The sequence below is a fragment of the Echiichthys vipera genome, assembly GCF_963691815.1.
Source record: "Echiichthys vipera genome assembly, chromosome: 18".
NCBI classification, from domain to species: domain Eukaryota; kingdom Metazoa; phylum Chordata; class Actinopteri; order Perciformes; family Trachinidae; genus Echiichthys; species Echiichthys vipera.
In genome coordinates this window covers 17,561,423-17,704,866 of record NC_139843.1, presented here as the reverse complement: position 1 = coordinate 17,704,866, position 143,444 = coordinate 17,561,423, and the positions used below count along the sequence as shown (strand labels likewise).

At 40.0% G+C, this 143,444-nt stretch overlaps 9 protein-coding genes across 11 annotated transcripts in view; 6 read left to right on the top strand and 3 right to left on the bottom strand.

Moving 5' to 3' along the window:
- plbd1b (phospholipase B domain containing 1b) overlaps positions 1 to 9,436 on the bottom strand; it is a 9,726-nt gene extending 290 nt beyond the window's left edge. The window contains exons 1-11 of the mRNA XM_083933063.1: positions 9,356 to 9,436; positions 8,639 to 8,861; positions 7,991 to 8,074; positions 6,972 to 7,113; positions 6,742 to 6,888; positions 5,666 to 5,810; positions 4,187 to 4,387; positions 1,656 to 1,796; positions 1,358 to 1,543; positions 1,101 to 1,207; positions 1 to 351 (exon numbers count right to left, since the gene is read on the bottom strand). The exon at positions 1 to 351 is cut by the window's left edge and continues 290 nt beyond it. Of these exons, the coding sequence (XP_083789189.1) occupies positions 175 to 351; positions 1,101 to 1,207; positions 1,358 to 1,543; positions 1,656 to 1,796; positions 4,187 to 4,387; positions 5,666 to 5,810; positions 6,742 to 6,888; positions 6,972 to 7,113; positions 7,991 to 8,074; positions 8,639 to 8,861; positions 9,356 to 9,422 (1,620 nt within the window). The 5' untranslated portion in view covers positions 9,423 to 9,436 and the 3' untranslated portion in view covers positions 1 to 174. The remainder of the gene's footprint in view (positions 352 to 1,100; positions 1,208 to 1,357; positions 1,544 to 1,655; positions 1,797 to 4,186; positions 4,388 to 5,665; positions 5,811 to 6,741; positions 6,889 to 6,971; positions 7,114 to 7,990; positions 8,075 to 8,638; positions 8,862 to 9,355) is intronic.
- A 649-nt stretch (positions 9,437 to 10,085) lies between these two features.
- cby1 (chibby 1, beta catenin antagonist) lies at positions 10,086 to 12,617 on the top strand. 2 transcript variants are annotated; one of them, XM_083932694.1, is made up of 5 exons: positions 10,086 to 10,143; positions 10,386 to 10,484; positions 10,668 to 10,773; positions 10,944 to 11,056; positions 11,998 to 12,617. In XM_083932694.1, exons 1-5 carry the CDS (start codon positions 10,138 to 10,140, stop codon positions 12,076 to 12,078), a joined length of 405 nt encoding a protein of 134 aa, XP_083788820.1. In that variant the 5' UTR covers positions 10,086 to 10,137; the 3' UTR covers positions 12,079 to 12,617. The 2 variants fall into 2 exon arrangements, with proteins under 2 accessions (XP_083788820.1, XP_083788821.1); XM_083932695.1 differs by having other exon boundaries at positions 10,091 to 10,226.
- Positions 12,618 to 13,551: 934 nt separating this feature from the next.
- On the top strand, positions 13,552 to 17,609 carry pdap1a (pdgfa associated protein 1a). Its single transcript, XM_083933283.1, has 6 exons — positions 13,552 to 13,716; positions 14,867 to 14,949; positions 15,053 to 15,127; positions 16,081 to 16,205; positions 16,340 to 16,491; positions 16,784 to 17,609. The coding sequence occupies exons 1-6, from the start codon at positions 13,704 to 13,706 to the stop codon at positions 16,816 to 16,818; spliced, it is 483 nt and encodes a 160-aa protein (XP_083789409.1). The 5' UTR covers positions 13,552 to 13,703; the 3' UTR covers positions 16,819 to 17,609.
- Positions 17,610 to 21,843: 4,234 nt separating this feature from the next.
- On the top strand, positions 21,844 to 38,092 carry sh3bp1 (SH3-domain binding protein 1). Of its 2 annotated transcripts, none has more exons than XM_083933282.1 (18): positions 21,844 to 22,086; positions 26,963 to 27,005; positions 27,730 to 27,834; positions 27,925 to 28,001; positions 29,143 to 29,254; positions 29,569 to 29,645; positions 29,736 to 29,823; positions 29,951 to 30,019; positions 30,115 to 30,205; positions 30,306 to 30,442; positions 32,057 to 32,168; positions 32,487 to 32,568; positions 32,649 to 32,729; positions 33,973 to 34,086; positions 34,366 to 34,463; positions 35,467 to 35,626; positions 35,833 to 36,185; positions 37,684 to 38,092. In XM_083933282.1, exons 1-18 carry the CDS (start codon positions 22,037 to 22,039, stop codon positions 37,971 to 37,973), a joined length of 2,139 nt encoding a protein of 712 aa, XP_083789408.1. In that variant the 5' UTR covers positions 21,844 to 22,036; the 3' UTR covers positions 37,974 to 38,092. The 2 variants fall into 2 exon arrangements, with proteins under 2 accessions (XP_083789408.1, XP_083789407.1); XM_083933281.1 differs by having other exon boundaries at positions 37,654 to 38,092.
- Positions 38,093 to 39,257: 1,165 nt separating this feature from the next.
- Positions 39,258 to 51,826, bottom strand: cdc42ep1a (CDC42 effector protein (Rho GTPase binding) 1a). The gene is made up of 4 exons (XM_083932405.1): positions 51,694 to 51,826; positions 45,569 to 45,679; positions 42,436 to 43,400; positions 39,258 to 40,950 (listed from the first exon to the last, which is right to left on the bottom strand). The coding sequence occupies exons 3-4, from the start codon at positions 42,905 to 42,907 to the stop codon at positions 40,223 to 40,225; spliced, it is 1,200 nt and encodes a 399-aa protein (XP_083788531.1). The 5' UTR covers positions 42,908 to 43,400; positions 45,569 to 45,679; positions 51,694 to 51,826; the 3' UTR covers positions 39,258 to 40,222.
- Positions 51,827 to 70,725: 18,899 nt separating this feature from the next.
- Positions 70,726 to 74,691, bottom strand: LOC310961286 (putative endonuclease 4; the record flags this gene model as incomplete). The annotated part of the gene is made up of 7 exons (XM_083933307.1): positions 70,726 to 70,853; positions 71,022 to 71,151; positions 71,299 to 71,403; positions 72,023 to 72,154; positions 73,239 to 73,421; positions 73,571 to 73,780; positions 74,544 to 74,691. The coding sequence occupies 7 exons, from the start codon at positions 74,689 to 74,691 to the stop codon at positions 70,790 to 70,792; spliced, it is 972 nt and encodes a 323-aa protein (XP_083789433.1). The 3' UTR covers positions 70,726 to 70,789.
- A 327-nt stretch (positions 74,692 to 75,018) lies between these two features.
- Positions 75,019 to 96,011, top strand: tnrc6ba (trinucleotide repeat containing adaptor 6Ba). Its single transcript, XM_083932947.1, is given in 22 exon segments — positions 75,019 to 75,231; positions 77,077 to 77,166; positions 79,777 to 79,798; positions 80,107 to 80,547; positions 80,668 to 83,700; positions 84,510 to 84,530; positions 84,533 to 84,664; positions 84,951 to 85,150; positions 86,750 to 86,824; positions 87,027 to 87,251; positions 87,790 to 87,915; positions 89,425 to 89,595; positions 90,023 to 90,142; positions 90,233 to 90,437; positions 90,662 to 90,829; positions 91,042 to 91,188; positions 91,365 to 91,508; positions 92,123 to 92,215; positions 92,861 to 93,073; positions 93,375 to 93,442; positions 93,659 to 93,798; positions 95,341 to 96,011. Coding segments are annotated over 21 exon segments (6,372 nt in total). The 5' UTR covers positions 75,019 to 75,231; positions 77,077 to 77,109; the 3' UTR covers positions 95,912 to 96,011.
- Positions 96,012 to 101,728: 5,717 nt separating this feature from the next.
- csnk1e (casein kinase 1, epsilon) lies at positions 101,729 to 110,843 on the top strand. The gene is made up of 10 exons (XM_083932408.1): positions 101,729 to 101,807; positions 101,966 to 102,076; positions 103,987 to 104,135; positions 106,440 to 106,668; positions 107,017 to 107,187; positions 107,331 to 107,479; positions 107,566 to 107,764; positions 107,851 to 107,996; positions 109,665 to 109,730; positions 110,736 to 110,843. The coding sequence occupies exons 1-9, from the start codon at positions 101,732 to 101,734 to the stop codon at positions 109,695 to 109,697; spliced, it is 1,263 nt and encodes a 420-aa protein (XP_083788534.1). The 5' UTR covers positions 101,729 to 101,731; the 3' UTR covers positions 109,698 to 109,730; positions 110,736 to 110,843.
- A 3,405-nt stretch (positions 110,844 to 114,248) lies between these two features.
- Positions 114,249 to 139,324, top strand: tmem184ba (transmembrane protein 184ba). The gene is made up of 9 exons (XM_083933047.1): positions 114,249 to 114,382; positions 114,475 to 114,506; positions 117,375 to 117,608; positions 118,982 to 119,147; positions 124,926 to 125,016; positions 125,164 to 125,331; positions 125,621 to 125,790; positions 125,886 to 126,080; positions 136,823 to 139,324. The coding sequence occupies exons 3-9, from the start codon at positions 117,375 to 117,377 to the stop codon at positions 137,050 to 137,052; spliced, it is 1,254 nt and encodes a 417-aa protein (XP_083789173.1). The 5' UTR covers positions 114,249 to 114,382; positions 114,475 to 114,506; the 3' UTR covers positions 137,053 to 139,324.
- Positions 139,325 to 143,444: the final 4,120 nt, after the last annotated feature.

Sequence of the window (143,444 nt, the reverse complement as noted above, 5' to 3'; positions counted from 1 at the left end):
TTGTCTGAGAATCTAAAATGGATTTATATTTCAAATATATATTGGACCACATTAAAGGGATACTTTTAACATGTTTTACCAGGATATTCGGCGTTGTGACAAACAGTTGTTCCTGATTTGAACAGGAAACATAACCTGTTCTACCTGGATAGGTGGTCTCTTCTGTCTCTGCTGTCAGGGCTGACGCAGCGCGGGCCTCATAGTGACAAAGGGAAAGTTGTAGGTGTGTGGGAGACCCTGATGAGTCGTGAGGTTGAAGGATTGCCATGAGAACGGACGCAGCCCCCCCTGCATTGTGGGACCATTAATAGCCTCCGAGACCAGCTGGACCGCCATCCAGTACTCCGTCACCTGTGCCATGAGATAAATATGAGTAAGGAAGGCACAAGGGAAGGAGTGAGTAAAAGGGGGAAAGTGATTCAAATATCAAATAGACAACCATGAAGACATTTCTTTTGCTATTTATGGAGTTTGGTCATTCAAAAACCTGCTCTTCACTTATAACGTTGAGCTCAAAAGTGGGTTCTGTGACATTTTAAAAACTGCTGATCAAATTCAATTTGACCTTTTAAAGCCAGAAATGAAAAGGATCAGTGTTCCCTCAGTTATGTTTCCCTTTAGAGTAGAAAATCCTCTGAAGAACGCTCCAGACTAACTAAGTTATTTCCATGTTAGCAGCTCTTTCAGGCAGGTTAACCCAGTGAACATATCTTATACTCTGGATCTTTGATTGAAACACGTCTATTACATTATCCTAAACATTATGCCTGCACACCATTAGCACGTTAGCATTATCATTGTGAGCATGCATGCTGACATGAGCATTTAGCTTGAAGCACCACTGTGCCTATAGGATGGCTGTGGAATCTGTGGACTCTGAAATATAATTAAAAAATTAAACGACTAAACAAAATGGGTAAAGAAAAAAATATATAATTTCTGGTTTTACAACCATTTTAGGAAGTTGGGAACATAAAAGACCAAATTGAACACATAAATGAACCTATGAATAATTCAGTATAATAATATTTTGTTATAACCTTTTTTATAGTACATAATTTAAACATGATTCTGGCACTAATAAGCTGATGACCTCTGACCTTAGTGTCATAGCAACCTCCTGGGCGCGGTCTCCTTGGTCTCAGGTCGTTTCGGCAACAGATGGTTTTACACGGATGGCCCTTGGAATACGGGTTTCTCTTGTAGTCTGAAACAGAAATAGTCAGACTTTTGTCATGCTGCTTACAGTCTGAATATGTCCCGAGTTATGTGTGTGTTATCATAAACATCCCTGGAGCCCTTTGAGCAATGAATGGATATAAAATATACAGAATGAAAGAGTTATTATTACGCCTACTGTTGTATCTCATGATGTATTTGAGGGAGCTGAGGTCAGACACTTTGGCCTGGTCCCTGCGGAGGATTTTGGCTCGGGGACAGAGGTCGTATGAGAAGTCCTCGCCGTATCTCTTCCACATCACACCGTACCCACTCAGGTTGTAGATTTCAACATGAAATGGTATGTTGTAGGATGGCCAATAACCTGCCAAATGTAGCAAACTAAAGATTGAGGTTGTCCAGACATATTACCACCTAAAATAGCCCTCCTAGATAAAACTGAAAAAAACCTATATAGATAGCGATTTGTTTCTTACCTCTGCGTAAAGCCTGAGTCTGATCAGAGTGCATCACTTTCCCAGGAATCTGCTCCAGCACAGTCAGAGCTCCATCCCTGATACTGTGACCCAGAGAAACCTTGCTTAGGTCCACCACCATGTACTGGCTGTTATATGTACCTAGAATACAGAGGGGGGCATGCTCAGTGTCCTGCCTCACTGACACAGAGAATCCACATGGGTTTTGAAGGTCAGTATCACTTTATACTAAAAGGAGTGGCATGTTTTAACCTCATATTACACATATTTTACATATCTGCTGCCACTTTCCAAAGCATGTTTTCTTGGGCAGGCTGCATTAAAAATCCACCTGGAGGAACTTAAGCTTGTTGTAAATACGTAAATCACTGTAAAACAATTATCTTAATTATTTTTATTGGTCAAGGTTACACCATAATTGTGTGGTACTACAATTGCAAGCATGGATCATCTTCAAAACTGTCCCTGCAGATACATCTAAGGATACCCTGACAGCTAACAAACTTGCTTTTAAGGGAGCTGTTTTTAAAAAACTGAAATAAGTGGGTATGGATCGTCTCCACACAGCTCTCACAGACCGTGAAATGCCAATGGTTTCTTTTATTGCCAATGCACTAATAAATAATAAAAATAATAATAATAATGTAATGTACGAGCAAGATAATTCGGATTACAACACACAGCGGAAGAGTGGCTTTCTTTCTCTGCTAAGGACGTCATTACTTCACTATATCTTTACATAGCCAAAGTTTGTTTGCTGCTATACAAAGTGACGGACTGACATGGTCATTGTGAGAAGCGTGCTGTTAGCCTAAATTAAAATTCCTGAAGCTGGCTGTCAAACAGGATATTAAGCAGAACAATGTTTCAAATAACACATGTCCTGAGCACACCGATGGGTAAAGTTAGACTGTCTGCCACAATGTAATGTTCAGTGGATTAAATATCTATACATTAAGCTTATAAAGTACATTAACACTGTGTTAACATAAACCCCTGACTTTCTAGAAGAAAGAAAAGATTTGTGCAGAAGCGTTATCTAATAATGACCAGTATCTGACAGTCACACTGTTATCCAGATGTTTTCTAGCACATGACTGGCATGGGAAAAATAACATGCAGAGTCTTGCATGTGTCTGGGGATCTGAACTGCTGGTTCCGGAGTTACCGACTTACACCGACAATAAAACCAAACCGTGCCAACATGAGAGGTAAACACAGGCAAAGTAAAGGCTCTGGTGCTAACAGCCTGCAGACCAGCACCACAGTATGGCAGGACGGGGAGTTTTTAGAGCGGAAGGTGTTGGGTGATGAGAGGACTGTCAGTCTCAAGAACACTCTGTCCTGGTCTCCTCTGCCCTCCCATAGCAACATGACGTGAAAGATCAAAGCAGCTGCCCAATTAACACAAGTGCTGTGTAATGAGAAGGATGGACTGTTCGAAAGTCTGTTAAATCTCTATGGAAACTTGTCCTGTGGATTTTTACATAGTCAAGGTGTAAGATCTAGACTAAAGTAATCATTCATGCCTTTTTGCAAGTCTCATTTTCCTTGTGTCTGTTCTTATTTCCCTGCCACGCCCCGTCGTCCTATTACACACATACTTCACTCGAGTTAGAGTACACACATTCATGTCCCCCTGAGGATGGATGTGGCTAGATGGTAACCCGGAAACTTTCTCTGCTCATAACAATAACCATTTTAGGTCAGTGCCCAACCTCAACTATCTATGAGGTCAATGCCTAACTTGAATAATTTAACCTTAACTATTCAAGATCATTTCCAAACCTCAACTACCTAACCGCAATCATTCGCAGTCATTGCCTAATCTCAACCATCTCACAAAAGTTTTGCAAATCTTGGGTTGACATGCAAACACGACCCCTGATGATGGACTGTAATAACTTTGGGGAGGCCTGAACCTTTTCCTGTGAAATATCTGAGCATCTGTTCAGTGTTTTTTGCACACCATTTGGTACAAACACTTGTGGTTCCCTGCTGACTTTGGTGGTCCCCAGACTTTTACTCTAGCATACCGTAAGGTTGGCATAAGGGATCAAGTGAAATGTCTCAACAACTGTTCCATGGATTGTCATGAAATTAAGTAAAGACATTCATGTCTCTCTCAGTGTGAATTATAATAACATCTGTGGTCACCTGACAATTTCTCTATTTGATGTATTTGGATTCTTTATTTAAGACGTCACGCTATCAACAGCAATTGCTTCTGGGTAGATAGCGCCCACACTGCAGAGATATAAAACTGGCAAATTTGTTCAGTTTAGTTTGTTTGTGAAGCATTTCTTTGGTTTTGAGATTGTGTGATTGATTGTTATAATATGCAAATCTGTATGATTAAAATGCTTGGAGTTCTCCATCATGTCATTTGTTGACACATCTTAACGGATTTAAGGGTAAAGAACAGATTATGTTCAACTGAAGAAAAATAGTTATTTAAGTCTTTGCACAGAGGGTAACTAAGCTTTGCCTGCTTGATTAAACCAACTTCACTCACATTGACATTGTTTTACCTGAGTTGTATTTGGAGAAGACGTGCGCCCACTCTTCTCCGCTGTGTGCCAGGCTGTTGGCCAGGCGGACTCTCTGCCAGGCCAGCAGGCTGTGAGGGCTGAGCTGAGAGAACAGAGAGACGTTGAAGACGCCGATGGAGGTCTGAGTCATCAGCAGGCCGCTCCCAAGCAGGTAGAAGTCATCCAGAGACATCAGGAAGCCTGGAGCAGGAAGAGATGGGGGAGGCCAAGGGTAGAGGGAGTGAGAAAAGAAGGATAAATAATAGAGATGGAGTATTTCGGGATCATTTCCTATCCTCACCTACAGCTCACGTGGAGTTTACAGATGCCTATCAGCACCTTAAACAACGTTAGAGCCAGGCTAGCTGTTTACCGCTAACCAGCAGTTGGCTTTACTAGATTTACTGCACTATTACATTTACTACTTACAGGAAGCAGGAGCACTTCTACTACAATTATTTTACCATTGAAACTGCTTCTATTACTACTTATTCTGCTGCTCCTGTTACTATTAATAATACATATACAATACTGCTGCTTCTATCAATAATGTAAATCACAGGCAGATGGATAGTTCCATAACCCCACTTCCACTTCCACAGGAAGTATTGGTATTGCATCTTTTCTTGTTCTGTTGGCCCCCAACCTGCTGTGTGTGCTAAATGTTTCCCAATGTCTGTGAAAAAAGCAGCTTAAGAAGGCTGCAGGGGTCACACATCAGTCATCTCATCATTTTAATATAGTGACGGTATATCCCTGGCCTGTCTGCCTCTTAAAATAGTACATTAAAACCACTTGTGTTCTTATAGCGATGGAGCCTTTAAGAGGATTTTTATGGCCCGGAGCACAAAATTACTCCTCGTCATCTGACTCTACAGTGAGGGGATAGATTTCATCATGGCTGTTTTTTGCACACACACACACACACACACACACACACACACACACACACATACACATACACATACACATACACATACACATACACACACACACACACACACACACACACACACACACACACACACACACACACACACACACACACACACACACACACACACACACACACACACACACACACACACACACACACACACACAGTTTCTTTGTCACTGACTAAGCTTAGAAGAAGAATTACTTTCAGGAGAGAATGTACATTGAGGATTTGGTTTAAATCCTTGATGTCAGTGTTTATATTTTCGAAGATGAAAATGAAACCATGTAGATTAAGGACAAGCAGTTCACCTCAGTTCAGGGATTTTACAAGAAATCTGTGTTGCGCTGTGCTGCGCTGTGCTGTGCTGTGCTGCGCTGTGCTGTAGGTGGACAAACTCCACTTCAAAATTCAGGTCACGTACTCAGAAAACACTATTACGTCTATAAGCTGTCAATCTCACTTCACTGCGTCTGTTGGCGCAGCTGCATGTGTGGTTTTGTACTTTGTGCAAGTGTGTGTGTGTGTGTGTGTGTGTGTACCAGGATAGCTGCTGAACGACATCTTTCCAGTGGCAGTGTGTGTGTCAGACACCCTGAAGTCCCAGTGTTTATAGATGCGCATGGTGGCTGCATACGTATACCAGCTAGAGTGGCCAAACAGCAGGTTCTCAAAGCCTGGCAGCACCTTGAACACAGAGGAGGGAGATCAGGGGTTGTGCATGTTATGTCTGATGTTGCAGTAATAACACAATGTGCTGGTTAGAGCATGAATGCCGTTTCACTGAATCATTCTTGGGGGGGATTTATCTTGTTGCTGCTCAGGGCAGACGCCCCTCGATTACAAATCTCCCTGTTGAGTCTAAATCAAGCGGGCCCCACCACAGCGACTTCCTGGTTGATCCAATTAGGAAGTGCCAAAAATGCAGTTCACTGAGTGGAGGTTAAAGTATATGAATAATTACGGGCGTGGCCTCTTGAGTGACAGTTAGCCTCTCACCCTCACTTCTCCTCGGAGGTAAACGTCAGCCAGATAGACCTATCTCCCTCCTACCAACGTCACATACGTGCCCTTTTTTGGTTAGAGGAAATGTGGCGGCGTCAAAGAGACAAGATGGCGACTCCTGTAGGCGTGTACGACTGGATCAAGTTGAGAGAACGGACCTCGACGTAGAGGCCACATCCATTTTTTATAGTCTATGGTGTAAATGCCAAAGACCTTCTGCCAAGACATAATTATACCGTATATAGCTAGAAATTGCAGCTACAGTGCCGTTACAGTCATTCCCCGGCTGCAGTGACGGCAGCGGAAGAACCAGAAATAATGACCCATCAGAGCAGAGTGGGCTTTTTCAGAAGTGGGGCTTTAAGAGACAGCCGCTAAAACAAAATGTATCAGACAGAGGGTGAATACAGGTATATTCAGACACACAGTAAGAGAAAAATAATGTGTTTTTTGAACATTAAAGCATGTTAATGTGTTCTAGTAGAAATACATGGCCTTTTGCACTCACATACAGAAAAAACCCATGCATAAGGACCCACAATGAAAACTAATTAGGTGTTAAGGCTTCCCAAGTGCTTTCCTCACAGCTCGAGCCAAATGAATTTAGCCTAACCTTAACCAGAGCAGTGCAGTGGCCCATTCCTGGCATTCTGAAAGCGCCGGTCCCTGCGGAGGAGTTGGAGCGAGGCTGCAGAGCTGGGATGAGGTCCAAGAGGTCACCGACGCCATTCAGAAATTGAAAGGCAAACGCTGATAGGGGCTGAGGAGGATGGTGAAGTGGCAGAGATGATACTGTGACAACTCTCTCACCATTTTTCCAACACACATAACACATTCACACACCTCTCTGTGTTTGCTCTTGGCCCACTGTGCAGCTCCGGCGTGGAGTCCGTCCAGTTGGGCCAGGATCAGTCCCAGATGCTTCCACAAGGGGTCGCTGTATCTCCTCAGTTTCACCTGCTCTCTGGCCCACTGGTCCTGTTTGCTGCGGATTATTCAGACAGCTGAGCGCCACTGTGGGCTGCGTCTCTGACTAATGAGTGCATTTGTCTGATTCTCAAATCTTGATTTCACTAAACTCATTATAACAATCACTGCGTGCAGAAAATTCACTTTGGCATTCAGTATAATCCAGTGTTTGACACATCAGACAATAGCTGACAATTTCTCACCAATCAATATGTTAAAGTTTGAATTTCTACATAAAATATGCAATCATTTAATCCGGGTTAATTTTTGTTATTGGGATTATCATAGATATCCTCGCAAATATATACGGCATATATAATCTGTATAATATTGTTGTTAAATATGTTGTTTGTATAGCTGGAGTTGAAACGAAAACAATTTCCCCCTGGGATTATTAAAGTATTTCTGATTCTGGAACTGACTGCAGTTTGCTAGCTTTTCCTGTCCTGTACCTGTAACATTAATTTGGGCATAAGTAACAGCTCAAATCAAGTAGAATTTATTTTATTTAAAATCTCATCTCCTCATTTGATGTAGAAGAAGTTTATATATAAAGAGCGTATATATATTATTGTTGTGTATTACGTATAATTATTAGATTATTATTATTATAATAATTATTATTATCATTTATTGATTTATGTATTATGTGTTTATTGCATAAAAATTTAACATTGCTGTGCATTATCAACCCCAAAATGTACTACACTATGATTTTTTTTAATGACATTTCATTTAATTCATTTTATGACAGTTATCATAATTATCTATTTAAGGTTGTTTTTTTCCCCACTTAAAATGACATTTATTTATATATATGTGTGTAATATATGTGTCCTACTGTATCTGTGATGCAATAAATATTAGTTTCGTAAACAACAGTGAGACCGCACCTTAAAAACCTTCTCAGGGCGTTCAAAACCATGTCATCCTTTATGAGTTGAGGGTACATGTTGGCGTAATGACTGAACATCTGCCTGCGGAGAAATAAAAAGAACAGAGGGAATTAAAGCCTGTGAATGTTCTCATTCGTCCAGGTCATCGTTATCCTCAAAGCAATTTCAGTCAAAAACAACTGGACTTGGTTATTTGTCTAGGAAGACGTTTCACCTCTCATCCAAGAGGCTTCATCAGTTCATGTACGCATCTGACCAGGCTGAGAGGTGAAACGTCTTCCTAGACAAACAAACCAGTCCAGTTGTTTTTTTTGACTGAAATTGCTTTGAGGAGAGGGAATTAAACCATGTCTATGCCTGTAAACAGTCACAGCTACAGTTACTTGCTACACTGTCAAAATTGTAATCAGAAATATAATGCAATAGATCAAACCAACTCAGTGATGTCAATATGTATGTATATATAGATCAATATATATAAATATATATCAGCTTTATATATACAACAATAACGGCTTTTGTGTTACATTTTATGAACATGTATAACAGTTCCCAGTGACTCTGTGGGCTCAAAGAGTTTGGTTTGAGATATTTCATACAGATTTGTTTAAGTTGACGTTCACTACAAGACAGTGCGACGCTCACCCAGCAGTGAGATAACCTTCCAGGTAGCCTGCCAGGAAGAAGGTGGTCTCATCTTCCTGTGTGATTCCTCCATAACCTGCACGGACCTCCAGGACACCCCATCCGGAGAGGAGCAAAGTGTCATTGAAGTAACCGTAGGCTCCCCCCTCTGTCTCCATCACCCCCTCCTTCAGGATCACACTTTTCTGGGCAGCATCCCAGTACACGGTGGCCTCTTGGAGCTCTACCATTGTCGGAGGATGGGCAGGGTTACAGGGTTGAGGTTGGATAACACACATTATGTAAGATAATGTCATGACACCAATAGAATTAACTATACAAATAAATAAAAACAATAAATGTATTTGTTGTTGTACTGGTTTCTGTCCAATTAATATTCATCTAGACTAACACAGGGGTTTACATGGATTAGAGTGGTTACTTGGACATACGGAATATAAATTATTATTTGAAACTAAATCTGATATCTTGTCTTCACATAAAAGGAAGCACACAAGGTGTTCTCCCAGTAAACACCTTGTAAAATAAATAATAAAATGAACACTAGATACTAACAATAATAATAAAAAATTGAATAGAGAAGAATAGAACAAAGACACACTTGCATTATATAACACCTAGCCATCTTTTTAAACAGCAGGTTTAACTGAATAAATGTCTACTGGATTCATAACTAGCTTCCGTCATGTTCAGAGACGCAACGGCAACGTTACTCACGGAAAGTTTGCAATGATGCAGCCAAGGTGCTCAGCAACACGCACAGTTTGATGCTCTGCTTCTCCATGTCAGCCGACTTTTTTTCCTCCGAATCGCCGCCTTTCATATATTGAAATAAATAAACGTTCCTGACGGTGATGCAGTATGAGTTTTTCAGTTGCCGTTACTTTTAATTGCTCGAAACATTTTCCGTCCGGATGAGCGTCCGCATCAACTTCTAAAAAAAAAAAAAGAGACACCCCAGATGGGACTCGAACCCACAATCCCTGGCTTAGGAGGCCAGTGCCTTATCCATTAGGCCACTGGGGCGGTGTGACACACATACGTTGTACATTTTCTTTTTATATCAACTGAGACGTCGGTTTTCACGGGGCTAGTTTCTGAAGACATCTATATTATTTCTCTACATACACAATGTTACAAACATATACGCTTGGGAAGGCCGAGTGACGCGATCATCAGGCCGATGCCCTCCTGCTCTGTGGACAGCTCCATATTCTCTCCTAAAAAAGGGGGTATTTATGTTATCCTAATGTGACTTCTACCAATAAATATGAATACAAGGCCCTAGGTAAAACACGCGCCTGATTACATTGTAAATGTTGTAACTTGCTGGTGTTGGCAAAGCCCTTCCAACTGCTTTACTTTAAAGTCGCGTAATATTTCAGTGTTGACTATTTAAAACGAATGGTACATTCGCACATGCGCAGTAGCAAGTATGGTTTTGTATGGAGAGAAAATAGTTTCAACCATCGCGTTAAGAATTTAAATAAATAGTCTGTATGGAGGTAAATATATTAGATATACATTTTCAGTGACAAAACACCTACTAACCCACCTGAGGGGCAGGTCTGTTTCAATTTCATGTCAGGTATGAGGAGCTAGCGAGTGTTAGCCGCCTAGCCGTAGCTCGGTAGTGTAGTAACGTTACTGTTAGCAACGATAAACACAGTTGCTGAAGCTAGCTACGTGATGCTATCTGTTAAAATAGTATACTAATGCTACCATCGGTGTACCCTCTTTTATACAGGACCTTAAGAAATCACTAAAGATGCCGCTCTTTGGAAACACATTCAGTCCGAAGAAGACTCCCCCTCGGAAATCTGCATCTCTGTCCAGCCTTCACACGGTGAGTTTCTAAACACACGGTTTTAATGCAGTGACCTGCACTGATGGATACAGTCAAATAAAGCCAATACCCATACCTCTGTATCACCTCCCTCATTTAATCTACATTACTCAAGAGGATACGTGCTCATTGGATGTGAATGCAGACTGAGCTGTTGTGTTCTTACCCCCTCGTCTATTTTAGTTGGATCGTTCAACAAGAGAAGTAGAGCTGGGTCTTGAGTATGGACCTCCTGTGATGAACATTGGAGGCCAGAGTTGGAAATTTGACGAGGGACAGTGGATATCAGGTAATGAGTTTGATCATGCAGAATGCAGACCAGTGCTATGGCTGCTTCCTCAGTTAAAGTGCAAAGAACCTCTCCGTTTTCTTGGGAATCAAACACTTTTGGTATTTGAGTATAACAAAATAACAGCATTAATTCTTGTTTTGTTTTTTTTTTTGTTTATGTTGAACCAGAGTCTGGTGGGAATGCGTCTGGTAGGGAACTACAGCGGGTCAAGAAAAGAAATGTGCAACTGGAGGAAGAGAATAACCTCCTGAAACTTAAGATTGAAATTCTCTTGGACATGGTAAGAACTGAGCAGCTTTGATTCAGTAGCACCAAGACCGGAAAGTGGCCGATGGTATGCTACAAGTGGTACAGCGGCATATCGCTGGAGGGGTATGTTGGTCACAAAAGTGGCATAAACAGATTTCCTGAGTGATATGCCACTCATTTTCCACTGACACATAACGCTTCCTAATGGCAGGAGCCGCCTGAAAGTGGTAGGCCATTATTGTTGAGACATTTAGTGCAGACTAAAACTGGCATGATAAATAGTAGAACGCAATCACACATTACATCATATACAATTCCACGTTACCAAGCATACGTAGGGCATATTATTTATTATTCCCCATGATAAGCTGCTTTGAATGAATAATCAAAATCACTCTGTTGTCTATGGGCATAAGCCGCTACAGCGGCTAGGCTAACAACGGCTTTGTTAGCTAAGGCTTGCTCTAACATTAACTTGAAACATTGGCAAATATATATGAAATTATTTTACTGTTCGTCACTGAAAGCAGCCTAACTATTATTTTCCAGTGGATCCTGCCGTTAGGAGGCGGTATGTGCCGGTGGAACCCAAGGGGCGTATTGCCAGCCACTTTTCAATCTTGACGTCACTCATTCGGTTATGCCCCTACATTCTCAATCAAATTAAAGATGCAATATGCAAGTACATGTAAAGGTTATTTTGGCTTCCTCCTGCTCAAACCCCTCTCACACAGAACCAGTGACCTTGGATAAACCTGTGTTTGTCACGTATGAATGGACCCATAGATTTTATCCCCCTCACGCTCCACACCCATGCTTACAACATAGGTTTAGCAAAGGGTAACACTGCTTGGATTTGTTATAAAAGCGTGCTTAATACATTATAATCACACACTTAATTACTAATTGAATGGTTGATGTAATTGTAAAAGTGATGTACCAAATCTGTTCTATTTCATTTTTCCCTTCTAGTTGACAGAGACTACCGTAGAGTACCACCTGATAGAGAAAGAAGTGGAAGATATAAAGACTCAACATCGAAGGAAGAAATGACAAATCCGATCTGATGCCTTCATCATAGGACATTTTCTTCATTTAGAGTTTGAAGTGTGTTGATGTAATTAAGAAGTGTTCCTTTGTTTTTTTTAAAAAAAAGACATACTTTATAAATCCTGAGGGGAAATTCAAATTTGTCACTTTGTTATTATACATATTACACACGCACAGACCTGAAAAACACACACATGCAAACATATACATAACATATACGTTTGATGTGTTGTTCAAGGGCCTCTAGGTGAACTGAACCCTCTCCAGTTATGTCCACCTCTGTTCTTGGTCCATATGGAGTACTTGGTATGTGGGACTTGAACCAGCGACCCAAGCCAAGTCCCCACGGACCGAGCTACTGCTGCCCCTTATGCTCAGTGCAGAGGAAAAATAAAGTACCCACCCTTTTTCACATAATGAGGACTCCTGTAGGTCTTGGCTCTGCTTGTATTTAATTGGAAAAGTAGGTACCCCTTAATCATATTTAATGACAACTTATTTTTGTTCTGTCCTGCATTTGTAACTGTGACCATCTTCGTTCAACACGCAGCATCATCTATGTTTTACATCAGTGTGGCAAGCAGTGGCTGACATTTTCCTTTTAAGATGTTTTGGATTCACTGTATTTTCTATTCAGATTAAAAATCAAATCCATCACAGGTAGTGTGCAGTTTTTTTCTTTCACAGTGTTTTTTTATATTACCCAAACCCCTTATTCTAATGATACTTTGTTGAGTCAGAGACAAGTGATGCATTCACTATAGAAAGAAGAAAAAGCCAGAGTTAGTCCAAAAACGTAGGGAATTCCATCTCAAGCTGTTACATAACATCTACCCTACTAATGCATACATATCTAAATGTTCTGACATGGATGACAGCTCTTCCTTCTGCAAAAAAAAGATAAAGTATCATCCATTTATTTTACAAGTGTCTAGTTTTTATCACCATTTGAAAATATTTGGAAAACTACAGTTAGGTGTCACTTTGGTGCAATAATTAAAAAGCTTTGCTCCTCTCACAATAATACATTTAACAAATTGAATGTCTTCATATTACAAGGTAGATTCAATATAAACAAAGTCAAAATGTCCAAGGCAACCTCTTCATTCCACTTATTTATAATAGAATTAAAAATATATTTCGAGTCTCTTTCATATGTTAAATCCAACAAAAAATGCTAATCAGCTATTGCATTTTATTCAAATTACATTAAGTGAACCTGTCTGCCATTATAGCTTGCCCTAATGTTTGTCCTTATATCTTTTTATGTGTGCCTTTGTCATGTCTTGGAATGTATGTCGCTTTGTTTTTTATTCCTTATTCAATTGTTCATACTATTTGATGATAAATAAAAAAAAAACATTATGTGATATACTCTCTTTAGGTAATTGGTGGATGTACATGTCAGTCAAAAGCTCCGTGCAGCGATTGGTTGAATGCTCCTAACTGCGCAGGCGCAGTCACTTGTCAGTTAATGCAGCAGTTTCGACGGTTGTGAATCCGACAGCGGGAGAGACGAAGTAGTTTCTAGCCTTTCTTTCAGCACTTTAAACCGCCGGCTTTGCTTGTGCAACAATCAGAATATTCAGCGGACCTTATCTCTTTAACGTTAGACTTCACTTTTGATAATGCCTCGGGGCGGTAAGTATTATTATTCAAGTGAATGTAACATGCTAATTCTTAGCAAGCTAATTCTAGCTAGCGAATTGTTAGCCACAGCAGTGTGAATTCCCGTTGAACGCTCACATGCTTAGCTTTTAGCATGCTAACCGGTTAGCATGGTGTTTCTTTGCGGTTGTTGGCGACTATGGAAAGACACAGCATGTTCCAATAGTGACTCATTAATTTATTTATATTTACACTTGTTAATTTAAGCATCTTAACGGGTTGGATTGTTTTATTTCCGGCCGTTTGTGTCGTCTGTAACGTTACCATCGTTACCATGTGCACAGGAGACCTCTTCGGCTCTCGTAAACATTATCATTTATTGTAATTCCTGATAAACGTAGTTTGTGTCTCTCACCAGATACGTTCACAAGTGTTTCGTTTCCATTAGCATATAGCTAGCTTTGCATCTAGCTGCTTTTGCCGTCCTGTCATCATCTTACAGTCATTAGTAGCCATGACATTTGCCGGTGAAGGTACTTTAGCCGGCCCTCAGTGAACGTCATGTGTGACTCATCTCCCACCCCTCACACACACACACACACTCTCTGCCTCTTTTCACACTTTGCAGTAGCATCTTAAATATAGGATTGTAATAACAGGTCTGATCTGTATTGGGATGTTATAACTCTGGGGTGCTTAGGGGCACATGGGCCCACATCCAGGAGCTGGAACAGCCACGTCTGCGCCACCTAATACCATCCAATATTACATCACTGTAAACTCTGACTGATGAAACTATCATAGTCTCTAGTCCAGCCTTTCATTTTATCACATTAAACTGCATTGTCATTACTGTTGAGTGGTTGTAGCACGGAATGTAAATGTGTCCCTGTATTGAATATAAAAATAAACGTTAGCACCTTTCATACAAACAAATGCAACTCAAAGTGCTTTACATTAAAGCATAGAAATGAGAAGACAACCATTAAGAGTATTAAACAAGAAACATGCGCAAATCAACAGGTGGCACATGAGAAGAATAAACAATTGAATAGTTAAAAATAAATAATAAAACACTGAAGTGACCAACAACCAACGGTAGAATGGCTAATTAAACTTTGTACCTCAAATACCGTTGGATCTAGTTGATTTGTCAATAGCAACTCTTACAACTGTGTTACAGGGAAAAGGGGCCACAAGGGTAGAGGGAAGCAATTCAGCAACCCTGAAGAGATTGACCGACAGATGAAAGCGCAGAAAGAGTTGGTGAGTGAAAGATCTTTGTGGCAGACACGGACATACCTTTAGACATGAGGATGGTATGTCCATGAGACCTCTCCCTGGTGTAATTGGATATGTATGTTAACAGGACGAAAATCCTGGTGCAGAGAAGGTGGAATCCGGTGATTCTGAGGATGAGAGCAGCAGTGACGACGAATCCGAGGTGAGTGAGGGCAGGGGTGCAATGTGGTGGGGTGGCAGAGTTTGCTGGCTAAAATGCATTTAGCTTAAACTCAGTTGTAGCTTCTGACTTTATCCTTATGTCACAGTGTTTACTTTTAGCATCAGAGGGAAAACAGAAATACACAGTGACTATAACTATAAATGAAATGTGGAAATGTGTTTTCGAAGGACAAAACTACTCCCAAACAATGGTTGGGTCACTGGGTGTAGTAATCAGTGTAGCTGCTGATTGATATGACTGATATTGCAGTTGCAATCTGATTCATGATATTGGAGGGAATAGTAATTTTTGCATCATTATTCTCATTTTATTGGAAAATATATTTCAGTGGGATTTCTTTGAGCATTTGCACCAAACACATTTTTTTCTTAAGTCTGTAGAATATGACTTGTAGGCCCGAGACATCTCTGCAGGACCACAATGCATCTTTATTTTTTATTTTCGAGCTCCAACGCTATTTTCGCCGTTTCATCACTACTAGAAATGCCGCTGTAGCAAGTTTCTCACCATGTCTGTCCTATGATGTTACAAATTATATCAGCTACCAATAAAAGCCTGAAAATTCAGGCGTTAGAACAGAAGTACAGAGGGTTGTTGACATGGAGATGATACACCGCCTCGCCTCACTGGTGGGAACTGGCAGATTTTATAACGTTGCAGTCCTGCACATTGCAAGTGTCAGCTCCTCTCGTTGCGAATCTTTGGTCTGAACTGGGCTTTAGACGGCCAATCCCCAGCATTCTTAGATCTTGCTTCGTGCTTATTGGCTCACTGACACTGATGAGATTTACTCCTTGGGAACTGAAATTTGGTAATGAACAACGATTCATTTTTAAATACTTAATACTTCGGAGGCAATTTGGTCGGTTCCTAAAAGTTCTATACCCAGCCCTACTTACTAATGTTATAAAGGTGTTTCCTTTTGCACACAGTCCAGAAAGAAGTGTGGAGTGGAGGGGCTTATAGAGATTGAGAACCCCAACCGTGTGTCTCAGAAGAGCAAGAAGGTGACTGAAGTAGACGTCACTGCTCCCAGAGAGCTGTCTCGTAGGGAGAGGTAGGTATCACACAGGATAGGAATGTTTGTATTTGTGTTTTTTTTGCTTCTGAAATTAAACAGTTTTGGTGGCACCAGGCGTGTTATTTGTATTAATCTTTCTTATTTGTATGCCCATCTGTTCTCTTTGTCAGAGAGGAGATTGAGAAACAGAAATCAAAGGAACGCTACATGAAGCTCCATCTCGAGGGGAAGACTGAGCAGGCCAGGGCCGACTTGGCCAGACTGGCCATCATCAAGAAACAGAGGGAGGATGCTGCCAAGAAGAGAGACGAACTCAGGAAAGGTGGGAGGACACAACAATTAAGGCCGAATAGTTCTGTAAAGTTAACAATTTGTGTACGAGAGGTCGAAATTATGAACTACTTTGCTGATATTGCTCACTACCACGGCAAGCCTACTCAGCCATCAACTATCTACATCAACAGTTATCGCGTCATGTTTGTTTCTGTGGATTTCAGCAAGTTACATACTGTGTAACATGGTGGTTTCAGTCACCAGTGAGGCGAGCTCACGCATGCTGCACACTGTTTGGAGCCCTACATAATTCTCTTATGTTGCTTCTTATTTTTCTTCAGAAAAAGATGGTGAAGAAGCCAAAGGGAAGCGCTAGTCCTCCACCTGAAAGCTTCAACATGCACTTCAGTCTCAGAGGGATGGAAAGAGAAGGAGATCTGGAGGAGGAGAACAGGGAGGGGGACCAATACAAATGGCATCAGATCAGGAGTGCTCCTGAACTCTTGTCCCTCATTTCATATCAGAGGGGCGTGGGTCTTCCATAACAGCGTGGTCAGGACAGGGCAAACGGGTGGATCGCAGTGAGATGGAGAGGAATGCAACATTTGGGATGCCTCTAGTTATCTTCCTTGAGAGGAGACAATCGCAGGTTTTCCAAGTGCTTCACTGCCTCTTTACTCTTCCCCGCCCACCAGGGTTTTAATTCTGAAGCTGCTGAAGTTATTTCCATTCCTTTTGATTCATACAATTTTACAAGGTTACCTAATACAAGTTTACTTAATGACTGGACAGGTATTACAGTGAGCGTGCATGAGGATATCTTTGGTGCTTTGCTTTTCCTTCCATCTCGCCTGTTTTTGTAAGAAGGCAAATCAGTGACAGATGGAGAAAAAGAACACTATTCAAAGGATAAACTGATATATAGGAATTATACAATGTAGTTTAGTATTTGTGGATATGTTGCACAACACATTGGTATAATTTTCTTAAGATCTGAGGTTTTTTCCCTTCGCCATACAAAGATATTATATATTCTGCTTTCTCCTCCAGCTTCTTTATGTCCGTGTGTTGGTTCTGCCATGTTTTGATCCCCTTTTTTTTTCAATTGGAAATTCAAAGTTGGAATAAATAGCTGTCCTCCTTCCACAGCACATCTAGAAAGTAGAATATATTTAGTTTCTTTTGCTTTTTTTCATGGATCTTTTCACCCAAATGTACACTTTGCTTACACAAATCATCTTATTGCTGTCAGTTCAAAAGTGTTTCAGAATGTTTTGTAATCCATTGCTCAAAGCACCTGGAATATTACTTGAATTGCCTATAATAAGCATTTTTAAGTTGTTGAACGTCAGTGCTTGAAAGCATTGTCTCAAACTGCCTCAGTAACTGTGGCCTTGCTCTGTTTCTGATGGGGTCCTGTGTGGTTCTGTAGGAAGGATTGTGTCTTTTGTTGCCTTGACGAAGTTTACACAAGACCAGTTTACTGTCTTTCTCCTGTCTTTAAAGTCCCACAAAGAACCTACACTGACTGAGTTTATTAGGTACACTTAGAATCTGATATAGTCCTTCACATCAGCACCACAAATAACAGTCTCAAATGACCGCAAACAGCTCTCTGAGCGTAAGAATAAAACGGAAGATTTTAAACTTTACTGCAGGGCATTTGTATTGTTTAGACCGCACAGGTCTCCGTGACAAACTGGTAACTCAGTATGTGGGGGATTTGGAAAAGCCTTGATCAGGAAAACGGTGTTCCCTATAACATGGAAATGGCTTAAAGAACAAACCACAAAGTAAAAAATGTAGTTAGTCTAAAAATAAATTTAAGTTTTCCATCATGTATTCAAAGTCATTTCTAAAAATAAATTCATTAATAGATAAATCACTATGTTGTGTTTTATATCCAAGGGTTTTTTAGTTACTTGCCTAAAGCAGCTGGAATTTGTAATTCTGTTAAAGCTGGGGTTGGCAGTTTTCTGGAAAAGGCAAACGGAACACCCACCGTCGTCCTGCACCTCTACCTTTCTGTCCTGAGCTCTGCCCTTCATTCAGTAACCTGGACTAGTTAATTTCAGTCATTGTGATTGTGAACCTGGTGCCGTAAACTTGTGGTCTGTAAAGCCATTTGAGGTGACATCCTGTGATTTGAGGCTTTAACCAGCTACATAAACATGAACTGGAATTTTCTGTAGCCGTGAGCCTTTGACTACAGTTTAGCAGAAGGCTAAACTTTTGGCAACATTTTCTCTCCATCTCTGAAATGCTTCAGATATTGACACATTTTATTGCGTTTATTGTAAGACTCTTTTAGATTCCCTTTTTGATACGTATTTTTTGTTGGATTGCTTTAGTCTTAAACTTCTCTTAATTGATCCTTTGGGATGACTCCCACAAGGAAATTGAGTTTCCAGCAGCTTACAAAAACACAAAGGAGGTATAAAAAAAATACAGTATAGGATAACCGATAAACTCTTCTCTAAATAGATACAGAAAGTATATATGCAGTAAAACTATTCAAATATATATATGAGGTAGATGTAAGAATACAGTTAAAATTAAATCAGATAAGTTAAATGTAGAGGAAATGTACAAGATAACATATGTGACCGTATCTGACAGGAATGAGCAGTAAGATTAAATCATTGCACTTAAGTGTTTGACAAAGTTATTGCACAAAGAAAAGATAAGTGTCCAGGTGTGTAAGAGTAGATTATAAATTGGCTCCCACTCCTTCCCTTCTGTCCTCTTTATTCCCCCCCCCTCCCCCAATGTAGGCAGTTGTTAGCAGTGCTGAAATAGCAACTTCTCCTGCAGGATTGTCAACCATTGAATCAGTCTCTCACCATCTGAAGGACAGATCCTACAGCGTTCTCATCAAACAAGTTGCCAAGCAAATCTGGCATACTATGCAAAAGCGTCAATACTTATAGCATTAGCAGCTAGCTAATATTAGATATGAAGGGTTAGGGTTAGGTTAAAGACAGAATCAGAGCTACCACTCGTTACTCATAAGGCGATGATTTAAAAGTTTAAATGACCATCTGTGTGTTGACACCTTCAGAATATGCCTGTGTGTATCAGTAGGTATGATCTACTAACTACCCATCTGAAGGGACATGCATGTGCATCTGCGTTTGTAGAACAGCCAAAAGGAACGCCCTCGCTCTGAAATGACCTGTGACTGGCCAAAGTCTATCACCCAAGCCTGAAAACAGCCTAGAGGAGTTGCAGAAGTCTCCTTTTCTCTCAGACCACTTGAATTACTGTAAGGTTATGATTTTTTTGAGAAAAAAAACAAACACTGATCCTAGCTTAAGTGTCTTTTACTGTGAGTTGTTTTGAAACTGATAAGGATGGCAGCAGATGCAAGTGTATCTAAAACGCTGAATATTCCAGATGTTTATTTGTGGAATCCAAAAATACACAGACATGCCAAAGCTGCCAGAGAGGGCATGCCGCTCTTGTTCTGTGCATTTAGCTTTTGCCACCACTAGACTGCAGCATTTGACAGGCACCAGGGTTACAACCTCCACCTAAACATCTGTGTGCAGCTCTTGATGCACTGCCAACATCTATAGAGGTTGATGTTTGTAATGGAATTAAGTCTGGGTGCCATTTTACCACAATCCACAGCTAGAAACAGAAGCACTCGAGATCATTTACATCATGCAGCTGCAGAGCCGTGACTCAAGATGTTCTTTCTTGACATCAGACAAAATTATTATTGTGAAAAGAAACCGTTTTAAAACTTTTTAGGAATATTTCACAACTTAATGGCAGCGTTTTCAGTTTGTATTGATATATATTATGTATTTCGTAATGTCTTTCTTCACATTGTTACACGGCTTTGTCGAATTTTCGATTTTGATTGGTCAGTCACAGCATTCTACGGTCTGTTATTTCTTTATAACGGATTGCTATGGAAACGCTAATCGTCAGCTGTGGGAAAAAACGCAAACTTTACATGGGAATCAATATTTTGTGTGAAATCATTGATTTCATTAGTAAGTGCCTGTGTAATGAGTGATAATGCAGAGATGGCGAGTTACTACGGATCCTACCTCAACAGGGTGATGCAGGACTTAAGGGCTTGACAGGGTTGGTACAGTATATTATCATGTATGAAACGTGATACATTATCCTTTACTTGAAAACTTTAGAGTTTCCACACACTATGCTAAAAAAAATCTGTTACCTCACCTCAACTGGGATGATGAGAAACCATGGCAACATAGATTTATCACAGAACGGTAATAGTGCAGTAAAATAAACGTATAGTTTTGGGATCATTGTCTGGACCAGTGGTCAGTGCTCTTCAGTGATAGTAACTGGATACATTTGGGCACCTTTGACACAAAATGTTCCTGATTAATAAAATACAATTTAAAGTGGATTTAAACAATATTTAACCATGAATCACATGTCTATTTTGGTGTTAAAGGGGTCACTGGTAGAGATAAACTCACACTCTACCAGACTTTGCAGTGACAAACAAACAAACAAACAAACAGATAAAAGTTAGCGACTAGCTAGGGAAAGTTGAGCATTTAGCAGCTAAACGGCCAGATTTTCCCCCCAGGAGTTACTGGAGACAGACAACAGACCTAAAGGAGAATAAACATAAGACTTAGCTCAATAAATATAAGACTCTGAATGAATGCTAACATTGCGCCATATCTCCTGTATTTGTCAATTAACAACTGTACGCTGACATCTTAAGCTAACTATAAAAAGGTGTTAATATGTCAACGTTGTGTTAACAGTTAACAGTGGCAGTAAAACCAGATATTACAGGTTCAAAGTGAACAATGGCAAAGGCAACAAAGAATGTGAGACAAGAATAAAAACTATAGCAGTTCAACAAAAGCCACATTTAAAGAAAAGTGCTGTTAAAACTGACTGAAAGAAAAAGAAACTGCTACAGCCAGCAGCATTTACAGTTTCCTCTTTTGGCCTTTTCACATCCTTTTCACTCTTTAGCACACACTCTTAGCATTTACAGAAGTACACACTAACCACAGCCTGCCAGAGGTATATTTTGAGCGCGTAAGCATCACTCAGTGAGATGTAAATCACAAAATATTTTAAAACCATCCAGGAATATTACATATGGATTTACCCTCTAATGCAGTTGAAGGACACAGTACTTTTTTTGTCTGTGAAACACAATAATATATACATAATAAACAAATAAATAAATGTCATTAAGCCAAAACCACTGCGCCTCTATAATCTCAGGGTTAACACCAAATCACTCATACTACTGTTCATATATCAATGAAGTGTTCTTAACGGCTAACTAAAACCATAGTGTGACATTAAAATCTCTCTTCCCCCTCACAACTGACACTTCATCTGTGCAACTTCCTCATTCACTCACTTGTGTTCGATGTAGCTTAAGAGCACTCTCCTGAAAAGAGAACGAAAACTGCCACGACACGCACACGTAAACGCACAGAAACAATCACACAGAGGCGACCGGCGTGCACCTGCTTTCCCTGATGAAGTAGACCTCTTTGGAGCTGAGATATCTCCTGGGGCTTAGCAGGACTGAGAAGGTCAGGTGGAGAAGCTGCTGAGACTCCACTGCCAGCATGCTCCGGCAGTCCCTGAACATCCTGATGCAGTTTGGCTCTGCGGCAAAGTAAGTGCTTAAATCTCACATAAGTCTCCTCTGATATGTGTCGAATATGTTGCATTGAAACTGTAAGAAGCACAGGAGGGCTCTCACACTCACACTCACACGTGCACTGAACTCAAGGCTTGACTCCAACACCTACTTGGTACAGGATAGGATTTTGTTTTGGTGATTTATTACATACGTCATGTTTAGAAATCATAGTTTAGAGCATTGTGATTTCTCCATGTTTTTAAGGAGAAATAACACAGTATTCCTCTGGTGAATAAAAAGTTATCAGTGTTGTTATGGTGGCTCGTGTCATGAGACGTTGGATATCGCCATAAAACCGACAATTGAGTTAGTTTGACTGCCTTCACCACTCTTCTCTACTTATGCAACCAGTCATTCACACTCTTCCCGTAACTGCCACTTGCTGGCTGTGGTGGCTTCTGTTAAAGGGATAATTCTGTAGGGTTTTTTTTGCAGTGGGGTTGTTGAGGTACGTACCCCAAGTCAGTGTGTTACCTACAGTAGATGACGGTGGGCAAGCCGCCAGTTTGGAGAAGCAGACAGGAGGACAGGCATGGAAGCTAAGAAATGTACTGCTGTGGACGGGGGCAACGCAGATAAACCTAAAAAACGATGTCAGCTTAAGCGTATGCAATATTTCGAATCTTTTCACAGCTTTACCCCGCAGTCAGAAAACACTGTTCAAGTTTGGATGGGAGGAACAGAAGCTGTTCTCTGTGCTCTGGTCAAAGCCACCAGACTCCATTGACAAAAACGTTTACCTTGCTGGTTGGTGGTCTATCGCTGGCTCAATTTGAAACTGTCAAAGGAATCTGACGGCTTTGAAGAGAGCATAGATGTGTACAATGGCTTTGGTTCAACATTGTACTGTCTGAAACCAATTTTTTTTACCCAAATCCAGAACCTTTACCCGTCACATTAACTTCCATCCTGGAGAGATTTTGTTTTAGCGTGATTTTCTGCTTTTTGAGGAAATGTTGAATTCTGTTTTGGTTTCCTCGTCCCCAAATGGTTGCAAACACGGTGTTGAAAAGTGTGTAATGCTGGAACGCCACAGTTGCTGGTTCCTCTTGAAAGTAAAGCATGCTGTTTTGGGTTTGAGAGAAACCTCAGACTCTTCTAGGCATGAAAGCCGGAGGACAAAACTGACTCGAGTTGGTGGTGTAAATGTTGGCAACACACATGTGAAAGCAGTGGTTGTCTGATCTACCAGGGGAGTTGGTGCTGTGCAAGCACTTGTGGTATGTATCTGGGGGGAAACCAAACTTTGACACTTTGATTAAAAATAATTTTTACTTTTTTGATCAATATTTCAGTAATCTCATCATCAAGTGTGGCTGTCACGTTGTTTCCATGCAGGTTTAACACCTCTGATGTAGTGAGTTTGTGCCTGCGCGTGTGGTTGAAGGGTATTTGTAAAAGAGCGGGGACCAAATTACACATCTACATCTGGTTTGTTGATGTGTGTGTGTGTGTGTGTGTGTGTGTGTGTGTGTGTGTGTGTGTGTGTGTGTGTGTGTGTGTGTGTGTGTGTGTGTGTGTGTGTGTGTGTGTGTGTGTGTGTGTGTGTGTGTGTGTGTGTGTGTGTGTGTGTGTGTGTGTGTGTGTGTGTGTGTGTGTGTGTGTGTGTGTGTGTGTGTGTGTGTGTGTGTGTGTGTGTGTGTGCCTGCCTGTGCGTGTGTGCCTGTGCGTGTGCGCGTGTGCAAGCCATGCTACCTCTGACGCACTTAATAATAAACCTACACAGCGTGCATCTGCAGCAGAGAAAAGAGTTCATCACATACCACAGCAACACCAGTTTTTCAGTTTATACTCACGCTATGACCTTTGATGAGATAAACATCAACACATGCACACACTCAATATGATTTACATGTGTGCTGTGTTTTATGTACGGTATGAAAAGTATTCAGACCCCCTTACATTTTCCACTCTTTGTTAATTTGCAACCTTAAAGTGTATTTCCGGCACAAAATCATCCCATGGTCATTTTCGGCACTTTCATACATCAAATAAACCATCGAGAACGTTTTTTGTGTGTATGAACTATTAACGGAGAAATCCGGGAAATAAATACATATAAAGCGAAGCACCAATGGGCTCCTTCCTTTTGGATTGCATTTGGTAATTGACTTGAATGGACTTTACTATGAGAGGAGCTGGTACAGGGGCCAGTAGGTAAGTCTTTCAAAACACTCTTTTAATAAACTTCTCGAACTACACTGTTGGTGCTTTGCTTTATGTGTAGGCACTCTTCTCATACTACTGTTTGGTGTTATTTTGAGCAGTATTAGTGGTTAAAAAAGCCGCTTTAGAGGCTTCACCGTACTGCCCCGAGCTAATCAGTGTTAGCCACGTCAGGCTGTTAGCGACTCTCCAGGATTTCTCCGTTAACAGTTGTTACACAAAAAAACCTGCCTCAATGGCTTATTTGATGTATGTAAGTGCAGTTCCTTCAAACTAATGATTCTCATTTGCTCCGACATGCACCGTGAGCTGTAAAGTCTTATATAGTCAGGTGTGTGTCTTCCCTAATCCAGTCCAATCAGTTTATTCAAACACAGCTGGACTCAGATAAAGGTGTAGAACCGTCTCAAGGATGATCAGAAGACAGCAGCACCTGAGTTAAATATACGAGTGCCACAGCAAAGGCTCTGTACTCTTATGGCCATGTGATGTTTCAGTTTTTGTTTTTTTAAATATTTAAAAATTCAAAATGGGGTGCTGTGTGTACATTAATGAGGAAAAAATAACTTAAATGATTTCAGCAAATGAACAAAGAGTGAGACATTTAAGGGGGTCTGAATACTTTCCATACCTACTGTTTATAGGCCAAAGTATAACAACACATGGATTCTGATCAATCAATGCATTATGTCGCTGTGGTCAGGGGCGAGTGAGATCCATTATACCAGCACTGACAAACACACTTACACAGACACAAACACACTTCTACTTTCTTAATAAAGCGTATCACACGTCTGCTCACATGCTTTTTTGTCATTTTGCTCTGTGGAATTGTTTGTTTATTTCAACCCAAAAGAAAAAGTTGAAATGAGAGGTTTAATTAAAAAAAAAAAAAAGGAACTGGCAGTTCAAACACATTGGGGAATTCTTCTCTTTCTGTTTCAAACGCCAGGTGTTCACTGGAGGATATAAGAAACTACACAGGGGAGCTGCTTAAAGCTCTTCTGACCCCTTTGTGAACCGGGTTGGGCTTCCTTTCTGCTGTGACACAAGCTTGATGTTCTCAGAGCTGCAGATACGGTTGTTTCACCGCCTTTCCTCCTTTTTTTTGGACCTATGTGTCGATGCAGCAGAGGTGGTGTCAGCCCCTCCCTCCTCCCACAGAGCTGGCACTGAACTGAACAGCAGCAGCAGCAGCAGCAGCAGCAGCAGCAGCAGCAGCAGCAGCGCTCACACTCCACGTTTAGGTTGTCAGCATCATGGCGCCTGTCAGTCAGGCCTTAAAAACGTTCAAACTATTGAGAGCTCAGAGCAGACGATTTGAAAACTGTGATCGTGGGTACCAGGATGGAAAGTTTCTGTATTTCTGGGTAATTTGGGGGTAAGACTGTAGAACAGTATGAGTGAGGAGTTGTACAAGTCTGATTCAGTTCAATAAGAGGTACAAATAAAGATTTTTTCATAAAGTACAAAGAGGAAGAAGGAAGCCATAATCACATTTTTTAAGATGTACCTAAAAAATCTCAAATGTATATTATGAAATAGATTTAAAATGGAGGTCAATATGTGATGTATGAAAGTATGAAAACGGAGGAGTATTAATTAATAATTATTATTGTTAAACTGTTTAACGATTTTCTTTGTTATTTTGTGTTTTATTACTGGTAAAAAAAATACTATTCTGATTTTGTTATTATTCTTGTTTATTTCTTCTCTTTTCTTTACATTATTTCTTTTTTGTTGTTATTCCTGAACTGAACTGAACTGAACTAACTGTATCTGATAACTGTATGTCAGACTCCCCCAAACAGCACATGAATGCAGCACAGTCATTTTATTGTTTTTCGTGCAGAATATATCTTTGGAACCACTTCTATTTAGTGTGAATAGAGGTGTCATTATTCTTTATTTTTATTATTATTAATATTATTATTTTAAATATGATCATTAGGCATCATTCGTCTCCTTATTAGCATCTAAGTTTTTTAAATGTAGGTCATTTGTGTCCAAAAACTTTACTTCTATGCTTAAGAAACTCTTCAAGATGACTCTTTATCACTATTTAATTTTAACACTCTCTCTCTCTCTCTCTCTCTCTCTCTCTCTCTCTCTCTCTCTCTCTCTCTCTCTCTCTCTCTCTCTCTCTCTCTCTCTCTCTCTCTCTCTCTCTCTCTCTCTCTCTCTCTCTCTCTCTCTCTATATATATATATATATATATATATGCTCTACACTTTGATTGTTTTGTAACGGATTTAAAAAGATTTATTTGATTTTTTTGTATTTGTTTTTATTATTTGACTGTTTATTTTATTCTTAATGTATTCTAAAATTCAAATGTTTTTCGGGTGTGGTTTTCATACAGGCCTGTAGAGGTTTCTGCCGCATCCACACATGTACTTTTCTGTACATGTTTTATATTGTTTATATGTAAAATAAAACTAAATAAAACTAAAATATGAGTAATTCCCAACACTATAAAAGAGTGCAAAAGCAGCAAACGTTTGGTAAATGTACCGATGAATTGAATAGTTACAGAAATGAAACAAATAGTTCGACATTGTGCTTATCCCTTCTCTTGTGAAGAGTTAGTGAAAACAGGATATTGGAATATCACATTTTTGTTGATGGTTTTGACATCAGGGTGGTTTCCCTGTATTTTCACTAACTCATACAAATGTTGCAGGTCACAAGATGCCACTGAACTTCTACATGAAGACCTGGTTTTGGTGAGAAAAAGAGAAAATCCTGCTTCATCCCGACAGTTTATAATTCTATTATAATTCTATTCTATTATTATAAACAAGTGATTACTTTTTAGCTCTAGCTGTATTTTGTAATATTGTAATTCAAACTTTTTCAAGAAACACCCGACTGAACTCAGCTGAACGTGTTTTCAGTCAGACATCAATCATCATTATGGGAAATTTATATAACGCACACTCATATTTGACGTAACAGATTTTTATTCATTACAGTCATGATCATCAATGCCACTGAGCACCCCACCACCTTAAATATACATTAAATAAGGGATAATGCCCGACCAGGTGTCCAGTATCAGAAATGTGTCCATTATTCCTGATAATGGACACATTGAATGGCATTATCGTGCTTATACCATAATCACGTGTTCAGAAAAAAAATGATGACCCTTAATTTATATTTTCATGTGTTTTGAAATATAAAATCTAAACTTTTTTTTAAACAACAAATCAGTTTCAGTGGTACCACCTGGGGGTTTGCGTTTCAGACGGTTTCGGCCTTCCCATGGTCCATTAATTCCTAATAATGGACACCCTGTTCGGCATTATCCCTGATCACCACGACATGTATTATTTGGAGGAAGAAAACGTTAGACGCTAGCGCACATATCCACAAAGCCTGCTGCAGGTTTACAGGTTGTTTCAGCTCAAAGTGTTACTGTACGTGTGTCTCTCTGACTGAATGAAGGTGGAGCAGCGGGTGGAACCAGCCAAAAAGGCGGCACAGGTCCTTCACAAGAAGCTGCAGGGCTGCATGCACAGTCAGACAGGCCTGGAGGCTGAAAAACGAATGGTACTAAAACTTTTGCGACCATGAGGACGAAGCTAAAAGGGCTTGAATGTTTTTTTTTTAAAGGTGTCACGTCTGCTTCTGTATCCACAGAAAAAGCTGCCTCTGATGCTGCTGTCCGTAAGCATGGCAGAGAGCCTCAAAGACTTTGATGCAGAGTCCTCTATCAGGTGACGTGCATCCCTCCCTCCATGCTCTGGACCTGAACTCCTGACTGACAGTCGTGTTGACTGCTGTCATGCAAAAACCTTATGACTTTAGTTCTGGATGAAAAAAAGAGAATCCTGCACATTTTAACAGCTTAGTTGTGACTATTTATGTATTTTATGTAAAGCTTTGAGTCTCTGAGAGAGTAGCTAGGGGAGTTACATGTCACATACTCTAGTATATTGTAGATTTTATAGCCTGGAAATTTGGTGTATCCTTTATAACACACAGTCTTTCTTAGCCAAACAAGATTACAAACTTTTACATGATTTTATATTCAAAACACATGGACACACAAAAAGACATCTTGATTCTAAGTGCTAGAAATTTCCACTGTAAACCATCTTAAATCCTCACTGGACTGGTAAATGAGGCTCTTTAACTTTACGCTGTAAAAGAAGCTAAGAAAGAAGCTTCATCGTATTGAGGATCTATACTATTCTTAGTCCAGACTAAGATCCACGCTACATCTGAATATGTCAGTCGTTTTGCAAGCTCTCCACACTGTGCAAGGTCCTCCTGGTTAATGGTTTCACACATCTTTTTCTAGATCTAAATGTAAATACTTCTACTATTGCAACTATTACTACTACTACTACTACTACTACTACTAATAATAATAATAATAATAATAATAATAATGAACTGTATTTGTATAGCACCTTTTATACAAAAAAATGCACATTATAGACATATAATGAACATAAACAAGGAATAGAATGCCATAATTACTGTAAAATAATAATAAAAAATTTGAAAAACAAAACAAGTAAAAACAAAAGAATACATGGAATGCATAACATAAGATCAAGTATACTGTATAACTCACTGAAAAATAAAAAGATAAATAAAAGGGGCGGCTGGTGGCACAAAGGTTAGAGCAGTCTCCCCCTCTCTCTCTCTCTCTCTCTCTCGCTCTCTCTCTCTCTCTCTCCCCCCCCCCTCTCTCTCTCTCTCTCTCTCTCTCTCTCTCTCTCTCTCTCTCTCTCTCTCTCTCTCTCTCTCTCTCTCTCTCACCCAATTTCCTGTGTGTTGTATATAATAAAGGCTTGAAAAATGCCCAAAAAATATTCTTAAAAACAAATAAACGTGTGTGTGTGTCAGACGGGTGTTGGAGATGTGCTGTTTCATGGAGAAGATGCTGGCCAGCATGCTGGCAGACTTTGAGATGAAAGTGGAGAAGGAAGTCCTGGAGCCACTCAACAAACTCAGCGAGGTGCTCACACTGCATTTTATTGAACAGAAACTAATATAATTCTTCTGATCGCTGCGCTTCGTGTGTGTGTGTGTGTGTGTGAGAGAAAGGTGTGTGTATCCTTTGTGTGTAAATTCATACCAGAACAAACACAGAGGGGTTTGTTAATAGAGAATAGATTTTTTTAATTGGATTGCACTGAAATGTTTAGTATGCACATGTGCTTTATCGTTAAGGTATGCCCCTGTATACTGCCTGAATAAACGCAATGACAACTCGCTATAGCTGAACGGAAATAAAATACCAAAATATTACAGATTTTTTTTTACTTGTAGGAGGATTTACCAGAGATTCTCAGGAACAAGAAGCAGTTTGCAAAGCTCACTACAGACTGGACCAACGCAAGAACCAGGTGAGTTGCCGTAAACTGCCCCAGTCTACATGTTTATCCACCGAAAAAACAGCTAATACACATTCCACTCCTTTCTGTGTGTGTGGTCAGGAGCCAAGCCAGCACTGGTGCCCAGGCAAAGCAGGATGGACTCAGGGAGGAAGTGGAAGAAGCTTGGCGGAGGTTGGAGAGCATCAAGGTACCGGTGTTTTCTATTGCAACCACCTCGGCTGCAGCAAGCATCTACCCCTGCTGCGGTGTGTACGTCTGCCACCTCTGTGGAATCGACCTCTGACCTCTCTGTCTCTGTTTCTCTGTCTCTGTAGGACCAGTACTCTGCAGATCTGTATCACTTCGGAACTAAAGAAGATGACTACGCTAACTACTTCATCCGTGTGAGTTGCCATCTTCGTCTTGTGATTGCTTGTTCTTTTTCCTTCAAAACAAAATCCAACGTACAAATGTACCTCTCTTGTTTCTCCGACCGAAGCTTCTTGAGCTCCAGGCAGAATACCACAAACATTCCCATGAGTTCCTCAACAAAAACATCAGCGAGCTCAAAGAGAATCACAGTCAAAAAGGTGGAGTTAGTTTGCAGTTAGTTTGTTTATTTGCCGCACCCTCACTGCGATATTTCTACGCGTGTTCTTATTTCCTCTGTGTTCTTATCCGATTCCGCAGGACCCCAGCTTAACCTCTCTAATCAGAAGGTCTACGGGGAGCCTCTGCTCTCTCATCTGTCTCGGAGCAACAGACTAATAGCTGCACCCATCCAGGAGTGTATTCACATGCTGCTGAGGACGGGCATGACTGAGGAGGTAGGACTGATAGGATGAGACCACAGGGATCATAGTCCTAACCCTCAGGTTGATGACGTGATTCTGATTTAATTCCTCATAAAGCACCATCCCAGCATGCAGCTTCAGTTCTTTGTTTATTTTCTCTTCTCTTTCTCAGGGAATGCTGGATGTTTATGACTGATTCACTTATATGAAATATGTAGTTTTACCGATGCTAGATTTATTATCTCCCTGGCACTGTTAACAGGCTTTTGGTCCTTAAAGATCCCGTATTGTACAAAGTTAGATTCCCATGCTATTTTTTTAGAAAGCAGGTTGAGGTGTTAATAATACTAATAATGTATAAATACTGAGAAAGCATCAAAATCTCAATCCACAGAGAAATGTGTCTTTGTGTCTTTAAACGAGCCGTCAGGACATCTTGACTGAACTGTGCTATATATATATATATATATGTATGTATGTATGTAGAGAGTACTGCAACAGTGCCACCGAGAGTGCATATGGAGAAGACCTGGAAACGTCGACCAATCAGAGCAGACTGGTCTTTTTCAGGAAGGGGTCTTAAAGAGACAGGCGCTAAAAAAGAAGGTGGAGACAGGTATATTCAGACAGACAGTATGAGAAAACTAATGGTTTGTGGACAACCATTTCGAAGCCTCGTGTTTGGCTTTTTGTTGTCGCCATCCTGTTTTTTGGAGCCAGAAGTGACCATATTTGGACGAGATTTTATAGTTTGGGAGGATGCTAAGCTAAACACTAAGTTAGCAGCCAGCATTTGCGATAGCTAGCTACCTGTCAAGTGCTGTAATTTACCTTAATTACTATACTCATTTTAATAAAAAAAAAAAAAAACAGGTTTAAAACAAATCATACTTACCAGAAAAAATTAACCACCTCTTTTGAGTGACTTTTTGTACAACCAAATTCATCCCGCAAGGGGCATTTTTTCTTCTTTTTACACTGTTATATTTGCACACACACAGGGCCAAGTATACACATTATGTATGGTTGAGAGATATGGGAGCTATGGGACTTTCTCGCAGGACGGTCGTCCGAACAGTTGGGGCTTTGCTGAAGGGCTCAGGAGGTGAGCTGGCACCTTCCAGCTACCAGTCCACACGCCATACTTGGTCCGTGCGGGGACTTGATCCTGCAACCCTCTGGTTCCACAGACAAGTCCCCATAGACTGAGCTATAACAGAAGATCAACACTAGAAACTCATTTATTATACAATCAGTGGAGGAAACTGATTGTGCATAATCTTGTGTGAACGAGATTGCTGGATTAATACTGTATATAGTAATTATTATAATAACTCTCTGTAACTCATGAGTGCGGTCTAGACCTACTCTATATGTAAAGTGTCTAGAGTGTCTTTTGTTATGATTTGGGACTATAAATAAACTTTAATTGAGTTGAACTGAAATGGCACATTTATCATCTCCGCTTCAGGAATATGAAAGATTTGCAGATGTTAAAGCAAATTAACCTGTGTATTTTTCAAAAGCAAATGTCATCTTTTGCAGGCTGTTATTGACAAGCACTGCTTCTATCCCCAGCTCTCCCTTTTATTCATTTTTCTTTTTTTCTCCATCTTTGTCTCGTTCCTCTTCCCTCTCGTCCCTCAGGGTCTGTTCCGTCTGGCGGCGGCGGCCTCGGTGGTGAAGAGGTTGAAGAATTGTCTGGATCAAGAAGCAGTCGACCACAGCGAGTTCAGCATGGATCCTCATGCCGTGGCCGGTATGGATGCGGCCACATCTTTTTCCTTAGGTTTCCTCTTAGTTTCAATTGCGGGCACTCCTCGCTGATTTCCCAGTTCCTCTTCTGTTCACTCCACATGCAGCCTCGGTTGCAGCTTCCAGTAATGTCAAATGCATAGTTTCCTGTGTGCAAGATAATTTTTAGAACAGTAATATAAACGCTTACACAAGTTAAGTAGAGCATGAATCACTACTTTTACCATAAAGTGAGAAAGAAAACAGTCTGACAATATATATTTTTTTATACAAATCATGGGTTTATTCATTATTATTTTTATTATATGTCTGAATGTGACAGGAGCTTTGAAGTGTTACCTGCGAGAACTTCCCGAACCTCTAATGACCTTCGAACTCTACAATGACTGGTTTAAAGCAGCAGGGTGTGTATAATGTTTATGATGTTTTATATTTCTACTCCGGTTTCATGTCTGTTTCTTAAGTTTCATCTCTTTCTTCACAGGGAAAAAGACCCGACAGAGAAGCTGGAGCAGTTCAGAGTACTACTAAAGAAACTGCCGCCTGCCAACTACAACAATCTCCGGTGTGTGTACTCATCACGTATATCTTTTTTCTAGAATCACATCAACAAATGTCTCTTTGTGTATCTGTAACACACTTAATGTCACTCCTGGTAGGCAAAAAATATTGCAACGATCGACATTCTCATATAACTTTAACATTAAGCAATTTTTTGGATAGCAGTGTCAATCTGCAGTACACATTTTTCATCTTAAAGGTCCCATATTGTAAAAAGTAAGATTTCTATGTATTTTTCATTATAGATAGGGTTGAGGTGCTGTATAAATACTGTGTCAAAACGCTCAATCCACAGAGAAATGCACACAGCCGTATTCAGAAACTCTGTCTTTAAATGAGCCTTCAGGACTTCTGTACAGTTGTGATGTCACAACTCTACTGTATAAAGGTAGAAAGTGCTGCTACAGTCATTCCCCGGCTGTAATGATGGTGCAGTGACGCAAAAAGCGCAGATGCAGACGGCCCAAAAAAATGCTGACCAATTAGAGCAGACCAAGATTTTTAGGAGGAGGAGCTTAAAGAAATAGGCGCTAAAACGGAGCGTTTCAGACATAAGGTGAATACAGGTATATTCAGACAGACAGTTCGAGAAAAATAATGTGTTTTTTTGACATTAAAGCATGTAAACATGTTCTAGTAGAAGCCCAAAATGCAAAGAATGGACCTAAATATGAGCATAATATGTCTCCTTTAAATATCTCAACAGTACTGACGCCTAATGACTGTAGGTCCATGAGGTTGACATTTGTGGTTTTTAGTTAACTTCCTGTTACTGTAATCAGCAAATATTAGCCTGCTAACACACTACGCTAAGATGGTGAACATGGTAAACATGATTGCTGCTTGACATCCACATTGTCATCATAATAGTATGCAGGTGGTAGCATTTAGCTCAGAGTGACAGTTCTTGAGTACAGCCTCACAGAGGTGCTGACATGGCTTTGTTGGGTTTATCCAAAGAATTTTGAGAGAGGTCTAAACCTGAATGGCATATTTATATATCCATAGTTGGATATTTCCATTTGCACCTGATTAATTGCATTCATATGTCATCCAGTGTGTACTTTCATTCTATGTAAGTGCATTAATAGTGTTTACTGTGACACTGTTAAACCCACTGGATGACAATCTTTTCAAATTATTAGTCCTCTTTGACTTCCTCCCTTTACCTTTGTTCTCTCTCTCTCTCTCTCTCTCTCTCTCTCTCTCTCTCTCGCTCTCTCGCTCTCTCTCTCTCTCCCTGTTAGGTACCTGGTCCAGTTCTTGTCTCTGTTGTCTGAGCAACAGGCTGTAAACAAAATGACACCCAGTAACATCGCCATCGTCCTGGGGCCCAACCTGCTCTGGCCACAAACTGAAGGGTGCGTAGTGACATGATCGTCTTTCTGTCTTCACCCTACTTGTACCATTACCGTACTCCATTCACACGTGTTTCTCGGTCCTGCCTGCTCTTCCTAATATGAAGAGACGAGCACTGGTGACACATGTCATCAACAAGACCTGCTGATCACATGTAACTGAGCCGCAGCACCCTTCTGTTTATATCCTTCTGTCTGTCTCTGACCATGAAGAAAGAGTCACTGTCACTATGTTCTGCAGTCTGAGCCCTTGTCCGTCCCACATGTCTTTCCTCTCTTTAGGGAAGCTGCTCTGTTTGACATGGCTTCAGCTTCTTCAGTCCAAGTGGTGACGGTCATTGAGCCTCTTATTCAGTACAGCTCCAGCCTCTTCCCCGAAGGTATTCAGACACTGATGTACGCCCTTTATGTGTCATCAGCATTCAGTCTTTAAATGATTGTTATGGTTTATTATTTGTGGTTTTGGATAACGTTGATTTTTTCAAATAAATCACTGAAATCTTAGAATATGCCAACATCTAGAATGAGTCAGATGATCGTGAATCCCTTTTGACACCTCTGTCAAGCATAAGTATTAGCCTACTAGTTCAGAATTAGCTTGTGGTACCTTTAAGCCCGTATTTATATATATATATATATATATATATATATATATATATATATATATATATATATATATATATATAAATAAATACGGTATATTATATTTACCGTATATATATAAATATATATATATATATATATATATATATATACATATATAAGAAAAAGATAAACTGAAATAATACAGGTTTTAAAGTCAGAGTTTAACTCTTAAAGACAGCGCCTCAATATGAGGTCTTGCAAATATAATGTTGCCTCATCTTTTAATGTAGAAAAAAATTAATACAATTTAAAAATGAACCGATTTTGTGGCACCCTTGACCCGTCCTTAAGGCACCTGAGGGTGCTGCTGCACCAGGACACATGCTAATCTGAACAACTTTTTTTGGAGGTAAAACTGAAAGTCAGCACACCCATTGGACAGGAAACACTAACAGCTGCTGCAAGTACAGCAAGTCAAAGTTAAACCAGGAAGTCTGTCTGTAAACTCTCATAAATATTTACAACAGACAGTCTGGGTTGTACTTTTACTTTTCCAAATACATTTAGCATACATCTGGGTTTGTTTGAAACCTGTCTGGTCCTTTGACTGCTCCGATTTCTTGCCCGAGTGGAGTTCTTGTTAGCACAGTCAGATCTCAGCAATAAAATAGGTGGGTATAATGATATTATTACCAAAGGGAATAAAGGCCAGAAACTAAACATATAACCTTGAATTATTCTTGAAAAAAATAAATTGCTCCAGCACTCATAAATTGTTCTTTGTTTGGTTTTGATCAGATGTATCCTTCGAGATCTCGGACCTACCAGAGGTCCCAGATGTGGCAGATCCTGTTGCCCAGTCTCTGATCCCAGAAAAGGAGAAACTGAGCAGAACAGTCTCCTCTTCATCCACAGCCTCCTCCTCCTCTTATCACCTCGCTCTCTCAAAGACAAACAGGTACCGCTCTGTGAGGTCACCGTTCACAAATTGCATTCACAGTGCAGCATCAAATCATCATCGTGATGACAGCACAATCATAACTGCCTTAGATTATCACATCAGGATACACTGCTCTTGGTTTGCGCTGTAGTGGCTCCCACGGTTTAATAATAGTTGGAGCCCAATCCAGTATTTTCACACATTTGTCCATTTGTTTCCATCAGCACAGCCTCTCAGGACAGTGGTGGCTTCTGTCTGGTGAAATCTGGCTCCGTGAGTCGCAGCGGCACCTCCACATGGGCCAGCCCTGTAACTGACACAGTGGCACCAACCCATCAAAGCACAACAACCAGCAGCTCCTCCTCCTCCCTCGATTTCGGCCCAGGCGTGGCCTCCAGCGCTTCCGCTGCCTGTAGCTCCACAACGCTTCCTAAAGCAACGGGGTCGGTGCCAAACTCAAGTCAGCTCAGGAGTCCCACCCAGAAGCAGTGCTTGGATCAAGGCCAGCTGGATCCAATTCTGGAGGCTCCCCCAGACTCTCCAAGAGCTTTGGTGAAGATCACCTCACCGTATAAACGTAAGTCCAATGTGCCCAGTGGCTGCCAAGACCTGTTATGTTAACTTGTTCAGGAACACAATGCCTGGTAAATGCACACATCCATGAAAGGATTAATGAAAAAAACACACAAAACTATCACAAAGAGATGCTAAATATACACAAAACAACCACAGACAAACATAGAGCGACTAAAATAGATGTTAAACAACTACAATAGGACTAAAAGTAGACTTATTTGAGATTCTGATTTTGGTGGTCTCCTATGTAGAAAGGGTGGGGGGTGTCTTACGTGTCTGTGCCCAGGGGCCCATTGTCTCATAATCCGTCCGTGCCCACATCTTCCCAATTTAAAACCTGGAGTGAAAAACATTGAGACATCTTCAGGGTTATTTTCTCACATTTAAGAAAGCTCCTTTTAGAGACATTTCACCTGTTGTCACAGGTTGGATAGTACTTCTCAAGTAAAACATCGTCACATCAAACTGACAACGCGTCCCTCGAAGAGGCCCATCATGTATTTCCCTGCAGACACAGCAGCCCCTTCATTCACTGTTGTTTTTGGGCTGAGGGCACAAGGATGTCTCATTATTTATATTTTTGTTTCTATTGTGCAATGTCCTGTTCAAATTCTTTACTTCAAGTTTTGAGTCAAAGTGCCGGCTTGTTAGGGCAGGCTGACAGAGAGAAAATAAATCTACTGCTCTTGTTGTAACAACCAGGAAGTACACAGGAAACAGGAAGTCTCACACCAAAGACCAAAATATAAACCTCTAGGGTCATGCGTCATCTCTCACATTGTTATAAATGCCTCACTCGTGGGTAGAGGCTGAAATACTTTCCCTTATAAGTCTTCCCATCCTGATATGTTTGTCTTACTACAACACTGATGCCCCTGACAACCTGCTTCTTATATAACATTGTGTTAAGCAGTTGTGTTTCACTGGTTTGACCATCACAAGTTATTTTATAATCTAAAGTAAAACAGCACTTGGTAGAGCATATACGTGGCCATTTTTATTTTATTATTATTATTGTTATTTATATATTTATATAATAATATAGAAAATGGATTTATTTATCTAATATGTTAATTAATTTGTTTTTATTTTGAGGCTTTTTGAGTTTTATGTCGAATATGCTACATTTGCACATTGTCTCATCACATTGGTCTTTCAAATTCAATTCAAAGTGAAACTATGTATCTGTGGCCATTTGTCAATTGCAGGGTGACCATGCAATAATAATAATAATAATAATAATAATGTGCTAAAATGGGAAGAAGAGTCATCGAGTCAGCAAACTATCAGTTACACAATTTCTTTAAACGGTTAGCTAACATTAGCCACGGTGAGCTACTCATCATACCAGACCAAGTAAGGCTGTAGCTGCCAAAGCACTAAAGGGAGGAAGGATGGGTTTGATGGCTTTTGAGTTTATCTTTTCATTTGTAAAAGAATAATAATATTTCTTTTGTCATAATCTGCAGTCCCGCTGTCTTCCATTTCTCATCCTACAGCCAAACGAACTTTCAACCTGGCCAAAGGCAACCAAGCTAACGAGCAGATAACAGTTCAGTACTCTAAACCCAAACCTCCAGCGCCCCCCAAGCTCCAGACCCCCCCTCCACCCCCTACCACAGCTCCGGTCGCTGCGACCACAAAGATCCAGCCGACACCTGCACCCCGCGCTCAGTCGGCCAGCCTCAAAAAGCCTCCTCCAAAAAAGCCTGGACTCAAAGCCCCAAAGTGCCCCCCGCCACTTCCTCCACCATCACAAGTGAAAGAGGTTCCCTCTTTAGCACAGTGAGAAAAATGACACATGTGCCATTCATCTTTTTGTAGTTCTTTAAAGAGTAACTTAATAACCCTGAAAATCTTATCTTTGCTGGCTATTTTTTCATGTTTTCATCTCTGTGTGGTTACACACTATGAGTTACGCTGGCTGTGTAAAGGGTGAAACAGGCTTGAAACTTTCAAACAGAGAGGGCAGCGAGACACTGCTTTTGTTAAGTTACTTTTTAAACATGCCAGGTTTTTTGATATTGTCAATCTGTGCTGTTCAATATCTTCCTTTAAGTGTTGCAGCTTAATTCCCTTTTTTTTGTGTCTACAAAACATTTCTGTAACCAGCTTCATTTATTTATTCTTCAATTATGATGTCTTCTTTTTCCCAGAATGCAACGTAATTTGACCAGAAAGCGAGTCTTTTTGGTCAAAATAATAGTTACACAATAAATTAATTCAGCTATCCAAAACCGACTGCCAGTTGCTGTTTGTGGGTGGAATTTCTATAAATCTACAGAATAAAAGTATTCCTGTGACCTAATTAAAGGTCCCGTATTTTAAAAGTAAAATGTCTATTGTCTAATGTATATTACAAAGCAGGCTGAGGTGCTATATAAATACTGTGAAAGTATCAAAACAATCGATCCACAGAGAAATGCACACAGCCTGTATTCAGAAGCGGTGACTTTAAATGAGCCGTCAGGACTTCTGTACAGTTGTGATGTCACAACTATACTGTATAAAGGTAGAAAGTGCGCTTCAGCAATGTTATAGTCGTTTCCCGGCTGCAATGCGTTGCAGACACAGAGAGAGCGCACAGACGAGAAAGACCAGGAAACACTGACCAATCAGAGCAGACTGAGTTTTTTCAGGAGGGGTTCTTAAAGAGACAGGTGCTTAAACAGAGCCTTTCAGACAGAGGTTCAACACAGGTATATTCAGAGAGGCAGGATGAGAAAAATAATGTATGTAATGTTTTTGAACATTAAAGCATGTAAACATGTTCTAGTATAAAACCAAAATACAAGTATGAACCTGGAAATGAGCATGATATGGGACCTTTAAGCGTTATGAACCTTAAGGCTGACCTGAGATATAATATACAGTAAGGACGGCAACTGCAGTGAGAATGACTTCATGTCATTGAAAATTTGTTTTAAGCCCACCTATTAGGTTTGCATTTGAGGGTTTTGGGCGGGATCTTCTTTTAACCCTAAAAATGAACGAAACTAAGTAAAGAAATGCATATTCAACCTTATTAGAAACATCTTTATTGTCAATTTATATCATCATAATATATCATTGGTATTGACCGCAGCATATGGATGTGAATTGCACTATGTACTGCAGGTGCTCATACTGTACGTACATATTTATAGTTAATATCTTCATGTACAGTTGTATAAAAGAACGTATAAATGACAATTCTTTAAAAAAGCAATACATGAATCAGACTTCATAATTATAAAAGGTGCACGGAGTCTATATATAGAAGGTCTGCAGCATTAAATGAGCAATTATATGATTCAGCTTTAGTTTCAACTAGCAAATACCAGTATTACTTGTCATATTCCATCAGTCCATGTAGTTTAATAACGGAGATGTTTGTGTTTCTCTGGTTTATCTAATGAGGCCTGAGATTCCAGACTTATTATTTCCCTTCCCTTTTTGTTTCCTGGTAATGTTTTCCTGAGTGATAGGAGTTGACAAGAGACTGTAGTGAGGCCCAAAGTTTGTACTAAGATTAAATCTATTTTTCTACTCCCCACTTCCTCTTCTATTAGTGAGCGGGGCTCACACAGAGAATCTTTTCTCCTTGTATGTAAGGAGAAGTGTGAAGTGTGAAAAGTATAAAATGAATGACAGGCATTGTAACTTCTACATTGTGTAATGTCGGCGTTTCCTTTGAGACAATATTGACTACATTCTCTGGCACTTCCTCGCGTTCCCCATCTCCTCTTTGTTTCAGTTCTTTTATAAAGTCTGGAGCATCATTCCTCTCTGTGCTGGGCTTGGAAAAGTGCAGCATCATGTCTTTCACTCCTTTTCGATACATTCAGCAACAGTTGGGCATCAAAACTGTACATCCTTGAAGCATGATTGTATAAAAGTAAAGAATCCAATATTAAAGATACTGGATGGTAGTTTTCATGGTCATCCTGTCAAAAGAGCCAGCCTCGTCGACCATAAAAAAGATTTTAGATGACTGATTTGATTGTAATTATAGACATACATCAGAGACTCTTTTTTCAGTGTCAAAAAAATCTTAGCTCAGACTTTGATTTCATCCTCATCGTCCATGTAACTATAGGAGATTTTGTCCTTGGGCTGGCCGATTATCATCATCTCTGAATCTGCAACCTCCATCCTGTTCTGTCCCTTTAAGTGGCTGGAGCCGTAATGGCGTGCAAGCACATCTGTAGCACTCTGGAACCTCTCACTTTCCATCCCCATCCCCAACCTCACTCGTTCAGGAGACCCCATCACCATGTCAGGTACTTTAACAGAAATCCCGACTCCGTTCACCCCTGTCATGCTCACTTCCTCCTCATCCCATTCCGCCCCATGCGGACTCTTCCTGCCCCCGCAGTCCTCCCTCAGCAGCGAATCCACGTATGAGATCGTAGCCGAGTCCATCTCTGATCCCTCGTTGGTCAACCCGCACGCTGACCCCACCTCCTCTCCCTCCCAGGCGTGGCCGTGCTCCTCCGGGTGGCCATCGATCAGGCCGAACACCTCGCTCATGAGGGAGGGGCCGAGGTCAAAGGTGAAGGTGTCCAGGGAGGTGAGGGAGGGAAGGGAGTCGGAGAAGGCGGTGGAGGTGGGGTTGGGGTCAGAGGTCACAATGGAGGCAGAGCAGGTGGATAAGATGGCGTCAGTGGGGTCAGTCAGAGAGCCGCGGTGTATGTTAGGGGAGCAGGAGGTGGGGAGGGAGATTGAAGGCTGCTGACGCTCTGAGCGGGAGAGACGAGGCAGAGTGACGAAACCAGACTCCAGACCTGAGGAGAAGACGCAGATATCAGTACATAAAATCAGCAGGAGGTATTTGGTGCGTAAGGTTTGTCTATGTTGTAATTCCAGCAGAGGGCGGTGTAAAGCCATCGTCCTGAAAAGCCCAGGCTTCAAAGTGCTGAGTTGTTCTGCTGCGTGAACAGTGAATCACCCGCCCGAAACTTACAGATCACTTAACAAGTCACACACTCACACACTCACACACTCACACATTGTGACCCAAAACGGCTGAAATGACCACAGCACCTCTCAATGCCAGACGCTATGGGCAGAGTGTCTGGAGGTTTCTCATACCAACCAAAGAAAATAGAGTCTGATTTCACAGATTAACACACTTTAACCAGAGAGAAAGAGAGAAGTAAAGTAGCTCCAGATATCACTATGAACGTACTTGCACACACACTATTACATCTACATAGAAAACACACACACATACACATTCTCAGGGGAGGTGAGACTGTACGAGCCATGAGTGTGGTGATAATGTGAGCCTTAGACGGCCTGTTGTCAGTTCTGTCTGGATCTGTGTTATCAGTGCACACGCTGCTGATTGTGAGCCAAGGTGATTCATAAGGACATCTGGGGCAAATCTGTTTAAATTACTGGGTAGAACTGATGGATGAGTTTCACTGCAGCTCGACAGACAGTTGCCACTTCCCTGCAGTTTCCAGTCAACAGCAGTTAACTATAACTTAGTTAATTTAACTATTAACCAGTTAAGATATTTTGGACTTTTTCAGCAATCCAAAACACTTCTGTCAACCATTTAAAATGCAAAAGACACATTTTAACACGTACAGAAGCCACAATTTTCTCATTTCATGTTTCTGCTCATAGGGGCAGGTAGCATACAGTGAGTTCATTTGAGCATTTTTGCAACGAAACAATAACCTTAAAGACCTAAAGAAAGTAATAATTCTCTGTGGGTTTGTTATTTTAACCGACCTTCTTCGCACACATAGTCGTTTGACCTATTGTTGATGTAAAAATATTGATTATAGCAGCTGTAAAGTTTTCATCCGTAAGAATTGAGATACGTTGTTTCTAATGTTGGCTTTGGCGGTAAGATGTAACTGCAGGCGCGCTTGTGGGACTTCTTCTCCCAGAGTTCCTTTGGAAACCGAACAGTGTCGACTGTACGACGTCAGTGGATTGGCGGCTCCCACCTGCGTGCTGCGGCCTGATGCCTTCACATGCTCCACACTGACAGGAGGTCCGGAGAGGGAAAGGGAACGACGTAGAAAGGGTCACTAACTGTGCAACGCATTTAATTTTAGTGCGGAAAAGTTGCCACAGACACTTTAATGGTATTTCTCGCCAAAGCAGCAAATACAAACGCTTTCATTAAGGGGTCATATTATCAATCACCATTGTTTTAGCTCACTCTTTGATAGATAGGAACTTAAAAGACAATTAACTAGAAGAAAATCTTATGGACTACAACATTAATAAAAATATATCACCATACTCACCATAAGAGCTCTTCAACTCCTCTGGTGTGCTTTGAGAACTGGGGAAGAGCACTTTGGCGGTGGGACTCCCATTGGGCATATCCACATCCAGCCTGGGGAGGGAGATGGCGTTCTTGATGATGGGAGAAACGACAGGAGGTGGTGGCGACAGATCCTTGGGTCCTGGTGTGGGTCGGTTGTCAGAGCCCCTCCTGATCTGACGGAGCGTCCTGGAGAAGAACGCTCCGATCTTGTTGTCAGGGGAGGAGATGGAATCCGTCTCTGCGTTGTTCCCGTTGGCAGTTCCACCGTGGTTGCTGAGGAAGGAGGTATCCCCGAACACATCGCCGCCGCGGCCCACATGCATGGTGTGGCGGAAGTCGCCCAGAGGAGGGCTGATCATGTCCAACGTGAGGTCGCCTTTATGGCGGCGCTTGCTGTGAGAGTGTGAGACCAGACCTTTTAGGCCTGACAGCTTTTCCTGGAGATTCATGATCACAAGAGGTGAATGGCTTAATATTTCTTTGAAAATCAAACAGCGTCTTGAATTCCCTTTAATCCCACTGAATGGAAAAACTGAACAAGCAACTTTTCTCCTCTTAGATTTATGCCAAAATCAGTGACAGGACAGCAGTCCAAAATATGGACCTAAGAAAGGATTTCTGAAAGTAATTCCAAGATCTTGAAACTGTGTAATTTCTGAAACTCCAGGCCTGCAGCGCCAAATAGTTCACTGGAATATTATCTCTGTTTATTATGTGCAGGCAGAGCTCTGTCCCACTCTTTGTAGCTCGTTGTCATGCATAGCTGGCTGAATTAAATGGCCATAAATTGAGGAGAACACTGTGCAGTTGTGTTCCTGGAAGCAGCCGGGCCAGTTGGAGTGTGGTCAGGTCGCCTGGTTTCCCCCGCTTGCCTTGAGCATCAGCTCAGAAATAGGTCTGAGTCCAGCTGCAAACGGTTCTGCGGTCACACCACCGAACCATCTATTGAGAGTAAAAACAGGGAGAAAACATCCATCTTTAAAATGTAGTCAGGGATGTATTTGATTTTGAGGCAAGTGAGAGAAACGGATGACATTTGCACTTTATTCCATTGAAGCCTGTGCCTTTCTATTCTGAATACTGTATGTAAACCAGATCCTTCTTTCCGCAGGTTTTTAGGATTCCAAAGGTCCGCTGGTCTGGAACCATCTAATTTTAGACCACAGTCACTCCTCTGTGCAACAAACCAAAGTCCGCCTCTTGTCCCTGAAATGGGTGGACTTTTAGGGAATTCCTGCTTCCATTTTGTCCTGCTGTGTCTGGCATGAAGGTTACACAAAGTTCATTTTACATTTCACTGAAAGACTTATCGCGCATTTTAAAGCAGAGCAGTGGCCCTCATTCAACAGGCTCAGAGTTGTTTATAAACAGGCAAAGTATGCTCAGTGAGTTAGGAAGAGATAATGAAAATGTCCTGATAAGAAAAATTGCTGCTTTTCAGCTGCACAGATAGACTGCCTGTGTACGGAGCTTTGGCACTGTCAAAATGCAGAAAAGATTACCAGATGAGTCAAAAATGGAATAAGAATAAATAAATATACAGTTATTTTTTTAAGATCTCCAATCAGTTGGTTTTGTTCATATAAATGTCTACATCGTCTGTGTGTCACAGTGTCAGTGGAGCAATGAGAGCTACCTAGCTGAAGCTAACTGTTGTGCAGGAAATGTTAATCAGCCTATACTTCATACTTCTGTAGCATTAGTGTTTACTGTACACTCTCATGAAAGTAACTAAAGCATTTTGGCCAGAAAGCTAATGCTAACAAAGTAGGCTAGCTAACATAAATTTGCCTTTTTGACAGCATAATTCTGTCTCCAGAATATATAAGCTTCTTTTTACTTGTATCAACTGATTGGGGGTTGAAGCTTTATCATTCTTTTTACACTTAATCTTAAATATGTGACTAACTGGATTATTAATTAATTGATGTATTCAGTTATATTTTTGACTTGACTGACAGTCTTTTAGCCTAGCCCATTTCCTTTGGTTGGTTTTGGAGCTCCATAACTCCATAAGTCTGTAAGTCTGTAATGAAGGCAGACAAAAAATTGGCCTTTTCTCATGTGTTGTTCTTTGCCAGCAGAGTAATGGATATCCAATTCTAAAATATTTTGATAGCATAAGGCAGCCCTGACAAGGACCTCTGGTTCTCTTTAAAAGCCTTCCACTGCAGCAGCTAAATGTCGACGGGCCTCCCACGCATGCACAGCCCCGTCTGGCTTCATTAATGACCTGCTATGGTTCAAGAGATGGGGATTGCGTCAGGTCCAAGGCAGCCCTTCTAATTTGCTGCTGACCGCAGTCCCAGGCCCTCCGCTCAACTTCCCCTGGCTGCCGTTTTAAGAGGGGCATCTGGGAGCAGAGAGGGAGGAAACACGGCACATACCAGCCCTGAGCAGAGCCATATCACGGCTCATGAAGGGACGCCAGGGACCAGTTTTTACCGAGGTGTGATGTTCAGTCTAAGTTGGCATGAGCCTGCAGGGACCTTGTGCACGTTCCCATGAACCACGCTAAAGCAACAGGTCTCTGATTACAACTCCCCAATGACTGCGGTCACAGACACAATAGCTCTATGCTCTTTACTATAAGGGAAATAGTTTGTCTTGCTATATCAAGGTTTAACAAGAAAAACCTCAGTCTAATTGTTAACCTACAGTATTACAGGAATACACATGGGGGCCATTAATTACTCTGACTGTGTGCTTACGGAAAGCTGTGGTGTTTTGTCTTTGCCTGTAATCCTGTTAAAGACCTTTGACCACAGCTCAGAGGGGGTCACTCCCTCTGACTCCTCTTATGTATCTAGACCCTCAGGGCAAAGCTCATTTTATCTGCACATATGCTTCGATCCTACTGAACCCCCCTTTCCTCCTCTCTGTGATCCTTCTCCGCACTTGCTCCTCTTTTTTCTGAGTTACACAAATTCAGCAGCCATCAACCTCCAGCCTCAGTTAAAATGGCCTGAAAAGCACCGCAAGGACAAAACACATAATATTTTAAATCTTTAAAAGGTTACAAATTTAATCCCAGTAGCAGCCTGCCTGTCATGCGTCTTGGATAGAAGAAAAGAATAGGGGACCTCTCGACAGGAGGGACTTGGACGTACCCTGGATTATCCTCTAATCCTTCATCTCCTCCGTCACCCGAGGTAGGGTGCCTCTTTTGGGCAAGGCCTGGCTGCTCCCACCTTAGTCTGCCACTCCACTGGTTCTGATTCCTGTCAGACAGGAAATAAAATACATAATAGTTTCAGGGAGAGGGAGAGAGTAATTTCAAACTGAAGCGAAGCAGGGTGAGAAGTGATGGAAGGAAGGAGGGGATGAAAAAAAAATGAAGTTTCATTTTCACAAAAAGGCGTGATGGCAAAACAGAGCAGGAATAGAGATGACAGGAATGGATGCTGAGAGTAATGAGACGCAGAGAAAAGGTCAGGTGAGGAGAGGAAATGAGGGGAATGAAATGTGAGGTGAAGAGGGCAGAGTGATAGAAGGATGTAAGAGAAGAGAAACAATACGGGCTGAGGAAAAAATATCAATACTGAGACATAAAAGGCCTAGTGAGAAGAATCATCTTTGATGTTATTATTATTAATAAGCCTCACTGATAATTATGGACACATATGTTATTTTATTGTTTCTTTCCATAATTCATAACTTTTGTTGGTTTTGTACATTTTTTTTTGATGATGCTCCTCTTGCGCCACCATGACATGGACATTTGTTGTTTTCATGTCAATTATTGGATGGATTGCCATGAAAGCCAAACACATTAATGTCCCTCACAGAATTAATTGAAGTAATTTTTCTTTCCTATAACACAATCAAAATGTTCTCTATTTTGGCTAATAACCAAATACCTGCAAAACCTAAAACTAGCATTGTCATTACGAACATGTTAGCATGCTTCAATTAGCGTGGCACTCACTTAGACCACTGCACAAACTTACTCTTTCAGGATTTTAAGCAAAAGACTGGAGGCTGACATCAGGTTCAGACCACAGACTGTATAATACAGATAAATGTTAAGTATATACAGTCTACGGTTCAAACTACCGGTGACAAATCAACAGACCACAAGTCGTTTTCAATGGGAGCCGGTGACGTCCCCTGTTCTCTCCCAATAAATCCGGTTCTGTTAAGTCTAAAATTAAAGAAAAATCTTCCCGGTGCTCTTTAACCGTATCCCCTTTTCTTTTCTTTTCTTTTTTACCGCAACACTACCAAAAAACCTTGCAGCTTGGCAGAGGATGGCAGCTATTAAGGAAGTACCAGGCTAGCTCAGGTATTGTGTTATTCAGCAAAGTAAGTTGACGCTATGCTAGCCTTCTGAGTATCGCTGTGTTCTCGACGGATGACTCATGTTTTCATACACACAAGCCGATGACGACATAACTACTCTTACTCACAAGCGCTTGAGCAACAGCAACTTGTCAACAGTGTAGCTGGCTACTCTCGGCCATTTTGTAGCTTTGTCGCTCGTAGAGTGACCGTAGCATCTTTTTTCCATTATTCTATCAGACAAATCAGAACACACGTCTCCAAAGGTAGTGAGAGATAACTGTATGTTCAACTTCAATACCCAGAAATCTTGCCACTGTTGATGGGGAAACTATTTTCACTAATAAAATGCATTTTGGCATTAAAACTTCTGCTTAGTCCAACTCGTTGCGGCAGTTTTGAGTTCCTTTCTTTGGGCAACTCACCATTCAGGGGATTTCTGTGCGTTTATACATCACAGACAGGCTCAATAAAATATTTCCATGTCACTATGTACAGTATTTGCTTGAGGTGGCTTTGCTGGATATAAACCAGAGTAACCACAGTCTAATAGGAGCCGTGTGCGTTGTGTTGTGTGTGTGTGTGTGTGTGTGTGTACGACCACATTCCTGAGCTGAGCATCGGTCGTTGGAGTCTCTCTCTCGATTACGACCATCAAACATCCTTCTTCTCAACCTCGGCGCTGATTGAAACCACGTTTCGGTCTGAACCATCTTTTTTTTCTGTCATTCTCTCTTCTTTCCTCACTCTTTCTGCTTCCCTAAGTTCCTTACATCTCATTTCTTTTCCATTCTTGCCATCTAGTGTTTCTTGCCTTCTCTTTAATTGCCTTTCCCCGTTTTGTCTCATCTTTCATCCTTTTCGACTCACTTTACACTCCTTCTAAATCCTTACCTCTCTTTCCTCTACTCACTCTCTTTTTCTGTCCCTGTACTGTTGTTCTTCTGTCCTGCCTCTTTGAACTGCTTGAATGACTCGGGAGGGCTGAAACAGCTGTTGGGCCCACACACACACACACACAACACACACACACACACACACACACACACACACACACACACACACACACACACACACACACACACACACACACACACACACACACACACACACACACACACACACACACACACATAAACACACACACACAAACAAACACACACACACATTAATCCCTATACTTTTGATAAGTCAAACATGTTAACTCTGCTATAGTTTGTCTTGAGTGAAATCAGCGATGGACTTTGTGTATGAAGGCGGGTCTTGCCCTCCCTTCTCTCTGCCTCTCTTCTCATGTCCTTCACTCACTAACCCCGCTAACCAGGTGAACAAACATACAAGATAAGGCCACATTTTTTAGGCCCACTCTTTGACTTTCAATTACGTTCCTATTTTCGCCAACCATGCTCAGTCTGAATCCAAGCAAAACATGGCTACACTTCCTCCTCAGCCAAGAAAACATTTTCATGCTTCAACAAATATCCATACTCTCCGAGGCTCTCTGCTTCCTGCATCTGCTGGAAACGGCGGTCCCAATTTTCCCTCTTTGTTGCCTCTCTCTTTCAGTTTACATCTCTTCTCTGCTCATACAGAAACTCTTTCTTTCCTTCTCTTTTTTTTCGACTCAAACACGCACATTCCCTTTATTTTCTTTTGATGCTACAGGTCTATAGAGAAAGTTTGAAAATGGTCAGTTTACCTGTTTAGTGATGAGATCACATCTGCAGCCAGACTGAAACATGTGCATGATGACAACTTTATCTTATCTCATATAACGTGTATTGATTTCCTTGTATACTGGAATATCAACGATATGTTTAAGACCATTTAGAAATGGTATCACCGTTTCATAGTTTGTCCACCAGAGAGCACTGACAAGTTTTTTATATCCAGCTCTGTAGCCTACATATCATAGTCACAAGACTTTGGAGTTTGGAAAACAGGGTTATTTGTTTTATTCTTGATGTTGATGACAAGACAGAGACTGCTCGCATAAATGTACAATAAATATGAAGCTCCAGTCAGCAGCTGGTTAGTTTAGTCACAAAAAATGAGATGTAAAGGCTTAATTAGTGAGCTTTAGGGGTGCTTGCAGGGCTCTATACCCCAAAATATTTATTTAGAAGGGTTTTATTTGGACAAGGAAAGCTAACCATCTCCTGGCGGTAGCTTCATATTTACTGTACAGACGTGAGAGTGATATTGATCTTCTCATATAACTCTCAGCAAGAAAGCAAATAACCAGATTTCCCAACATGTCAAACTCCTGCTTTTACCGTATTTGATACATCCTCATCAAAAATTGTGACTCATGTTTCTGGTTGTTTTTTTTTTTAAAAAGGATATCAGCTAATATTTTGTTACTCCCAAATATTGACATCAGTATCGATATTGAGTAGGAATGAGTAGTAAAACCTGGAAATGAGAGGATTTATGTACTTCCATTTCCCTCTTCTTGGAGTAAAAGACCTGAAATGAGGTCTGTGGTTATTACAGTTATACATTATAGTTTAAGAGTTTTGTTCTACAACATAAAATAACTGTTAATAACCAACTTGTGACTTTTGAAGCTGTCACTAAAACGGCTGCTGCTAACAGGTTATCAGACTTCATCATGTTGGTGTTGGTGTTGTGGCGATGCGATGATGGTGTGGTTCGTTTATGCTGTATAACGTTAGCTTTTTGCTTCTGCCGATAGCATTTACACCAAAAGTCATCTTGCTTAATAAAATAAAGTATCATAAACTTTTGTTTAAAAAGTGCAAAATCCCGTTGGCTTTTTGTCTAGGGAACCACTGTGACGCTAACTTCCAGGTTGGCCTACAGAAATAAGTCATCCCTGCATCACTCAAACATTCAAACAACATCTCTTACAAAATCTGGTTACTATCCATCAAAATGAAGCCTTGGATCGACTGGTCTAGTTGTGTTTGTTCTTATGACTTCAAATACAGCACAAAATATTGTAAGTTTCATATTGGGAGAGCAGATAGCCAGAGCTGGGGGAAACTCTACAACTGTCCACATCAATCCTCATCTAAACAGACCTGAGCCTATCCCTGTTTTTCAGACTCAAAAAAACATGGCGGATCGGTGAAAAACCTCTTTTTTCCACCCATGCAGTTCACTCAAATCTGTTTCCTAAATTATCTAAAGTGAATTGCTTAACAGTCATTTTCTAACTATGATTACTACTTCAAGTTCTGTAACGAGATTCGGGAGAGTCTGCCCACATTTCCCTCCACGCGGCTGACAGCTGTGACCAGTTGGCTGTTGACTGATCGGTCTCTTAAAAACTCGAACAGTTAGATGAGTGATTTTTGACCATTTGGTGACGGCACACCATGATGAAGCAGTTTTCCCGACATCATCATGAGTGGCAAAAAAAAAAAAACAGAGCGAAAGAAGCCAGGGAAGCCTATACGGTGTAAAAACAAATACAGCGATTCAGAGTTCGCACCTCTGAAACTAACCCCTTCCCGGTTGGCTGCGTCAATGACACCCAAAGGTCACAAAGGTTCCCCCCTCAGAGGAATGTTGAACTCAGGTAAAAAAAAAGAGAAGAGAGAGAGACAGGAAAACCCACAGGGAACGTCTGCACTCATTTACTTCATCAAGTACTGTATCATTAGTGTAAATCATATGAGGGGGGTGTACTGGAAACATACATGTGTTAATCATCTACTGCTGGCTGAACCTAGTCTATACAGGAGTTAGAAATATCAAAGCATGTACTCAGGGAGGATATACGCCTACTCTGGGGACGCTTTGGGGGGATTACAGAGCCAGCTAAACATGGAATAAGTCACACAGTGAACAAGAAGATGGAGTTCATCACTGCATGTTGTTGATTGGATTCCGTGTTATTACGACTGAAGCAGGCTGGCTTTTGATTGATTGCCACTGTGTATGTTTGTTTATTGGCAGGCTTCAACAAGCTCTGTAATCAATGTGTGTGTGTGTGTGTGTGTGTGTGTGTGTGTGTGTGTGTGTGTGTGTGTGTGTGTGTGTGTGTGTGTGTGTGTGTGTGTGTGTGTGTGTGTGTGTGTGTGTGTGTGTGTGTGTATGTGTGTGTGTGTGTGTGTGGTATTTCACATGGTGGCCTCCCTCACGGCAAACTGACTGGCCGTAGGGGTCAGAAGGCCACTTCCCCCCAAACTTGTAATGAGTCCAACACTGCGACCGCCTGTTTGTCTCCATAATTAAAACACCTCAAGGCCACCAACTTCAACTTCACCCCGTCATGTTCAGCCAAATCACAGCATGCATCTCATTTATTTTTTTGCGTGACATGTATGAAAATTGATAGGTTATGTCATGTAACTGTTGTAATTACAAGGCAGAGCAAGCTGAAGCACTGGCAGAGTTGATACTGACCAAGAATATACTGCTGCTGAATATAAACGGGAGGATTGAGTTTAATGTTAGACATCTGAGACTCTCACAACACTTAGATCATAAAGCAGTGTACAACATGAGCATTAAGAGCAGCTCTGATAACAGCTTGGTTCTTAATGGTATTACCTTATCTGGAAATAAACCTAATATGTTTGCTTTCTTTCTCAGGTCAGCAGGAGGGTTTTTTCTATTCATTCATCTAGCCTATGTGTCCAGTAGAAAAAAAGACACATTGCTAATCATTAATCACAAAATATGCAGCTAAAAATTATGTCAACATGCAATTGATACGTTTGTTTCAAGTCTCTGAGAGTACAAATAATAATAGCCTGGCACAGGGGGAAACACTTGGATATCAAAGGATATAATACCCACAGTGATAGAATTATATTACACAGATACAATTCTCCATATGCACCGAAAAGTACATTAGTACTAGTCTCTAAATGACTGACAAAAGCGTGATAAAGTCCTCCTTAACTTGCCCCTGACTCACTGAGCGTCTTTGTGACAACCTTCAGGGGTGATTAAACCTCAAAACTGAATAGAAACTCACCAAAAGGAAACTGCGACGGGGAGAACGGGAGACTGCTCGACTCCGGTTGAATTATCTTTCCATTTAGAAATGTGTTTTGGGTTCTTGCGCTCCGAGTGGGCCGGTGGTGCAGCCGGACTGTCCCGCTGGTGCGCCGGGTTGTGCCGAGCGGCGCAGCGCGGAGGGTGAGGGAAAAGGGGGGAGGCGGGCTGTGGATCAAACAGCCAATGAAACCATCAGAGCGCCACACCGGGAGCTCCCACACCGCCTTACGGTTAACACTTGAGTTTGATGTCTCTCTACAACATGCCCACGGGCTTGTCAACACGCTTTGAAACATAAGGGACATGCAGAGAAAGGAGGGTTCTGCAGGGAAACTAGGTGGCGCTGTGTGTAACTCGGCCTACACACACATTTTGAGTTGATATTAACCAACTGCTCCTGTCCAGTGTTGATCATCAGACTGTATCAGCTGAGTATCTGCTGACTTTATGCTGGAGGGAAGCTCATCGTTATGAAATTGTTTCATGATGACTCACTGTGCCTTAATGTCCAATCACTAACCACATGTTCATATGTGACTCGGCCTGATCTTCACTGAGGGATCTGAAGTGTCTTAAACCACAGGTTCTCTTTATTTCAGCCCAGGGCCCCTTATCATAGAACATAAGATGTGTGAGCCATGGCATATTTATTTTACTCTACTATGACAAAAATACATTAGACGTAGCCTGTTAAAGACTAGGCTATTCGTAGATTCTAATGAATAGATATGTAAAGTAGTGAAGTGTTATAGATATGACATGAAATGATTATTCATTGAACTATGAATAATAAAAAAACACAAATGTTTATATGATCATTTAAATGGAAACAGATGATTTTGAACCAGCTTTGTGTCACTGCAGTGTGGGCAGTACATGCAGAGATTGATATCACTCGCATGTTATAAGACTGACATGTGGTTTAATGTGGAATATCTACAGTAATATTTATTCAGAGATGCTGGAATCTAGAGTGTTCTTTCACTTTTAAACAGAGCCGAGTTAGCTGTTTCACCCTGTTTCCAGTCTTTAAGAAGAAGAAGAATTACTTTATTTATCCCGCAACGGGGAAATTTAATTTTTTCACTCTTATTATTAATCATGTTACACACACAGGCCCGAAATACACACATGCACAGACAGGACATGCAATTAAGGAGAGATGCTAGAGCGAGGGGGCTGCCAGTGACCGGCGCCCCGAGCAGTTGGGGGTTCGGTGCCTTGCTCAACAGCACCTCGGCAGTGCCCAGGAGATGAACTGGCACCTCTCCAGCCACCAGTCCACGTTCACACTTGAACCAGCAACCCTACGGTTCCCAGCCAAGTCACCAATGGACTGAGTTACTGCCTTCCCCAATGCTATGCTAAACTAAGCTAATCGTCGCCTGGTTTATTTAATGGATACGATAGTGCTATTGATCTCCATGTTTGCCTCTGCAAAAAAAAAAAATGTAAAAAAATAAAATTCCAAAATGTATGTTACTTTAATTAATTGCATATTTATACTGTTTCACACCCCGTTTGAGGTGTATGCTGATGCAGGTTCGGCTTTAAACTTCAGTTAAAGGAACTGATCCACGATTGGCTGCTGTAAAGCATCATCCAACACTCAGAGAACAACAGTCGTTACTGGTGCAGCTCCATAAAGTGCACACGTCAGTGAGTCCCACGCTGACCTGTCCAACAGGAAACAGTGCCTTATCAACAAGAACAGAAGCATCCTCACACCGTCCTCAAAGCCTTTCCAACAGGTCTGTGTGTCAGTCGTTAAAGCTCTGAGGTGGCCTGTAAGTCTGCCAGCGTGCACCGCGACCCATGACACCGCAGCCACATCCAAATACAACCTCTTACTGCTACTGCCGCCCCCCCCCCCCCCCCCCACAAACACACACAAACACACACACACACACACACACACACACACACACACACACTTATGAGCTCACACGTAGGCAGGCGGAAGTAAGCACACACAATCTGGAAAGCCGCCATCGTGTTTCAGACAACACCCTTCCTCATCTCACAAGACTTAAGTCGGTCTCTGTTTATTCGCACTGTCAATGATTTCTTAATAACAAATACTTTGTTTGAGTCGTTAAATGGTGGTCGTATTTTTAAATATCCCTATATTTTCATAGGAAGTTTCAGGATAGATCCAGTTGACTTTTTCCTGATTGGCTCAGAGCATTAGGTGTCACTAAAATCCATCCAATCAGGACTCTTTGCTGCATTTGAACTCGACCACGTTCAATCTGTAGGTTTCCCTCACGGTCTCCACGTGGTCCATCCCTTTATTCTTGTCTGTTTTAGAATTTTTAGATGACTCTGATTCTCACAGAAGCAAGTGAAACATGTGGTTACTTGTTTCTGATTGGTCCAACGTGCCTGCATAAGTTCGTTGGGACAAGAATAAATGTATTCAGTATGACTAATTTAATTGTTTACTCAACTTTATCATTGAAGCATCAGCTGATTTATAGTTTGTTAGGCTCTATGTCCTTTAGACACAGACACTGTTTAATACACACCTTTAATCTGTATATACAGTACTGGAGGGTATCTGAGGATTAGTGTGTGTGTGTGTGTGTGTGTGTGTGTGTGTGTGTGTGTGTGTGTGTGTGTGTGTGTGTGTGTGTGTGTGTGTGTGTGTGTGTGTGTGTGTGTGTGTGTGTGTGTGTGTGTGTGTGCATTCCATGCCCGTGTGTCACACAGCATGTCTGTATTCGGTCTGTCTTGTCTCCAGCTGCCACCTATGCCCACACTTCTCGGGCATGACGGGCTGGCACAGGGGGGCCATGGCCAGCAGCCAGGCCGCTCTGTGCTTTCAGCAGATTCCCCAGGTGACTTTCACATTGGATGTTTGCAGAGCTTTTGGCCTCAGGTGGCCAAAGAAGTTGCCATCCAGTTTCCAGTCAGAACCAACAAGCTCTTTTTTTATTCCTTTTTTTAAAGAAAATCACATTTTGCTCTTTGACACTGGTTTACAATCATTCCTCGCTCAAACTTAGTTTTTTTCTGGAAATAGGAAAAATATAGAATTAGTTAAAGTTTAAAGCTGCTATAATCAATATTTTGAATGAAGTGTAACTTTAATTACATTAAAGTGTAAAAGAAAATAAGCCATAGAGAGTTGTAACTTTCTAACAGCCAGACCTGGCTAACACTGAGTAGCTCGGGGCGGAGCGCTAGACCATCCAAAACAGCATTTTTTAACCACTAATTCTGCTAAAAATAACAACAAACCTCCGCAGTAGAATGATAACAGTCTCTTCACATAAAAAGAAGCACCACCAACGTAGTCAGTAAACCTGGAGTTTATTAAAAAAGACTGTTTTACAACGCTACAAGCCTTAGCAGCCAACTGGTCCATATTGAGAGGCAACAAACAAGTCGAGTTCAGTTCAATAGAACATCATCGTGATAACTAATAATTAATAATTAATAATGAAAACTAATAATTGAAAACATGGAGGTCAAGAAAACATGGGGTCAGCCATCAGTTTCAGGGAACTGTCCATCTTTATATACAGTCCATGGGATTTACTTGCTTTTGGAGGAACCTTCATTTGGCCATTCAAGGACCTGCACTTGGCACGCCATGTTGGCTTCATTTTTCAGCCACAGAGGTTGTTGCTTGCCCAGGACACATTCACGGGCACACTGCTAAGAAATTGGGCCATCAATGCGTCAGGGTCCGAGCAGGGCCTGAGGCTGCTCATGTCTTTGTCACTGTTACTTTGAGAGGCCAAATATTATTTCTGTAGATCTGCCCAAACTGTCATTTGTTTTTGCTTTTATAGCCTTCTTTCCCAAGCATCTCATCTCTCTTCGACCTCCCTTTTATGTCTTTTGCACAAACTCAAATCCTCCTGTCCATCTCTCTCTCTCTCTCCCTCTCTCTCTCTTCCTGTTTTTCCCCTCCTCTCTCTCCCAGGCTTTCCTTGCATCCCTCTTCTCTCTCCCCTTCACTCTATCCCAAGATAAACAGCCTCTGTTCCGAGGCATGTCAGCTATTTGTTCAAAAAAGCTCACAAGTTTTTGGACGCCGTTCAGAGATGGGTCTCTGAAGGGAGGCGAGATTACAAATTTAGTGCTTTTTCACAATCTCTCCCTCTGTTTTTCATTTCTCTTGGTCTACGCTGCTCTTTTTTCCCCCTTCCAACTCTCTCACGACTTTTACATCTCTCACTTGAAACTTGCTGATTTCCAGGTTTGCCATTTTCGACACCCTCTCACCTTTGTGTTTGACCTTGTTGTTGATGTTCCTCCTATTCCAACCGGTCTCACCATGTAGAGTCTTCAAATTCCCTTCTTGTTTGTTAACAAGATGTCTTTTCTGTCAGGATCTTTCATCACTCGTATGTGATTAACACACAAGGGGAGAACCGAACACCAGTTCTCATGCCTCTGAGAGCAGCCTGTGTCAAGTCCCTTTGAGAGTCACATGCAACACACACTTCGGTGACTCTGTGGCAAAACACTCAATTTGGCATTTGCTTATCGCTGAGTTGTTTGGAAAGGCTTTTTTTTGGAGCGATGACCTGAAGTGGTTTTTGTGATGACAAGGATGCATGTGTGTGTGTTTGTGTACTGGCAGTCCAGAACATGGTGCTCTGTAGTGAGATAAAACCAAGAACACTCAAAATACTCCTCTGATTTCTGATTCACACACTTTCCCTTGTGTGGTCGGCAGACTTAGTTGTGTTGCACGTTTGTCTGCCAGCAAAAGTATCCTAAATTCAATATTTCTCACCACAGATTACATATTTTCTTTGTCCTTTTGATCTCAGTGTTTAGCTTGTTTTCTCAAATTTCTCAACATTCACAACACACACACACACACACACACACACACAAACACACACACACACACACACAGCACGGTGTGTAAGGACCCACAGCCGCTGATGTGTACTGGCACATTTGATATTATTCCATGAAAACACACACAGACAAAGGCGCTCTGCAACCGGCTGGTGACACATGCTGAGATGTGATTATTTATTATATCTCAATACACACTCACACACACACACACACACACACACACACACACACAAACACACACACACACACACAATACAGCGACTGTGTTTAGACTAGGCCACCATTCCTATATGGAGATACAGATCACTGTTTTGCTTTGCCGAGCATGATGAAGGGGCAATTATATCGAACCAGAGTGAACACAACAGAGGGAGAGAGAGAGAGGGAGAGAGAGAGACAGTGAGAGAGAGAGAGAGCGCAAGAGAGAGAGAGAGAGAGAGACAGAGAGCGAGAGAGACAGTGAGCGAGAGAGAGAGAGACAGCGAGAGAGAGAGAGAGAGAGAGAGAGAGCGCATGAGAGAGAGAGAGAGACAGAGAGACAGAGAGACAGTGAGCGAGAGAGAGAGAGAGAGAAAGAGAGAGAGAGAGAGAGTGATGAGGAAAGAAGAGGGGGTCATTGGAGCACAGACCCGCAGGCTGCTTTTAGAGTCAAATCCTTTCCCTATGATCACCAGCGGTAGCGATGATGGTGAAAAATACATTCATGTGTTTGTGTTTGACTGAAAAAAATCGACCCCTAAGCCTGCCTTCTCTTCATAAGTAGGTGTGTGATGACAAGCGTCAGAGTCCGACGTGCTTGTTAACCCCTCACTGTGATTTACTCTGTGTCAAAGCTGCTTGTCTGGCCTCAACCAATTTGTCTGTGGCCTGTTGCCTCAGTGTGTCCTTCCAAGGGGTGTGTGGAAGAGAGAGGGTTCAACTCTTGTCAGCTGGAGTGTGCAAATAATGTTGTGTGATGCATCTGCCGGCATGAATCACAGCATTTTGCTCAGGAACATGGAGATTTTTGTTCCCCTTTCAAACCTTGAGCAATGAAAGCAGGATCATTTGTCATGGATATTCATAAAATAACTAAACAGCAGGACAAAAGGGGGATTTAGCCTATTTTTACTTCATTTAATCCCTCCCCTGAACAGTGATTGTCCAATTGGAGCTTAACAACTGTAACCAAGCACAGCAGGCCAGTGAAGCTTTCAATTTCTGATGTTGAAATGGCGCAGTGGAAGGGAAAACTTCTGTTCACAGATGCATCAGGCCCAATGCACCTATGTAAAACTTCTTTGCACAACTCCTCAGTCATGAACAAATGGACTATGGATAATTTTTTTTTTGAGTAGATATTTCTGTCGATACGTTTCATTTGATGATTATATTATCTTTATTTTCAGTATTCAGCATTTCTAAGTTTTAATAGAACTCTTCTAGTTACAGCACCTACACCTGTCAGGCTTTCTGTTTGGGCACATTTCACAGTTCTTTCATGATAACAGTGGCACACACACACACACACACACATACACATATATATATGTCTTCTTTCCATCTTAAATCTTAGAAATGCTGAATACTGAAAATAAAGATAATATAATCATCAAAAGAAACGTATCGACAGAAATATCTACAAAAAAAAAAAGAAAAATCCATGGTCCATTTGTTACGGACTGAAGAGTTGTGCAAAGAAGTTTTACATAGGTGAATTGGTCCTGATGCATCTGTCAAGACATATATATATATAAATGTGCCACTGTTATCATGAAAGAACTGGGAAATGTGCCCAAACAGAAAGCCCGACAGGTGTAGGTGCTGTAACTAGAACAGTATACTAGCTAGCTAGATTTTATTTACCAAGGGGTGCGGGTCTTAGCAAACAGTCAAATCAAAGCATCTTGTGTAAAAGTGAGAGCCAAAAAAGGAAAAGAAGAGTGGGGCTGCAGAAAAGCATGCAGAAGAGAGGATGAGGGAGGCATGAGGAGAGGAGGAGGAAAGTGTGAAGGGTGCGAGTTGTTGTGCTGAAACAGGATGAACATTTCTCACACAGAACGTGGGGACGTCTTTCCAGGAAATGACTTTCACACAGTGCAGACGCCTGCCAGGTATTCCCAAACCATTTCCACCAGCACAAGCGCAAGAAATTCAACCAATTACCAAAGTAATTTCCAACAAAAATCCCTGCTGAGCCAACCATGAACTGTAATGTATTCTCTTTTAAGACCAGACACATTTTCAGGTAATGAGCAGCCGCCCTCTGAAATTGTAAGTAATGGTTTGGGGAAAAAAGCCTCCCTCCCAAATTGTACAACAACATTAGAGAGTTATGTGCTGTTATAATGTCTGTACTGACAGGAGTAGTTGTGTTTTATTATGTCGCTGCTACTTGATCCTATAAACATGTGTGGACTGCATGCTGAGGCATTAAAAAGGCAGCCATGACATCTTCTCACTGATAAAGTAGTAAAAAAGTTTTTTAAAAAGTAAAAAAAAAAAAAATCCCCTAAAATGAAACTGTGCTTTCAAGTGACCCGGTGGCTTTTGTGTGAGTTTTGGACACTGAAGCAGACATTCTGCCTGCCAACAGATTGTTTCATAAAGCACAAATTCTCACTTTCAAACAAAACCATATTTAATTAAATTCAAATTCTCAGTAAGCAATATCCTCTTTTTTATCGCAGCGGTGCACATAAAAAACAGGGATTGAGTACCAGTTAGTAAATCCTGTTTCTGCGGCATGGTTTGCTCCCCAGTGGCCAGACTGGTTTAAATTAGGCCTCTCCAGCCCTCAGTGGCCCGTCCGCTAATTTGACTCCTAGAATAACAGCGGCTACTGTGTTTTTCAGGAGTCTGGAACCGAACGTCTGTCTAGGGAGTCTGCAGTGGACACAGGTGCTTGCTCTCTCTCTCTTTCTCTGGGATTTTGGTTGAATTCTGTGTTCATGAGGGACTGTTTTACTATTTTAATGGGAAAAAACGTCCCCAAAAATGTTTTCATCAAATGTGTTTGTTGATCGGATCTTTACTCTCCAGTACGTCTGAGGCTTTGGCAGCACGGGTATGTGTTTGTCCATGCGTGCTCATGTGGGTGGGAGTATTGTTTATTTATGCATGAGTGCATGTCTGCCGGTTAATCCCTTTCAGATTACAGATTACCTTCTTCCAACTGTAACCGGCAGTTACTTTTGTCTCCAAAATATATTTTGAAAAATCATTGTCGACAACAACAAGTCATGAGTTTGGCAAAGGAAAGTCCAGTGATAATGATAGTTTTAAAAAAGCACATTGACACACACACATACACACACAAACCACAAGCCCACTTTATAACTCATTATTCATTTAAGTTGCATAAGTTTGGCAACAGACAGAGGTGAAGAAGGCATTTAAGATGTTTTTTTATTGATTTAGATGAGAAGATTGATATCACTTGTGTCTGCACGCTAAATATGAAGCTACAGGCTGCAGCTAGTTATCTTAGCATAGCATAAAGTCTCGGGAAAGAGCTAGCATGGCTCTGTCCAAAGGTGAGGAATGGTAAAATCCACATACCAACACATCTCAAGCTCACTATTTAACAAAATATCTCATTAGCTTAAAGGGGACCTATTGTACGCCAATGTCTACCTGTTTCTTAATGTGGTCATCTGTTCCAGGGACATTACTGCAGTGTTTACATTTTATCCACTATACGTGTACATGCTAATTTCAGGGACTCTTGTAAACTTAGTTACGGATGTTGTTCATTTTTCCTCCAGTTTGGATCCCATGGATGCTGGAACATGTCCAATTGTGTAGTTTTCGGTTTAGAAGCTTATTGGTGATTTTTCACGGTAGAGAGCTCTGCTGCTCTGTTACTGTCAGTCCCCCGGTTGCAATGACGGACAGAAGAGAAACACTGACCGATGAAAGCAGACTGGACTTTCTAAGGAGGGGGGCTTTAAAGACATAGGCGCTAAAACAGAGTGTTTCAGACAGAGGGGAAATACAGGTATATTAAGACAGACAGTATGAGAAAATAATGTGTTTTTTGAACATTTAAACATGTAAACCCTAAATACAAGTATGAACCTGAAAATGCTGATGATAATACCGGACCTTTAATAAAAAGCATTCACAAAATGACCCTCAATATTCCCTTTTAAGCATGTCCAGATTTATGAATCTGAAAATGAGCATGATATTTCCTCTTTCATACAACACTGACTTCACAATCAGCGTTATGCAAGGTTGGTGCCAATTCAGTTTGCACTCAACTTGACGGCCCGAGCCCACAAGCATTAATCAAGAAGAGAATGTCAGATAAAGGCTTGTGTTCACACCAAGCATGTTTATTCAAAGTCTGGCATGTTCCCTGCTTTGAGTCATGTTGTTTGTCAAGGTGAGAGTGATGTCAATCAAACCCAGTTGGCACAAACCACCACCTGAAAAGATCTTTCCAGCAAAAGGTGAGTGAGTTGATATTATAAGGTCAGATTAATGCCATTAATCTAAACTAAACTAAACTCTTTATGTAGTGATTTTCTGAAATATCTATGAAGAAAATTAGTTTTACTCTCTGAACCCAGGCTGCTGAAAAAGAGAGTGGTCATGATTCAACTATTGCAGCCAAACCTAAATATGTGAAAAGTCCACTTTCCCACCAAAGAAAACCAAGTCACTGTAGGTGTAATCACACTCTATTTGATACACTATAAACCCTAAAGGCCTCTGTTGGAAATCCCCCCATTCCTGGTTTTGCTTTTCAAACCCCAACCCCTCTGTACTCCACCCTCACCCCTCACCACCTCCTGCTCCAGTCCCCATCACACATCCGAGTGCACACTGTAGATGTGGTTCTCTTGCATTCGGCAAACTGGGATGAGACGCTGATTAGCTTCCTGGCAGGAACGCTACCACCCAACCCTGGAGTCGAAGCCGGGTTCCTCCTGGAGGGCCCGACAGTGGGTGGAGAGCTGTAGCTGCCGCTGTTTGTTTGCTCTGTGTCCTAATTTCCGTGAATTCTGACCTGACAGGAAGCGTGGAGGGGAGATGGGACAATGGGCTATTGTGAGGCCGCACTTTATGTCCACGCAAGGCTAAAACAGGAAAACACGCTAAGACGGGCACAAGCGTGCACACACTCGAGCCCGCACGAATACACAGAGAACCCGTCAAAACCAGACATGTTCCCTTACACACACTCTTGAAGATATTTCATTGACTCCACAAGTTTAACCTCCCGCCATCTTTGGATCCGATCTCCTTTTTGAGAAGCCCACGTTGAATCGAACTGTTACACTGCTACTACTACAGCTGATATCTGCAACATTTTGCTAAAATCATTTGAACTACTTAGACTGATAGATGACTCTCCCTGGAAGAGTGGAAATAAGCTTTTATGGTTTTCTGGATGAATTATTCCTTCAATAAAAGGCACATCAGTTTGGCTACACATTACTGCCTTTCTCTAAATGCCCGGCCCCACCTCAATGAGCGCGCACACACACACACACACACACACACACACACACACACACACACACACACACACACACACACACACACACACACACACACACACACACACACACACACACACATACATACGCAGAGTCCTCCAGCACGTCCATGTCTCGGCCGGTGACCTCGGCCATGTCACCTTTCGGGTCAGCTGGGAAAGCTGAGCTCTGAGGCCGAATGATCTATGGATTCACACAGGCTGTCAAAAGAGTCAAAGGAAGGCAAAGATGTAGAGGAAGGGAGGCTATTTACAGACTGGAGGTATGTGGCGGAGCAATGCTGTTTTCCGTGCTGTATGCATGTGTGTGTGTGTGTGTGTGTGTGTGTGTGTGTGTGTGTGGCTGAGAGTATGGATTCTCTCGTCAAAGCCTGTGAATTTGAAGGTGTGATAACAGAGACTCTTATATAAACCGCACTGTGTTTACTTAGTCCATTGGATGACGGTGTCCGAGGCCCCAATAGAAGGGAGGTCAGCTGTGTGTGTGTGTGTGTGTGTATGTGTTCGCTGCGAGGAATGTCAATGTCTGACCTCTGTGCTCTTTGCGTATGGATGATTGACCTGGAAGACAGACCTGTGTGTGCAGGATTCACACACACACACACACACACACACACACACACACACACACACACACACACACACCAGACATGACTCTTTCTTAAAGCAAGAACAGCAGCCCCAATCATGCGGCCAAAGAGATAAGACAAACTCTCTGAGTGTTTGGACACATTTGTCAGCAAGTGGATGCTGATCTATGTCTGTGTCAGTGTGATTTCCCTCACCTCACTGTAATTAGTTTTGGCTCGCTGGCATCTAAATAACACTGTGTGTGTAAGTACAGTGGTGAGTTTGTAAGTGTTAAAATAGCAGTTTGTGGGGAGAGTCTGCTGTTCGAAAGTTTCTATTTCAGTATAATGAAACAAACAGGTTTAAGACTGTGGTTCTTCTCTGAAGGAGAATGACAGCTATATTTTGTCACATTCTGGTTGTCTGTTATTGCTTGTGATGGTATTTCTGTTGATTAAAAGTACTGGTGACTAATATTTTTAAACTCACATTTCGATGTAAAAATAGTTGAACTGACCTGATGTTTCTGGGAAAACTTAAAAGGGAAAATTGAAAGGAGATTGGTTGTAAATTTGAGAGAGCTTTATATTAAAGGTCCCATATTATGTGCATTTCCAGGATCATACTTGTATTTGGGGTTTCCGCTAGAACATGTTTTCATGCTTTAATGTTAAAAAAAAACACATTATTTTTCTCATACTGTCTGCCTGAATATATCTTTATTCACCTTCTGTCTAAAACACGTCATTTTAGTGCCTGTCTCTTTAAAACCCCCTCCTGTCTGCTCTGATTGGTCAGTGTTTCTGGGTCTTTCTCATCTGCTCTCTTGCAACGTCTCTGCAACGTCATCACAGCCGGGAAATGACTGTAACAGAGCTGTAGCAGCACTTTCTACCTTTTTATAGTATAGTTGTTACATCACAACCATACAGAAGTCCTGACGGCTCGTTTTAAGACACACTTTCTAAATAAGTGTGTGTACTTCTCTGTGGATGTAACATTTTGCTACCTTCACAGTATTTATATAGCACCTCAACACGCTTAATAATAAATACAAAATGACAGAAATCTCACTTTTTCAGTATGAGACATCAGTTTTTATTGATTGTTAATATAAAATATTGGTAATGCAGCTTCAAATTTGAGGGTTTGAATCCACAGTGGTAAATAATCATAACATTTATTTTACTGCCTTTTTCCAATACTGGAAATGTTTTACTTCATTCAGTGATTAACTACATTTCCCAGGATGCTATTGACAAACCCCAGAGAAGCGATCTCAGAGCTGTTTACCTGAACTGTAGAGCGAGTGACGGCAATGCCATAGTGAATAAGAGTGACAGTGGACAGAGAACAATGTCATGGTGTGCTGCTGCGTTGTGTTTCCTCATATTCAAACTGTGGTTGTTCTGCATGTCTGTGTACCTGCTTTAAAGTGGATTTGTCTTCACTTCAGTCTTTTTCAGAGGTTCACGGACCAGTTTTCCCTTGATATGTTTGGAGAGCACAGTTAAAAATCAACAACATGCAGAGAAAAAGTGGGCAAGAAGAGGAAAAACTGCTACAGCGAGACGAAAGCAGAGATCAGTTATTCTTTCATGCAGTGCACTTCCATCCCAACTCTCTTTGCTCTGCTCTTTCGCTCTTCTTCTCCAGACTCTTTCTTTGCGTTCTCGTTTTCTTCTCATCATTTTCCTGCTCTGCTGCTGTGATTGCCTGTCTCCTCGTGGCCCGATGCCCAGCCACCACTGGGTGGCATTCCTCACCCCGAGCCAACGGGAAAAGAGGGATAGAAGGGGGGGAGGAAGAGGAGAAGGACAAATGGAAGGAATGAGACAAAGAACCACATCGGGTCTCCTTATATAGAGTGTGATGTTATATATCTGTGACCTCGCTGCGGGGGCACGGAGCAATTTCTTCTCAAAATTGTTTGTCCCTTTCCAGCTTTTTTTTCACAGTCATAAACTTTCCTTTTCTGTTTATAGTCCGATGACTTTCAAACAGCCGCTCACTCGTGACAACACTCTCACTCAGGCCACAAGATACCCACACAGTTTGACCACGCAGAGGTTCTACTAAATTACACATAGCGTTCAAACACACACGGTCTCGCTTTCTTTTTTTTTCACAGTGGGAAATGAAATGCCATATCTTGAAGGTAAGTTACGATGCCTGCGCTGCTGCTGAGGTGCAAAAATAAAAGATTTGCTGAGAGAGCAAAATGGACTCCACCCTGCCCTTCAGCTCTTATTTCTTCTGAGCACTCCAGTGTGTGTGTGTGTGAGAGAGAGAGGCTTAGAGAAGCATGTGTGTGCAGGCAATACAGTGGGTTTTGTGTGTGTGTGTGTGTGTGTGTGTGTGCCCTGTGTGAGTGTGTTTGTGTGTGGCATCTCCTCTGGGACGCGCTGGCAGATGTAGCAGTCAGACTGTGGGTACAGAGGGACGGATAAAGTTTGGCTCGGGCTGCAACTCAAAGCCACACTGCAACGTAAGAGCCACGAATACAGTCCCTTCTCTTTCGTTCTCTCTCTGTTTGTTTTTGTATTATCTCTCTCTTTCTCCCCGCACTTATCTTTCCCACTTTAACTAAACATGAATCTTCATCGATCAGGGTTTATTCTGAGCCCCCCTCAGGTCAACACACTCCAGTCAGATGATTAAAGACAGCTTATGGAAAGTAAGGGTGTCATGCACTACTTTGAAATGTGTTAACACAGATTCAAGCCAGGGGTACCAGTACTTTTACAGTTACCAGGGGTTACGTGCAAGATGGTCGAGTAGGCTGGCTAAACTATGACTTGATTAAAATATATCCACATACTTGTGTTAAGGAGGAAAGTGAACACACAAATAGGATTTCAAATCGCTCTTGAATTCTTTGTCCCAATTACCAGTAACAGGACATACCTGCCAGATGTAAGTCCTTATCACCGAGTGTGTGACAGCTAGTTAGCGAGCGAGCAGCAGTGTCGGTTCTGGATCATTTCAAATGGGCCAGCTACATGTGATTTTAGTCTCCAGTTTGTGTTTGTAAAGCTTCATGAAGCTGCGATTATCCTAGAGGTTCGCAACGGGTCATTTAATACAGTGACAAAAATGGTCTTGCTGCAATGAAATGGCTACTACAGGGACTAACATCATCACACTTAAATTGATACCAATCTCGCTAAATATCAAGCTAGTGCTAGCAGCTAGCAAAAAAAAACTGGGGAAAAAAGGGGGGGAGGGGTAGCTGCCTGGCTGTCAAAATGTAACAAAAACCATCAACCAAAACGTCTAAAAACTCAATTATTCACATCAAATATATAGTTAGAGATATTTATATTTGTAATTTGTAAATCTTGTTTTTGGGAACATTTTGTTATCTTTGGAATTCTTTTGTACACTTATTTTGTTCATATTTAATCTTTTAATGAAAAGCATGTAGACAATGCTTCGCTCTAATACAGCATAAGTGATACAAGCTGTTTTGCTGCAGCTTTTGTTTGAAGGCATGAAGTCATTAAGGGCTATGACATCCACCAAAACAAGTTTTATATTAACCCTTGTATGGGCTGTGTGTGGGCATTTTTCTGTGTGCCTCTGTGTATGCGTGTCAAACTGACCAGAAGACCATACCAAGGATGTAAATGCGTGAGGTATAGTAGCATGTGTGCTCGTTTGATTTATTTTTTTTTGTTTGTTTTATGTTTATCACATAAAATAAGCTAAGGCCTTTGAGTTTCAGGTAGAAACAATTTATACTTGTACGATTTTTCTTTTTGTGAAAACTTGAAACTGGTCGATTTGACCCAAACACCATAGGATAAGGTCCTATGCTGTAAAATGTGATATTTCCATGTCATTTTTTAATTATAAAAAATGCTCAATCCAGCATCCGAAAACTCTGCCGTTAAACGAGCCGTCAGGACTTCTGCACGTTGTGATGCCACAACTATACTATATATAGGTAGAAAGTGCTGTTACAGTCATTTCCCGGCTGCGATGACACTAGAGAAACACCAAGAGCACAGATGAGGAAGACCTGGAAACACTGACCAATCAGAGCAGACGGGGCTTTTTCCGGAGTGTTTCAGAGAGAGGGTGAATACATATTCAGAAACACAGTATGAGAAAAATAATGTGGTTTTTGAACATTAAAGCATGGAAACAAATTTTATTAGAAACCCCAAATACAAGTATGAACCTGTAAATGAGCATGGTATGAGAGCTTTAAAAAACAGCAGCCTAAAGGTCACTGAGGTGGGCTTAAGACCTGAGGATAAAAACCTGTGTATGGACTGTGAGAGTCTGGGAGTGAACACATTACCCTCCCTTTCCTTGCTCGCGCTCTTGACCAAAACCCTGCAACTGTCCCAGTGGAGCTGTTCGGTGGATGAGTGTGGTTTTACGGAGTAGTTCAAATTCATGCCCCTCCGCATTAATAAAGGAGCATGAAATAGGAATTTACGGACCCAAAAAAAACAGCAGCCTGGCTTTAGTTTCTGCGTGCATGTTGAAAAATAGTCAACAAAGTGCTTGTAACAAATTGCAGAACAAAGGAAATTCTAATTCAAGTGCACGCGTGTCGGTGCAATTCTAATTGTTTTTCCCTCCTTTGAGCCACTGAAAACAAACACAGAAACAATGTTGTCATCTTAACAGTTTGAGATTTCTTTCCAGCTTCACTTTGGCAGCCCGTCAGAGGCTCTTCCCACAGCAGCTATCAGTCTGATGGAAACCAAGTCCAGTGAGAGATCATCAGTTGGCTCTTCACAAGCCTTATGAAACACTGAAATCTAACCAAAGCTATCTGGAAGTATTTAGTTGTATAATTAGATCAGTGGCTTTAGGCTGCAGTGGAAAAATATTCACAGCATAATGTAATGACAGAGAAAGAGGAGAAGAAACGGCTGGACGAGTGTTCGCAAAACATGGGTACACCAGAACCAGCTAATACCACACATCTTAAGATAATTAGAGAATGGAAAGGCATTTTTATATCCCATCGGTGTTTTCCTCCACATGCCTCCTCCAGCAAATGATTAATTTAGAGTTCAGGAATGTGTGTTCACTGTTTAGTCTTCGGCTTCCCTGGGTTGTAACCCCTGACCCGACCAGATCACCAGAACATGTCTGAAAACCATCAGACATCTGCTTATCTAAACTATAGAGCGCACAAGTACCAGGACAGGCCTCCTCCATCCATCCTTCCCTGTGTCAGAAGCCAAACTCCACTAACAGGAGACCACTTTTTTCATCAGCACAGACTCAAACAGGCTGGACAGGCATTTCCTGTGGGTGGGACCTGAGAGCAGAGACATTCTTGAGCCAGGCACCTCCACTTCCTGTCTCTGTGAACACCACACTGAAAGACGTACTGTCTAGACCTGCTCTTACTTTACTCCTCACTTGATGCTTTTATCTGCAGTGCATACAGTCATAGATTAATTGTAAAAGATTAATGTTGAATGTAAACAGTGCAAGGTCAAAGTCTCAGAGCCCAGATAATGGAGGGGACAAAACAGTCCTCTGAACCTCATGTTATGATCTGAGACAAAGAAGTGCAAGGAAAAGAGTTAAAGGCCCTGTATGGTGCTCATTTTCTACTAAAAGATATTTACACACTTAATTTTACAAATGAAAAACATTATTTTTCCTCATACTGTCTGCCTGAATATACCTGTATTCACCCTGTCTCTTTAAGCCCCCTCCTGAAAGAGTCGAGAGAGTCTCCCAGTCCTGCCAGCTCAATGCGGGGGCTGGGGGGGTTGATTCCTGTATTTACACATGACGTAACACATTATAATTGGCTGTATGTCGATTGGTTTACAGCGATCGATATCATCGTGCTTTCCCATTCTGTGACAAGAGTGTGTGGATGAGCAGCAAAAAACAAATTAACAGCTGGCTAGCCAACTAATTATTTGTCATGTCAATATCTGCAGATAACAGTGAGCGGCTTCCCTGCGTGGCTGCAGTGCACAGAGCTCCAAGTGGAGCAGCAGTGCTGAGAGTCCGCTAAGATCCGCGGAGCAGCGAAAGCACACACCGTTTACACACACTACCATGACACAGAGCTGGTTTAAAATGGCCAAAATATCCCTTCGCCTCTTGCTAGTTAGCTAGTTAGCTAGATAGCAAAGACGAGCCAAACACAGTAGGCGTACACTCTTGCAGGGAACAAAATAACACCTTTCCGACATACAGCCAATTATCATGTGTTTCGCATCTGGAAACACAGGACCTCAAGCCAATCTGATATTTTCTACCTATATATAGTTGTGACATCACAACCCTAAGCAATTCCTGAGGCTCATTTAAATGCACAGTTTCGGAATATGGATGTGTGTAATTCTCTGTGGATTGAGCTTTTTGATACTCCTAAAGTTTTCATATAGCACCACAACCTGCTTTATATTTAAAAAAAAGGGGAAAAAAGACATGAAAATCTCTCTTTTTATATCATGGGACCTTTAAGATATAGGTATTGTACATAAAAGCAAATGAAAAGAGCAGAAACGTCAGAAAAGTACATTTTAGAGCAGGTATAGGTAGATAATATGGTAGTTAATAGTATGCCTTTAAAACACTGTCGTTACGGCATGTAAACAAACTGTTCAATAAATCTTGTGATTAAAATAAATAAATACAAACGTGATCAAACTTGCATCTGGCTGTGTTTACACTATTTTGAGTCACAGTGAAGTCAACGCATATAAAAAGCTCTTATATCCCCAAACACCATGTTACTCTTTGAATGCTCTCTCATCTTTTTCACAGCTGCGTTCACAGGTAGAAAGCAGCCTGTTTCGAAGCCTCAAATGCCAGCGATTGTTTTCTTGTGTATTTGGGTACATGTTTATGTGCACCGTGGGGTGTTAGAATAGGTGTGACAATCTGCTGGTGTCCTCCAGGGGTCAACAGCTGCAACAAAGTGTTGGTATTCGACAACTGGACCGCTTCGGAGAAGGAATGTGGGGGTTTATTGTGGATGAGAGTGGTGAGTGTTGGTGTGTTTGTGTTGTAAGAGTCCTTTCATATACATATGCTACATACAGTATGTCAGTTAGATACAGAGGTGCTGAGATGTCAGTGGTGGAAGGGTTCAGATCAGATCTTTTACAAGCAAGCAATACCCCAGTATAAAAAGTACATTCTAAATATTACTAAGTAAAATACAACTATATTATCTTCCAAATGTACCTAAAGTACCAGAAGTAAAAGTCCTCATATTATTAGACTGGCTCATCTGGTTTAAAATTATTGATACATTAACGTGTAAGCATCACTTTAGTGTTGCATCTGGTAAAGGTGGAGCTCATTTTAATTAGCAGCATAACCTACATTAATACATCCTAATTTGTCTGTGAAATATATTTTGTACTATTAATCAGAGAGATGTTGTGAAATGTTGATTAAAGTGATAACACCATTTCCTGGCTGATCCATTGGTCCTGTTTGAGGGATTTCACAGTTTCTTAACACGGTGACATAACAGGTTGTTTTATTTTTTTTGTCACATAAGCAATTTCCCCCCAAAAATATATATTTCACATACTAGTGATATATCATGTCTTTGTGCTTGTCCCGTTATTTCTTTCTAACATTAATCACCAAAATCCTTAAACGGTTAAACTTCTTGGCAAACTGATGTGCTTTTGTTCAGAAAGAAATATAATATATGCTTTTACTGTTGGAATACTTCAACTTCAAATAAACATGTCACCTTGGTAGTGCTTACGGTGATGTGTTCTATAAGTCTGCATCAAAGATGTAAAAAATGATTTGAGAAGGGATCAGAAAAGCAAATACAAGTCATATTGGATCCTAGAAATTAAAAGTGCACCATCAAACATGCGACTGCCAAAAGCAAATGTGCATGCAAGTTGGATTTTCTACATTTTCCCCTCTCTGCCTGCATCATTTGGCATCACATTGGCCCTACTTTTATTGCTGAAACAAGGTTTGTGCTGTGTGTTCTTGCTGCCATCTAATGGTTCATTGTGAACAAGACAACTCCTCACAAGTCTAATAAAAACTTTCAACAACACATTTATTCTTTAGTTGGGAACTGCGCTTTTAGGAGAAAGGGCTCCACCACAGATGCACTTTGGTCCTTGACAAACATTTCAATTCTCTTGACAGATGTGCGAGTTGTGGTTTTGCAGGGTTCAGTTTAACGGTGCCAATTCATCAGTAGGGGTGCTTACTGTTTTTTCTCACAGAGCGAATAGAGAAGTTCAATCTGCTCAGCATACTCAAACCCTGGCCTGTGAGGAAATGAAAAACAGTCATGTTAAAACTTACATGTAAAAAACTGTAACCCGGTCAGAACAGACTGTGCACTCCTCTCCATTATATTCCCATTTTGTAAATGAATAATGTCCATAATCATCCATTGTTCACAAACAGACAGCTCATCTGTGCAGTTATCTCACCGTCCGGGTGTCTCCAGTATCAGAGGGATGTTGTCCAGTCTGGGCTCGTTAACAATGTCTTGGAAAGCAGAGATTCCGATTTGACCTTTACCAATGTCTTCATGGCGATCGAGGTGACAGCCTAGTTTACCTGCAAAAAAAACAAACAAAAACAAACTATGAGAACTTACAAAGCAAAGTTGAATTGAGAAAAGTCACAAAGTTCATGTGTATGATTTAATGACTTGTCCGTCTAATCTGTGCATGTGATATTTTTGTGTGAAAGTCCTGACTGTACCTTTGGAGTCATTGAGGTGGATGGCTTTAAGATAGTGGAGGCCTACTTCCTGATTAAACTCATCAAGCATGGCCTTCACTCCTCCCTCTGCAGCCACATCATATCCTACCAAGACAAGACAAGAAACACTAAGAAACACAGCCTTAATGGCAACTTTCATTACTTGAAATGCCTAATAATGTAATAAGGAAGATTTCCATGTGTGTTTTAAAAAAAAATGATTTTGATGAAATAGCAGACTGAGGAGTTGTATAAATAGTGTGAAAGTATTAAAACTCTTAATCCACAGAGAAATGCACACCGCCATTATTCCCAAACTGTACCTTTAAAACAAGCCATCAGGACTTCTGTACAGTTGTGATGTCACAATTATACTGAAAAAAAAGTGCTGTTACAGTCATTCCTAGTCTGCACTTACAGTGCAGAGACTCAGAGGGCTCAGCTGCAGAAGGCCCGGAAACACTGTCCAATCAGAGCATACTGGGCTTTTGGGAGGTGGTTTTAAAGAGACAGGCGCTAAAACGGAGCGTTTCAAACAGGGGGTGATTACAGCTATATTCAGTCAGTATGAGAAAAATAATGTGTTTTTAAAAAATGACAGAATGTAAAAATGTTTTAGTTGAAACCCAAATACAAGCATGAACCTGAAAATGAGCATGGTATGGGACCTTTAAGGCTTAGATTTAAAGCAGATTGTAGGTTAATATGTTGGAGTTTGACTCACCTGCTGCAAAGGCGTGGCAGGTGTCCAGACACACTCCTACTCTGGTCTGGTCTCTCACTCTGTCTATGATGCTCTTCAGCTCAGAGAACTTACCACCCACCGTACTGCCCTGACCGCTCATGTTCTCCAAAACTGACCACATTTGGGGGAGGCAAACGAAAGCAAAGCACTATCAGTTTGACACACCCATTAAACTGCAACATTTCTCTCAACCTGTTACGACACCTGCACAGCAAAAATTGTTTGGCTGACATTCATGCCTGAAGCACAGCCTGAGGGTAGATTTTGCTACTGCTCCAGTGTTTCTGCAGTCATTTCACTGCAGTGTATTCTTGTCACACCAGCAGCGTTTGGGGTATGTCAGTCAAAAGGACTGTGGTCATCGCCATGAATCACGAGTAAAGCAACACTGGTGTTAAGCCTGCAGTCAGTTCCGCAAATTGTAAATTATATATTAACACAAATCAGTCTGAGGTCAAATGGTTTTGTATGAGATGACATGTCTTGAGTTTTTGATAACTGACTTGTGATGATAAAATATTAATCCTCCTAAATAGGGTCAAGAATATATGAATGTTTGATATAAATATTTATTACATTCCATAGGGATTTACACACCAATTGATATTTTATATTAGATTATAATTTGTGTGCACTGGGTTTGATTGCTAAGGTCTCTCGCTGCGCTGATATTCAAATACTCAAAGCAGTATGTTTTTCATAATAATCTCTACCTGACAAAGCAATCAAGAGGTATTGATTGAATCACTAATTGTTGAGGCTGTAGTTTGTAGTGTTTTAAGATAAATGCTTCCTAAAGGGTCCTGTATTGTAAAAACTGAGATTTCCAAGCCTTTTTTAAAACATATTTTTTTGTTGGAGTTGCTGCCTTTGTAATTATGTTCTACAGTAGTCCCTCCGTGAATTGCAGATGTATCAGACTCAAACACAGCAAAATTATGTAATAGAGCAAAAAAAAAAAGTCTTGAAAAGATCACAAAGAAATAATGCACAAGTAAGAAGAAACAGTGGTCGCAGATTGACCCTCATCATCACAGAACCAAGTACATTTAACGAGATGTTTTGAACATTAATACATAACCCTTGAGCTGTATCACCACAGCTTCTATATATTATAAACTTCATCAGAAAGGTATTTAGTGTGGGGCTTATGCACAGCATCGGGCGTTTTTGTTATTTTGTCCGCTCCCTGTACCTGTAACCACAGCAGGTATTTGCTGGTGAGCGTAGTTAATGGCTCCCGCTATCTTCTCCACACACTGCTCAGTGGTGATGGAGCCCAGGGAGGAGCCAGGGTGGAAGTTGTAGAGGTGGAGGCCCAGGAGGCTGCAGCGGCTCAGCTCATCCACCAGCAGGGCCTGGCTCTTCTCAAACACATCTGGGTGCAACATGGTGCACAATACAGAGGAGGTTTTCAGAAGAGAAGAAGAGGAGACACTGTTGAAAAGATGAAATAACTAATGCAAGACTAGGGCAGCAGGACCGTGAGAGCAACAGAGAAACCTCATCCATCAGTGTCTGACAAACCCTCTTTAGGAGATCCACAATTCATCAGGTAGGACCCATGAGGCAGGATATGAGCTGGGTCATACTCCTGTAGGGCACATTGCTCCCGGAATTTATCTGCAGCTGTCTGGTCCAGTGCAGGCCTCGACCATGACCTCTGGGAGCCCAAAAACAGGGCAAAACTGCTGCCACCCATCTCTGTGCAAGACCCCACCGCTTTCCATATCCCACCTGGGGACATACAGTTTATAAGAGACTGCACAAGAAATGTGAGTGCACGTGTGTTTAAATAACTTAAAGGCCCCATATTGAAAACAGTGAGTTTCCATGTCTTTTTTGATTATAAAGCAGGCTGAGGTAGAATATTAATGCTCAGTCCACAGAGAAATGCACACAGCCTGTATTCAGAAACTGTGCCTTCACACAGGCCGTCAGGATTTCTGTATGTTTGTGATGTCACAACTATTTCATATAGGTAGAAGGCATGTCCTGCCCTACTCTGCCTTTGACCTAACGTATTTGCATGTCAGCCTTTTGCAGGGGCCGTGCTAGTCTTCTCTGTAACGATTCCAATTTTTCATATGTGCCACATGAGCAAGCACTCCTCATGCCTAAACCTAACCAATCAAATCAACAAAGGCAACGAGTACTAGCCAATCAGACGCAGAGTAGGAAGGGACATGCCTTTGCCATAGAGGGATTTATAATTTAGCTCCTCGGCTGCAATGACAGCGCAGAGACACTGTCAGCGCAGATGCAGAAGACCCAGAAATGCTGTCCAATCAGAGCAGACTGGGCTTTTTCAGGAGGGGGCTTAAAGAGACAGGCGCTAAAATAAGAATACAGGTATATCCAGACAGAATGAGAAAAATTATGTGTTTTTTGAACATTAAAGAATGTAAACATGTTCCAGTAGAAACCCTAAATACAGGTGTGAACCTGAAAATGAGCATATCCGCATTAAGAAGACTAACAAGATGGCAATATGCCTTACCTTGAATGCCAACATGAGCTCCTATGTATTTTTCATTCACACGGGTCTTCCTCCTCCTGTCTCCTCTCTCCTCAGTGCCCTGTGCCTTTTCTCCTTCCAAAGCCTCCTCTGATGTCCTTTTCCTTGCTCCTCTCTTTCTCGGACCCATGCTACCAACAGAAAGTGATGAATATGCAAAACCTCTGGAAAAAGCTGTTTGCAGTGTATGACTTTAGTTGCTAATATAATATATAATAAATATGTGAATTTGGGAGAGAAGAATGAAAAAGTGGTGCTAAGTGTGACTGTCAGAAGTTAATGAAGGTCAGAATGCCTCTTTTATGCATCCCTCCTGTGGTATCCAGCCAGTCAGAGCGCTTCCACGCAGCTGCCACAGATGGCCATTGGAGACGCTTCATGCTGAGCAGCAAAATGGCCGCCCGTCAACCGACTGACTCCACAGCGCTTTGAAATTTAAATTCTTCTGCACATTAGGGTTTACACTATCGCAACGCTAGTACTTATTACAAACCAGTAGCTTATCGCGTGTGTGTTTTTCATTATCTGCCACTTACTTGACTGTCTGCTCAGGCGTCGCTGTTCTTGTAGCCTCGACGAATGAAGCCTCAAAAAGATAAAAAAAAAATCGCACTAAAGCACTTTAGCTAAGCTAGCTAGCACGCTAGCTTCTCTTCATATGTGATTCCAGGTGAGTAACCTTTGCTGGATATGTGTGTAAAATATTTTAGCGTTTGAACATCATTTGTATGCATGCAAAATGACTGCAACGTATTCGTTAATGCACTGCGCTAGTTCGCCGAGCTAACGCCGTTAGCCTGGCTACTTGTAGCTTCTGTCAGTTGGTAACGTTAACTTAGCTAATGTTCCATGGCATTAGCCCTGGTGTAGCATTAGCCCTGGTGTAGCATTAGCAGAGGCAGATATGTGGCTCAAGGCTCGGTGTATTTGCTGTGAAGAACCGTTGTGTACACACACACACACACAGGAGCTAACGTTAGTTGACTAACTAATGCTGGTTGATATCGTTAACTTGGTGACGTTAACGTGCTTCTTGCTGTTCTGTGTCCGCGTATTTTCAGTATGAGCAGAAACCACTCCTTAATGTTAGCCATCGACGAGAATTTTTACTAGCAGCAGCTGTTAAACTTGTCGCCTGAATGAACTTATAAGTACAGGGATAAAGGTGGGTGAATATTAACCCTGAAGCTAAGCCGTTAACGCACGGTTCAGTTTAAGTGATTTTAATCACCTGTGTCTTAGATTTTCAACAACGGTTTTTTTCCCCCATTTTCAGCCCAATGCATCTCCGATCTTAATGCTGTGACTATAACCAGCTAATATACGTGCTAGTATTAATGCGTGTGAGCTTGTGAGGACATTGACAGGACAGCACAGGTGTCTGACTGCTTCATGGAGTATGTCAGGTTTGCTGTGTGAATCATGTAATCATGCCTGCTGGAAGTGTTATAATGGTACTAAGCAAAATCGAAACTAACTAAAAACAGAAACTGTCAGGGCGTAGTACTTAGCTAGGTCAATGCATTTGAAGCGTCTTTTCTCTTCCAAGTTACTAAATTGGTAATTTTCAACTGTTTAGATACACCGTGAGTTTTAGGGCTATTGCCATATTCTAATATGCTGATGTATTAAATGTGCGCTTTCCTCCGCTACATCACAGTGATATAAGAGTGACAGTATTTTCTAAGGCTATCAACTGTTAAAGCTAAGTTAAATTAACAGTGATGCCTTTACCTTTTCTGCTATCATATCTACAGTACTTTTCGTTTTCTTTACAAAATGATCTTGTGTATAAATAAAAGCAATAAAACCAAAACCCTAAAATAGCACTACAGTTTACCAATATTTATCCACCATCCATCCATCGAGGTATCTAATCAAAAGTATTGAGCCTGCCCTCTTCATATAGCAGGGGTCGTAATGACAATGCAGTATTTGGTGTGTTGGTATTTCACGTAATTTCTTGTCTCACAGCTGTTAAAGAGCCATATCCAGAAAATTTGCTCACATTACATCTTAGAAACAATTAAAGCACCATAGTTGATACTAACTGAAACCTTCAGTTGGCCACTTGTTATGGTTTCCACATGTCTGCTGACTAAGTGAGTGGGTGTTGAGTCAAATCAAGTACCTTGTAAACTATTCAAATTGGTTGAACCTACCAGTGTGATCAGCTTACAGTGTATGATAGGGATAATTACTGTTTGTTGCCCACATGTCCAGCAGTATTCTTAGCTCCAGCACCTGATGGCTGATTCAACCAACCAATCAAGCATGCAGTCTATTGTCGCTTACACACATGGATGGAGGCTCACGTGGCCCTGAGCCTTCATCCACAGCACAACAATTATGTTGTCTTTTTTCCCCTTGATTCTTGCTGCAGTCAGCATTAACTATTGCTCATTGTCTTTTGAGCAGTGATGTACTTTTCAGTTAAAAGTCACTGGCTATACAAATAAGCACTGTGACTGTGTGACCACATTTTGGAATACCCTTCTTTCTTTTTTTCCACTAGAAGAAAGGAGTATCAGGACAGGCGCAGTAGTTCATGGAAGACAAGAAAAGGAAAAAAGACGACAAAAGGAAAAGGGAAGCCTCTCAGAAGGTGAGCATGTTCAAAATTACTCATTTACTAACTAAGCTCCTCCATCTGGATTGGACACTGTTGTTTAACATGTCAACTCCATGTTCAGCAGCAGTTTGATAAGCTTTGAAAACAGCCATGAAGTTTCTTACTAGGAGTGCGATTTCTTTTTATGTGGGGTTATGCAATTTTTGGAATGATTTTAGGATTATGCTGTACTTTAGTTTTCCAATTTAAAAGCTGTATTTCTGAGCAGTTTATATTTTCATTAAAAAAAAAGGGATTCTATTACCTATGAAAGAACTTCTCTTTGATGTTCATATTAGTCTCAACACAATAGAACATTTGCACAGGTATAAGCTTGATGTGTGACGTTTTTTTAGTCCCTCTCCACGCAAAAATGTGTTTGTCTTCTGTTCATGGTTTCTAAAATATCTGGCATTGTATATAGTGATATATGAATATAGTGACTTGTATCTGAGTAAAGTTTGTCGCTAGAGAGGTGTTTTCACGTTCCTATCCTGTCCATCCATCTACCCGCTAATCGCACCTTCTATTCCATGAGTTGGCGATCAGCTCAAGGGGCTCCGCTGCTCCGTCACTTCCTGCCTGAAGCCGGTTCTAACATGTCGGCCTATGGCTGATTCTTTTACTTGTTTATTAATCTTGATGGGTGGTTTGTTCGCTTCTCTTTCACCTTGGGCCTTTGCGTCAACCTCAGTAGAAGCTAGTAGAATATAGTCACCGAAGAATCTCAACCGAATGTGTCAAAGAGTAGCGGCGGGCAGAGCTAGGCCAGATGCAGAAAATCTGTATGAGGTAGAAAGAGTAGATGTGCCTTTGAGTTTGTTTTTTTTTACTTTGTGGTGAAACCATATTAAACAAAATATTTTTTTAAAGCAGGGTAGTCCGGAGTGGGACTTTACCTTGACCTGTGACTTTTGCCCCCAAATCATATTTGAAGGTTGTTTGTTTATTAATATTTGAATAATTATTAATCATATTTTGACCATTAATTATCTTCAGAAAAAATTTAGTTGTATGCGTTCTTCTGTTCACCAGAGGGAGTGTATCAATGTCAGTAGGCAGGCAATGATGTTTTCAAAAGAAAAAAATTATCACAACCATTTTTAATTAAAAGTTCAGGCCTCTTAAGTGTCACGCATTGAGCGTGACAGTAACTCTTTTCGTCACCAACTCTCGCCACACATTGTATTTATCATGCGGAAAAAACAATGTTTAATATGCTAGCGCTCCCAAACACTACACAACAGCCAATCATAAAATAGCACTATTGTATCTGGGTAAGATTTACCACGACAACCAAACAATCAAAGAAAAGCATAGTGAGCCTGTTATTATTCACGTGATCTTGTACACACATCTGAACACAGAGTTAGTCATCTCCTGTTTATTGATGTGACATTAATTCACAACTTCACCAGGCGGGGAAAAAGTCTCGGCGTCTAAATTGAAAACAACGTTTACAAGCAACCAACTACACTTGTAATTGTTGGCATTAGCTGATTTTTTCGTGGTATAGAATAGATTGATTGTTGTCGAACTATTGTGCTTGTTTCAATTTTTCATTCATTTCATTATTTCAATCATTTTTTTTCTTAAAGAATGCCAATGTCTTATACCAATTTTTTAGATGTAATCCACATCCATATCATAGAAATCTATCACTTTAATTTCTATGTCTATATCCTATCATATGTTGGTTAATGACAATATGATACCGTAATGTGTATATATAATATGTCAGTTGCATGTGTTAATACTTAAGATGGTGTCAAACATTTATGGTTTTGTTATACTTCTAGTCAATTAGTTGCTTTTAGGAAGGCAGAATAGAGATTTATCATTCTAAAAATAACTTGTTTTTAAGATATCACTTTATATACTCTCTTAGAAAACCAAAGTTTGTATTGAGCACAATTCTGAAAGATTTTATCTACCTGGAAGGAGTATTAGAGCCTCCACAAAATGTTGTTTTTCTGAGAGCCAGCGTCTTTTTTTCAATTGTTTTCAATGCAGAGAGAGCGTATGCAGAATGTGAAAAGCCCATTTGTGGAAGCAGACACTGATTGTTGCTGATGAGTGTTATGCTTGTATCACCGCATGATTGTAAGCTTGTTGTTAGCTGTGTAGCCACCTAGCTAACATTAATATCGTTGTCATATGAAACAAAACACAGCGGCAGTGCTATAAACCAAGTGCCTTTCCCCCAGAAAAAGATGCTATGTGGACACAGGCGTGTAAAGCAGGTTAGGTTGCACTGTTTTAAAAATATGAAATGGAACGGATGGAAAGAAGTCCAAACTGTGACAGTCAACGTTATTACTGCCTATGAGAGATTGAGAATACTTTTTCAGACATAACAAGTCTTTACAACTTGGATGTATTTATTATCCCGGCACATTTAGAAGACATGTTTTCGTTCATTCTCATTAAGTTATTCTTGTGAACCCCATGTTGTCGCCTTCCCTATACTTTCTTTTTCATCTTGGTTCAGTGCATGTTGTACTGAGGTTTAACATTTGAATGGATGGAATGATCACGCTCACTTTGATGCTTTTTAAACAATTATTTAGTAGCTAATTAATGCTTCTCTTCTCATCATTTTAGGTCACGGAACAAAAGAACAAAGGTAAGCAGCAAAGACATATGCGTATACGTTCATGTGTATACTATAGTTAATCTCTCTGTCTTCTGACATTTGATCTTTTAAATTTAAGTTTAATTCTTATTCTTAATTGACTTTTGCAATATTTGCATGTTGTAGTTTAAAAAAAGAAGAGCAACCTTCATTAACTCAAAACATCTGCATCAGGGAATTCTTGGTAGCATCTTCCCTTTTCTTATCAGAATCATATAATGCTATGCTTAGTGCTTACATTTACAGAATCTGAATTTCATCCCCTCCATTTCATTCTCTCTGCCTTGCTCTTCCTGCAGTGCCAGACTTGACCAAGCCGGCATCTGCCCAGTCTCCTGCCACTCAGAGCAGCTCTGCCTCCCCCAGCCCTGGACCCACCCCCTCTGCCTCCCCATCCCCAGCCACCTTGGGCCCTGGCAGTGCTGCCACCCCGTCACAGGGCGGCAACAATGCCAAGCGCCTGGCGGTGGCCAACGGACAGCCCACCTCCACCACCATATCTTCCTCCACCGCTGGCGGCTCCAGTGCTGCTGGAAACGGCAGTACAAGTAGCGGAGGCGGAGCACAGGCGCCTCAGCAACAACCGCGCTACATGCCGAGAGAAGTGCCGCCGCGATTCCGCTGCCAGCAGGACCATAAAGTGCTACTGAAGAGGGGTCAGCCACCACTGTCCTCCATGCTGCTGGGAGGGGGGGGAGGAGGAGGGGACGGCCCCAATGCAAACATGGCTGCCATCTCAGGTAGGTACAGGCAGTGCTTTAGGTAACATCTAGAATTGATCCATTCAATGTTAAGATTACTTAGATAATTTCTTCCTTTTGACACCAAAAGTTTCTCTTTTGTGGAATTTGTTTTTTCAGATTCTGGTGCAGCTGCCTCACTGGCCCTCACCTCATCAGTTGCTGCTTCTACTACTACTTCAAATTATGCAAATTCCATGTGGGGGGCGAGCTCAGGCAGCCAGGTCTCCTCTCAGGGCAGGGAGAAGGTGATTGTTGATGGCAATGACCTGGAGGAGTGGCCTAGCATCGCTGGCAATGATGGGGGAGGAGGGGGCAGCAGCAACAACGTAATGCCTGTGAACAGCATCAGTGCCTCTGGCAACCAGTCCTCACCCACTTCCTCGTTTTCTTTGCCCAATGAATGTATGCAGTCGTCCAACGGTGTGGCGTGGGGGATGGCTGCCTCCCAGGGTCATCTTGGGGGAGGGAATGCAGTAGCTGCAGCTGGGCCTCTGCTACAACAGCCCTCCTCACTTTCCAAAGCCTCCGCTGTGCCAGGGAGCCATGATGCCAGTGGCCCCGTCGACGGCAGCAGTGGGATTCCAGGTGCCAACTTCAATCCAAATGCCAACCCTTCGGCCTGGCCTGCCCTGGTGCAGCAGGATGGGCCCGCTGCTGCAGGGGAAGGAGGTCCGTCTTCCTTCCATCACCAGGGCCCTGGAGGGTCTTTGTCTGCCAACAACTCTGCTTCCCTGGGCCTGGGGCTAGGAGGCGTGGCAGTCGGGGTGCTGGGGGGTCACCCACCTTTATCTGTGAATCAATCAAGCACCCATCAGCGGCAACTTCACCAAATGCAATCCAGAGACAGAGAGACGGGAGGGGGGAAGTGGGACAGCGAATCAGCGGGACCAAAAATCGCAGGGGAGGAAGGGATTGGGGGAGGAATGGACCGTGGTGTTGGAGGAGGTGAGATGAGTGTGGGAGACCACAGCCTTGCCTCCTCATGGAGAGGCCAGTCTTCTTACCCTGCAGCTAACTCCAAAACGGGTGCCTCAAGAACTGATGGATGGGAGGGTGGAGGAGCTGGCACAGGGGGATTCGGAGCTGCTGAAGGAGATAATGGGACCTCGGGTTGGGGGTATCCAAGTTCCACTAGTGGGGCTAATGCTTGGGGCAGTGCTGGAACTGTGGGAAACAGTAGTCAAACCTCCGGGGTATCTCAGGGAGGGTGGGGGTCATCAGGAGCGGGAGGGGAGAGAGGGGTGTCTGGTGGTGATTGGGGTGGGAACTGCACTGGTATTGGTGGAGCTAATCCAGTAGGTGAGGGAATTGGTGGAGCAGGCAGCAGTAACAGCAGCAGCAGTAGTGGGGGCAGCTCAGCTGGCAATCCCCCTGCCACCTCATCTTCTTCAACAGTCACCACTATGAACAGAGCTTGGGACAATCAGAAGGGGGAGAGCGAAACAGGCGAATGGGGTGGGGGAGTAGACAGACAGGGAGCGCAAGGAGGATCTTCATCCAGTGGCGGAAATTCCAGAAATGGGAGTAACAATAGTCACAGCCGTTCTCCCCGCCCTGCACCTAATGCTGAAGCTGCCTTACAGAACCTGCTCAGCCGGTCTGATTTGGACCCTCGGGTCCTGTCCAACACAGGCTGGGGCCAAACACAGATCCGACAAAACACGTCTTGGGAGTTTGAAGAACGTGGAGGACAGAGTAAAGGTGGATCATCATCATCAGCTACATCGAAACATGCATCTTCTCTTGGTGGTTCTTCTCAGTATTCTGGTGGACCCAGGACTCAAATCACTGATTCTATGGGTTCAGGGGTCAATCCTTCCCTGGTTCCATCTGCTGGGTCCTCCAGAGAGGGCTGGGAGAGCAGCAGCAACAGTAGCAGTAGTGGGGCCTCTCTCTCTGGGAGAGCCCCACCACCTTCAGGCCCCAACATGAGGAACCTTGGCGTCTCACAATCTGGGCCAGTGACCACAACAGGACCTGGTATGGGGTCAGGGGTAATACCAGGACATAGCCAGCAGGGGAAGGCAACAGGCTGGGGTGGAGGAGGGATGGGGGCTGGGGACGGCCAGCAGGCCAAGGGCTGGGGGAATGAGGAATGGAGAGACAGTAGTAGAGGAGGAAATGGAGGAGGATGGGGTGATCCTGGGCAACAGGGTGACTCAGTGAGTGGAGGTTGGGGAGGAAATATGGAGGAGAAAGGGACAGGGGGGTGGAAAGAAATGGGAGGGAATGGAGGAGGGAGTGGCTGGGGATCAGGGCAGAAGGCTGGGGCAGGTAGAGACTGGGGAGAGCAACAGTCCAAATCAAATAGTGGAGGAGGGGCATGGGAGGATGAGAGGAAGAGTGGAGGAGGAAACTCAGGTGGTGATTCAGGTGTGGGTAGTTGGGGGAGCTGGGATGATGGTGCTCCTCGGAGAACCTGGGGAGCAGGGGGCACAGGGGGGGGAGGAGGGAGTGGAGGAGGGGGGGTGGGTGTTGTTGGGGGAATTGGGTCCAAACCCCATCAAAGTTGGAGTGGAGGAAACAAAATGCACCAGATGCCAAACAGCCAGCCGGGCTCCATCACAGGCCCGCAGGCACAATTGCAACAGCAACAATCACAGCCCCGCAATCAGCATCCACAGCGACAGCAAGCGTTGGACCAAGGGGCTATGCAAGGGGGCGGTGGGAGGAAACCCATCTCTCAAGCCCAGACTCAGAACCAAAGCTCAGGCTGGACCTCTGGGCCCATCCCTGGTGGCTCCGGAGGAGGTGGAAGTGGATCTGAACCAAGTGGCTGGGAGGAACCCTCACCGCAGTCTATAAGCAGGAAGAATGAGATAGATGATGGAACATCAGCATGGGGAGACCCAACCCATTACAACTACAAGCCGGTCAATCTGTGGGATAAGAACAGCGCTCCTGCTGGGCAGCAGCCGACTGACCAGCAGTCACATGGCCAGGCTCAGCAGCAGCAGCAGCAGCAGCAACAACAGCAGCAGCAGCAGCAGCAGCCGCCGCCGCATCAGCAGCAGCATCAACAACAACAACAACAACAACAGCAGCAGCAGGCACCTCCAATACAGCAGCAGCCTAGCAGGCAGGCTGCAGGGCTTGGAGGTAACAGAGACTTCATCACAGGCCATGGATCTGGAAAAACTTCAGCTATTGGTAAGACATCACAAACTGAATTTGACCTTAATATATGGATTTTAAAGTTGTCAAGAAGAACAAACCCCTTAGTAAACATCATTAAAAGTTACTTCTGTTAAAACGACCGTCAGGAGAATTACATTTTTCTGGAAGATGTATGGAAAGCAAAGAAAGTATGGATTACTCATACAATGTTAAGGGATCAGATTCCCGAAAAAAGAAAACAATCCCATTGGTCAGTGAAATCTTCTGACAGTATTACACACACAAATGCTATTTACAAACTGCCATCACACATGCAGGCCAACCTGTAAGGCTGAAGATATAACAACACTTTTCCTTTTAAAGGTAATTTCTAAATTAGTGTTTCTCAATCAACTGTGGCAGTTACAGAGCTAAAGACTTTGACACATACTTCTTATCGACTGTCTGTGAAAATCACAGAGAAGTTAACAACTCAAAAATCCACTTCTACAACGGCTGCCTTCACGGAAATGGTGAAATATGTTTGTAGGTTAGCATAGCGGTTTAGCTTATCAAAATGACGGCTGAGTCAAGAGATGTCGTTTTTCAGCCAGCCACCTGCTTGCTATCTCTGCAGTTTCATCTTAAAACCACATAAGCAGTAGTCAGCCATGGTACTGTAGCTTCAGTTGGTGCCCCAAATGAGTACAGCTGAGGTTAAAAACACATTTTCTGTCAGTGAATATTCTCTGGGTAATACTGTGACTGCAGAGAAGATGCTGTAGAGTCTCAACGTTAGACTCTGTTGTCTCCTCTACCATGTTGCTCAATCTTAACCCACTGTTGTACATGTGTGTCCGCAGGTCCGTCTGGTTGGGGTAGTACTTCTCACCAGTAGACAATGGCACAGCAGCTTGGGGAAAGACTACTGAAGCCCCTGCTGGCTGGGGAGACCCTGACGAGGCTGGAGGGAAGACAACGGGCTGGGGTAACCCTTCTCCCAACCCCATCAAACCTGGTTAGAAAAGCAAATAAGAACTAAAGCAGATGTGATTAAAAACAGCAAAAAATGAATTTGATTCTGAGCACAGCTGTACTCTATGAGATATCCATACAGTCTGATTTTGAGGATTGTGTCAGTTGTGCTAGGTTAACCTAATTATATTTGATTCATTGCATTTGGAACATTTGCATGCTTAATAGTCCACTAGTAGAAAACATAGACATGGATATCAACTTCAGATCTGTCTTTCTTTTTTTTTCAGTCTGATATTGGCATTTAGTATGACTTTTTTCTCCTGCAGGTTCGAAGTCTATGCAAGATGGCTGGGGGGACAAAGAGGGCTCTGTGGCTGCTTCGCGTCACTCAAGCTGGGAGGATGAGGAGGATGGAGCACAGAGCATGTGGAACAGCACTGGCTCCCAGGGAAGCAGCTCGTCTTGGGGACAGGGAAGCAATGGGGGCTGGGGACAGAGCCACACTGGGAAGAAGCCCATCAACAAGGTAGTGGAATAAATCTTAATAAAGGAAAAATCTGGATGATTACAAATACGTCTGTACTCTCACAATAACCAATGAGAGAGAGTAACTGATGGTGTTACTAAGCAACGCTAAACATTATATCCCTCGTGGCTAAGGGCTAGCATAATACTTTTGACTGATATAAAAATCTCACCTCCAGTTCTCTCTGAAGAACAGACAGCTATGTTGAAAATATATTTCCATACAGGCTCTTTTTGCATTTTTGTCACTGCAAAAACCCCTATTTACGCAACTGCAAGTTGTCGCCCCTTGTCAGCCTTCATGTTTTCATCTACTTCCCTGTGAGATCATGTGACAAAGATCCCATGAGGCAAAGCGTTGATCCCTCTGACACGATAATCTTAAACACTATCCTGTGGTGTGTGATACGCCACTATTTTCAAATCCTGTAGTGTGTGCATGTTTGAGATTTGAGAGAAGAAAATCTGTGAATTTCTCCTTATGTGCGTGATGCAACCCTAACTGATTTAAAACTCCTGCAGACTGAACCCCGACTTAAGGCATGGATGTAATTTATGCCACTTCTTGGACACAATCTAAGATGAATTAAGTAGTTTTGTTTTATGGATTTGGCCCTACTCTGGGAAAGTAGGAAAATGGTTTTATGGGGCATGGCTTATATTTTTAGGGCTGACCTAGTATGGGATTTTCAAGACAAATACAGGTTTCAAAGGGCTAAAATTCACAAATTAGCAATATGGCAGCAGGCACAGTGAATTTTTGAGCTGGAATGAAAATAGACCTTTTATGTGGATTGCGCTGTGTACATGTGCACTGATAAGAATATGCAACAGTACTCGGATGGCTGCCTCCTGTGTGTGTGTGTGTGTGTGTGTGTGTGTGTGTGTGTGTGTGTGTGTGTGTGTGTGTGTGTGTGTGTGTGTGTGTGTGTGTGTGTGTGTGTGTGTGTGTGTGTGTGTGTGTGTGTGTGTGTGTGTGTGTGTGTGTGTGTGTGTGTGTGTGTGTGTGTGTGTGTGTGTGTGTGTGTGTGTGTGTGTGTGTGTGTGTGTGTGTGTGTGTGTGTGTGTGTGTGTGTGTGTGTGTGTGTGTGTGTGTGTGTGTGTGTGTGTGTGTGTGTGTGTGTGTGTGTGTGTGTGTGTGACAGACATACTCTATATTACATCACCAACCAATTCTAGAAATAACATGCACACGCAGCCAGACCAGTTATCAAAACAAACAGCAGAGAAACTCAGATTACAACACACACAGAGTGACTTGATTCTCTGCTCAGGATACCATTAATCCACTATATCTTTACAAAGCAAATCGTTGTTTGCTGCTATATTAATGCTCCAAAATTTAATGTTGAGTACAGCTCTTTTTAAATATATATATTACGCCATTTGTAAATGATCTAAGTATTGTTTTCTGCATTTTATGTTCTGTATAAAATGTTTTCATATTGAATATATATTAGAGAAAACGTATACACCGATACTGATATGCCTCTGATGGGCCATATACTAGAATACTGATAGAATACTTATTATTTCTCTGTTTTAACCCTTGTAGAATTTTGTGAAACCATTGTCCGCTCACTTCGCATGTATTTCTTAGGGTCCATTAAAGGCAGGCGGAGGAGACTCATGGATGAGCCCCATCAACAGACAGTTCTCTAACATGGGACTGCTGGTAAGACAAAAATGTCTTTTATGTCATTTTAGTCATCACCTAAGTGTTATTGTTTCAGGGAGCTGTCAAAACTCTCTTCTTTGCCAGAAAATTTGTTTGGTACGCTACCCATACACGAATTAGCCTAAACATACAGGCGTTTAACAAGCTGGTTATTTCCTACATGAGGAGGATGATGTTAATGGTCTTTTCTGCTGGACAGAATGATGACCCCAGTGGCCCAAACATCGACTTGGCTCCAGGGTCTCTCCAGGAGAAGAAAATGGAAGCAGAGAAAAGAGGCATGGGGATGGGGATGGGAATGAACGATTACAATGGAGACATGAGGAAGGGAGGAAGAGGAGGAGTAGGAGGAGGGGGGATGTCGTATCGTCCACCTGGTTCCAAAGAGGCATCACCTGGGGATGCTGGGTCCTACTATGACAAGGTAATGCCTCACTGCCACCATATCAGTCTTTGTCTTCTATGTCTTTCTCACGTCTAGATAAAAGTTTGTCCTTTCTTACTATTCTTTGTTTCCTCTTGTGATTCTACCTTTTCTTCCTGGCCTGCCCACTTCCTCCCTGTCTCAATCTTCCCCACCCCTCCTTCACCACCACTCAAATTGGTCTTTCATTGGCTGTCACTGTGACAGACCTTGCCTTTGACCAATCAAGATTGGTGCCTTGGGGAGGAGGGTCCTACCTCTCTGTACTCACCACCCACTGTCTACAAGCCCCATTCCCTCTACAACCACACTATTCCCTTTAGACAAGTAAGATAACCACGCCTCTTGTTTCCGTCCTACCATTTTTTGCATTAGGTTTTTTTTTTTTAGTTTTCTCTTTTTGAAAGATAATCATACAATCACACCTAAAAAATTTTCCTCCTTCAGTCTGTCGTGTTCTGTGTAAATTTGTGTTTTTCATGCATATTTCTCCACTGTTATGGTTCCTCTAAGGTTTATTTTCCATCTTCAATCACAGGGCGGTCACAGTATCTTTGGCAGTAGTGGAGGGATGGCTCAGTCAAGACATCAGCCAAGTGTCCCACCAATAAACCAGTCCCCAGGGATACGAGCGCAAGTGCCTCATCAGTTCCTGTCACCTCAGGTAATGTTGCTTTCATTCTGTGATCTTTCCATCTGTGTATATATTTCACACTTAGCATTGACACAGGAAGTATGCGGGTATACATATTGCAATGCCCGTCTCTACATTCATGCTTGTGTGGACATCTTATGTGGCTCTTCTTGTTAAGATCAGGCAGAGGTCACGTTAACCAAATATTTTCCATCATTGACAGATATTACTGATACAAGAGCAGCTGAGTGAGTTTCTTGTATTTTGCCAGAACAATGGCAGTAGTGTTTTAAGTGGCCCCCTCTGTCACTGTGTGGAAAAACACATTCATCAGTTTTGTGTGGTGTTGACATGTGACCGTATGGTCTGTGTCCTTTGTAATTTATAGTCTATACACTTGTTTTGTAGGCTGTATTATTTATATAAAAAAAAGGTAGGGTTTTGACAGAATTTTTACGACCCTGTATATCATAATGTCGGACAATGAGAGAGTCTTAACTCAGCCTCTGTTTTCAGGTGGGAGAATGCAATGTTGACATTAACCAGTGGGGAAATGTCCTCAACGTGGCATCCCTAAATTTATGGCAACTCTGGACAGATTAGAGGACAAGATATTCTCTTAAGATACTCAATATCTGTAGAGCGCTTATTTATTTGGTTAAGCTTTCGTTGTGGCTTCGACACCTCCGCCAGAGATATCGTGGCCACTCTAGACAAATGTTGCTTCCAGATTCTACCGCCTTCAAAGTTTACAGATTGCCTCATGAAACATAAAAGTTCACTATAAGCACTGGGTTTAAATTCAAAATATTGCTTTGCTTTAACAACATATCCTCTGTCATCGTCTTGTTGGTCAACTCTCCTTACTCTCATCACAAGTAAAGCATCCTGCTACTCTGCTGCTGTACCAAGCAGACACTTTCACTTTATAATTGTAGCTGCCGTTGTCCGACTAAGTATTGATAACAACTGTTTTTTAGCATACTAGACATCTGCTTTTTATGGCATTTGTAGCTCAGGGCACTTCACGTATATTGATCATGAAGTGAAAACTTGGTGGTGAAACTATTATTAGATGAAATGGCTTCAATGTGTGATCAAAACTGTACTTCCAGATCATGCAAGGGGTTGAATGTGTGCTTTACAGACTCTTCTTTGTGCCGTGAACTTTTTGGTATTGTGTAATTGTCTGATTCTTATGTCTGTGAGTTTACACACTCTGGTCTGTCTGCTGGCTGTGTGCATTGTGTCTATTAGTCAGTGCATCCCCTAGAGTGCATAATCTTCAGGACAACACTGATAATGTCTTGCTACTTACTTCGAAGAAATACAAAGTGAAACATGTCTTTTCCAGGAATTAAATCCATTTAATTTACTCACTTGAGTCGAGGCACTTGTTAACAACAATTAATAAGAACATGAAAGAGAATCAGCATTAATCAGGGAGACGCAGTAAGCTAACACGGTTGTTACTGGTAACAGCACTAAGACGTTTCTGTGGTAACAGGTGTGCCTCCCTGCTTTGTGTCTTGTCTCCAGGTGCCAGGCTCCGTGCTGAAGCAGATGCCCCCTCCCACCGGGAGCGTGGGGGGTGTTGGCAGCGTGGGAGGGGTGGCAGGAGTCGGAGGAGGTGTGTTCCCTCCACAGCTGTCCCCCCAGCATATTGCCATGCTCAGCAGCATCTACCCTCCTCACATCCAGTTTCAGCTGGTGAGTGGCTCTATACATCTCTGAAAACCACTGCAGCGTTCAGTCACAGGTCTGCTGAGTCTGGAGGTATATAGATAATTGTGTGATCGTTTTTCACCAAAAAAAAGGAAAAGAGAGAGACAATTATAGATACTTTTCAAATATGATAGTACATTGTGACATAGTCAGAAAGGGTGAAGAATGACTCACTAACATACTCAACACCCACAAAAGCTTTAGAAATAATTGTTATGGTTTGATCATACTTGTTTCAAACTAAAATTGTCCAAAGTTCTGTAATGCAAATGTAATTTTGTAAAACAAACTGACAAAATACCAATAAATAACCAAATAGTAAGATGATGACGATTACCTCCAAGTGTCTCTGTTGCCATCTCACTCCTTTTTTTGTTTCTTTTTCTGTTTCGTTCCGTCTGTGTCTGTTCAGGCTTGTCAGCTTCTCCTCCAGCAGCAGCAGCAGCAGCAGCCACAACAGCAGCAACAGCAGCTACTGCAAAACCAGAGGAAGTTCACACCGAACGTGAGGCAGCAGGCTGACCCTCAACAGGTACACACTCACATGCAACATATCACTACTCTTTTGTCGCTTCTTTTTTTCCTCCCCCCAGGTGCTCACTCTTATCTTATGTCTCCTCAGCTGGCCAGGATCATGGCAGTGCTCCAGCAGCAGAGGCAGCAGCAGCAGGTTGGGGGTTTAGGCGGCAACTCCAAACTCTCTCCCTCCCATCATGTTGGAGGTGGCATTGGGGGTCCCAAACTGCCTGGGGCTGATCCCCTGCCCCATCCAGGCCTGGTGGGATCTATGGCTGACCTTCACCAGAAAACTCTTGGACCATATCCCGGTAAGCGCTTGTTCTTAGATGGGTTTTATTGAAAACAAGAAAACTCACTCCAATGTGTGTATGCATTTAGTTTAGCACTGTGAAATATGTTTTACTTGTCTATTGAAGTATTTTTATACCCTTTATTTTTATGTTGCACGAGGAGTTTCCTCGAACTAGATACATGTTTTTAAAAAGGTAACCATCTTTATGTTTCCCTGTGTTCTGTATCCTTCTGTGAGCAGGGTTTGGCTCTGGGGTGAACCTCCCAGGTCTGGACCTGGGCGGGTCTGTAGTGGGGGGCCCTGGGGGCATGAAGGACCTAGGGATTCAGCAGTCCCGCTTCAAATGGATGATGGAAGGACACTCTTCTCCAGACACCCCATCACCTGAGAACCCATTCCACAAAAATGGTGAGATGTTTATTGATACTAATGTTGTTTATTAAGATGTGGGAAAAAAGGTGTTGAGGAAGATAGTGTTAATGGAATCAGATGTGAAGTCACACATTAAGCTGATTATTGAACCCATCTGGTATTCAGTGATGTTAATGGATGTGTACTCTAGAGCCGCTCTCCCTCCTGATCCACAGCCACCTCTAACGTATATTATCATCACCTCCCAGGTCCTGTCACCCCCATGAAGATGCCGGGGGGCTCGCCCTACTCTCAGTATGACATGATGGTTGGAGATGGGCTGGGAGACAACTGGCATCGCACCCCTGGCAACAAGATGGGTCCCAAGCCTCCCACCACACCCAGCTGGCCCCCTGGTAAATGACAATTCATAGTTAAAGTGATAACCTGAGCTAGAGGACCCCACAAGGTTTAAAAAGGAGATGAAATCATTTCTGTGTTTTGGTACCCAGGGGAAGAACAATTTGGGGTTGTGTTCTATCTACCTTTTTAAAACTGTCTTCAACAGACCACATGTGTGTTTGTTCTTTAGAGTTCCAGCCTGGTGTGCCCTGGAAGGGGATCGACCGTGTCGACCCTGATTCTGACCCGTACATGACCCCAGGGAGCATGATGGGAAATGCAGTGTCCCCCAACCTCAATGATACTGAGCACCAGTTGTTACAAGACAATACTGGTAAGCATTTAACAGCTCCAGTGCCTCATTATCCTGACCATGATGTGGGATGGCACCATATTTAAATTTGTTCAGTTAGTTTAACTTATTTAGGTTATGGTTTGCCTTCTTGTTGTTGTACAAGGGAAGATGTTTTTCTAAGCTTCATTGTGATTTTCAAAATCCACAATTTAATCTCAATATGAGGTCACGATTTAATTCAGTTTTCAATTTAAACATTTTTTTTTTAGGACTGATTGCTCTGCCAATGTTAGACTATTGAGTCTCGATTTGCAAATATACAATATATACTGTATAAATATATGGTGATATAACTTATTTTCTTTTTTACTGCCCTAAGGCCATATGTTCAAATTTAAATAATGTATTTGACATGGTGATAGTGCTTTTGATTTCAGTAACTGAAATTGAAAGCTCAGACAGTAAGATCTTTCATTTAGGATTGAAATTTTGACACCACTAGTGTTTATTATATCTTGTTCTCGTCATTTGATTAAACAAAAATGTTTGTTTCTTTTAGCCAATAAAGAATTCTCCATAAACTTATACGCTTCCTGTTTGTTGGAATAGTTGTATAATTGACTAACACAGCTGGTCGGTGCCTTTGTTTACAGATTCCACCCCTCCCCTCAACACCTTGCTGCCTTCACCTGGTGCCTGGCCTTACAGTGCCTCAGACAGTCCCCTCAACAACGCACACAACTCAGGTAACCACACACAAACACTCACTGTTTCCTTTCTGGGCTATTTCTTTGTCTTAATTTCTGATTAGAGAGAATAATTGTTAGCTTGTTCACTAATTATTCAAGTCATTTTTCAAACTTCTCAGTTATTTGGCTTTAGGAAGTTGTGATTGTGAGAACTTGATTTTTCACCACCCTCGGGCATTTTATAAAACAAACAATTTCTGATCTTGATGTTTTTAGAATAGTTTTTGTATATAACTGAATGATGTAAGTCACAACGTACATGTGACCTGTACTTGATAGATCAGCCATAACTTAACTAGTGAGTTGGCTAGTTTGGAGGTAGAACTCTACCCATCTGTAAAACGGGCTTCAACAATGCTGGAAGAGTATAATAAGGATGTAGTTTTATAAGGGATAAAGTCATTTGATTATGTCAAGAGGAACCCACAGTAGACAAGACACGCTTTAATGAAATTTCATCTTAACAACTGTAAATTGTGAGCAGTCTTGACCTTTATTTTATACTCTTGCGTCTCAGTCTTGTCTTTATCCCATCCGTTGAAAGCTCATCTTGATAAAAAAAACGCTGGTATTGTTATATATGTATTCTTCACCAGTACACAACCCCTCCAGACCCTCATTCACTTTGCTGTAACCTTTCAGCAAAGTACACAGACTACAAGACCAGCTGGCCCCCAGAGCCCATCGGACACAAATCCTGGAAAACTAACCGCGGCAGCAGCCAGAGCCAGATGTCCCAGCTGTCCCGCCCACCTCCAGGTCTAGCCAGTCATAAGCAGCCATCGCCTTCCCCATGGTCTGGAGGAGCCCCTCGATTGCCTGGCCGGGGCTGGGGAGGTACCTCCAGCACCACTGGTAATGCCCCAACACATTTTTTGTCTTGTTTTGGTTCCCTTTTCTGCATCCAGGCACAGTGTTTGTTGAAATATTCATCCGATTTAAATGTACACAGGAGATACAAAACAGTGCTTTTTGAACTTAAGACTCCATTTATATTTGATCTGGAAGAGTAACCAAGCTTCGGTGGAAGCAGCAGGGAAAGTTATTAATCATTTAATACATTTGAGGAGCCGAGGGGGAAAACGTAGTGCGATTGTGTTTACAGGGTGTGTAGAAGCTCTGACTCATTTTTTCTTCTTTCTCTCTTTCTCTGCAGCTTCAACCTGGAGTGACGGCAGCTCTCGGGAAAGCTGCTGGTTGGTGCTCAGCAACCTCACACCACAGGTACACACACATACATTTAACAAAAACTAAATCTGAAACTACTTTTATTTTTGTTACTATTGTAATACTGCCAGGTTGGCTTATTTAATTTCACTTCATGCATGCACTAATCTTAATGGGCACAAAAAATTCCAGATAACTCGACATGGAAAGACTGCTCTGAATTTCATACCCTTCATTTAAGTTCACCATCGTCCACCTTATATATTCCTGCAGATTGATGGCTCGACTCTGAGGACCATCTGCATGCAGCACGGCCCTCTGCTGACCTTTCACCTTGGCCTGACCCAGGGCACCGCTCTGATTCGCTACGGCTCCAAACAGGAGGCAGCAAAGGCCCAGAGCGCACTTCACATGTAAGACTCAGTCTGTTCAACATCTGTATATCACTGTCATGTCTGTATGGTAAATATATATCGATCAAACAAACGAGATATAAACGTGCTATTTAGTCATCTTTAAAGGTACTGGTAGTATGGATGGGCAATATTGAACTTTCCCCTATTGATGGTGAAAAACAACATTATCACCCGAGAAAAAGCTGAAAATAGAATACCTGTAGTGTAGAGATCAAGAAGATCAGATCAGTCAACAATCATTGATCGATGTTGATGTATGGAATGAGGATAACACAGGCCTAAATTTTGTCTACAACTTTTAAGTTTGGTGAGTTGGGGAATTTTATGTTTATTAGACAACTGATGGCGAACACACCCTGCTGTTACTACTACTCAACCAATGTTGCATTAAAGCACGGTGAAAAGCAAGCTAATTAACTGTCCTGTTAGCTAGCTTGCTAATTCTGCCATGCTTTAATGCTTCAGTGGTTAAATGGAATCGTACCGTGATGAAATCACACGTCAATATATTCTGATATACAATTACATTGTCTAATGGCAAGCACACCTTAACTCAAATATCAATTGAAGATTGCATTCATTGTTTTTACGTCACACTTAACGATTAGCACTCTGTTCCTTTTGCGCTAAAGTTCTTAATAAAAATCAATAAAATACTTGTAATTTTCATTTAAGTATATAATTCACTATGGAGCATACAAATATAGGTTAATAAAGTATTTGTTGAATTACCAGAGAACATGCTCTATTGTGATATATGTAACATTATCAACATATGAAATCACCTATATTGGGATAGAAGATTTTGGCCATATCGTCCAGCCGTAACCTCAGGTCAACGTCAATTCTTGAAAACTACAGGGTTCCTACGCAGTATGGAATTTAATTTGAGTCATTTCCAGGTCTGGATAAGTATTGAAAAAATGTTTGTATTGTTTCCAGACTTTTATCTCACTTTCTAAAGTTAAATATATTAATATATACAAATCAAAACAAGCTCACTAACGCAACATAGTCGACCTGTAGACGAAATGAAACTAATCAAGCTGGCCGTAGAATGTTGTCGTGTTACCATGGTTACTGTTTGCCGTGCAACTGTGATTCTCATTTATTGATTTTTTTTTTCATATTCAGCATCTACATTTTGTTTATGATTTATTTTTATTTATTATTATTATTATTAAGTATGTTAACTCCATCTAAAGCCAATGAAGTATAGACTTCTGTTTTCTTCTGTACTTCCTGGTTAATTGTCTACTGTCAGGTTGACAGTTGACAGTTATTAATTTCACTCTTTTAGCATTTAGCTTTAATAAATTGCTGTGCAATTTTTCAATTGAACATGACTCTGTTTGGAGTACATTCACTAATGTGAAAAACAAGAATTTGTCTCATGCTTTTTTCTTGTTTTTTTAGTTTATTTTAAAACCCAGTTTAAAATGCTCATCATAGTTTGTTCAGAAGGAAAATCTCTATAACCATGTTTAAAACCTGTACACCATTTAGAAGTGACTTACATTCGTTTTCTGTTAATATCAGGTGTGTTCTGGGTAACACCACCATTTTGGCGGAGTTTGTAAGCGAGGAGGATGTGGCTCGCTACATTGCACATTCCCAGGCAGGAGGAGCAGGGAGCGGAGGAACCACAGCCGGCTCTGCAGGCTCCGGGCCTACAACGTCCTCCGCAGTGGGGAACAACGGTAACGGAGGGAGCTGCGAGAGAGGCGGAGCAGGAGGCAGCAGCGGGGGAGGAGCGGTAGAAGGAGGCTCCGCAGCCGGAGGAGCAGGAAACGGAGGAGCCGGGCCTTCCAGCTCCGGGTGGCAGAGTCTGGACAGCACAGGCAGCTCATCGGACCAGTCCGCTGCCACCCAGGGGCCCGGGCTGGGCATCTTCGCCCAGTGGAGCAGCAACGGGACCGGGGTGGGCGGGGTCGGAGGTGTGGAGGCCGGAAGGCAGGGTCTGTGGGGGGGGATGGGTGGGATGAGCGGCGCCGGGTACCCCAGCAGTAGCCTCTGGGGTTCCCCGGCACTCGAGGATCGTCACCAGATGGGCAGCCCCGCCTCACTGCTGCCAGGGGACCTGCTGGGCGGGGGGGCTGACTCCATGTGAGGGGCTGACTGACACACACATTTTACACCCAATTTGTAATACACATGTCACACTCTGTATTTACTTACACATAGAGATGACATGAATTAAAGCTACAGGCTACATGCAGTACATGCACACATTATTTTCACACATACACATTAAGCCGCTTAACTTTAAATGAAGACAACAGTAAAACTTGAACCGGGGGAAAAAGGTGAAATCCATTAAACTCTTTAGGACTCAACTGGATAGCTCTTTGTCTTTTTACTCCATATCCCACCATCTGCATTCAGAGACCCGATCACTCAGGCATGCACTGTAGACAGGCTCAGCCAGAGTCGTACACGTCAACAAGTTTAGCTATTGCTGTTTTTAGTGTGCCACAATTTATTTTCTTTTGTATTACTATTTAATGTCTGACTCTCAGAATACAGACTTGCAGACTGAGCCCTCATAGACCTGGCTGGCGTACTTCTAAGTTCTCACGTTTGGAAGCTTGAGAGTGGGGAAGGATCTGGAGTTTGTAGGAAATTTGGGACTGCGCCACACTACTGAGTCAAATGGACGATCAGCAACCTTTGAGATCTGGGAAAGGAAAGCGTTTTTAGTAGGTACCAACACCTCTACCTGGTGGAAATATGCCATCAACATGGGACCCAGGGTAAAGAAAATATATAATAAATCAAAAACAGAAACAACATTAGCCAAACTTGCACTATATGCCTCTGGGTTTGTTGTTGACACATCCTTCACAACTCCCTCCATTTTTTGAAACAGAGCTACAACACAAAACCTACACAGACCTTACAGGACGACTATACGTTACAACAGCAGTGGCCTTGGCTAACAACCAGCGGCCGCCCGCCCGCCATGTCAGCAGCCTTCACACCTTCTCATCAGTTACACACTGCTCTTATATTTGACAAGCAAAATTGTATCTCCTTGTTGATGTACGTCGGTTCTTTATCATTTTTCTGTTTTAAAAGAAGAGATATGTGTGAAACTTTGTGGAAATTCAAAGATGTCCTCTTTTTTTTTTTTTGCCCTTCAAACACTGACCTCGCTATTGTATTTTTTCTTACTCGAGAAATCAAGTTGGTTATTCTATATTGTCATGATGTTAATGATGACTCTGATCACTTATTTACTCGCTGTACAAGGTGCCCTCCTGCCTGCCTGTGTGTGCATGAAAGGAGTGATGACAGTATGACCGAATGGAGGAGGATGTGATGAAGATAATGATGATTAATCGGGAGTGTCTGTGTTATTGCTACAATGTTGAATGTTTTTTTCTTCTTTTTTTTTCCGTTCTTGTCCATGAGATTTGTGTTTGTGTGTGTGTGTGTGCGCTTGCTTTTGAACACTTATCTGCTCTAGTCAGGGAAGTGAATAAATGTTCTGACAGCTTACATTTGAGAGAAAGTGTGTGTGTGTGTGTGTGTCTGTGTGGATGTGTATCGTATGTGTGCTTGACTGTCTGGATATTGTAATGGCTAAAAGTTCAAAAACATTGGCACTATTGCATGTCTCTTAAGTTGTGTTTTTTTTAGTAGCATTTTGTTCCTGTTTGTATTTTTTTTTTCTGCCAAATGCAATAAGAGAATATTTTGTTTTTTAGACGAAGCAACCAACTGAAGGCATTTCTATTAAGATGCCAAATCCTACCATACCAAGCTGAGCTGGAACAGTGTTTTACAGACACGTTAAAAACATTACCTGTTATGTTTCACTGTTTGTCTTTTTTGTTATGTATCAATTTAAATTAAGTCAGTCTTTATTATCACTCCTGTTCAGGATGTTTTCATTTATTTCAGATGTTACAAAAATGAGAGGAAATTAATTTAAAGCAGAAAAGAACAAGATAATAAAGGTTGAATTGAAGTCTGTAGTGTTTTGTTGTTTGATCCGTGCGAGAGGGTCGTTAACAGTTGACCTATTTGGATGTCAGGTATTCGTAGCACATCGTCCCTTTCTGTTTCAGGTTTAATGTCAGCCATCTCATGAATCCATGTTATTCCTGTGCCATGAGACTGTGGGGTCAACAGCACTGTCTGCCAATGCATCATTGTCCCGTACACAGTGGATGGAGCAGTTACTTCTATTGTGTAATTCTTGCACACACAAAAAAGAGATTCAGATGAATTTCCTCTATATTTGTTAGCCGTGCCGAAGAAGTTCATGTGAGGGGGAATGCCAAATTCATTCTGGAGCAGTCCCAGATAGGTTTCCATCCCATCCCACTGTCGAGTTATTCTGTTTAACTTTTGTATTTTTAAACGAGTGATGAAGTCGTCATAAGGCAGGAAACTACCTCTGGAGTTCAAGGTTTCTCCTCCGTGTTACACATCTATAAGAGTAAGTTCGCAGACATCTACTGGCCGAGGTTTAGAGAGGCATTTTTATAAATCAAATGCAGCCAGGCTAGTGAACACACATTTCTGTTAATGGGCTTATTTTGGGTTTTTCTATCTTTTTAAAAGTCCATATCAAAATGAAGTCTTAAGCGAAAGCAGAAGTATCTCATTTGCGTTTATTTCTTTATTTCTTCTATTATTTCTTATTTCTTTATTTCTTATTTTTTTCCATCGAAATGAGCTGGCAACAAGTGAACCAGTGTAACTACTCACATTACTGCACACTGGTGAGGTACTTGCAGAAGACAGCACAACTTTTGAGTGTTTAAAGACAAAGTGAAAATAGGTTTTCTTAGAAATATTTACATTAAACTAACAGCTGTTATTCTAGTCAAGATGCTTTATTCTGTTGTTTTCGTGTCCCGTTAGACTTCTGCTCTATGTATTATACTATTTGGTCTTCTCGCACCTCATAGTGATCACCTGTCAACATGTTATTTTAGCTACAGCTTAGCAAACATGTCTGAACGCAGCTCTAGCAGAGGCGCCGCTTGCCAGAAGTAGCAGTGAAAATGACTAAAACGTGCACTTGTGAAGAAAAACAGTGTTTTGTTTGGGTCAGATTATTGATAACATAATAATGAATGCTGGTTCGATTTAACGATTTGCATAATTTGAATCTGTTGGAGATCTTTTGGGAAGAGGTGGAAACACCAGTTGCTGATTGGATAAATCATCTGTCTATCACCACCTATGTTGTGATAGACAGGCCAAATCAACCAATCAGATCAACGAAGCGTATTGCGTACTAACAGAGCGTTGAGGCAAGCGGCGAGCGTTGTTGGTAAAGAATATTTGCTGTTTGTGAAACGTGAATTTACTGATAAAAGGCACAATCTCAGGTGCCCGGCCCATATTCAACAGAAGGACCCAAGAGAGAAAAGCATTAGTGGGTGGCTTGCTTCTCCAAATGTTCTCTGCCGCACGTTACCGGAAGGATCTGCGAGTTAAATACAATGGAGCTCGCAAGGTCAGGACGGTGTGGCACGGCTAGGGTTGAGGGCCCCCCTGTGATCTTTTTGCCTAGGGCCCTAACAGACTCTAGGATCCTTCTGGTTTTCAGTCCAGCAGAGTGAAATGTTTTAACCTACTTTCGTGCAAATGTAGCTAATGTTCATCCATCCTCTATCCATTGGGAGAGTTTCCCAATGGATTTTCTGATGACGTGTCACTACATTGCTGCAAGTTGTGAACTTCTTTCTTTCTGACCCTGTTCACTTTTATCAATAGTTTCTTAAAAATGGAGTTGTTCTGATCATTTCTGAGCCAAATATACATTCATTCCACTTCACACAGGTCTGTGATCAAATGTTCACATTTATTGTTTTCTATAAAGTAGGGTATTAGGTAAGTGCCACTAGAGGGGGTTGACACTTTTAGACACAGCAATCTGAGTAACACACACAACACACACGCACACACACAAACACACACACACACACACGCAGAGCTCTCCATGCTGTAATGATATTCTTTGTCTATATTATACCTCAAGAATGACTTTGAGAATGATCATTGATGTTAATAGGCTTCAGTCGCTGGCAGCTGTGAGTGGTGCTTGGTGCGCTTCATTCATGCCTGCAGAGCCCAGCAGCGCCCAGCCGCAGCCGCAGCAGCAGCAGCATCAGCAGCAGCGCGGCGGCTTTAAGACAATCCGGGCATCTCTTCAAGTCTGTGGATGACATCATTGATATTGTCAATGGTGTAAACTGAGAGAGAGGGCTGGGTGGGGGTGTGTGAGGGGGGGAGAGAGCAGCCAGAGAGGAGAGACGGAGAAGGTCCTCGGTGTCTGCTTTTGGCGTTTTTCCTTTTAAAAAAAATCGTGACATTGAAAATCCTCGGCTTTATTTTTTTCAATTTTTGTTTTTGTCGTGGGGGCCTTTCTTTAGGAGTGCGAGGGGGGGATGGGGGTTCGGGTCACAGATCTCCCGAGGTTATGAGCTGTCCGAAGCCGCGTCGGTGCGTCGCTGTCCAGGGTCCTGATTGAGACGGAGCCACGGAGCCTGATATAACCCGGTGAGGAGGAGGAAGAGGTGGGGTGGGTGGGGGGTTGTATGTGGGCTAGTAAAGGTGTCTGGAGGTGTGTGTGTGTGTGTGTGTGTGTGGTTTGGGTTAGACAAATAGAGTGTTTGGTGCGCTTGTTCAGAGGTCCTACCTGCACACGGAGGGTGCGGCTATAGAAATGATTATTACCACAGTTGATGGCCAGGGATGGTCGGCGTGTTGTTGTTTTTTTGCATTCAGCACCTTCCCCAATCCCCTCTCTATGGGGCAACAGCATGAAGTGTTCTCTCTGAAAATATAACGCCTTGCTTGTTTTTGCAGTCCTTTTGCAGCAATAGTAGGTGTCAGTTTTGTAACCCTGGCAGTAATAGCAGCCACAGAGGCATGAGGTAAAGGGCATGGTAATGTGCAGCATTGGCTTTGCTCTCCCCTTATATATTTCCCCTGCACTGTGTGTGTGTGTGTGTGTGTGGATGGGGTGTATGTAGGTCTACAATGCAGCCAAACATAAGAACTCAGTCAGCGTTTAGTGCAATGTCAAACCTCTGTTGAAAAAGAGCTCTGGGTCATTTCCCACTGTTAAGTCCCTATTCCATGGCTGTTGAGAGACACAGGCGTGTTGATAAGGGAAACAAGACTCATTCATATTTTTTTGTCAGGGGGACTCCAGTGGAGAAATTGGGTTAGTTTATGCAAATCGCTCATACACAGGACCAGGCTCCCTTGGAGTGCTTTGGGAAGTGTGTGTGAGATGCTGATCCAGCTTCCCCCCCACCCATTTTGCAGATCTGAATATATCATGTTATACAACTACACACTCTGTTCTTCTGTCGCACGTTATCCTCATGCACTTCACAACACAAAACACTCCATTGGCCTACATCGTGGTCCTCTGAGATACCAGAATGAATCATCATGTCTCTAACTCAACAACACACGGCTGACAGGAGCAGGGTGGTCACGTTAGATCTTGGCTATTGAACATGTTATGCATCACATAAAGTCACGTTATAGATGGTAGTGAGCAGCACTTTCCTCCCCAGTTCCGGTGAATCAACTCAGGCTGCACCACGTCACTTTTTTTTGCCTCAGGAATTTGCACTTTTCAATCGTTCTCATACCTGCAATTTTTACCCAAGCTTCCCGTTTCATATTCTCTCGTGATACAGCTGCCACCCTGGGGCTGACAGCTTTCAGTTTAGAGTCTGCAGCTTTGCACCACTGCCCTTTTACCCTGATCACCACTGATTGATGACAGCTGTGTGTGTGTGTGTGTGTGTGTGTGTGTGTGTGTGTGTGTGTGTGTGTGTGTGTGTGTGTGTGTGTGTGTGTGTGTGTGTGTGTGTGTGTGTGTGTGTGTGTGTGTGTGTGTGTGTGTGTGTGTCTTTACCCCTTCAGTGAGTTGAAAAGCTCAGGAGCCATGGAGTTGAGGGTGGGGAGCAAGTACCGCCTTGGGAGGAAGATAGGGAGCGGATCCTTTGGAGATATTTACCTCGGTGAGAATTTGTGTTGTATGTAGTACGATACTGATGCAAACAGCAGAAAATACACACATACATTTCATTTTTTGTGAACTATTTAAAATTGATTTCACTGTTAAATGTCATTGTGTTGGAAATGACTGATTCCACATCTCTTGTGATTATCCTATTAGGTTCGAACATTGCTACGGGAGAGGAAGTAGCCATCAAACTAGAATGTGTGAAAACCAAACATCCCCAGCTTCACATCGAGAGCAAATTTTACAAGATGATGCAGGGCGGAGGTAAGATGCACAAGAAGCGTTTCAGGGTTTTTGAAAGGTTTATTAGGTGGCACTGATAGGCAGTGAAGAGTTTGAGGGGCGCTAAGGGGTATTTAGAGCTGGTGAGGGGAATGAACAATGATTTCAGTAGTTTAGGAGGCGTTGGAGTGCATTTAGAGACCTTAAATAGCATTTCAGGACATTTAAGGGCATTTGAGGTGCATTCAGGGCCATTCAGGGACTCTGAAAAGCACCTTTGACTGGAATTAAGGAGCATTTAAGTCAGTTTAGGGGTGTTGAGAGATATAAATGGTCATTCAGTAGCATTTAGGTGTAGTCGTGCTGCTGAGGTGTTGAAGCCTTGCATGTTAATGATGGAATTAAATATTAAATAAGATATGACTTTATCGACCCAGGTAATAGGAAATTCATGTGACAGCAGTCTAAGAAAAGCAGATGAAAAATAAAATAATAAATTAGATATATTAGGTTAAAAAACAAAACAATGTACAATATACGCATTACAATACAACTATAAAACAACAAATATTATATAATATATAATATAGTTGTATAAGAAAATTGGACAAATATGTGTGCCAAAGAAAGCCAGAAATTCAGCAGTGTAATTATGTGTGTAGGCTACTATTCATGAGTAAGTATACGTATGAATGATAGAGACAATATTCATAATGGATATTAAAGTATGTAGTGTTAAACTTTTGACTGGTACTGCATGTATGCAAAATATAGTTGTAATATAGCATTATTATAGTTATATAAGCAATGTATTATATAGTGTTAGCTATGTTACTACTATTTATACTACCACTTACACAGCGATAATTCAAGAAGTAATATATAATAATGATAAGGTGTATTGTTGTAATAGCTACATTATTATACATTATTGCTATAATGCGCAACACCATAACAGTGATTCCCAACCAGAGATACTTGGGAACACAGGCTTCTTCTGTCGTTGCCAGGAGGTACGCGGAGGGATTGTCAAGGAGCCGAAGTCATTTGATTAAATAGAAATGATTTGGAGGGGAAAATCACCATATTGAGTCAGCTGAGCACTTTAAGTTGTGACCAGTTATCAGACAAACTGAGCAACAACTTATTTTCAATGGAAGCCGTTGACATAAAGCTACAAACTGACGCCTGACACACGACAGCTGGCCACGCTTGGCCATTTTGAGCTTTTATTGCTCATAGTGTGAAAGCAGCAGTTTCTTGTGTATGTGTGTGTGTGTGAAAAGTAGTTATATACATGGTCAGAATAGATCTACACTAAAAGTAATGACTAAATGGTTGAAATAGCTCAAAAATAACAAAAGAATGGTTAAAATAGCTAGCTAAAAGTGACAAATTAATGGTTGAAATAGTTAGCTAAAAGTAATGGTTGAAATAGTTAGCTAAAAGTAACAAATTAATGGTTGAAATAGTTAGCTTAAAGTAACTGTTAAATGGTTAAAATAGTTAGCTAAAAGTAATGGTTAAATTATTAAAATAGTTAGCTAAAGGTAAAAGAATGGTTAAAATAGTTAGCTAAAAGTAATGGTTAAATGGTTAAAATAGTTAGCTAAAAAGTAATGGTTAAATGGTTGAAATAGTTAGCTGAAAGTAATGGTTAAATGGTTAAAATAGTTAGCTAAAAAGTAATGGTTAAATGGTTGAAATAGTTAGCTGAAAGTAATGGTTAAATGGTTAAAATAGTTAGCTGAAAGTAATGGTCAAATGGTTGAAATAGTTAGCTAAAGGTTACTGTTAAATGGTTGAAATAGTTAGCTGAAAGTAATGGTTAAATGGTCAGTGTAAATTGGTGTATTATAACCTGCATACACACTAGTTTCTCCCCCCTGTGTTGGTTGTTATGCACTTTTCTGTTTCCTGACCTTCTGATATCCCTCCCTTCTTTCCCACAGTAGGAATCCCGTCTATTAAGTGGTGCGGAGCGGAAGGCGACTATAACGTTATGGTCATGGAGCTGCTGGGCCCAAGTCTAGAGGACCTATTCAACTTCTGCTCCCGCAAGTTCAGTCTGAAGACTGTCCTGCTGCTTGCGGACCAGATGGTGAGACTGACTGACTGCAGTCCACTCTGTAAATCGTAATAGCTCATCAGTGTTTTTCTTGAGATCAAGAGCCAACGCACAGTCCCTCCGTAAAAACTCATTTCTTTAAGAGCTCGCTGAAGAACACTGTTGTGTTTCATTGAGGCTCCATCAGGGGTGAGTCTTTATAAAGAGATTCCTCAATGCACCAAAGGAACACTGATAATTGTGGGATGGCACACATTAAATGAAACAATTCCAGTCCTATTCAAAAAGAATTCATCTTAACAAATTATCTTGACTTGCACCTTTGCTTGCGCATAATGCAAGGCAGTCAACCTCAGACTGGGGAGTTAAACAGATTTCAATAAATGGATGTTGCTATTTTTAGACTGGAACTAAATGGATCATGTGAAATTGGAGAATAATTCTCATCTAAACCTCTGAAGCTTGTTTCCTGGCTCGGGACAAAGCTTATCCCCTCACTATCTCCGACCGTTCAGCTCCTCCATAAAAGTCAAGTCCAATCTAGGACACTGAAGCTCCGCAAAACGGCCTAATCCTCGTCGCAGGGGTCAGGCTGCGGTGTCTCGTATGAGCCTCTTTAATCCCTCATATGTCATTCTTTAGTCTACGACTTGCACGTTTGTTCTTTTCGTCCCGTTTTCTCTTTTCAACTCTGACATTTTTTCCCTAATCTCTCTCTCTCTCTCTGCTGTCGTAACATCCCTCCTCTCCTCTCCTCTCCTCTCCTCTCCTCTCCTCTCCTCTCCTCTCCTCTCGAGGGGCAATAACTAGGATTTTAACTGTCCCATAACATAAAATGACCTCAGTATATCTGCACTGAGGCTGACAGTGTTATTGATCAAAACCAATGACTCGCCTATTATTTCACTGGGCAATGAAACTTGTGGCCTTTTAAAACTCACTTTCACTTTTAGACCAAACATAACTATGGGAATATAAAGACTCCCGGCATGGCAACTCTACCAATCAAGACCAGTTAGAGCAGCTGGTTATCTTAAAAAAGGCGTAACTCAAAAGGCTCAGACCAAAGTACTCACTAATCTGAAAGTGTGAATTAATATATTTTCAAATCAGATCAGACAGCTTTTCAATGTTATCCCACAGTGGGTGTTTCTGAGCAATACAGAAAGACAGAGTGCTACCCCTTTTCTACAGCGTACCACAACAGATGATTTTAGATGAATTTCCTACCTTATACGCAGCCATTGACCTCCACTTCTTTTAATGAACATTAGCTTCACTGTAAAGATGTCTTGAAAGATGAAAAGATTACTTTCCTTTTTTTTTGGTCAAAACTATGCAGCTGTGAGCGTGGACTATTTGGCATTTGGGATATTATAGTTCCCTGCTTCAGGGCAATCTTTTCAATGCAAGAAACACTCAAAAACATACAGTATGATCCTTTTTAAGTTATATATATGTGTTATTTTTAATCATAAAAAATATAACTCATCAGTAGCCTTTTGGTAGCTAACGTTCACATCTTTTAAGATTTTTAAAACAGTTTGTGGCGGCGACATGCGAGCAATGGGGCCTATGTTGGACAAAAATAACTGATGATGTCGTCGAGGTATCTGGAATTGTGTTTGAGATGCTAATTTTAAACAGAAAGGCTGCATTGTGTACTTCAGGTGTAAGACGGGGGCATTCATCTCACAAAAATAAAAACCCTGCTGAGTTGCACTATGGGAGTTCCAGGATCCAGTGTCTTTAAAGCTTAACCCATACTCAAGACATCGCTCCCTCTGCTGAGTCGATTTTGACCATTTCTTTTTTAAATGTGTCTGCTGTGAGTCCTCCAACTTTATGAAAGTGCAGTACTCTATTGGCTTCAGCCAGGTCTCCTGCGCTGTCCTTGATTAATGAAATTCTTAGTCGCTAACAGTAAACGTTAACAGTTTACGAGTAATTGACCACAGTAAAAGACTAGTTGGTTTAATTGACAGATCTGTACAAATGGGTTTTCTCCACAACGAATCATGCAAAAGCACCACTTTAAATATTGTGTTTATCAGAGATGTTCGTTCTTGGGATTAAGTCATTCAGAATGAAAAAAGCTTTAAAAAATGACAAAAAAATCCTAGTTAACTAAGACCAAATTGAAGACTAATCGACCAAGAGGTGACAGCCCCACTAGGTTCAAGTCTCTGCAAGTTGACTCTCTTAACATACTTAAATGAAATGACCCGGGGAATTCCTGGTAGGTCTTATGCATTTGTTAACAGGCTACAACATGCAGGACCACTAATACTCTCTTTTAATCCCAACCAAATCCTGTTCCCCGTGTCTCCGTTCCAGATCAGTAGGATTGAATACATCCACTCCAAGAACTTTATCCACAGAGACGTGAAGCCTGACAACTTCCTGATGGGGCTCGGCAAGAAGGGGAACCTGGTCTACATTATCGACTTTGGCCTGGCTAAAAAATACCGTGACGCCCGAACACACCAGCACATCCCCTACCGTGAGAATAAGAACCTCACCGGCACTGCACGCTATGCCTCCATCAACACCCATCTGGGCATCGGTAAGACAGCATACACGCAGCGGTTGGCCTAGATATGTGCAGGTGTGACTGTGTGTGTTCTGCTAACCCCACTGTGGGTTGTGTGCGTGTTGCCTGCAGAGTGTCAGTAGAATTGTATATGTCATATACAATGCATCATATGTTACAGTATGCATGTTTATCGATCAGGACTGGATTCTCAGAACTGCAGCCTCCTTTCGTTTCTTTTCCTTCTACTTTTGTCTTCTACCTCTTTCATTGTCTCCTCCTCTCCCTTTTCTTCTTCTGTCCCCTCAATTCTTTTACAATGTCACACTCTCCTCTCCTCTCTTCTCTCTCTTGCCCTCCGTTTTGCGTTTCCCTCCGCAGAGCAGTCGAGGCGAGACGACCTGGAGTCCCTGGGTTACGTTCTCATGTACTTCAACCTGGGCTCTCTGCCCTGGCAGGGGCTCAAGGCTGCCACCAAGAGGCAGAAGTATGAACGCATCAGTGAGAAGAAGATGTCCACCCCCATCGAGGTGCTCTGCAAAGGATACCCCTGTGAGTAAAGAGAATGAGAAAGAGTAGAACGGCCAATTTCTGTCACATTTCTTCTCAAAATGCTTGACACCTTCAAGTCAAATTCTTCGTACGTGGACTTCACACATTCTCGGCTAATCGAGTTGATCTCTTGTGTTTCCCAGCTGAGTTCTCCACTTACCTGAATTTGTGTCGCTCCCTGCGGTTCGATGACAAGCCAGACTACTCTTACCTGAGGCAGCTCTTCAGGAACCTCTTCCACAGACAGGGCTTCTCCTACGACTACGTTTTTGACTGGAACATGCTGAAGTTTGTGAGCGACCGGTCACGCAAAAGCCATGTTCCATTATGTTTTTGCCATTTTTCTACCAGCATACGTACTGTTGCTCTGTGTTTCAGGGGGCCAGCAGGACCGCAGAGGACGGAGAGAGGGAGAGGAGGGAGGGAAAAGAGGGTGAGGAGCGAGCAGGAGGAGGCCAAAGAGGAGCTGGAGGCCGAGCCCTGCCGCCTGGTCCGAATCCTTCCGCTGCCAACAGAGTCAGGAACGAGGCAGACGCTGCTCCCTCGAACCCGGCCGCGCGTGTAGTCCAGCAGTCAGGTCAGGATGTTGTTTGTGGTTTTGGAGATACAACTTTAACAGACTGAAGACTTTAAATTCATGTGTGTCTGTGTCTGTGCGGGCAGGTAACCGCTCTCCTCAGGCGGGGAGAGCAGAGCGAGCCGAGCGAGAGAGGAAGGTGGCCATGAGGCTTCATCGCGGCGCCCCCGCCAACATCTCCTCCTCCGACCTCACAGCACGCCTCGACCAATCACGCATCACTGCATCACAGGTAGGCCGATTGTGGCTTTACAGGTTGTTGTGAAGGGAGTTGCTGCATGTTTTATGTCAGTTGCTTCAGCCGACAGTCCTGGTGTTATTCATTAGGACGTTCAGCTTCAAAGAACATAATGCAAACAAACAGGCACTGTCATCAACAGCTGCAAGTGCAAGTGAAATGCTGGAGTTTTAATGCTGCATGCTTTCAGGCCATTGATTCAAGCTGATGGAGTTTGTGTGTTTCCTGAATCATGTTTAGCCATGCTAGCTGCCAGAGTAGATCAGTCGGTCCACCACATTATTCCAGATTGAAATATCTCAATAACTGTTGACTGATTGCCATGACATTTTGTTCATGGTCCCTAGAGGATGAATCACACTGCCCTGCCCCTGACTACCATCTACTGGATGGATGGACACAAAATTTAGTACAGACATTCATAGTTCCCTGATGCAATATCCTAATGACTTGATCCCCTGACTTTTCCTCTAGCGCCACCAAGGTTCCCAATTGTGTTTTGTTTATTTGTCCAATACCTTGGTTTATGACCAAATACCTGCAAAACCAAGGACATTCCCCATCAACCTCAGCCGTGGTGATATGTTAACACGCTAAACTAAGACGCAGTACATGGTAAGCGTTATACTTGCCGATAGGGCTGGGCAATATATCGATATTATATTGATAACATGATATGAGACTAAGACGGCTTAGATTTTGGATATTGTTATATGACATAGATGTTTTTTTCCTGGTTTAAGTGAACTGACAGACTGTTCTAGCTGTTCTGTTATTTCCCTTTACACACGTAATATATATATATATATATATATATATATATATATATATACTGTATATATAATATCGTCACAATGTTGATATTGAGGTATTTGGGCAAAAGGATTTTCTCCTAGCTTAGCATCAGCATGTCAGCATTGTCGTTGTGATCATGTCAGTTAGCTGACGTTAGCATGATGCTAGTACAGCCTCACAGAGTCGCGAGCATGTCTGTAAACCCTTGTTAATTTACAACTTACAAAACTAAACCGTACATAAACTGCAGCAGATATTGCTCTCTTTTCTTGTGTAGCATTAATTGCTTTTTTGTGAATAATGGATCAGAGGGCTTTTCATTACGCTGGGCTGCTGACATCGCTGGATTCTCCTTTATGCTTGCTACTCATGTTCATACAAATTCATAATTTATGATGCCAAATTGCAAATATTCAAGATGGAAAAATACTTCTAAAACATAATCTACTGGTAATTACCACCACCAATATATTGATTTAAGTCATGATACAAACACAGAGTAGACTAATCCACTGAGGCAGGCTCTTTGTGTCCCAAAGCCTCTTTAAAATGTGTAATTGGACACTCTCCACTGCTTTTTAATTTTTTTTTATTACGGATCATGTCTGCAGTAGTGTCAGCAGCTATTCCAGACTGTCTTTAAATCACTATTCAAATAATTTATACAACAATCTTTTGAAGCAGATGTTCACAATTCAAATACATAGATAGAAGATTGATACAATCTGTGTTTCTAGCAGCAACATTTGTAAGAGGAAACCCCTGTGAAACTGGTTTCGGGCTGAAATTTAAAGTATAGTGTATTGCTCAGGTTTCTCTCTTCTCCTTTGATCTGCTTCAAGCCTTTTATCTTTCCTCCACACTCAGGTCAGTGTGCCGTTTGAAAATCTGGCAAAGTGAGTTCCTCCTGGCTGGCCTGCAGGTCGGCGGCAGGTATGGACATGTCTCACACACACACACACACACACACACACACACACACACACACACACACACACACACACACACACACACACATACAAACAATATGTGTGAACAGATATGCATGCATTTTGTCCTTGGTGGCCCCTGACCCCCTTACTGACCTGAGCACGACCAACAAATTGTAGTTACTCAGCTAAAGCTAAAACTGCAGCCAGCTGGAAGAATTGCGCGTGTGATCATAAAGCTGGGTGTTCATAAATTAGCTATTTAGTCAGAGTTATCTAGAAACTGTAGAAAATCCAAAAAAGTAAATAACAATTGCAAAATAAAAAACGTAAAAACACTAAACATCATAGATCAGATCCACAGAATGTATCAGTGTCACAGTAACTGGGTAAAGTATTTGAGGTTAGATGCAACAGTCATGTCAGTAAAACAAATCCATGGGTCTAATGCCCTGTATTTACAGGAAATGTCTGGTGATTTCTATATTTATCTAATTGTCAACAAATCCCTTAAAAAGACCAAAACCAACAATGGTCTATTGTGTCTGTATCAGAGCCTGATATATCTTATTCATCTGTGCCATAGAGCTCGATTATTATTCAAAAACTATTAAAAAAAAAACATCAATGTTGACATGCTCCTTCATCACCATTATTATTTTGAGGTGATCCCACTGTAAATACATTAAGGGATATAATGTGCTGGTGAAAATAGCCCCCGACAAAAGCAATTTCCACTCATATTTGAGGGATGTTTGCTCAAAAAATACCAGCTGTTTTGGTTTTGAAGACCCAAAAACACTGACCAATCAGAGCAGACTGGGCTTTCTCAGGAGGGGGTCTTAAAGAGACAGGTACAGTTTCAGATAAAGGGTAAAAACAGGTATATTCAGACAGAAGTATGAGAAAATAATACTGTGTATTTTTTAACATTAGAGCATGTAAACATGTTCTAGTAGAAACTCAAAATATAATTAAGTGACATTTCTCTTCCTTTCATATGGTTCAGCAGCTCTAGGGTACCCCTTACTTTTCAAATGGATGAATGAAAACAAGAATGAGTGGAGGAGGACAAGAGGAGCTGGAGGAGGAGGCGTTGCAGACCCTTAAAGGGGGGATCGAGGCCGTCCGTGTGTCTGTCAGTATGCTGCGTGAACAGTGGTGACCAGGAAGAGCCAAAGGAACACTGATATGATAGAAACCAGCTGGACAAACAAACTGGTCGGTACTGCTTTTCAGGATTCGGCCGGATGGGGTGGGGGTGGGGGGGTTGAAACAACACACAGGTCTTCATTCATATTCACCTGCCTATCGACTCAGAGGCTCCACTTGCAAAAAAGACATCAAAGTGCACAAAATTGACAAAATTTCTGTTATTCTGTGGTTTACACCTGTGATGAACAATTTAAAAAAATCTATTATCAACCTGCTACTATTTGAAAGCTACATCCGCTGCATATGGTGTTCTTGATTATAAATAAATATGTACAACAAAGGAGACAGACACTAAACAAAAGTATATTTAGGCCCGTGACGGATGAGACAGATGAGACAGATGAGAGGATCAGAGGTGGGGAATGAATGTGAGAGAGTCTGCGGTGAATTTGTGGACGGGAGTGAGGCTGCCTTTTGTCTTTTTGTCTATAAGTGTCAGTGTCCGTCTGTATGTATGTCTGTCTTCGTGTTCATTTTGCCTTTAGATTTGCATTAGAGAGTCTGAGAGCTGGAGGAGGAAAGGGTGACTGTTGTTGATTTACCCAGAATCATAACAGAAGTCCGCATAAACGTCCTCTTCTTCAGCACACTTGTTACCGTCTTACCGATGAGATCCTGACAAGGAAAACATGCTCGCTGAATGTAGAATGTAGAAAGGAGGAGGAGGAGGAGGACTGCTTCAAGTTGAGGACAGAATCTAAGGGTAGAGCCACGAGGATTGTATGATATAACAAAGCCTTAGTCCAGCTTGTAACTCCAGGTATGAAAAAAACTTTCAAAGTTAAAAGATCTTGGTGGTGAACAAGTCTGGTGTTGTTGTATTTTCACGTTTGCTTTATAATCCATGTAAAATGTGTAGATACCTTTTGCCAGAATGTGACAGATGTGTTTAAATCTGGGGCTGGAGAGAAAAGTACTGTTTACTTCCTGACAGCCCTGGGAAAAATGTGAAACAGACATTTGCACCACTACCTTTAGAGTCTGCCAGAAGTGTGTGTTTCGGTTTCCACTGTGGCAGGCAGCGACAGAGAGGTTCTTGTTAATATTTCAAGGAGTGTTTTGACCCAGGCCTGTCAGGATGGACGGATTTCACTAATGGGAATGAGCTGTCTGATGTCCTGTACATTTCTTTACCATGCTTCAACTTTATTACTATATTTGTGTATATTTTATGAATCAATAAAGATATACACAGCTTATAGACTTCTCATGGTGTGTTTATTTATCACACAATATTTGACCACACATATGTATAATTTGATACTGAATATATTTCAATAAAACATGATCAAGTGCCCTTCCAGTAGAGAAAATGTGATAAAGTATCTTCTAGGAAGCGCTTAAAATTGAGAAAAAACATGAAAATAAAATCATAAATGCTCTACATGCTAGAAAACTTCCTGCACACTGGTGCACCACCACATGAAAATGGTTCCCTATTTATTTTTTAACCTCATAATAATTTTAAAATGGCCTTTCAACCCTTTGAACACATTCAATGTGACCGGTTTAAGTATTGAAATGACACATTTGGTATTAACATATCATTAATAACATGATTTTCTTGTTTTGGGACATTTTGCCTTTGCCTGACTGTGATGGGGAGATGACATGGCAAGGCTCCAAACACACGGACCCTCCTCAACTTCATAAACTTGTTTAAAAAATTGTGATTTTATTTGCTGCTGTGTCGAGTTCAACACAATTTCACCAAATGCGTCATGTTATTTTTATGTTATTTAATATTGATAGAATGTGTTTCTGTCGTTTTCCGTAGATGGGAGTTTATTTGTATAACAACTGTCAACAACTGGGAGGGCTTTACATAAGACATAAATGTATTAAGAAGATTTCTAAAAGAGACACAAAGCAGTATATCAAACATGAATAGGATTTTAAAAATAATAATAATAATATTTAGAGTAAAACTAAATAAAATGGGGACTGTAAGCAGACTTGTTCCAGATGATTTGATATTCGATTGTCAAGGTTTTTAAAAAGATATAACTTGGAACCTGGAATTTCTGACTTACCACCAAAGACCCTCTATTTATTGTTTTGTATTTAAAAGTGATGACTTAATTTTACTGGTAAATACATAATAATAATACACTCAATTTGTATAGCGCTTTTCATAGTACACAAAGAGGCTTCACAAAGCAGAATATACAGTGTATATATATACAATGATAATCATATTTTTAATTACTAGAGTTGCCGTCCTTTTTAATGTTATTAAAGCCTCAAAAGTACGCCTTGAGTGTCCTTGGAAAAGAAACTTAAAGGTTTAAATGTAGAATCTTCATCAAAAACTACATTTTTAAAAAACAATAATACATCCACAGGTTTTACAATGACTTCCTGTCACGTTCTGTTTACATTTTACCAGCCAATAGCGTCCGGCATTGCGGGTTGCCAGGGTTGTCTGTTGTTGGGAGCAGCTACGGTAGGCAGCGAAGGGGGCGTTTAACGGTATTAAAACGCACGCCCAAATGGCTACGTTTCTCCTTGATCGGTAAGCTAAGTTTCATGTTCACTTAGCTGTAACAACTAACGGTAAAACGGTAACGGCTAACGGTAACTGTCAGTCAAACTCCTCTGCATTTCTTTTCTATGGTGTGATTTGCCGGAGGGACGGGTTCAAACAGGCTGAAACAGACTCCTGTCTCCTGTAGGCTACTGGGCCGGGTCTGACAAACCTGGCAACCTGAGTGGTGGAATCCTTTTTTGTTGTTGTGACTACGATCTTGAGGCTCTAGATGGCGGTGTTCTGCTCATTCTCCATATTCAACCTTTAAACATTTAAGTTAAATGCAGTACTGGAAAATGACAATATAACATAAAAAGCTCCCATTATAATTACAGAGAGTAATTGCTGCCCACACACTCTGACTGAAATCATTCATCACAGTGTGTGGGAGCAGTTCACCTTCTTTTGAACATCACCCACTGCTGCTGGACCGAGAATAGACCTGCGCATGCTCTGTGGTCAAGGAACAAACCCCGCTCTCTTCCGGGTTATTAATGGTAACCTGTGCCGGATTGGCTGAGCCGGCTCGTCCTCGCGGAGTGGGCGGGGCCTCCTCTGATCTGCAGTTAATCCTACGGGGATCGGTTGGAAGTCAGCGGAGTGGAGAAAAGAGGAGCGGGGAGCAACGAACGAGTTTTAACTCCACAAGCACGGACTTTAGACGACGTTAATGTTCATACAAGAGTACTAAAGGGATAAAATAGAAGTTGTTTAACATGACTGACTAACTTTAGAGGTGCGTTTTTGTGGGGGAGACTCAGAGGTTTGACGGGGAAAGTCCTCCGAGGGCTCAACATGGATGTCCGGGGAGCAACGGTGCTACTGTGAGGAGGAATTAAGGCCGTTTCTGGGTTATTTCTGTTTGTCTGACGGAGCTGAGGAGGGTTTTAAAGCAGCAGCCTATTAACCAGGTGAGTCTATCCCCTGAAACTCTTATGCAATAGTTTGTTTTGCACAACATTTTTTTGTTTGCCTGACTAATAAAGTGTGTTCTCCATTCCAGGTTTAAAACTCAAGCCTGTGGCTAAGACTAAGGTAAGTCTTTAAAGTTCATTGGTTTGAATCTGAGCTTCATTTCCATAGCATTCAAACGTGCCCAGGCAGCTTTACCCGCAGCATTAATCCACAACAATACAATCCCTGAGATATAACGGAAAGGCAGGAGTGTCAAAAATGTTTTGGAGGCTTTTTTTGCTGAATAAATGCCAGTGTTGCTGTTGTTGCTTTCAGCCATGATAATCCAGTCTGGCTGTCACCCATATCATTACTTATTATGAATTATAAACAAGCCGCCTACCCCCCTATCACCCCAACTCCATCTGTTGCTGTGATTTATTCCTCTGTGTGTGTGTGTGTGTGTGTGTGTGTGTGTGTGTGTGTGTGTGTGTGTGTGTGTGTGTGTGTGTGTGTGTGTGTGTGTGTGTGTGTGTGTGTGTGTGTGTGTGTGTGTGTGTGTGTGTGTGTGTGTGTGTGTGTGTGTGTGTGTGTGTGTGTGTGTGTGTGTGTGTGTTGACCTTTTTTGCCTTTTAAATGAAACACACAGATGTCCCCTTTGCCTCAGCACAGCATCATTTCACAGTCACTGGCTGTGTGTGTTTGTGTGTTGCTGATACCTTCACTTCTCCTTGTTGACATGTAGATATGCTGATCCATGGCAAACCAATACAAATGACCTGTCTCACACACAGGTTATACACACACACACACACACACACACACACACACACACACACACACACACACACACACACACACACACACACACACACACACACACACACACACACACACACACACACACACACACACTCAAACAGTGGAACCATAACTCCCCTCAGTCCACACGTACAAAACGGTGTGTGTGTGTGTGTGTGTGTGTGTGTGTGTGTGTGTGTGTGTGTGTGTGTGTGTGTGTGTGTGTGTGTGTGTGTGTGTGTGTGTGTGTGTGTGTGTGTGTGTGTGTGTGTGTGTGTGTGTGTGTGTGTGTGTGTGTGTGTGTGTGTGTGTGTGTGTGTGTGTGTGTGTGTGTGTGTGTGTGTGTGTGTGTGTGTGTGTGTGTGTGTGTGTGTGTGTGTGTGTGTGTGTGTGTGTGTGTGTGTGTGTGTGTGTGTGTGCGTGTGTGTGATAGCATTATGTCAGCCTGTCATTGTCCATGCTGTTTGTTCTGTGTGCTGCGTGAGTTATGCTTGCCTGTGCTACTCTGGCAGATGAGACATGATAGGTCAGAATGAAGGAAACTCTCTCTATATATATATAATTCAGTGATCATTCTTTTGCCCAGTTTTTTTTAATTAATTTTATTTTTTTCTATTTTTTTGGATGTTTAATGTGGGTATATTTGCTTCAGCCCCGCCACTCCACCTCCATAACATCAAGGTCTTCGTCTCCCCCAAGCTCAGTCCTACATGACAGTCGGCTGTCAGTACACAAGAACAAATATACCCTGGAAAAATGACTGTGTCACCTTGGAGACGGTGACAAGCTGCTGCTGCTTACGTAACGTGTCTTCGGGCCACTTGAAGGCCAAGTCCAGTCATCTTCAGGAACTGGAAGTGAATGAGGCATATGACGTCTTTTGTCCATCTCCACCTAAATTTGGACACGCTGTAGGCTTTTAATGCTATTTTGACTCACTCATCAGATATGGAAAGAAAAGTTGGGGAAAACATGTTTTTGATGCTGTTACAAAACCTTTTTAGACCCATTCTGTCACTCCTTTCTTATTCCTGAGGATAACTGGTCACATCCCGGTTTTTAGAGAACATATGTAATGGAGTTTGATCGCAGGAACATTTTAGTGATTCAGTGAAAACATCAGCTTGGGTACGAGGGTTGGTCCTGTGAACGAAGGGTTAATATGCAAAAACAGGTACATGTTATTCTTAAAATACATTGTTACATTGATATTCCATGGCTTGGACAAAAAAACAACATTATTTAGGACTTACACTTCTCTTTATTGATCCTTTGGGATGAACTCCCGAAAGGAATTTGAGTTTCCAGCAGCTTACAAAAACACGAGGGATGTATATTAAAAAAAAGTATAAGATAACCAATAAACTCTTAGCTAAATAAATACAGAAAGTATAAAAAAAAACAATAAACCTTAAGCAATAAACTCTTAGTCACATATATGTGAGGTAGATGTAAGAATGCAGGTCAAATAAAATTCAGGAGAAATAAAATCAGATAAGTTTAATGTAGAGGAAATTAATAAGATAGAATATAAATTATGTTTGGCTGTATATGACAGAAATGAGCAGTAAGATTAAATTATTGCACTTAAGTGGTTGACAAAGTTATTGCACAAAATAGAAGAAGATAAGTGTCCAGGTGTGTAAGAGTAGATTATTACTTTATTATTAGTCTGTTTTTGCAAATGGACCGTTTAGATCTCACCATTTTGCCCCAATTTTAATTATCACACACACGCCTCAAAATACCCAAATTACTTTCAGCTAAATTACACGTTGTCTTCTGTTAACTTGAGAGAAAAAACAGCATGCTTTCAAACTCTCATGCTCCGCCTAAAAGCACCGCTGAACAGTGGGTGTTTGGGCACGTTATCTGGCAGCGGCCAAATGGCATTCTGGGAGATGCAGGAACAAAAATCCATTTTCTTTATAGTTCAACACAGAAACCATTGTACACATGTCACATACGATCTTGACTCATGGCGACTTGTTGACCTGCAGTGTATCAGTGTTGATCCTCCATCTGCCTCCCTATCTCAGATTACACATTACACCGCTAACACAAAGTGTGATCTATATTCCAGGTTGATGATTACTAGTGGAAATAAATGCTCATACTTCATGAATGGTGTCACAGCGTTCAAGTCACCGTTTCAGTGTTTTCCATGTGTACATACACAAACAGACACCTTATCTGTGTCTCTTCCAGATGCTGAAGCTATGGAGGCGAGATGTGCCGTTCTCAGAGAGGCTGGGGGAGGACTCTCCTCTGGCCTCAGCACCTGGTCCCCCGCCAACGGCAGCGCCTGCGGGCCCCAACATTTCATGGCTCCCCGAAGCCCCACTGCTGACCACAGAGCAGCCCATTTTCCTCATGACTCCCGCGGCGCAGGCTGTGTCTGGCTTCTTCGTTTGGACCGCACTCATCCTCACCTGTCACCAGGTAACTGCTTCCAAACAGGAGGACGGGGGTGGGGTGGGGGTGAAATCATCATGTGTTTTATTTACTCAGCTGGTGATACAGATGTTGAGATCTGACAGATCAGACACATCTTACAAAAATATAACTTAGACTGGACAGGCTTTGTGCATCTGTGCATGTGTGTGTGTATGTTGTTTAATGCACAAATGATGTGATCCTGCAAATACACCACACATCTGCTCAGGCCCAGAGAGGGACAGGGGTTGCTCGGCAACATCCCTCAGCAGGTGTTTGTGATACAGAGCCTGAATGTATACACACACACACACATGCACGCACGCACGCACACACGCACACACACACACACACACAAACACACAAACAAACACGCACAGGTGAAACTTGATGCAGGTGGATGAAAAGCCTCTATGGAAAAAAAGAAAAACAAAAAGAGTCATGTTTTTTTTTCACACATTTTCCTGTGCGTTCATGTCGGTGAGGTTATGTATTGATTGTTAAAGGTCCCATAATTATGCTAACTTCCAGGTTCATACTTGTATTTTGGCTTTCTATTAGATATGTTTACATGCTTTATTGTTCAAAAAAAGTATCGTTTTTCTCATTCTGTCTGTCTGAATACATCTGTATTTACTCTCTGTGTGAAATGCTCCGTTTTAATGCCTGTCTCTTTAAGCCCCCCTGCTCTGACTGGTCAGCATTTCTGGGTCTTCATCCAAGTTCTTTGCGTCTCTGCACAGTCATTGCAGCCGGGGAATGACTGTAATGGCACTGTAGTGGTATCGTCTATACAGTAGAGTTGTGACATCACAACATACAGAAGTCCTGACGGCTCGTTTAAAGACACAGTTTCTGAAAACAAGCACTGTGTGCACTTCTCTGAGAATTGAGTGTTTTGATACTTTTATTTATAATTTTATAATTTATAATCAAAAACGACATGGACATCTCAGTTTTTACAATATGGGACCTTTAAGTTCAGTGACGTCGACACACTGACAAGACAACAAAGTGACATTACACAAATCTGGGTATTGTCAAGAATCTGTATCCTCGCAATGTCGATCAAGTTATGTTTTACTTTCCAAGTCATTTTTTAAAGCTTACAAAAGCTCTGCCTAACCCGTAGAATTGCCGTCCCATCTCCCTACACAAGTGTTTAAGCCCTTCGAGATGGACTTACACGTCTACAGCCAGAATAAGAACAGGGAGGCAGCTTTTATTACTTGTGCCACAAAGCTGTGGAATATGTTACATTTGAATTTAGCCTGCACCTTGCTTTGTTCTGACACAGTGCCGGTATTTTATACTTCTCATTTTCAATATTTAAAGTGTCTCTTCTTCAATATTGAAAGTGTCTCTTCTGTCTGTCCCAGATCTACATGCACCTGCGCTTTTACAGCTCACCGAGGGAGCAGCGCCACATTGTACGGATCCTCTTCATCGTTCCTATCTACGCCTTCGACTCTTGGCTCAGCCTCCTCTTCTTCACCAATGACCAGTATTACGTGTACTTTGACACCGTCAGGGACTGTTATGAGGGTAAGGGCATGTTTTTTCGTCTTCATCCTGTGGAGCTCAGTCTGTGATTTGCAGTGACGATGCAGTTTTGTTAATACTATCGATTCAGCAGACCATGAGGGCAGGCCGCTAAATCGATGAACAGCCGTTGCTTAGTGCGTGCTCTTATCTCTCATTATACACTAAGTTGCCTTAAATGAAGATGCATTTAAAGGTATTTTTTTTTATTCCATCGATGGATGGAAGTTTTAAATCCTTTTCTGTCTTTTCCAGTTGACCTGTTGAAACACATTATGATGAAATCAGTCTGTCTGTCCATCCTTAACAGACAACTCCTCCCACTCGCTGAATGTTTATTTAGTAAAGTGCCCTCTCACCCGTATTAGGTTCCTGCCTTTTCTGTCGTATACTGAACCTTTATTTACCTGTTTACTGCATTTTGAGTTGTCTTGTAGCAAACTTTTTTTTAAACATTTGTCAACACTAAAATGAATTATAAGCGCTATCTGTCATGGCATGGAATATGAGTCTATGAGTAATATTTATACCTTAAACTGCAGTGCTCTCCTCTTGGACTGAGGGGCTTGAAATGAAATTGAATGCAACCCGGAGGATTGGCAAGTGGTGGGACTTAAATGTTTTAATTGAATTTTGAATGATGATGATCTTACAGACTATATAATATGGACATAATCTTGGTGTTGTGACTTTCAGGTTTCATTTTTAAGGGATCTGTGAAGAACACGACAACAGCTGAACTACTGATATTTTGTATAGCAGGAATCGAGAGTGGTGACGTCAATGTAAAACACTTACAATTCATGTTCTGTGAAGAATCAGACAAAACACAAACCACAAAGAATTTTCTTCAGTTACTGTAATAAAGCTATAACCCGTACAGTTTTCACAAGGAAGTTAGCTACAGAGTCCAAAACAGTAACCAGGCTGTTAACATGAGGTCTGCTGGGGACTGACTCCTTTTTGGAGCCAGCCTTTCTTATCCAGCCCTAGAGGCCTCTTGGATTGTCCCACAGTCTATATTGTAGATCCTTTTGTTCATGCATTTCACTGCTTATTCAGTGTTTTCTTAATACACTGACTCTACAGTGTGCATATGTATTTGAACAGTATGCATTCTCAAATTGTTTATATATCAGCTGAGGCCTATTTTTAATTTACACATCTCCATGCATAGTCATCTCAGAAATTTGGTTTTGATATTATTTTAACTTAGTGCGACTAGAATCTAGTGGAAAGGGATGTAAACATTGATCATTGGCTCACTGTCACGTCAGAAAAATTAACGGTGAGCCGGCGGCTTTGATGAGCGGATGGATGACACAAACAAAACAAATGCAGCCAGATCCTTTGAATCTCTGACGTCTCTTACATTTTTGAATTGGCAGAAAGCCAACTGACTGCCTCTGCTCCTCATTCCTCAGAGGCAGTTATGATGCTCAGGATAGAAATAGTCTGCTCGCTGTGTGGCGCTTAACACACGTGTCACTTCCTGTGTTGTTGATACAACATGTCACTTGCATTCATATGTGGAGTGGAGGCGCTCTCTTCTGTGAGGTTCTGCTTTTTAGCAGGAAGCGCCCCAAGTGTGTTTATCATCACTCCCTCAGACAGCTGGCTCTCCTCCTCCTGGTTCTTTCTTCTCTTCTCTTTGCATTAGCTTCCCTCTCTTTGCTGTTTTCCCATACCTCTACCAAGCCCTTTTCAGTACCTTTCACTTTTTTTCTGCCTCCTCTCTTCCTCCTGTTTGCCTTCCTCTTCCCACGATGCAGCTGAGCCCCACCCTGATCTTTTCCTGAGCAAGGATGACCAACCTGTTGCATGGCAACTGCTACAAATCTTCCTCGTCAAGGAGAATGGCTGTATCAGAGAATGAGTTTCTCTCAAACAAACTGGCTGCAAAGTTCCCATTCTCATTGTATGTAGGCCTACTGTATCACCGTGGAAACGAGCACTGCTGAGTTGACGGGGGTCCTTGGAGGGAAGTGAAAGAGTGTAACGCCGAACAGCTGAGACAAAGAGAGCAACGCAGATCAACCAGTTCTCTTCTCTTAGCTCTGCACGCTAGCTTTTGTGTTTAAGTCAGACTGTGAACTGGCATTTATGTCATCTAATTACATAAGTATTGTCTGACAGGCGTCTGATGTCCGACAGCAGATGACAAAAGGAAGTGACGGAGGTGTAGTGTACGCGTGGGTGGAGTAGAGCTAGAGTCCGAGTGAGAAAAGAAAAATACAGTAACTCAGCAGCAGATAACTGACTTGAGATCGGTGTTGTGACACAACACTGTAGCACACACAAACATCCTCCTCAACCTCCCACCCATGCACACACACACACACACACACACACACACACACACACACACACACACACACACACACACACACACACACCATGGCACGCACCCAAGATCTATCACATGTTCACACTTTTACCCTTCACACTAACCTTATTTTACCTCACACAGGCAGTCACAAGGCGAGAGAGTGTGTGTGCTAACAGGATTAGCCTGGCTGTGTTTTTATGAGCCTTTTGGTCGTCATCATCCTCTCACTGAAGCAGCACACAGGAGAGATAATCCACCGGTCACAAGAGACAGTCAGGTCGCAGAGGGAGGGGAGTGTGTGTGTGTCTAAGTGTGTGTTGGAGAGAAAGACAAAGTTTAGTGCTATGGGTTTATTGCAGAGGGAAGCTTTATTGTTAGGCTCAAGCTTTGTGTAAGCCAGTTGTCCTGAGGGTCCTTGGAAGGACAGAAACACTAGGTTCCACTAAGTCATCTGTGCTTTTTATTCTTTATTTTTTTTCATATTCAATAGCATTTTATTAAATCAGAACTCATTATCACATTCATTTAGGTTTATCCCCGAACCCGTTTAAGTAACAAACTTCTAGCTTATATTATTATGTATTATATTATATATAATATTTAAAGTCAAAGTCAGCTTTATTGTCAAGAGCTAAAACATAAAAAGTCTACTAATCATTTCATCGATCAACTTTTTTATATCATATAAACGGAATATCTTTGTTTTAGACTGACAAAACAATACATTTAAATAAACAGAGAAAGGGAATTGCAGCCCAAGTTATATGTCCTATTGAGCTGAATAGTTACGTGTGCATGTTTTGTGCATTGTGTGGTGTAGCACAAAAGTCTACTGTCGGCTCTGTATGCAGCCTCAGTGGGCCCCCTTTTTCATACAACCACTCTCACGCCTTTGCATATAACTGAACCAACATATTGAATGCTAAAGTAAAGTATTTGCAACATAGTAGTAGAAAATAAATACAGGTGGAGCCTGTAGTATCATGAGAGTTAGCTTCATTGTGTGTTGTGTTGCAAAAACAAAGAGAACAACCAAAGACACAACACAGTCGTCTGCGACGAGAGGTTGTTCAGCTGGACTGGCTGTCGACGCCCGACCCTTTATTCAGGGTCATATGCGGTGTCATTTTGTTTGACTCCAGCCTCTTCAGGCTTCTTCAGGCTGCCAGCTGATGTCTGGCTCAGCCTCCTCAGTGTCCACCATCACCATGCAGGGGTCTGGATGAGAGGTTTAATGTGCTGCTCTGCTTCCAGCTGCAGCATCTTCTTGACCAGATCTACTTATACATGCTAGTCTAATGGTGTCCAAAGTTCATCTTCATCACCTGCTCAAGGTCATCAAGACACGTGCCTGTTAAGTAATAAGCATAAGCAAACCGCTCTGGGGTCTTAAATCTCCAGTGCTGCTCTTTGTCCAGCTCATAGTCCTCTGGCTGGCCCTGAGTCTCTGTGACGCAGCTCAGTACATTGTAGTCCATCTCCCTGGATATAGCGTGTACCCAGTAGCCAGGCCCAGAGACCACATGCGTCAGCATTCAAAGGAATATGCAGCGTGACCTCTGGCGCTCTTTACCAGGTGGTCTGCACACAGACACAGACAGCAGACACGGGACGTGCCAGGTCAAAGTCAATAACTTTGACCTTGAGCGTTAAGTAAAGGCACATGTGATCTTTGTGGAAGAATGAAAAGAACCCCAGAACGTTGAAGTGTCTCGATGCAGCCAGCTCACTCTCTTGCCTGCTGAACAATATGATTCTTGACGACCTTAGCGGCCCCCGCCTTGTCTATGTCACTGTATCAAGTGATTTGTTGTTTCTGAAACAGTTTTTAGTAATGACCTGTTGTCCTGCCTTCCTGTCCTGCTGAAATAGTATAAATCTAAAATGTTATGTTTGTATCAAGTGTTATCAGCTACAGTGCAATATGTTTGCAAAACCAGTGTGACAGGATGTGTTGTGCTTGTGTGACTGCTTTGGGGTCTGAGTGATTCATTCTGCTCTACTTTTTTAGTTTGTGGTATTACAGTTCAAAGTGTTTTTTCACAGTTGCTGTTGTGCAAAGTCTCCAAGGGCAGCTTATTGAATATTTTATATATATAGTAACATATAAGAAGGTACATATAAGTAGGTACGTTTGGGGATATATATATATATATATATATATATATATATATATATATATATATATATATATATATATATATATATATATATATATATATATATATATATATATATATATATTTATATATATATATATATTTATATATATATTTTTTTTTAATTATTATTATTATTATTTTTTTTTTTTTGTGACATGTCACAGTAGGAAAAGCCCAGGAATAAATGATGGCTGAATTCCATGTATCTGCTTCAGTTTCAGGGTTCATGTATTGGGCATGCTGGCTCACTGCCACTCTGGCACGGCTTACTGGGACACTTGAATAGAACAGAGCCATGTAAAGAAAATGAATGTTGCATATATTAAATGTTGCATATAGGGTTTGCCTGGGATTATCATAAAGTGGGCATGTCTATAAAGCAGAGACTTGAATGTACCCTTAGAACCATTTTCATCCAAATATCTTCATGTGAGAGATTAAGGGCCCCCTTTTGAAAAGGGCCGTGCCAGTTTTTCCCTCTGCAAAAAAATGTAGCCTCCAGAGTGTTAGTTTGTCCCCATCCTGACAAGCTGACATGACATGTTGGTACCAATGGAAGCCTTACATCGTCTTGTTTCATATGATACAAATATATCACAACAGCCTCTTAAATATGGCAATGTCGCCCACCATCGCCAGCGCCCCCTGCAGGTCTCAGGGTTAATTAAGAATCGATTCAGTATCACAAAACTTAATGTCGCAATATTCGAGTGTATCGATATTTACTTACACCCCAAGTGACAAGTTGGGGGGGGCTGATCCCAGCTTAAGGAAAATATGCCATGACATTTATGGATTTCACGATAACAATATAACTTGCAATAAATAAATAAAACAAATATTAAAGTGCACCCAGTGCTGTTTTTCTGCTGCTAAAATGCAGCAAATGATTTCCAACATTATTTTATTGACCTAAGAACAAAAGGCACCATTAAAAAGTGATAGTGACCTTTTTAAAGTGCAGTTTTCTACTGATACTCTGTCAGCTAACTCTAAAAATGTGAGTGTCTTTAGTGATGATTTGAAAAGAATATTTATTGTGCAGCCCTATTTTAGAATCAGTTGTTCAAAAAAAGCTTGCTTTATAAATGTGTTCTCAAGCGTACTCAATTTACCGTTCATTTTTATTATAAAGTGACAACTACATTTCAAAAAGAAGCCAAAAGCCAGATAGCGACCTCTGGAACACCAAGGTGGCTTGTGAAGGGCTAACAGCATTATTAAAGTGAGTAAATAATGTCTGTATAGAGATAATAAAAGCCAACCCTTTCTCTCCTTGTTTCTCTCCAGCGTTTGTGATTTACAACTTCCTGAGTCTGTGCTATGAATACCTGGGAGGAGAGAGCGCCATCATGGCTGAGATCAGAGGAAAACCCATTGAGTAAGTTTCCAATTTACAGCATGAAACGAGGGAGTTTGACTTGTTTTTTTTTTTTCTCTTCCCTTTTCATGCTGTATCTACAGCACTCAAGTCCCCACAAATATCAGAAACAGCAATCAGTGTAATCCAGGTGTTTTGTCCTGTCAGGTCCAGCTGTTTGTACGGGACCTGCTGTCTGTGGAGAAAGGCCTACTCCATCGGCTTCCTGCGGTTCTGTAAGCAGGCCACTCTGCAGTTCTGCGTGGTTAAACCGCTCATGGCCGCCGTCACAGTCATCCTGCAGGCCTACGGCAAATACAAGGACGGAGACTTCAAGTAAGTGCTGTAAACAGGGAGGTAGATCAAGGAGGTCCGTCAGCTCTGCCTGGAGTGACGTTTGGGTTCATATGTTGCTTGTGACTGGTGGAGCTGGGGATGAGAACACAGGAGTTGTTACCTAAACAGAAAAACTGTTAAAGATGCCACCGAATATAGAAATAATAATCATTTTAGTCTCTAATGGGAGATTTAGGCTTTGAGCATGACCTACAAAAATAGCAGTCAAGCTATAAATCAACACCAACACCGCTAACACCGTTCTCTCTCACTTCTTCTCTCTCAACAGTGTTGCCAGCGGTTACCTGTACGTGACCATCATCTACAACTTCTCAGTTAGCTTGTCTCTGTACGCCCTCTTCCTCTTTTACTTCTCCACCAAGGAGTTGCTCAGCCCTTACAGCCCCATGCTCAAGTTCCTCATGGTCAAGTCCGTCATCTTCCTCTCCTTCTGGCAGGGTAGGGAGACCGCACCGCACAACACAACACAACACACAACATAATGTGTGTATACAAAGTCTTCATTTATGTACCATCTTATCATTTGTGGTCAGGCGTGTTGCTAGCCATCCTGGAGAAGTGCGGGGCCATCCCTAAGATAAACTCAGTGGAGGTGTCTGTTGGCGAGGGGACGGTCGCTGCCGGTTATCAGAACTTCATCATTTGCATCGAGATGTTTTTCGCGGCGCTGGCTCTGCGCCACGCTTTCACGTACAGAGTCTACATGGACAAAAGTCTCGACTCACAAGGTGAGAAAGGGAAGAGGGGAGGAAGGGCGCCAGAGTTTAACACGTCTTACAAAAGGAAAAATCTAAGATATTCTAAAATGTCTCCACTTTATTTCCATCCATCCCCATCTGCTCAAATGCATATATTCTGATTCATCTCTCTTCTTTCAACCAAAACCTCCCACACCTTGATTCACTTTCTTTCTTTTAAAAACTTTTTTTCATTCTACTGTCCATCACTCATGTTTTTGTTTGGGTCTGTCTCTACACCTCCATCTTCATCCTTCTCTTTTCTTCTCCGCCGTGCCATAAAGGACCTGTTCCTACATATGGAGAGTTTGGTAGGTTAAACACTGATGATGTTTACTCCACATCCCCCCCCCCTTCTTTCCTTTATGCTGCTGCTGTTTTTAGCTAGTTTTGTTCATCCAAGATTTACTGAGTTATTTTCTTTTTTTGTTCTTTTTTTTTAATTCAAGGGTTTCAATGTGATTTGTATGGAAGCCTATTTCCACTAATGTGACGGGAAAAAAGATCCTGGGAGTAATTACAGTGAAAAACGTTCTTATTATCTCAACATAATGACTTATTAACAAAAAACAATGACTTATCTCAAAATAATGACTAAGTGTCTTGAAATATTTACTTATCTAAAAATAATGACTAAACTTTCTCAAAAACAACTTAGTGTCTCAAAATAATGACTAATTAAAGAAAAATAATAAACTAGTATCTCAAAATAATGAATTAGTATCTTAAAAGAATGAATTAGTATCTTAAAAGAATGAATTAGTATCTTAAAATAATGAATTAGTATCTTAAAAGAATGAATTAGTATCTTAAAATAATGAATTAGTATCTTAAAATAATGAATAATATCTTAAAATAATGAATTATTATCTTAAAAGAATGAATTAGTATCTTAAAATAATGAATTATTATCTTAAAAGAATGAATTAGTATCTTAAAATAATGAATTAGTATCTCAAAATAATGAATTAGTATCTTAAAATAATGAATTAGTATCTTAAAATAATGAATTAGTATCTCAAAAGAATAAACTAGTATCTCAAAATAATTAATTAGTATCTTAAAAGAATGAATTAGTATCTTAAAAGAATGAATTAGTATCTTAAAATAATGAACTAGTATCTCAAAATAATTAATTAGTATCTTAAAATAATGAATTAGTATCTTAAAAGAATGAATTAGTATCTTAAAATAATGAACTAGTATCTCAAAATAATTAATTAGTATCTTAAAATAATGAATTAGTATCATAAAATATTGAATTAGTATCTTAAAAGAATGAATTAGTATCATAAAAGAATGAATTAGTATCTCAAAAGAATGAATTAGTATCTTAAAATAATGAACTAGTATCTCAAAATAATTAATTAGTATCTTAAAATAATGAATTAGTATCTTAAAAGAATGAATTAGTATCTTAAAATAATGAATTAGTATCTCAAAATAATGAATTAGTATCTTAAAAGAATGAACTAGTATCTTAAAATAATGAATTAGTATCATAAAATATTGAATTAGTATCTTAAAAGAATGAATTAGTATCTTAAAATAATGAATTAGTATCTTAAAATAATGAATTAGTATCTTAAAATAATGAATTAGTATCTTAAAAGAATGAATTAGTATCTTAAAAGAATGAATTAGTATCTTAAAAGAATGAATTAGTATCTTAAAATAATGAATTAGTATCTTAAAAGAATGAATTAGTATGTTAAAATAATGAATTAGTATCTCAAAATAATGAATAAGTATCTTAAAATAATGAATTAGTATCTTAAAATAATGAATTAGTATCTTAAAATAATGAATAAGTATCTTAAAATAATGAATTAGTATCTTAAAATAATGAATAAGTATCTTAAAATAATGAATAAGTATCTTAAAATAATGAATTAGTATCTTAAAAGAATGAACTAGTATCTTAAAATAATGAATTAGTATCATAAAATATTGAATTAGTATCTTAAAAGAATGAATTAGTATCTTAAAATAATGAATTAGTATCTTAAAATAATGAATAAGTATCTTAAAATAATGAATTAGTATCTTAAAATAATGAATAAGTATCTTAAAATAATGAATTAGTATCTTAAAATAATGAATAAGTATCTTAAAATAATGAATTAGTATCTTAAAAGAATGAACTAGTATCTTAAAATAATGAATTAGTATCATAAAATATTGAATTAGTATCTTAAAAGAATGAATTAGTATCTTAAAAGAATGAATTAGTATCTTAAAAGAATGAATTAGTATCTTAAAATAATGAATTAGTATCTTAAAAGAATGAATTAGTATGTTAAAATAATGAATTAGTATCTCAAAATAATGAATAAGTATCTTAAAATAATGAATTAGTATCTTAAAATAATGAATTAGTATCTTAAAATAATGAATAAGTATCTTAAAATAATGAATTAGTATCTTAAAATAATGAATAAGTATCTTAAAATAATGAATAAGTATCTTAAAATAATGAATTAGTATCTTAAAATAATGAATAAGTATCTTAAAATAATGAATAAGTATCTTAAAATAATGAATTAGTATCTTAAAATAATGAATTAGTATCTCAAAATAATGAATAAGTATCTCAAAATAATGAATTAGTATCTTAAAATAATGAATTAGTATCTTAAAATAATGAATAAGTATCTTAAAATAATGAATTAGTATCTTAAAATAATGAATTAGTATCTTAAAATAATGAATTAGTATCTTAAAATAATGAATTAGTATCTTAAAATAATGAATAAGTATCTTAAAATAATGAATAAGTATCTTAAAATAATGAATTAGTATCTTAAAATAATGAATAAGTATCTTAAAATAATGAATAAGTATCTTAAAATAATGAATAAGTATCTTAAAATAATGAATTAGTATCTCAAAAGAATGAATAAGTATCTTAAAAGAATGAATTACTATCTTAAAATAATGAATTAGTATCTTAAAATAATGAATTAGTATCTTAAAATAATGAATTAGTATCTCAAAATAATGAATTAGTATCTTAAAATAATGAATTAGTATCTTAAAAGAATGAATTAGTATCTTAAAATAATGAATTAGTATCTCAAAATAATGAATTAGTATCTTAAAAGAATGAATAAGTATCTTAAAATAATGAATTAGTATCTTAAAATAATGAATTAGTATCTTAAAATAATGAATAAGTATCTTAAAATAATGAATTAGTATCTTAAAATAATGAATAAGTATCTTAAAATACTGAATTAGTATCTTAAAATAATGAATAAGTATCTTAAAATACTGAATTAGTATCTTAAAATAATGAATTAGTATCTTAAAATAATGAATTAGTATCTCAAAATAATGAATAAGTATCTCAAAATAATGAATAAGTATCTTAAAAGAATGAATTAGTATCTTAAAATAATGAACTAGTATCTTAAAATAATGAATTAGTATCTTAAAATAATGAATTAGTATCTTAAAATAATGAATTAGTATCTTAAAATAATGAATTAGTATCTTAAAATAATGAACTAGTATCTTAAAATAATGAATTAGTATCTTAAAAGAATGAATTAGTATCTTAAAATAATGAATTAGTATCTTAAAAGAATAAACTAGTATCTTTAAAATAATGAACTAGTATCTCAAAATAATGAATTAGTATCTCAAAATAATGAATTAGTATCTTAAAATAATGAATAAGTATCTCAAAATAATGAATAAGTATCTCAAAATAATGAATAAGTATCTCAAAAGAATGAATTAGTATCTTAAAATAATGAATTAGTATCTTAAAATAATGAATTAGTATCTTAAAATAATGAATAAGTATCTCAAAATAATGAATAAGTATCTCAAAATAATGAATAAGTATCTCAAAAGAATGAATTAGTATCTTAAAATAATGAATTAGTATCTTAAAATAATGAATAAGTATCTTAAAAGAATGAATTACTATCTTAAAATAATGAATTAGTATCTTAAAATAATGAATTAGTATCTCAAAATAATGAATTAGTATCTTAAAATAATGAATTAGTATCTTAAAATAATGAATTAGTATCTTAAAATAATGAATAAGTATCTTAAAATAATGAATTAGTATCTCAAAATAATGAATAAGTATCTCAAAATAATGAATAAGTATCTTAAAATAATGAATTAGTATCTCAAAATAATGAATTAGTATCTTAAAATAATGAATTAGTATCTTAAAAGAATGAATTAGTATCTCAAAATAATGAATTAGTATCTTAAAATAATGAATTAGTATCTTAAAATAATGAATTAGTATCTCAAAATAATGAATTAGTATCTCAAAATAATGAATAAGTATCTCAAAATAATGAATAAGTATCTTAAAAGAATGAATTACTATCTTAAAATAATGAATTAGTATCTCAAAATAATGAATAAGTATCTCAAAAGAATGAATTAGTATCTTAAAATAATGAACTAGTATCTTAAAATAATGAATTAGTATCTTAAAATAATGAATTAGTATCTTAAAATAATGAATTAGTATCTTAAAATAATGAATTAGTATCTTAAAATAATGAATTAGTATCTTTAAAATAATGAATTAGTATCTTAAAATAATGACTTAGTATCTTAAAATAATGACTTAGTATCTTAAAATAATGAATTAGTATCTTAAAAGAATGAATTAGTATCTTAAAATAATGAATTAGTATCTTAAAATAATGAATTAGTATCTTAAAATAATGAATTAGTATCTTAAAATAATGACTTAGTATCTTAAAATAATGAATTAGTATCTTAAAATAATGAATTAGTATCTTAAAATAATGAATTAGTATCTTAAAATAATGAATTAGTATCTTTAAAATAATGAATTAGTATCTTAAAATAATGACTTAGTATCTTAAAATAATGAATTAGTATCTTAAAATAATGAATTAGTATCTTAAAATAATGAATTAGTATCTTAAAATAATGAATTAGTATCTTAAAATAATGAATAAGTATCTTAAAATAATGAATTAGTATCTTAAAATAATGAATTAGTATCTTTAAAATAATGAATTAGTATCTTAAAATAATGAATTAGTATCTTTAAAATAATGAATTAGTATCTTAAAATAATGAATTAGTATCTTTAAAATAATGAATTAGTATCTTAAAATAATGAATTAGTATCTTTAAAATAATGAATTAGTATCTTAAAATAATGAATTAGTATCTTAAAATAATGAATAAGTATCTTAAAATAATGAATTAGTATCTTAAAATAATGAATTAGTATCTTAAAATAATGAATTAGTATCTTAAAATAATGAATTAGTATCTTAAAATAATGAATTAGTATCTTTAAAATAATGAATTAGTATCTTAAAATAATGAATTAGTATCTTAAAATAATGAATTAGTATCTTTAAAATAATGAATTAGTATCTTAAAATAATGAATTAGTATCTTAAAATAATGAATTAGTATCTTAAAATAATGAACTAGTATCTTAAAATAATGAATTAGTATCTTAAAATAATGAATTAGTATCTTAAAATAATGAATTAGTATCTCAAAATAATGAATTAGTATCTTAAAATAATGAACTAGTATCTTAAAATAATGAATTAGTATCTTAAAATAATGAATAAGTATCTTAAAATAATGAACTAGTATCTTAAAATAATGAATTAGTATCTTAAAAGAATGAATAAGTATCTTAAAATAATGAACTAGTATCTTAAAATAATGAATTAGTATCTTAAAATAATGAATTAGTATCTTAAAATAATGAATTAGTATCTTAAAATAATGAACTAGTATCTTAAAATAATGAATTAGTATCTTAAAAGAATGAATAAGTATCTTAAAATAATGAATTAGTATCTTAAAATAATGAACTAGTATCTCAAAATAATGAATAAGTATCTTAAAATAATGAATTAGTATCTTAAAATAATGAATTAGTATCTTAAAATAATGAATTAGTATCTTAAAATAATGAATAAGTATCTTAAAATAATGAATAAGTATCTTAAAATAATGAATTAGTATCTTAAAATAATGAATTAGTATCTTAAAATAATGAATAAGTATCTTAAAATAATGAATCAGTATCTTAAAATAATGAATAAGTATCTTAAAATAATGAATTAGTATCTCAAAATAATGAATAAGTATCTTAAAATAATGAATTAGTATCTTAAAATAATGAATTATTATCTTAAAAGAATGAATTAGTATCTTAAAATAATGAATTAGTATCTTAAAATAATGAATTAGTATCTTAAAATAATGAATTAGTATCTTAAAATAATGAATTAGTATCTTAAAATAATGAATTAGTATCTTAAAATAATGAATTAGTATCTTAAAATAATGAATTAGTATCTTAAAAGAATGAACTAGTATCTTAAAATAATGAATTAGTATCTTAAAATACTGAATTAGTATCTTAAAATAATGAATTAGTATGTTAAAATAATGAATTAGTATCTTAAAATAATGAATTAGTATCTTAAAAGAATGAATTAGTATCTTAAAATAATGAATTAGTATCTTAAAAGAATGAACTAGTATCTTAAAATAATGAATTAGTATCTTAAAATAATGAATTAGTATCTTAAAATAATGAATTAGTATCTTAAAATAATGAATTAGTATCTTTAAAATAATGAATTAGTATCTTAAAATAATGACTTAGTATCTTAAAATAATGACTTAGTATCTTAAAATAATGAATTAGTATCTTAAAATAATGAATTAGTATCTTAAAATAATGAATTAGTATCTTAAAATAATGAATTAGTATCTTAAAATAATGAATTAGTATCTTAAAATAATGAATTAGTATCTTAAAATAATGAATTAGTATCTTTAAAATAATGAACTAGTATCTTAAAATAATGAATTATTATCTTAAAATAATGAATTAGTATCTTTAAAATAATGAATTAGTATCTTTAAAATAATGAATTAGTATCTTTAAAATAATGAATTACTATCTTAAAATAATGAATTACTATCTTAAAATAATGAATTAGTATCTTAAAATAATGAATAAGTATCTTAAAATAATGAATTAGTATCTTAAAATAATGAATTAGTATCTCAAAATAATGAATAAGTATCTCAAAATAATGAATTAGTATCTTAAAATAATGAACTAGTATCTTAAAATAATGAATTAGTATCTTAAAATAATGAATTAGTATCTTAAAATAATGAATTAGTATCTTAAAATAATGAATTAGTATCTTAAAATAATGAATTAGTATCTTAAAATAATGAATTAGTATCTTAAAAGAATGAATTAGTATCTTAAAATAATGAATTAGTATCTTAAAAGAATGAATTAGTATCTCAAAATAATGAATTAGTATCTTAAAAGAATGAATTAGTATCTTAAAATAATGAATTAGTATCTTAAAATAATGAATTAGTATCATAAAATATTGAATTAGTATCTTAAAATAATGAATTAGTATCTTAAAATAATGAATTAGTATCTTAAAATAATGAATAAGTATCTTAAAATAATGAATTAGTATCTTAAAATAATGAATTAGTATCTTAAAATAATGAATTAGTATCTTAAAATAATGAATAAGTATCTTAAAATAATGAATTAGTATCTTAAAAGAATGAATTAGTATCTTAAAATAATGAATTAGTATCTTAAAAGAATAAACTAGTATCTTTAAAATAATGAACTAGTATCTTAAAATAATGAATTAGTATCTTAAAATAATGAATTAGTATCTTAAAAGAATGAATTAGTATCTTAAAATAATGAATTAGTATGTTAAAAGAATAAACTAGTATCTTAAAATAATGAATTAGTATCTCAAAATAATGAATTAGTATGTTAAAAGAATGAATAATATCTCAAAATAATAAACTAATATATTAAAATAATGAATTAGTATCTCAAAATAATGAATTAGTATCTTAAAAGAATGAATAATATCTCAAAATAATAAACTAATATATTAAAATAATGAATTAGTATCTTAAAAGAATGAATTAGTATCTTTAAAATAATGAATTAGTATCTTAAAATAATGAATTAGTATCTCAAAATAATGAATTAGTATCTTAAAAGAATGAATTAGTATCTTTAAAATAATGAATTAGTATCTTAAAATAATGAATCAGTATCTCAAAATAATAAACTAGTATCTTAAAATAATGAACTAGTATCTCAAAATAATGAATTAGTATCTTAAAAGAATGAATAATATCTCAAAATAATGAACTAGTATCTTAAAATAATGAATTAGTATCTTAAAAGAATGAACTAGTATCTTAAAATAATGAATTAGTATCTTAAAATAATGAATTAGTATCTTAAAATAATGAATTAGTATCTTAAAATAATGAATTAGTATCTTTAAAATAATGAATTAGTATCTTAAAATAATGACTTAGTATCTTAAAATAATGACTTAGTATCTTAAAATAATGAATTAGTATCTTAAAATAATGAATTAGTATCTTAAAATAATGAATTAGTATCTTAAAATAATGAATTAGTATCTTAAAATAATGAATTAGTATCTTAAAATAATGAATTAGTATCTTAAAATAATGAATTAGTATCTTAAAATAATGAATTAGTATCTTTAAAATAATGAACTAGTATCTTAAAATAATGAATTATTATCTTAAAATAATGAATTAGTATCTTTAAAATAATGAATTAGTATCTTTAAAATAATGAATTAGTATCTTTAAAATAATGAATTACTATCTTAAAATAATGAATTACTATCTTAAAATAATGAATTAGTATCTTAAAATAATGAATAAGTATCTTAAAATAATGAATTAGTATCTTAAAATAATGAATTAGTATCTCAAAATAATGAATAAGTATCTCAAAATAATGAATTAGTATCTTAAAATAATGAACTAGTATCTTAAAATAATGAATTAGTATCTTAAAATAATGAATTAGTATCTTAAAATAATGAATTAGTATCTTAAAATAATGAATTAGTATCTTAAAATAATGAATTAGTATCTTAAAATAATGAATTAGTATCTTAAAAGAATGAATTAGTATCTTAAAATAATGAATTAGTATCTTAAAAGAATGAATTAGTATCTCAAAATAATGAATTAGTATCTTAAAAGAATGAATTAGTATCTTAAAATAATGAATTAGTATCTTAAAATAATGAATTAGTATCATAAAATATTGAATTAGTATCTTAAAATAATGAATTAGTATCTTAAAATAATGAATTAGTATCTTAAAATAATGAATAAGTATCTTAAAATAATGAATTAGTATCTTAAAATAATGAATTAGTATCTTAAAATAATGAATTAGTATCTTAAAATAATGAATAAGTATCTTAAAATAATGAATTAGTATCTTAAAAGAATGAATTAGTATCTTAAAATAATGAATTAGTATCTTAAAAGAATAAACTAGTATCTTTAAAATAATGAACTAGTATCTTAAAATAATGAATTAGTATCTTAAAATAATGAATTAGTATCTTAAAAGAATGAATTAGTATCTTAAAATAATGAATTAGTATGTTAAAAGAATAAACTAGTATCTTAAAATAATGAATTAGTATCTCAAAATAATGAATTAGTATGTTAAAAGAATGAATAATATCTCAAAATAATAAACTAATATATTAAAATAATGAATTAGTATCTCAAAATAATGAATTAGTATCTTAAAAGAATGAATAATATCTCAAAATAATAAACTAATATATTAAAATAATGAATTAGTATCTTAAAAGAATGAATTAGTATCTTTAAAATAATGAATTAGTATCTTAAAATAATGAATTAGTATCTCAAAATAATGAATTAGTATCTTAAAAGAATGAATTAGTATCTTTAAAATAATGAATTAGTATCTTAAAATAATGAATCAGTATCTCAAAATAATAAACTAGTATCTTAAAATAATGAACTAGTATCTCAAAATAATGAATTAGTATCTTAAAAGAATGAATAATATCTCAAAATAATGAACTAGTATCTTAAAATAATGAATTAGTATCTTAAAAGAATGAATTAGTATCTTAAAATAATAAACTAGTATCTCAAAATAATGACTAAGTAACTCAAAACTAATGAGTTGTTTAGAATGAGAAAGTTTCTCGTTGTAATGACTTACAGAATCGTCTCTTTTTTCTATCACATTGGTGGAAATGGGCCCTGAGAGATTAGTTTAGTTTCTTACCTGTAACTGTTGCAGTCTTTTCATTTAGTCTCTTTCTTCTCGCTCGTATTCCTAAGTCGTTGCCATGGTTTCCTTCCCCCTTTGTTCTCTTCCTATCCCTCTACATCACTGTGAAATGAACCCCTTTGCCTCTCTCTAAATCACCTCCACTGTCCCTTTACAATTCCTCCTTTTTCTCTCTTTTCTCTTTCACCCCTTCCCTCCTTTTGTCTCTCTGTTTGATACCCTCTAAATCACTGATGCTCCATTCTTCCTTCTCTGTTTTGTATCCACTCCTCTTCCCACTCTCCTTTCCCTCTATTCTCTCTTCTTCTCCTTCCTCCCCTGTGCGTTTGATTTGCTCCCACATCCCTGCCTAAATCCCCATAAATCAACCTTCCTTTAATGTTTTTTCCTTCCTCTGCTTACTTTTCTCTCCTCTAAATCTCTCCTGCACCTTTCTGCACCCTTTAGTTCCTCTTCCCACTGTCCTTCTCCACCCCATTCCTCTTCCTTTAAACTCCATTCACTTTTCTTGCACCTCTTCTCCCGACGTCTAACTCTCCCTCCTCTCGTCCGCCTCCTGCAGGCCGCTGTGCCCCTATGAAGAGCATCTCCAGCAGCCTGAAGGAGACCATGAACCCGGGCGACATGGTCCAGGACGCCATCCATAACTTCTCCCCGGCCTACCAGCAGTACACCCAGCAGTCCACGCTGGAGCAGGGGGCGCCGCAGCCCGTCTCCCGCACTCACAGCACCGTCAGTGGCCGCGGCGACACAGAGAAGACCCTCCTGCTCAGCTCCGACGACGAATTCTAGATTTAGACTGTTTCAGTGGCAGATGGCACTTGGTCCTCCAGTGCAGCCGGCCCTCTTCAATGTGTGAATGATTAGAGAGGTGTGTGTTTGATTTTCCTGTTTTTGAGACCGACCGTGAATGCAAGGACCTTCCTGCATGAACATTTCTAAATCCACATTTCCAGAGCGTCTTATTCGGTGGCGACACTTTAAGCAGATTTGGTGTTTGGAAAGTTTGTGAGTCACGCTCTTACATACTGAATCATACTTGACTTTTGGAAGGGAAGTTTTCTGGCTCGGACGGAGGCTCGATTTCACATTTCAGCTCAGTCATGTGGCTCGTAGTCATGTAATCGTCCTGATGGATGTTTTTTTTGTCCTGGGTCTGGATTTTGAACGCCCTGTTGTTTTCAGAGAGTCATTGGCTGTGTTTATCAAGCCTTGAAATCCTTTTTATTTTATTTTATTTTTTCTTCCCATGACTGGAAATAGAAAATATCATTAAAGTTTTATAAAAGTTTTGAACTTTTACTTTCATGAGGTTGAAACTTATATTAAGATATTGATTTGAAACAATTGAACGCGTCTGTTTGCTTCAAACAGAAGCTGTTTTCAGTATCGTAGCAGTCTTGTGGTACAGCTATAAAAATGGGGTCTGAAGTTATGAAGAACATGTGTAGATCCGTTTGAACTGGGGAAACCCTGGTGTATTGTGGGATTTTAAGGGACAGCCTTCACTACAGTGTGGGGATGGATTTAAAAGGGAAACCAAGTCACAAACACGTGCTAATGTCAGTTGTGTGGATCAATCTTATTGATATTAGTGGAACAGGCGAGAGCAGATTATAGATCACACTGTACATCTGCTCCAGGAATGACCGCAGCATCAGAGCGGGTCTGGATTACACTGGTGTAAGTGGCGCATTATTTAACTGGTGGAGATTAAAGCCGGAGCTGCTGGAGTAGACCTCTGCAGGACATAATGTAGGTTAAATGGATTAAGGGGACAACACGAGAGGAATATAGGTTAAAGATAACTTTAGATGCTCATTCTCCGTAGAGAAGCTCTGCCACAGGAATTAAACCGTTCCTCTGTTAGTATACATGCATGATTCCAAATGCGGACATTTACAGTCAAACTGCAGTTTACTTTTAGAATTGATGACTCTGAATTGCCCGTAGGTATGAATGCTTGTCTGTCTCTGTTTGTCTCTATGTGCCCTGTGATAGACTGACGTCCTGAGCAAAATATAATGTTCATTTCAGTTTGACTTTAACACACATTTTCAAAATATTAGTGCTAGTTTAATTTCAAGGTATTCCCGACTGAGTCCAAATCCTGAAGAAAGACTCAGATCCATCCAGATCCGGTGCCCGGACACACCCACTGTAGTGACTTGTTTTTCAGCTTTCAGTATTTTAAGTTTTTCACTTGTGAGGACCCAAGACTTCAGCTTCACTACATGTTTGCACATTTATAGTTCTTATCCTGAGCTATGGTATATTAGACAAGGCATAATATAAGTACAAGTCCATTACCAAGTCCACATAAAAACAAATATTAGCACAATAAGGGGAAACGGGGAAAATATATTACGCGTACCACGTTTTCAACTTATGCATTAACAATATGTCCAGCCTCTCGTTTAACCTTCACAGACGCATCTCTGTGACTTGATGTGCGTCTGTTCTTCCAGGCAGTCTTTTTTGGTTCATTTTAACTTCACCGCAGCCAGAGCTGTTGTTTTTTTTACACATAATTGAAGTTCTTGAGTCATTTGAATGAGTCATGCGGACTCTGTCCACGTGTTTACTGTAACTTCTGTCACTGCTCTGCTGTAGCTCCGCATGAACACCAGAGGGCCGCGTGGAGAAGACAGGAACACGGTCACAGTTAAAAACAGTTATTCACACACTTGTAACATGGAACTGCTTTGAGAACCAACCTGTCACTTTTTAAAAAATTCATTTTCCAATCATGAAGCCAGTCTCAGACAGTAGTCATGGTTTTTCTTCTTATTTCTGCTTGTGCCGGACGTAATATTGGTTTTAAGTAGGACAGATTCCAGTCTGTGCACAGGAGCAGTGTCCTATTTTTAGACATTGCTGAGTGTTGTCTGGGTAATTGGGTGGCTACATTTTGACATGGATACAAAGTGGATCATTTGCACCAAGGCTGAGCTTCTTCAGGCTATAAACGACCCTGTATGCTCTGGTCAGTTTATAGTGCTGCAATCCCGGTACGCTGTGTTCATGCGGTTTCTTTTCTGTACAAATGCCTTTTCACGCTGAACCACACCGGTGAATGGCAGTGCCATTTTTTTGGGGGGGGGGGGGGGGTTGAAGACATTTCCTACAAACTGAAAAACAAGTCTCATCAAGATGGAAATGGTGAGAAAACCCGAACCATGCAAGTTTGTTTTGTTGTATTTGTTGTTGTACAGCTCCTAAAGGCAGGTGTCCTTGCCTTTTTATATTCTAATCATCTACGAGTTATTTTCTCAGTTATACCACACCTATTTAATTCACTTTCAAGCTTCATCTTTTCCCCACGTCATTATCCTGTGGTGTGTGAGATGTCCTGATGTATATGGATCCAGCTGAGGAACAGGTCAGACTAATGTTGTACATACAGTTTACGTCCATGGGATGAGAAGTAGCGATGTATGTTCCAAATTGTTTTATATGCTGTAACGACGGAGCACAAAAAAGGCCTAGTTTTGTATTTTTACTTCACAACTGTCTATTTTTTATTATTTCAAATGTGTGTTTTGGTTTCTAGTTCTTTGTATATGATAAAGCTGCTCATGCTATTATTTCATGTCAAATGGAGACGTATCTAAAGATATAATAAAAGATATTTAGTCTGGTATGTAAGTGGACTGTGTGTTTGTTTTGTTTTGGTTATATAAGAAAGACACAGTAGGTACACTGTCTACAGATCAGCTCCAGACATAGAAACACAGCTTTAAATGATATGCTGTGTCTGATATGTTTCCATAAAAAAGAATATCAATTAGCTGTTTGCATTAACTGCTTCTCCCTTATTAAAAAAATCCAGATTCGTTAAATATGTGAATGTTTAACCACCAGACAAAAGATGCTTCCTTTGAAAAGTGGACAGGAGATTTCAAGTTTCCGCATCACACTTCTGAGAGCTGCATATTGGACCGTGATTGGCTACAAACTTGTGGTGTGATGTCACAAAATCCTGCTTGTAGGTGCTCGTCTTAAACTCGAGAGTTCAGGTGACCACAGAGAAACTTTCCCCCTTCAGCAGATGAGTGTGAAAACAAACTGCACACACCCAGCTACAAGAAACAAACACATTTTTGAGTGGGGGGGGGGACTTTAAAGGTCCCATATGAGGCTCATTTTCAGGTTGATACTTGTACTTTGGATTTCTAATCGAACATGGTTATATGCTTTAGTGTTTAAAAAAACACATTCTTTTTCTTCTGTCTGTCTGAAATCATGACCGAAAGAATGAGGTCGCGGGTACAAGCGACCGAAATGGGTTTTCTCAGGAGGGGGGCTGGAGTCTCCCTTAGAGATAGGGTGGGAAGTTCAGCCATCCATGAGGAACTCGGAGTAGAGCCGCTGCTCCTTTGCGTTGAAAGGAGCCAGTTGAGGTGGTTCGGGCATCTAGTAAGGATGCCCCCTGGTCGCCTCCCTAGGGAGGTGTTCCAGGCACGTCCAGATGGGAGGAGACCTCGGGGAAGACCCAGGACTAGGTGGAGAGATTATATCTCCACAGTGGCCTGGGAACGCCTCAGGATCCCCCAGTTAGAGCTGGTTAATGTGGCCTGGGAAAGGGAAGTTTGGGGTCCCCTGCTAAAGCTGCTGCCCCCGCGACCCGACCTCGGATAAGCGGATGAAGATGAGATGAGATGAGATGTCTGTCTGAAAGCAGTTTGCTTGGTCAGCGTCTCCGGAAATGACCGTAAGATCACTGTAGCGCGATTTTCTTCCCATACATACGGTATATTTGTACTATAGGGCGCACTTAAAAGCCTTTCATTGTCTCAAAAAACGACAGTGGGCCTTGCAATCCGAAGCACCTTATATATGGATTAATTCTGGTTGTGCTGACTGACCTCAAAGTGATTTTGTGTGCTACACGGTGCAAAGCAAAAATGTTTGAGTACGACTTTGGTAAACTACAAAGCCACACCGCTTGCAGCATTAGCGCTACCATAGCCAGGAGCCTCGTGGAGTAACACATACTAACAGCAACGATACTGACTCGGATAATGACCAGAGGGATTCAAGCATGTTGGATGCCGTGATCGCACAACTGCTAAACTCGGACACTAAATGTGAGGGATTTGTGGACGAGGAATAAACTGAAAAAAGTGGGTGTATTGTGTTGTTTTTTACATGTTATAACTGAATAATTTTGAGAGTTTTTGTGGATACACTAACATTTGATTTAGCGGTATCAGACTGTGGTTTTTTTACGTGTTACAACTGAACAAGGCTGGGAGTTATTGTGAACGCGTTTAATAAAGTTTTACCGACTGACTTATCTGTTTTGTTTCGCTTAATGTGCCTTATAGGCCGGTGCGCCCTATGGTGCAAAAAATACGGTAGATTTTAGATTAGATACGGTAAAGTTGTGACATCACAACGGTACAGAAGTCCTGACGGCTCGTTTAAAGGCCCAGTTTACGAGTACGGGCTTTGTGCATTTCTCTGTGGATTGAGCGCTTTGAAACAGTATTTATACATCATTTCTACCTGCTTTATAATAAAAAGACCTGGAAATCTCATGATAATTTAGCACCTTTAATGTATCTTGAGGTCTCTGTGTTTTCATGGCTGCGACCCTTCTCTACATTAAATTCCATCTTACAAGTGTAGCGTTTAAACATCAAAACGTTTAAACCAGGTAGCTAACCTGTGTACACCAGTGGCAGTGAATCTCAAAATCCCATTGCTTCCTGCCACAACAGGGATGCCTAATGGTCTTAAACCATAATGTTGCATTACATTCAATTTACTATGTCACCCAGGTATGTCATACATGTGGTGTACAGTAAAAACACAGCATATTTTGAATTGAACCACACTAACGGGTGTATTGGATGCATATAAGGTGTATCTGAACATGGCTTGAATGAAGCAAAATAATGCTTGTCACATTAAAAAAGTGATCATGTAAGCACTTTTAGTCGCCCTACATTTCATCCTTAGTCAGAAACTCTTAGTTTATCTTCGGATCTACAGAGATAACTTATGCAACACATCCTGCAGATCCGCTTCCTTTCTGTACCACGTGGGCACCCGCTGTTCCAATCCAGGCAACGACCACAAACACACCATTTTATGTACAATATGTACAACATTTATTATAATTAATATATAAAATAGACAATGTACTTAAATTTTCACAATAGAAAAAATACAAGTAATAAATACAAAAAACATTTTTTTGTTTTGCAAGTATTACAAAACATCCAGCACAGTTTGACAGAAGTGAGACGTTAAAATATTGAGAATAAATGCTTCGCCACACTGATATTCATATAGCTAAATATATGCCTCATATCTTAAGGAGCTATTTGTCAACACGGCCTAATGTGTTACAACGCCTGCTTATAAATGATATTGCTAGCACTATTCAGTGGCCTATACTCCATGAAACCCAGGCCTGTTTGAGCGCACAAACGGGCCTGGGACTGACGGAGTTCTTCAAGTGAATAAAGCGCCACATCTTTCCACCTTCTTTCCCAGTCCGACCTGCCTACTTTCTTTCTCCATCTTTCAACAACTCCTCCACCCTCTCACCTCCTCCTCATCTCCATCTTTCTTTCCACGTTTTCCTTTAACATCCCCGTGGATCTGTCCACCCAGCCGATACAGAAGTGACCTTAATTTTTTTTTCATACAAATAACATACAAATCATCATAGAAAAATAATATCCCTCCAAGAATCCACTATGACAAGCCAGTACAAACATGGCAAAAACACACACGCACAAAAAAAAAAATCACCATACAGCAATATGGCCATTGGCTTTGAGCATTTTTCTACATAGCTAATAATAATTAACATTTGTGTAAAGTAATCATCGTCGCCACACAAACACAATAATTAGACATGAGAATATCCCCGGACTAGTCATAAGTAAGTACTTCTGAAAACACATAGTACATCACAGCACTCATTAGCTTGTCTTTTCATAACGTCTACCTTTAAATACAAATAAAATATAGAATATATCTCTGATAAATGTCACTCAACATTTTCGTCTCTCAACGGCACGTACAAACATTACAAATAAGAACACAAAAAAAAAAACACGGGAATGTATGCAGAGGATTTTGCATCGACTTGAGTGAAATTCCTACCAGATCCGACTCCACTTTTACACGTTTGTAGCAAAATGACCAACATCTGTTGTTGGGAG

What these genes read in the sequence shown, in the direction of transcription:
- pdap1a (XM_083933283.1), top strand. An exon ending in GAGCTGTCTCGTAGGGAGAG is followed by an intron (nt 16,206 to 16,339) that starts GTAGGTATCACA and finishes TCTCTTTGTCAG; the next exon opens with AGAGGAGATTGAGAAACAGA. An exon ending in GAGAGACGAACTCAGGAAAG is followed by an intron (nt 16,492 to 16,783) that starts GTGGGAGGACAC and finishes ATTTTTCTTCAG; the next exon opens with AAAAAGATGGTGAAGAAGCC.
- tmem184ba (XM_083933047.1), top strand. Translation starts at nt 117,375, where the DNA reads ATGCTGAAGCTATGGAGGCGAGATGTGCCGTTCTCAGAGAGGCTGGGG. An exon ending in ATCAGAGGAAAACCCATTGA is followed by an intron (nt 125,017 to 125,163) that starts GTAAGTTTCCAA and finishes TTGTCCTGTCAG; the next exon opens with GTCCAGCTGTTTGTACGGGA. An exon ending in TACAAGGACGGAGACTTCAA is followed by an intron (nt 125,332 to 125,620) that starts GTAAGTGCTGTA and finishes CTCTCTCAACAG; the next exon opens with TGTTGCCAGCGGTTACCTGT.
- sh3bp1 (XM_083933281.1), top strand. Translation starts at nt 22,037, where the DNA reads ATGCTCCGGCAGTCCCTGAACATCCTGATGCAGTTTGGCTCTGCGGCA. An exon ending in GCCAACTACAACAATCTCCG is followed by an intron (nt 32,730 to 33,972) that starts GTGTGTGTACTC and finishes TCTCCCTGTTAG; the next exon opens with GTACCTGGTCCAGTTCTTGT. An exon ending in GCTCTCTCAAAGACAAACAG is followed by an intron (nt 35,627 to 35,832) that starts GTACCGCTCTGT and finishes TGTTTCCATCAG; the next exon opens with CACAGCCTCTCAGGACAGTG.
- csnk1e (XM_083932408.1), top strand. Translation starts at nt 101,732, where the DNA reads ATGGAGTTGAGGGTGGGGAGCAAGTACCGCCTTGGGAGGAAGATAGGG. An exon ending in GCTCTGCAAAGGATACCCCT is followed by an intron (nt 107,188 to 107,330) that starts GTGAGTAAAGAG and finishes TGTGTTTCCCAG; the next exon opens with CTGAGTTCTCCACTTACCTG. An exon ending in GCGTGTAGTCCAGCAGTCAG is followed by an intron (nt 107,765 to 107,850) that starts GTCAGGATGTTG and finishes CTGTGCGGGCAG; the next exon opens with GTAACCGCTCTCCTCAGGCG.
- cby1 (XM_083932694.1), top strand. An exon ending in CTCTGTCCAGCCTTCACACG is followed by an intron (nt 10,485 to 10,667) that starts GTGAGTTTCTAA and finishes CGTCTATTTTAG; the next exon opens with TTGGATCGTTCAACAAGAGA. An exon ending in CGAGGGACAGTGGATATCAG is followed by an intron (nt 10,774 to 10,943) that starts GTAATGAGTTTG and finishes ATGTTGAACCAG; the next exon opens with AGTCTGGTGGGAATGCGTCT.
- cdc42ep1a (XM_083932405.1), bottom strand. Translation starts at nt 42,907, where the DNA reads ATGAATCTCCAGGAAAAGCTGTCAGGCCTAAAAGGTCTGGTCTCACAC. An exon ending in GGAGTTGAAGAGCTCTTATG is followed by an intron (nt 40,951 to 42,435) that starts GTGAGTATGGTG and finishes TCTTCTCCTCAG; the next exon opens with GTCTGGAGTCTGGTTTCGTC.